The sequence below is a fragment of the Polistes fuscatus genome, unplaced genomic scaffold (assembly GCF_010416935.1).
Source record: "Polistes fuscatus isolate 324 unplaced genomic scaffold, CU_Pfus_HIC Scaffold3, whole genome shotgun sequence".
Taxonomy (NCBI): domain Eukaryota; kingdom Metazoa; phylum Arthropoda; class Insecta; order Hymenoptera; family Vespidae; genus Polistes; species Polistes fuscatus.
Genome location: NW_025113107.1, coordinates 8,251,540 through 8,373,435, shown reverse-complemented (window position 1 = coordinate 8,373,435; position 121,896 = coordinate 8,251,540). Strand labels below are relative to the sequence as shown.

Genomic DNA, 121,896 nt, shown 5'->3' with positions numbered 1-121,896 from the left:
CAGTTTAAGACGGAATATGGAAAGCGGAATGCAAACAATGAGAGAGAGAGAGAGAGGAAACGTTATAGCCACCTGTAACCGCATCTATAAATTCATGTCGCGTATAACTGCACACTTCCGTAAGACTGTCACCGAATGAGACGACAGTTTATTACAGATAAAGAGCTCTAGAGAAACAGAGAGAAACACAGAAAGTAAGAGAGAGAGAGAGAGAGAAAATGTTTCGCCGATATAAACGAAATTCGATGTTGTTATTTGATTTCCCCGTTAGTCCGACTATGAATAATATTAAAAAGTGAAGACTCTCTGTTATTGTTAAAACGTGAAATCCGTTGATTCATGAAATAACCTGCTAAAAAAAACATATTCGATGCATACACTCAACTCACAGTCAAAAGTGCAATGCGATGCAATGTATTTGGGTATTTTTATTTACAATCTTTCTATAGGAGAATGTCATTTCTATGACGAATTAACTCAACGTTAATATAACACCTGACGAGCTTAACTCGTCTAGTTTGTGACGTTCCCGACAGAGAGAAAGAGAAAGAGGGAGAAAGGAAAACAAATATATATATATATATTGTATCATCGATACTAGTATCGCGCTTTTGACACAACTACGCGAAAGTTCTCTCGCTTTACGCCGACATTTTTTTTTATTATTCGTTAGCGATAGCCCGAAACACCGAAATTGTTCCTGATAGCCAGAAACAAAAAATATTCTCTATTCTAACTGATGAGGATACAGAATACACACACACACACACACGTTTCTATCTCTTTATATATATTGTAGTAATCGTATAACAAAATTTCCTAACTTTATTCGTGATCTATCGCTTTTAGTTAACGTATATATCTATATTATATATATATATTTGTGTGCGTATGTGTATATATAAGTATTTAGGTAGTATCGTTCTTCGAACACACTACAATAAAAAAACCTACTATCTCCAAGCATTCACTCGAATTTAACGCTATTTCCAATGCACTAGATGAACCTTACACTGTGCAATAGGAGTACAAAGTGGAAAATGCACGCGGTTTCGAGAACGTCCATTGTTAAACCCCAGCAGATACATATATACTATATATTTACATATATATATATATATATGCGTATATACTTATACGCATGGGCTTGCTTATGTGAGCGTTCTAAGTCACCGACCGATAAAACATAGAACATGCTTGAAATAACGACAATACCATACTCTCTCTCTCTCTCTCTCTCTCACTCTTACAACACACATACGTCAGAGAGAGAAAAGGAACTAGATCCACATTTTACAGAGAATAGTTCGATGAGGTAACATCAATCATTCTGATTCGCAATTATCTGCCCATTGTTCGAATTCATCCCGATATCACACTATTGATATCACTTATGTTTTACAACCGATAAATGATGACTAATTATGATGAAATATCATCTGTTTTTGCATTACCAATTCGAGATAAAGATACGAGAAAAGATATAATCGAATAATTATCAAATATTTTCTTTTTCGAGGAACTAAAAACCTTTGATCTGGATATCGACAAAAATAATCTTCTAGAAAGATTATCTGAATTTTCTTGATTCTATAAAAACTATCAAACATATTTTATCTATGTATTTTATCTGCATATTAATTTATTCTATCTATATTATTTATTTTATCAATATTTTATCCAACGAATATATTTTTTTTATCTGAATTAAATAAATAACTTTAACTAATTTCAATAATCACATCAAAGAAAATAATCATCTCATTCGTTTTGACCGGTATTTAATATAAAACAATTAAAACAGATCAAAAGTATTATATTAATCGCATACTAACAAATAGGCAAACTCTTCAACGTTTCGTTGGGAACCCATTTATATTCGAAGATACGGAATCAATGCAAATGGCGACGAATCTCACCGACTACGAGGTACTTCACTCGAAGCTACGACTTCTCTCTTTGACTATGTACACAAAATCATACACACACATACATCCTCATATATACATGTGTGTATATGCAAAGAGAGAGAGAGAGAGAGAGAATGAGAAAGAACGTTTGAGTACACGCATCCCTTATGAATACCACACCTCACCCCTTAACATCCCCAACTCCTCTGTCTATTCAGGGTAGCGTCGGTATTTCAATCGACGACTGTCGAAAAGTGAGATATAGCTAATCGTCCGTGAATCTACGCCCACTCTTCTCCCTTTCTCTACGTCGAACCACCCACTCACCCCCTCACCAACACTACCACCACTATTACCCACCCAAAACCCCTGAATATCCACCCCCACACCCGCCACAAGCATCACCGCAACCCCTCAACCCTTGATCGAGACTAGAATGGCATCACCAACGGCAAAACGCGAGCGTTCACGAATATATTCCGTTAGGAAGCTTTATGTTCGAGGCACCATCTCTTCTCCATCATCCATCGATGCTATCTTCTATGCTGAACTCGCATAGCTTTTGCACGAATCCGTTGTTTAAAACTCAACCGCGTCGCGACAAGATCGCCATCGAATTTCTATTTTTCTTTGCTACGAAAAACGACGAGTGTTAAAAAAGTAACCTCGTTCACATTTATTTTTTCTTATTAACGAATTATTATCCCGATTAAGAATTAAATGTGGACTTTTGTTATGATGATTAATTACCAGGCCTATTGTAAGATTAGAAATTATTTACATAGATTTTTTTACATAGGAAATAAGATAAATTTCAAAGATATTCTTTCGAAATTAATAATAAAAAAAAAGAAGAAGAAGAAGAAGAAGAAGAAAAGAACCTAATACTTTGGAGATAAATCGGTCGATCCATTCCCTAAATTTAATTTCATTCTTTCGAGAGGAAGTATATAGCGGGTCATTTAAATCCCACATAATTTCCGCGTCGCGGTTAACTCGAAAGTAGCCACGGGATGGAAGGAAAGAGTGAAAAACCAAATCCGAAAAAAAAAAGATAAAGGAAAAAGGAAGGCGGGATTGTAAAAAAAAAAATGAGAAAGGAAGAGAAAAAAAAATATGAAGAGAAAAACAATAAAAGCAACCAACAAACAAACAAAAAGAAGAAAAATTGTTTTCGTTCGCAGAACTTCTTTTCGCGTAGTATCCAGGACGGCTTTCGCTATTTTAAATCACTCTTCTCTTTTTCTCTTTTTCTCTTTTTCTCTTTTTTTTTCTCTCTCTCTCTCTCTCTCTCATTTTCGTTCTCTTTCTCATTCCTTTTACATACAACGAGTTCTCGGTAGCAAAGCTATTTCACGAGATCGCAAAAAATACTAGCTTCGTGTAACGCACGGGTCGATCGTCGCAATAGCTTTTGTAAACGAGAGTTGAAAGCGAACTTCAAGGTGATTTTCAAAGGTGGAAATATTCACTGGATCAACAGAATAAAATTCACCCCACTCCCCCATCCCCCGACTTACCTGTCGCAACCTTTTGGAGACAATAAAAATATATAAAAAATATCATCGATATAAAAATAAAAAGGAAACCAAACGAATGATGAAATAGAACTCAAAATACTTAACATTTTAAACGTACAAAAATCCTCTGTTTGTCTCTTCCTCTCTTTCTCTCTCTCTCTCTCTCTCTCTCTCTCTCACAGAGACTACATATTAATGCGAAACAATAAATTGAAAGGAGAACGACTATGATAATCTCGAATCCTCCTTTCAGCTACCACGACAAACGTACATATATCTGAATTCATTTGTACGATTCTATACGAGAGAATATTCGGAACGAGAATTTCATCTATGATACTCAAAGTTTCAACCTTCCTCTTCCTCTACTCTTACCCCTACCCATCTCCTTTCGACTCCTGACTTTCTAATAAAAATCTTATCCAGTCAAAGTAAATCCTACGAGAACTTACAAGTTTATTTCTTTTCTTTAGCGTGAAAGTTATCAGGAAATAATAATAATTCAAACTAATTTATATTCTACAAAAAAATATATATATAAAATATGTAAAAAAATATACTAAAAGAAAAATATTATATATATAAGTATACATATATAAGTTTTGAACCTGGCATAGAAACAATTATTTCATTGTCGATCAAAATTCACTTTTATTTTTCAACGTAACATTAAAACTTTTAGAAAAGAAAATTTTTCAAACCCGTCCTCGTACAATCCCCCATTAATTTTACAAGTATTTACACAATGAAAAATATTTGTTTAGTACTATTTTCGATAACTATTTTCTAATGTTTTGTTTTAGAGAAATTTAATTGAAATAATGATTATCCTAGAAACTGTTATAGTTGTTTCCATTTTTGTAATAATTACTTTAACACATACACACATACACATAGATATATTAGAGTATTTACTTGTATATGTACGATCAATTTATACGTAGGGCAATCGAACCGATTCGATGGCAAGCGATCATGTAGTAGAGCTGTCAATGTGGGAATAATTTACTATTGGAATATTCTGATGATACGCATTTCGGATATACGCCATTCGACCGCAGCGTATCGAGCTACTACTAATCGGATATTACAACGATATCCTTCGTACATTATTTCGGTATTCCGATATTTACGCGATATTAATAACAAAATTACTTGCCTGCAGGTGTATCGTTTAAAGTAATGCACGACAAATTCACTATAGCTACCATAAGTGTATACATATACACCTATACATTTACTTAAACTCACGCGGGCGTGTGCGTGCGTGCGTGCGTGTGTGCATACATGTAAAATTTCGGAAAAGAGAATATATTACTAACTACCTGAGATAAATGAATTTTTCTTTTTTCCTTCACCTTTGTCAAATAAAAACAAAAAGCAAAGAACTCGATAAAATATTTATCCAAAAAATATACAACATTAAAATATATACGCGTATATAGGAAATGTTAAAATCACTTTTGGAATTACGCCTATATATTTGTAAATACTCTATATACAAGTTAATCATTTCTTTTGCTCACGTTTTAATATCGTCAATTGAATTCTATCCAACGAGATGATAGGATAATCACAAAATCTTAAAATACACAAAAGAATCTAATGAAATATCATTTGACATAGACATAATAAATATAGTTCAATTTAGTCGTATAAAAGTTAATTCATGTATAGCGAATAATCGTCAAATTCATAATATTAAGTACGGAATACTATCACGAATGTGCAAAGACGATTTTAGAGAGTCGACACTTATGACACGACTCTTCTTCTTCTTCTTCTTCTTCTTCACTGCCTCTATCTCTCTCTCTCTCTTTCTCTTTCTCTTTATATCTTTCTCTCTGTGTCTCTCTCCGTCTCGCTCTCTTCCTGTTACTCTTACTCGTTTGTAAAAGCAAACGTTTTCCGTCACCAGACGCTCAGACATAATTTTCTTCGTTAGATGCCTAAAGAGGTAATGTTGGATGGAAAGCGCTCGTTATACAAAGTTAAATATAAACTTAGAACTCAAGTCACGTATTACTAAATGGAAAGGTACTCATAACATGTAGAAAAAAAAAAAAAAATAAAAGTAAGAGACTACAAGCAAGAATCACAGATAGATAGAAACGGATTAAAAAGTTCATCTACTACGATTCTTTTTCTAATATACATGTTTTTTAAATATGTATGGTTATTATTACGCAACTATGTATATGCATAGTATAATCAAAGTATGCGATGAAATTTTAGATATAAAAAAAAAAATGTAAGTTATATCGACGTGGACCTGAAAAAGTGCTTTATTTATTTATTTATTTATTTATTTATTTATTTATTTTTATTACACCTGCATATAAAGCGTTGCAAACTGATTTTTCATAAACTTACAAAAGAACTGCATTCATTTTTACTATAATAAGATAATACGAAGGAGCTATGATAAAAAGAGAGGGGATGACGTTACTTGAAAGTTGCGTCAAAGAAAATTTTTCTTTTTATGCGAGTTTTTCCGAGAGTCAAGGTGAATGTAACCTTTTAATCTAAATATAAAAAATGTATACCACCTTTTTGATTTAAAAAAAAAAAAATTCTAAAGAGTCCCCTTATTACCCTCCGAAAAGTCACTTAAAAAAAAGAACATTTTCACACCGAAAGAGATAAACCCTTTATATTATTTAATTAGTGTAAAAATGAGTAATATTTTTCTTATTTGTTGAGAACAAAAACTATTGCAACACCTTATTTGAATCATTTTATTTCTATTTATTTTCTATTTATGATTTGTCAAATTTCTCATCCTTTTTTTTTTTTTTTTTTTTTTTTGGTAAATCAAATTTAACTAAAGAACAAAAAGTTGATAAAAATCCGAAGAAAAAGGATTCAATTTGTAAGGATTTTAAATTAAATGAAATAATTTCTTTTTATTGTTTTTTTTTTTTATTTTCTTTTTAGTATTCCTCATTTATCCTTTTTCTTTTTCCTTATCTTTTCGTAAAAGGATGCAGCAAAGCTTTAAGGTACAGACGAAACGAATTTACGTGAAAAAGAAAAATGTAGGGCAGTGAAGTGGGGCGAATCACGGAACGGTTTAAGAGAATGTCGGAATATTTGAAGGACTTACCCATTCGAGGAAACAGCAACGAGTGACGGACGATTTCTTCACCTCAGAAATATATTTCAAAGCGTTTTATCCCAACTTCCTTTCTTTCTTCCTTCCTTCCTTACTTTTCCTACCTCAAACGGTCTCTCTCCTTCCCTACAAAAATTCAACGAAAAATAAGAATAAGAATAAGAAACATTGCAGAACATTTGTTTAAACAAAAGGAGAATAAACAACGAACATTGATAATTAAATTTAACAACTCTAATTAGTTCGTTTGATTTTCTTTCAATTTATTACTTAACCGTATCTAACTTTTATCATTTTATTAATATTTTCTTTAATTTTCATTCGTAAACGTAATAAACTTTATAAATGTGCGGATAATTATGACAGTGGTGTGAGTCGAAAAATTAAACAAAAAAATAAAACGGATTTTATGATTTATTTATTTTATAATATACGAATATAGGTTGAAAATATTTGAGATTGTATCGATAAAAGAAATTTATTAATTAATTATTTCCTTAAATGTTTATTCTTCTATTTAATATTTTATTTATTGTACGAGATATATCCGAAAGGGGATTAATTTTACATGTAAAAATATACGTGTAAGTCGAAAGAAAGAAGTAACATTTGTTTAGTTTTAGTTCTCGTTATTCGAAAAAATCCTATGTTAAAAATTCTAAATTAAACTATTGTTATCCTATCACCAAATTTATGATAATCATAGAAAAAAATCATATTTAATTAATCCCTTCATTATCCTCTCTGTATTATAACTTTCTATCTGCATTTGATGCAACGATTTGTAAATTCCGCTAACATCCTTGTCGACAGTTCGACGCTTAGAAATAAACTGAAAATGAAGGATAAATAAGTATCGCTAAAGGCGAAATGTAAACATTACGATGGATAACAAATATGTAAACATAAATGAAAGAAAACGTCAGTATCTTATAAATCATTGGAGAAGTAGGTCAGTGAACGCGTATTCCGCTAAATTTTCTCAACACGATTTTACTCCTCGATCAAAAACAAATCTTATTTTTTTTATTCGATTTTTTTTTTACGTACATGGAATTAAATTTTTATACCCATCCGAATACATCTGATATATTACATAAATATATTATATTATATTACATTAATTTCAATTATATATTTATATATTATAATTATATTTATATTATTTTATATATAAATTATATACATATATCAAATATATGTTGTATTCGATCATCCCAGAAGTATCTCGCTTTTTTTTAAAAAGTTTTACGTCCACAATATTTCTCATTACTTTACTTTTCATTATTTATTTCTTATTAATAAAGCAAAGTGGACGGTATATAACTCAATCAAATAAATATTGTGCATGTAAAATTTAATTAATACGAAAAGTAAAAAGACTTTTGTGATGACCCAATACAACAAAAAATGTCCCTATCGAATTAAACAAATACAATATATTAATAATATTTCTAATTTTGCTCATAATATCAACTCTCTTTCTCTCTCCCTCTCTTTATTTTCTGTCGACAAAAAGATAACTTTAATAAGAAACCACGTAACCATCACGAGTTATTACACGTAACACGTTAAAGTGTTTTCGCGGACGTCCATCGGAACCATCTATCGAACTTTTACTTAAACTTTGTTCTTTTTTTATTTTTTCCTACCTTCTCTCTTCCTCTCTCTCTCTCTCACATACACACACATACATCCTTTCTAGGTCTCTCCTATTAATAAGAAAGTTACTACTCTACATTGTCGAAAGGCAAGCTTAACGCACTTTACACAACCAACTCGAATATAGAGGTGTGAAAGTCGTTGTCAGACTTATCCACCGCTGCAAAAGTGTTTCCCCCCCTCTCTCTCTTTCTATCACTCTCTCTATCTCTCTCTCTCTTTCTCTCTCTCTTTACTCTTTCTCATACAGAGATATCCACGGAGAATAAGAAACTGAACGTGTCCAGGTCAAAGAAGCAAAGTTTAAGAGGGATTAGCTATGTCAAAGTTAAGTCACAGAACGAGGATTACGTACACTTCACGAACGCGTGGATGTAGTTAACCCTTACACCGGCACTGATATACTAATTGAATTAGTTATTTCGAAGCGGAAAGTTAACACGGGCACGTCTACGTGAAGTTTTCAAGCTGAAATAGCTGGCAGAATCGACGTCAGCCCCTTTCACTCCTTTTTCCCTCAGCCACCTGCCTCTGCCCTTCTTCCTCGTTTTGCAGACTACTACAACCACCTTTGAAAACTTCTTATTAACTCGAAAGTTTGATTTGGTATCGTTCCTGAGTGTTATTTAATTACCGATTTCGACGAATACGTGACGTTGATTTAAACGAAAAATAAAAAGTACACACGCCTGTTAAAAATAAATAAGAAAAAACAAAAGGACCGAAAACAATCCCATTGCCAAAGTTCAACGCAAGGAGGGCGGCAGGTGGGAATGAGAGGGGTAATGGTTTCGAAACAAACCTTCGAACGAGAGAAAATCAGTTGGAACGAAAAAACGCTACTCGCGTTCGGCGAATTTTAATTTTAAGTAATATTGAATCGTGTGCTTTTGATTTTATTTTATTTTTCACCCCTTGTTGGTTTTTCTTTCATTTTTATTTGTTTTTAATTTTTTTTTAAATCAACTTCTAAAAGATTTATTGTGAACCTCTTTCTCTCTCTCCCCCTCTCGCGATAACACATGACGGAGAATAAATATATGAAAATATACCGTTAGTAACAAAAAACAATTTTCAACAATGTCAGTTTCGTTCCCTTTTGTAATAGATTCAGCAACATTTGTGTTTGTTTTTTCCTTTATATATATATATATATTTTCTTTCTTTTTATTATTTATTTTATTTCTCGTAATTTTTGAATGCTATTACAAACCTTCCTCTTCCTCTTGCTCTCTCCTCCATTGCCATCTTTCACGATACGACAACAGCAAATCGTAGCGCAAAACGTACATATACGATTACATTCAACGCGTGTATTACGTCGTCCACAGCTTTTGCATAATCCGCGTATATAATGAAATGGACGAAAATTAGCGATAAACTTATGTCGGAACACTTTCATTAAAAATTCGGCGGTACTCGAGAGAGATACCACAACGGTGATACGCTGAGTTTTCCGGAGGAAGGGGCACAGGGCAAAGGGTGAGAAGGGTGAAAGTGGGTGGTAGAGGGTAGTATCGCATCGCGTGATGAAAGTGGTGAGGAAGAGGGAGAGGGCGGATGGGAGTGTAGAAATTAATGGCTCGTCGGACCAACGCTAGGTCATTCCACTTGCCGACTTCGCATATAGGTTTACAGTGATAGTACCTAGTTTTGATGGTTTTCCAACTCTATCTGAGAGAGAAAGAGAGAAGCGTATTTCTCGAATTTATGAATACTATGAATAGCACGTTACCGTAGTGTGTGTTTAACATTACGATAACGTCAACTTTTGTTTTTGACATTTAAGAAGTACTGTGTTAGTTCTATCGATCCCACGATAAATATATAAATATGTACAGGGTGATTACAAATGATTCATCGGGTTGCGTCAGGTTTGTATCAAGGTTGCTTCTGAATTTTCTTCTTCTTTTCCTTTTCATGTACGTCATTATGTATTTGACTAGTAATACTTTGTAAAATATAATTTGTTTAAATTCTACGAATCATTTGTTTATATTCTGTATTTAGAAGTATTCATTAAATTAGGATTATTTTCCAATAATCGATAACGTTTATGTATATATAATTTGTAGAATTTATTTATACAAAGATAGAATGATAATTTTGCTGTAATTTAAGCTTTTATGAATGATAAATTTCTTTTTCTTCCTAGTTTATGTAGATCGCGATCGCGTTCGATAGGATTTTTTTAAATAAATAAATAGGTTCGAATAACAATTAGCAAATCGCGTGCCGATCGAACTGTATTTGTCAATGTGTAATCTCCAGATGGTGTATGTGTTTCATATAAATATATATATATACATATAACATATACTTTGAAATCTGTGTTACAAAGGACTATCCAACTGGAGAGTGAGGTCTACACTTTTCATGTAATTACCGATATACACACGACAAGCAGACACGAATTTATAAACGATGGAAAATTAATGGTAAAAGTGACGCGATGACTCTACCTATTTTACGTTGTAGATTTTGACATCCAATTCGGGGGAAACTTAGATCCCATCTCGTTGATAAGATTCACGAAAAAATGTAATTAAATTTTTTTTGAAGTTACTGTCGTGTCGCATTGTGTAAATAAAGGCTTCTTTACTACATTTGTACTCTACTGATCAATCAATCGTTTCGTGAATATCTGCAAAAAAAATATTACCAAATTCGAAAAAAAATATACAAAAAAGACCTTTATTTTCAATTCAAATTAATTGTCTTTTATACAGTTTATGGAATGAATAAAGTTTTTAACTGAAAAACTTATGAATGAATTTGTGGATATATATAATATGTGTGTATATATGATTCATACTTTTCAAACATTTATCTCCCGTGCTTGATGAAAAGCTGCCACTAGAGCATTTAATTGTATCGCCTCGCTACATCCAACTGCTACCCTTTTCTCGATTTCAGCCATTTTTATTATCAAATCTATGAGTATGTAATCTGGGAACTCAACTTTAAAAAATTATCTTTACATTAAAAACTGCAATCTTTCTAATAAATATTAACAATATTAACTTACTTTTATGTACAAATAAATGCAATTCGGTAAGTATGTCCTGCAATGCGAGTCCTTTCTTTATTTTTAGATCTTGTATTTCTAATCACATGCGTTAAAGAAATTATTAGAATGATAAAAAAACAACGATAAAAATTATTCAAATATATCGAAAGGATACTACAATAGGATAATTCATAAGATTCATTTAGCAACCAGTTAGCAATATTTTTTATATCAACTGGGAGTGGATGTCCAACGCAAGAATATACCGTTTCCTCTGTGACAGATCCAAAAGCTAACCAAGTACTCTGAAGTATATTTAGTACTTTCCTCATATCGCCACTGCACAACGTCATTAATGCTTGCTTTCCATCTTCCGTTACTTTCAAACTAATAATCACAAGTACACTCATAAATTTCTATCCCTAATATTAAATAAATGAAAATATTGAAATGATAAATTACTTTTCCAGTTCTATAACCTCATTTAATCTTGGTAAAATTTGTTCCGATTGCAGTGGTCCAAATCTAAATTTGGTACATCTTGATTGTAAAGCTGGTATAATTTTACCAAGATAATTACATATAACGCAAAAGCGTACATTCTCCGTATACTTTTCAATAACTGAAAAGAAAATATATTTCTTTTATTTTCTTATAACAACTAAATTAAATAAACTTACTTCTCCTAAGAGCATTTTGAGCATCATTGGTCATAGCGTCAGCTTCATCGAGAATAATTAATTTAAATCCAGATCTGTACATAGTACCTGTACTAGCAAAATTTAAAATTTGTCCTCTCACTATACCTATTCCTCTATCATCGGATGCATTCATTTCTAATACCTATGAGTATGTACTACAATATTACAGTACTCTTATATACTGAGGTAATATTGTTAATAGATATTAAATATAAAACAGGTAATACCATAGAATTAAATTGCTCAGGTTTGTAAAGTTTCCTAGCGCAAGCTAATATAGTACTTGTTTTTCCTGTTCCTGGCGGTCCATAAAGTAGAAGATGAGGGAGTTGATTTTCATTTATGAATTTGTTAACTAAACATATAAACATAAAAAGAATATGAATATGTAAAGGATCAGTATAAATTATACGTTTATCAATTAAATTAATTACTAGAAAAATATTTACTCGTTTTTAGTATTTCTTCATGAGAAATGAGATCTTCCAACTTTTTAGGACGATATTTTTCAACCCTGAAAATAAAATTATGAAAATATTGACAATCACAAATTTCATGAAAAATGAATGTAATGATAGACTTACCATGGTAAATTAGCTGATTTTTCATTATCAGTAGCCATAATATTACTCAAATGTTTAATTAATGTCAGTAATTAAATCTAAGGTTAGTTACAAGCCCGCGCTTTATACTTCACTTACTGTGGCGTATTTTGACATCTTGATTTTTTCAAATGGAATGTTTCTATTGGTCTAGAGATCGAATCAATCACAGCTAAGAAAACAAAAGTCATTATAAAGTTATAAAATGATATTTAAGCGTTTGTGATAAGTGCATGTTATTAGGAAATTGAAAACAAGATCGCATAAAAATCTGTCAAAAGAAAACTTACCTCTTAAAAATATTTGACAAATATTTATAATTCGTCTCGAACGATCGTTAAATTATTAATTTTATCACGATAATGGCTACGACGAGTGAGATATCAACGAACGATACAGAATTACTACGTGATCAAACACCAGAATACATGTTGCTTCCTAAAATGAGATTCAAATTAAGTTTAAGCGAATTTTGGGGAGAAGAAGAATTGAAAAATTCATTTCTAGATATTATAAAGCGCAATAATATGGCACCGTATTACCAAAAAGTTTGTCAAGATTTTTATTGGGACATGGATATGAATTTATATAACGAAATGCACCAGACTAACGTAGTTGCATGGGAAGAATTAGAAGCGGGAAATACGAATTTGAATCTCGACGAGGAAACTAAAGGAAATTGGAGAGAAATGCTTGAATATGCGTGTAAAATCGGTGATACCGATCGTGCTACGAATATTGCAACATCTATTTTCGAAGATACGAGTAATTCTTCCAGTATCCGAGCAGAAGCAGCTTTTTGTCTCTTTCGAATAGCTTATTTCAAAAGTAATGTTATTTCAATGGGGAAATTAATAAAAAATATAAGCGATTTAATGGAAGGTATACATAGAAAATATTTCTGCATAAAAAATATAATTCAAATTTCTTGTCCTTTCCGCTTATCATGATTCTATCAACTTAAATAATTGCATTCATTTTTTTTAGTATCTTGCAATATGGGTAGTAATTGGTGTTGTCGAAACAAATTAAAAGCATACGAAGCAATCTATTGTTTGGCAATTAGAAATTTCCCACGTGCAGTATCTCTTTTATTAGATTGCATTCCTACCTTTGAATCATACGAATTGTTGCCATTCAAGGATATAGTACAGTATACTATTTTGGCTGGTATGATCTCATTATCAAGATCAGAGCTTGATAAACGATTCAATAATAATGGAATATTGCAACAATCTTTAATTATCGAATGTTCAGCTTACATAGATTACTTAAACAGTTTGTATAATTGCCATTACGGTGATTTCTTTCAACATTTGGGATGGATTGAAATTGAGATGAAATTTGATCCTATTCTTCGTCCGCATTATCAATATTATGTTCGAGAGATGCGAATAAAGGCATATTCGCAACTTTTACAGGCATATCGAACGCTCAGTTTAAATCGCATGGCTATTGAATTTGGTGTTACCGAAGATTTTATAGAACAGGAAATGGCACGATTTATTGCCAGTGGTAGATTGCATTGTAAAATTGATAAAGTTTCTGCTACTGTGGTTATAGTTAGCTCATCCGGTTGTGACAGAGGACAATCACCCAATGCTTGTTCCGATCGAGGATTGGTTTATCAAAATACGATCAAACGTGGTGATGTATTGCTTAATCGGTTAAAAAAATTGGGACAAGTTATCGAATTTTAATAATACCGTCCCATCTCCTTTCTCACGAATTTGTATTCCGCGCCGTTCGGTATTACTTAGAATAATTTGAATTTGTTGTTAATTTTTATCTGTTTAAATTTACGCCGTTATTTGAATTAAATTATAAGCATTTTATTTTGATTATATAAATATATATACACATATATGTATATTATGTTAATAGAAAAAATTATATAGATTATGTCGTTTATCTCTTTAACGACCTAACCTATAAAATTTATTTATGCTCTTGAATGATAAATGAACGAGCTCGGTAAAAATTATTTGTAATAATCAGGCATGGCACATAGAATATTTTTAGAACGTACTGGTATAATTCCAAAAGTAGTAGCCAATGTTGCACATAAATTTAAATACTTGCTCGTAGTTGATTTCGAAGCTACTTGTGAACAAAAGGCCTTATTATTACCGCAAGAGATTATTGAATTTCCTTGCATAGTATTAGACACAGATGATTTGAAAGTGAAGAATGTATTTCATCGATATGTAAAACCCAGAATTAATCCTAACCTGACATCCTTCTGCACTGAATTAACTGGAATAATGCAAGAAATGGTCAATGATGAAGATCACTTTCCAGTTGTATTTTCTCAATTCTGTACCTGGTTAAAGGATAACAATTATTTTGATCCAATTGACAAGAGTGCTTTTGTAACGTGTGGCAATTGGGATTTGAAAGTGATGCTACCTAATCAATGCGCTACAGACAATTTACAAATACCACAAGAATTCAAACAATGGATCAACTTGAAAGAAACATTCTGCGTGTCATGCAAATATTTTCCTCGAAATTTAACAGATATGCTCTCTCACTTGAACCTTCCTTTTAAAGGTAGATTACATTCTGGTATTAGTGATACAACAAACATGGTTCAAATAATTCAAACATTGTGCAAGACGCACAAAGCACAATTTAAAATTACCAACAAGTTGGATGAAAACAAGATTTAAATCTTTTGAAACTTCAACATCTCTGTACAGTAAAAATGTATAAAAAGCCTTTATTAACATTAAAATATTGTTTTTATAAAATATAAAATACTTGTATATTTAATTCTGTACATTAAATTTTTAATTACACCTAAGATAAGACACAAATTAATGTACGACGGCTACTTTTATCTTTACATCTCGTCTGTGATTTTCGGTATATATTTTTAATGTAGCTTCCAAACTACGTTGGACTTTTTGCTTGCATTTTATTCTTAAAGGAAATCCTTTACCAGCTGGTATCATACCTTCTGCTGGAAGTATACTAAGTACATCTGTGTTAGATAAAACAGTTTCATATGGCTGCGCTACTCTGTTCGAACTTAAAATAGTCACGATTGCTTCATTTTTTATTGAAGGAATTAAGCTGACTACATCAGGAGATACCGTAAAATAATCATCGTACTTTTGTTGACATTCATTTATTTCATTGCCTCCTATTATTGTCCTGCAGTATATAGAAATAAGAATTGTGATTAATTTAATATTGATATATTAGTATACTCACTAATTAACATTTAAGTAATAAATTCTCTTGTAAAAAATTTGGTTTATAATTAATATTGACAAACATACTTACTCCAATGGTAAAAAACTTTTACCACTCGATTCATAAATATGACTGTTATCGCTACAAAGAGAATAAAATATTTGTGATTCATCTGCGCTATCATGCATCATAGATAATGACTCATCTGCATTGGTTTCCACGGTTAACATTATTTCATGTTGACGCACTCCATGACACAAATCGCTAAGATTGTGCTATACATAACTTGAAATGTTAATATCCAAAGTAGCAAAGACCATTAATCATAAAGAAAATATTGAACATATTATATGATAAAACTTACTATTGAATCGTTAATTAAATTTAAATCCGACATCATTTGTTCCCCAGGGAAAATCTTGCAGAGCGGATAAACTATATTTCTAAACGGTTCGCTTTCGCCTCCATTTAAATCACTCGCACTCTTAATTTTACTATATAACCGACGTATTCGCCAACGCGTCGGTTCATCGCCATAGATAATATTTATAGTTCCCACATGGCATACATTGGAACATTGTCGCAATAGTACTAAGTCTTCCTTTTTTGGTTGAAACTCTAATGTAATCCACTGAGTTTCTTTAGGTTCCAATAAGAGTTCTGTTGGATTTATTTGCCAACTGGAAAGCATTGAAGGATAAATAGCTGAAAAAAAAATTGTTTATTTCCGGCACTTATATAGAAAAATAAAATGTAGAATCAAATAAAAAAACGATAGAGGATATAAATAATATACCTTTAGGCGTTAATTTGACTTTAGCATACGAACAAAGATCACCGACATTCTCTAGTTTAATATTTGCATTTAAAATCCCGCCAGAACTCAATTTGCCAAGAGGCAACCACATTTTCTCACCAATATCTTTAACTACATTAGATATAATGACTCTACCGAAACCACCATAACCATATAAAGATATCTACAAATATTTTATATTAAGATAAATGTACAATAATATGTTAACTAATAACTATTTAAATTAAAGAATTTCTACACGAATAAAATATTTACTGCTTTCGTAGGACGTGATTTATTATTTTCTTCTTTTTTGATCTCGTAGTGACTAAAAACAATTTTTCCAGTAGCTGCACCAATATGACGTGGACAAAATATGACAGAAAGTGTTTTACTTTCCATACGATGCAATAATAGCACAATATTTGGACTTGTTGTTTGATGATCTTTAAGAAACTAAAATATTATTTATTTATTATTAATTATTTAAACAGTACACGTTATTATTTTATTTATACTTACTAGAAAACTATTATTATTATCGAATATGTGAACTTGAAGTTTTATTCTGTTCTCGCTCATATTACGAATGGTAAATTCTTTAATATTACTTTTATTTGGCTTTATAGAACCCCATACTAAAGCAGCGTGCGTTGATTTAATAGGAATTTGATCTCCAGCAACAGTTGAGCCAGATACTGAACTAATTGGAGAATTTCTTCCAGATCTAATACAACGATTATCATTTTATTAACTGTTATAACAAATAATATAATTATATAATTTACCTGCTGGAATGTATACTTTGTGGTGAATTCGGAGAGATAGCATTATACAACTGTTGCGGCGTTTCACAGCGTAAATGATTTTCATGTTCTATCTCTATAGGTATATTTTGTTTTCCAATTAAAGAGTAATAATAAGTATTATTACCAGCAGTTAGCTTAATTTTAACGTGTCTGTAATGATTGTATTATTATATATAAATAACATTAAAATATTGAGAATAATGTAAACTTATCAATTTATTAATTTCACAAAAATAGCTTACCTATCACGAATATCATTTTGACGTGGCTTAAACGTTATTAAAAATTTATCTGTTGCATTACGCTGTAACATTAGACTTTCAGGTTTAATAGAAAAATCTTCAACATGATGTGAGGAATATTCATCTTGTACTATGGATGCTGTTATTAGAATAGGCAACTTTCCTAAATTAATAATAGTAAAATGTTTCATCTTTTTCTTGGAAATTTCTATAGGTAATTCAGTATCAACAAGTTGTATTTTACATTGGGCTATTTTAACAAACAGTGGTATTTCTTTGATCATTACAGCATCATCTTTTTTGTTATTTACTTGTATTAATAGTTTTGCTTCTACATTGACCAATTGATTTTGCGATAATTCTGACAAATTAAAAAAAAATTTAATAAAATTTAAATAATAAATAATAATCGAACATATTTTGTATTGTTATTACCTGAAGTTAACAACGATGAGGTCCCTTCGCATTGTACAACTGCAGTAAATTGTTCGCGAGGTTTAAGTTCATGTGTCAAATCACCTTGTAAGTTATTAATGCTAAAAATTTTGGGACCATCCTATGATTGTTAAATATACTTTATATTAAGCTGTTAAATATACTTTGTAATGAATTCAGCTCGAATAATTAACAAGAAAAAAGAAAAATCTTACGTGTACAACCGACAGTGTTATAGGTAGAATCATATTATTTTTATTTTGTAATGTAATGGATAAAGTTTTTATAGTATTCTCAAGAATGCTACCAAAGTCAAGTTCTTCATGTGGTGTTAATACATTTACTTGAAGTTCCTCCGATTCAACATAGATCATGTGTTTAATTATTAATTCTTTTCCTGTTACCATATCAGTCGTTATTATATTTAATATTACTATCACAGGATTAGTCTTCTTCGTTACTTTTACACCAATCTAAATATTAGATTATAAATAATATAGTAGTATAATAAATATAATGTTTATTAATAAACATAGTAATCTATTCTATTCAAATAATTTTATATGTTTCTATTTATGTATACCTTGACGGACCGAGTTGAATTTGGTTTTATAAGAATTTTATCTTGGGGTAAATGAAGTATTAAATTTTGCTTATCTCCTTGTAATTGATATGTATTAAATAAGCAAATAATCCATTTATCTCCTGTATTCGTTAATTCGATATCCGCTTCTCTCGACATACCAACGATACAACAACAAATTTCTTGACCATTTTTGCTAAGAATGATATCTAAAAAATAATTTGCATGTGTCGACATTAATATTTGTTTTTTTTTTTTTAATAATTAAATATAATTGTATTTTACGAAGCATTTCTACCTTGTAATTGAGATGTTCCCAAACTTGACCGTTCAACAGTTGATAATTGTTGAACGCTACAGTCCGCCTTAGATGTATATGAAATATTTTCTTTTTTGAATGATTCTTTTCTTTCCATTACTGATTTATCAGAATTTATTTTGGATAGAGATAATTTATTATCTTTTAAAATAGATTGCATATCTACTAATTGAATTTCATCTAAAATACGATCGATATATAAATTTAACATATTATTTTAATATGATTAAATTTAATTGTTTAACTTAATTAATTAATAATTACAGACCGGTATCCAACTGCTGTTGAAGATTCATGGAACTTTCCTCTTCCTTCTTTAATGATATTATTTGAGGAATATCTTCCAAAATATTCTTAGTATGTAAATCTAAATTAGACGTAAATGTTAACATTCTTGGCAAAGTTTGTTTAGTCTCTAATGTTTCGTTAATGGTTTTACTATCTAATGAAAGTTTAGATGATATATTATCATCTTTAGTTTTAATAGCACTTGGAGTCACAGGCATAGATCGTCTGTCTGAAGAAGAAAGCATATACGTATTGCCTTGGTCATTATTTCTTTCTAACTCTTTCCTTTTTTTTTTGGCCATTATAAGTTGATCTACTAATCTTCGTGGAGTACAATTGTCGAGGTCTTGTAATGCTTGAGCAATACTACTTAAACTCATAATACTGTGCTCTTCGATATTTTGTGTCACATTTGTAAGAATCTGCTCCTTTTCTCTAAATGTCGAGGATCCTATAAAATACACAAATACAAATGTAATTTGAAAAAAGTAGAAATATTGATATAAAATATTAAAATTACCATCTACAATGGTTGAATCGACTAAAGGTATTAATTGTCTTTTCTTTTTAGGACTTTTAATAGGTATTCCTAAAGGTGGTCTTTCCGTAATACTATTTGACAAGTTTCCAGTACTTTCACTTTTTCTTTTGAAAAATTCACCGATAGATATTTTACGTCCAATGCTAGATCTGAACAAAATTAATAAATTAGATAAAAAAAAAATAATTAATTTTCTTCTTAAGCAAATTAATTGTAAATAACTTACTCCACTGATACATCCGCGTCTCCAATAATACCAGAAAAACACGACAAATTTAAATATTCTTTTTCCGAATTAGTTGCCAAAGGAGAATTGTAAGTATAGTTCTGTTTCCAGGAAGGTTCATCAGCTAATAGATGACTGTTTATTTGAGAGATAGAATAAAACTCTTCATCTTTAAATTGAACTGCCTGTTGTTCCGCTATAACTGTATCAAAACTAATTCCTCTTGCGCTCTTTGGCGAAAAAAAAGATTCAAGTTTCTCATTTTTACTCATTTCTGAAGAACGAGCTGTTATTTCATCCAGCTTAAATACAACCTGAAAAAATAAAATAAACATATTTATATTTAATATTCTTTCCCCATTTTTTCAGTGAAAAATATTTCCATTACTTACACTACTCGAATATTTCGGATGTAGAGTATCCTGTTGTTCCGACTTATTATCAATATTATACTTAAAAGAATTACCATCTACTTGATCTGAAGAATGAACGTAATCTCTTATAGTTTCCATATTAACATCATCCTCTTTATTAGAATCTAAAAAATAATATCATTTATGAAAAATCAATAAATAGACATACATAAATGAAATCTTCTATATCTTTTATATATATGTACGCGTATTAATAATATTAATTTTGTAATTACCGGAAGAAGATATTGAACCTTTAATATTGCTACATTTTCTAAGTAACTTCCTAGCGAGTTCTTGCTCAGCATCTAATTTATTGGATTCTTCTTTCATTTTATAGTTTATTCCACTTGTTTCTTCTAATACTACCAGATAAGAATAACAACATTACATTTAACTAAATTGCTAAGGTTCATATTGACAATACTTACAACTTGATATATTGTTAAGAATACCTAACGAAGAATCATCTGACTTTAGCAACATATTGGTCCCATATAAAGATGGTTTAACAAAATTCTCTTCCATGAATTTCATATCAAGATATTTCTTTTCAAGTCTACAAATAATTATTATTTTTAAATTTATGTCAAATGTAAAGAAAAAGAGGAAAAGAAGAAAAAAAAAAAGAAAAATTAAAAAAAAATCATACGTAGACTTTCTCTGTACTGTTGACGAAGCCTTTGGCATAGGAGTGCACAATAATGTTGTATCCAACTCAGTATTAGGAAATTTTGGCGGGGTTGACATTATGAGATTATAAATTATTGTTATTAATTATTATGAAAATCTTTAATATCCTTTTATCTTTTAATCTCTGGATAGGATCAAATTAAATGTTATTTTTGATGGATAATGTAATAAATAAATGAAAACAACGAACCACATCATTCGAAAGAAATCCTCTGACAGTCTATCCATTCGTTCAATGTTAACGTTCAAATTTGAAAATCTTAAAACATTGTCATGAACATAATGAAATAGATTGCGCTTATAAGATGGTGTAAGTCGTTGCTAAAAACTTTTCAGTATTAAGTTCGTGATCAAACTTACGATTAAATTTCACTTTTATATTGATAGGTGACTGTAGTATCGTGCCGATTTCAGTGACCTCTGGATTTTCTATTCTTATGACCTCTCGTATCTGACTATATGAAAACAAAAATTTTAATAAATAAATTGCTCATTTATAGAAAAGTTGTTAGTGTAAAAGTTTAACATTTATTATATGCATTATTACAAAATGTAATATTTTTATAGTACGTATCAGTAAAAATTTTGTTTGTATAATTTTATAAAATTAATTAGAATTATTGTAATTTATCGACTTGTAGCAATATCTTACACAAAAGTAACGTAAAATATCTTACAACGAAAGAAAAATTTTAAATTCAACAAATTGGCGGCACTTCGTTATAAGTAAGATGCGCAATAGATTTATGCGCATGATTCCACGTAGTGACAAACAGTGAAATAACATAACCTAAGGTTTGGTCTGTAAATATTTAGTTATTATAAATTTCCATTTGTTTATGGATTAAATCGTAAGGGTAATCAAATAATAATAGAAAATAATACAAAATGGTGTCTGTTTTAAATACTGTTGATACGAATCACGAAGATATGATCCATGATGCTGAAATGGACTATTATGGTTTGAGGTTAGCAACATGCTCAAGTGATAATTCTGTAAAGATTTTTGACTTAAAAAATGGATCCCAGAGTTTAGTTGCAGATCTTAAAGGGCACGTAGGTCCTGTTTGGCAAGTCGCTTGGGCACATCCCAAATTTGGAAATATTTTAGCTTCTTGTAGCTATGATAGGTTGGTTCTTTTTTATTTTTATTATTTTTTTAATTAAAAATTATTGTCACATATGCGAACAATTTAAATGCAAGCACATATATTTGACGTATAATTTAATAAATTTTTATTTCACATATAGAAAAGTTATTATTTGGAAAGAACTGGGTGAATGGACTAAAATTTATGAACACACAGGACATGATTCTTCAGTCAATTCAGTTGCTTGGGCACCACACGAATTTGGTTTGATTTTAGCCTGCGGTAGTTCAGATGGTTCTATTTCTATACTCACTAATAATGCTGATACATGGGATACACAAAAAATAACAAATGCACATACTATTGGATGCAATGCGGTTAGTTGGTGTCCTGCGATAGATACCAGTTTTGATTCTAATAACATTCAGCAAAAGACTGGTCCTATTAAGAGATTAGCTACTGGAGGTTGTGATAATTTAGTTAAAATATGGAAAGAAGAAGGTGACCGATGGGTGGAAGAAAATAAACTGGAAGCTCACAGTGATTGGGTAATTCAATTTTGTATCATTTATATTCTTCAATTGAATTTTTAAAGAAAATTTTGTTTTAATTTGATTTTGCCTGCTAGGTACGTGATGTTGAATGGGCACCAGCAGTTGGACCTTCCAGAGGTACCTTAGCTTCTTGTTCTCAAGATCGTAGAGTTGTTATATGGACATCGAATGATTACTTAAATTGGACATCTAAAGTTCTTAATATTTTTGATGATGTCATTTGGAATATTAGTTGGTCTTTAACAGGTGGTATTTTAGCAGTTAGTGGTGGAGATAATAAAGTTTCACTTTGGCGTGAAAATTCGGAAGGTCAATGGGCATGCATTTCCGAATTGAACAAAGGTCAAGGCAATCTCAATAATACAGATCAACGTGCTTTGTAATTTAACTAGTAAAGTATATGCTATTTTATATATACAAATATACATATTAATAGAAATATATTATTGAAAAAGCTGCTTGATAGCATACACATCCTTACCAAAATTTAAGAATATATATAACATTTTCAAATTTACATTTAAAAAAAGTAATTCAATTTATATATAATTCTGAAAGATTTTATTTCATTGTAAATTTGCAGCTTAAAAAGTATACAAATTTGTATACACTTTGTTCAAATGTACATATTACAAGGAAAAAAAAAAGAAATGATATTAATTGACAATATTTATTACGCAATACTTAATATATTACTTTAAACATTTGAATATTTCTTAAATTATCTATTTATAAAAATATCTCATAAAATTTTCATCTTCTTCAATCATTGCTTTTCTTAAATTTTACAATAATGAATTAATCTTTGTATTTTATAAATATCCTGATCCTTCTTCATTTCCAACAAGAGAAAGTATTAAATGTACAATAATAGTTTATTCCATAATTATTCTTGAATGTATAAGGATGCAGCAAAAACTATATCACGTTTTATTGCTGTTGATGCTTCTTCCATTTTACCTTTTAAAACTGGATCACCAATCGCCACAGCTGCATTTTTCATATCTTGCAATGTTTCATTAAGTTGTTGAATAACTCTGACTATAATACCCTCCTGAACATCAACTTTTTGCATTATTTCAGCAAATGATTTTGCTTGTGCCCATTCATAAACGGCTTCCATCAAAGAAAAATTCAATGGTTGCAGTGTATTTAAATGATACTCTTGTTCCAATTTATGTAAATCTTGATGCAAATTATACAAAACTACAGATTCCTAAAAAAAATAAATGGTTAATTGATAACAATTAATCGTTATGTTTTTATACTATATAGAATATACAGTAATTTTAATAATATAGAAATTATTAAGAATAAACAAGAGATTCTATTAAGTCTTACTCTTTTTAAATGATTAAAATTAGGTGGGAGCGAAAATTCTTCATCCTTTTGTTGATATATCACAGCAGATAATAACGCAGCAATTTTAGCTGGTTGCAAAGGGGTTAATACATTTTTTAAAATAAGCTCCGTTAATATTAACTCATTAACTCCCATTTGTAATGCCACTCTACCTTTTAAAGCAACTGCAAATATAAATATAAAGTGATATATAAAAATAATAGAAAAATTATTTTCATAACTTTAAAAAATAAATTACTCTAACATATATATAGAATATAAAAAGATTACTGACCTCTTTCATCGTTATCTATATATCCCAGACGTTTAAGTAGTGCAACCATATTTATATAATCTGGATATAAAGATAATCCTTCATCACTGAGTTTAAGCTGAAGTTTTTTTTGTTTTCTGTATAATTCCATACGATGAAATACGACTTCAAATTGTTCCTCGAAGTTTGGTATATCTGTACACTTTATTTTTTCTAGAGCTTGCATTTGTTTGCGTAAGTGTATAAATCTAGGATTTAAATTTTCAGGTACTTTCCATTTTACGTATGGTGACAATATATCATTATTTTTTTTAGAATGTACAGAAATTGCCATTAATTCTTGAACAACTGCTTGACACGTAGGTCCAGGTTTATCATTCCTATACACAATTTAAGGTTTGATATATACATTTAATAAACTTTTCAAATCGATTAATTAATATTTTGAATGTGTCATTGTACTCTCTCCTTTTCAAGTTTGAGTCACTTCTCTACAAACACCTTCTTATACCTATTCAATACTAACATCCAATCCATGTTGCTAACCATGCCCACGTTGCTTAATTTTAGTGATCTGACGAAAACTAGTAATCCAACGTGGCTAGGCCGTTGACTGATTTATTTATTATTATATTATTATTAGACTTACCTAAATCTAAATATTTGTCTCTTTTCCCAATCTTTCAATACCATATTGCAATCGATCTTAAGGAGATGATTTGTTATCTCGATTAAATTCCACGGAGAAATAATGATTACTTCATGCGACGGAGCTCCACATGGTATAAAATAAGTCTTTTTGGTTAAAGCGATAATATTATACCAATTTTCAGATTTTTCTTTATTAATTTCATTATCTGAATTGTCCGAATGTCTATCATTTTTAACTTCTTGTTGATTGCCATCTTTTAATACGAATACTTGATATTGATTTCCAAAGACTTTAGATGAAATGACTCCCAGCAATACACCTAATTTTCTAAAATGATTTTTATACGATACTATTACAACTCTACCCTTGGATAAACTTTTCTTCGCTTGTTTATTTTCAAGCATAAAAGGTTTCAAATAACGTAATTCTTGTAAATAATTCATTGCTATTTCATAGAAATTAGATAATTCTTTCTGTACATCCGTTAATGGTGGTAAACTTGCTAACTCTTCTTCTATTTTATTTAAATCAGTTTGATATTTATCTTCTTTTAAAACTAAACATGATTCCTTAAATGATCTTCGCATCATAGATTGTACAGTAACTAATTCATTAGTTCTTCTCAAATTTAAAACCATAGAATATGTTACTTTAAATTGTGATTCCAGCGTTTTTGATTCACCTTTCATCAAAGGTCTTAATTCAGTAAAATGTGGAATTTCTTTATGACACATTATAATAACTGTTCCAGTTGTGTCGTGGCCTCTTCGACCGGCACGTCCAGCCATTTGAATATATTCGGTAGGAAGCAACATTCGAAATACGTTGCCATCATATTTTTTTATTGAATCGAATACTACTGTCCGAGCTGGCATATTAACTCCCATAGCAAATGTTTCAGTTGCAAATAATAACTATTAGAACAAAAAGGTATCTTACATTTTCTTTTTACTAGAATATATAACCATTTTCATATATACAGGATGTCTTGTAACTATTAGTACAATCAAGTAAGGGCTGATTTTGCATGAGAAACTAATTGTAAGTCAAAAAGTAGAATAAAATTTGTTCATACAAAGCTTTGTTTCAGAAAACAATAAGTTTGAAAATTAATTGAAAATTAAACTTGCAGCTCTATAATCTGAAAGCATTGTTCAATAAGCATAAGAGTAGAACCAATATAAGAGATATTATCGTACTGACAATATTTGTAAAAATATTAAGAAGTACGAAAACGTTCTTCGAAATATCAGAGAGTAAGATAGTGAAATTCGCTCGCTTGTATCAGCAGTTACAGGACATTCTATATAGTGTAGTCAATTTGATAATAAAATATAAATACATTACCTTAACAACACCCATTTGGAAAAGAATTTCAACAGTTTCCTTTAAAATGGGTAATATCCCACTGTGATGTATACCAATGCCTCTTTCTAAAAGATTTTGCATCATACAAACTTGTGGTAAATGTTTGTCAGTACCTTTCAAATATTTCATAGTATGCTCGAAGAATGATCTAACTTGCATTTTTTCAGCATGATTAGTTAACGTAATATTTTTTAATTTATTCGCATTAGTATCGCAACGTTTCCTAGACAATGTGAATACAACGACAGGTAATTTGTCCTAAAAAAAATGCATGCTTTTATCTAAAAGCTCTTAAAATAACAAAATAAATATACTTATGTTTTTTGATATCGTACATTTCTGCTTAAAAAATGTACAAAATCATATAATATTTCGTCGTAATATTTCATATCATCGAAATAATTGTTTCCATCTTTTTTGTCATGCTTTTGAAATTTTTTAGTTGCTGCGTGCCATCTGTAAAGAAATATGTTTATACGTTAAAATTAATTCTAATACTACATTAAATTTATTTTTAATTAAAGATTTATATATATATATATACAAAACTGGTAACAATGGATGTGTGTAAATATATATAGATAATAATAAAAGAAATAAAAAATAATTTTTTTCGATTACCCATTTAATAAAAATTCTTCATTTTCGTCAAGAATTGTAAGTAATTCGCCTCGACTTTTAGTATTATTAGGAATAAACAAATAATGCTTCAATGGTACTGGTCTTTTCAATGTGCTGATTACATACATTTTCCGCTTTTTTATACGACCAACCCAATTTGCAAATATTATCGGTTTCGGCACAGTCGCTGACAACATTACTATATTTACTGTTTGTGGTAAAAGAATCACAATTTCTTCCCATACATGACCACGCTATATATTTATAAAATATCACAGTTATAAAACTTTAAATAATATTAAATAATAAATAATAGATAATAAAAAAAAATTAATAAATTATTTAATATGCTATATCTAAGAAATAAAAAATGATTACTTTATTATACATTATAGATAGTAAATAAGAATCTTTTGTAAATAAATATTATATGTATATGCAATGAAAAAAAATCAGTAATTCGTTGTGATCTTTGTAATAGTTCCAAAATAATACTTACATCTTCATTATTAATGTAATGTACTTCATCAAATATTACAAATTCCAAATCTCTAAGAACTTCTGATGCCCCGTATATCATTGATTTTAATATTTCTGTGGTCATAATAAGACAAGATGCGTTCTCATTGATTTGAACATCTCCTGTTATTAATCCAACGCTGTCAAATTTTTTTTTAAAATCACGGAATTTTTGATTTGAGAGTACTTTTATAGGAGAAGTATAAATTACCCTTGAATAATAAAATTACAATTTTTAAATAAATATGTTTATTTTTTTTTTTTTAAATTATTAGATTAATTGATAAGTAATACTTACTTAGTTAAGTGTTTTTGAGTTAATGCGATAGCATACTCAGCAACGGTAGTTTTTCCTGCAGATGTGTGCGCCGCAACGAAAACATTACAATTTTCTTCTAACTTAAGTATTGCCTGCTTTTGAAAAGTATCTAATTCATATTCAAATGTCATTGCTGGATCAGGAATTTTTGTCTTATAATCTGTTACTGGTACAGATACATCTATTTGTTCTGCCCATTCCATTTCCTCAATTTTATTTGATTGTAATTCATTAGAAATTTTTAAAACTGATATTTCTAGCTTTTCTGATGGTAATGGATTACTATCTGTTTTAGATATTTCTACAGTTTTCTCTACATCATTTTTCTTTTTCATTTCTTCTTTAGATTCTTCTATATTTGGCCAATCAAGCTTACATTCTTCTTCCTCTACGAGAGCCATTAAATTAATTTTATTTGTTGTATCATCTATAAATTGTCTTTCTGGTTTTGATACATCAACGAATTTCTCTTTCTTCTTTGGCGTAATATTATCAGCTTCAAATTCTATACCAGAACTGAATCCTTCCGGTAGTGTTCTTAAATTCCTTTCAAAATCAATATCTTCTGTCGTCTCATCCAATACAACAGGTTCATCGAAACCGCCAGGCCAAAATGGTATATTAGTAATTTTACCTAAAGTAGAATATTACCTTTTGTATCAAATTTCATCAAACATTAACCCTTTCATTCCGGCACAATCTACCGTGCGCCTATATTCTCTATCAAGTTTATGATCACAAGCTCAAGATTATGGTTTCACTGTGCAGTAGGTTCAGCAACAAGTATATATTTTGCTGAAGACATACGATATTCAGAAATGATAATTTTGCTATTCAAAGGGAGGTATACGCACATTAAAAAATAAATAAAAAATTGTATCTAAAAGGCTTTTCATGAATGCTACCTATATGTGGCGCTCGGAATGAAAGGGTGAAATTAACATACAATACATACAAATATTATAATTGTAAAAATATATTTGTTAAATATTTGAATAAGTTAATGAAGTACCTCTAATGTCATCCGTAACGGCTCCAGGTATACGTTTCATTGACATTGAATTTTTCGAATTTTTTCCTACTTCTTCTAAGATAATTTCTTGCATTTGTCCAAGACACCCTGTTATTGGATCACGATCAAATTTTAATGTTGTGCCATGCGGTGATAATTCATAATTTAATAAAGAAAAAACATCAGGTTTTCTTGGCCAATAACATTGAGCAAAATCAATTTGATGTATCGGAAGCTGTTCAGAGCATTCCACATACTCGTTTAATATGGTATTTATGTTAGGCCAAATTGGTGGGAAATCATATTTTTGCTATAACATTAATATTAAATTAAAGGAAAACGATATAGTATCTACCGTATAATATATATATATATATATATATATATATGAAAAATATATCAAATAGGTATCATAGAATATTTTTAAAAACTTACGTCCATTTTGAAATATTTTATATTTCCTATCACTTCAGTAGACGTTATTAATAATATTTACAAAACACAAGTTGTTACTGATAAGATTTGAACAAGTATTGAACATGACCTAAAACACCAAAAATAGAAATAAAATATAGTCAAATATAAATATTAAAATAAAATGTATTCATTTATATAATTTATTAACTGCAATTTTTTGTAACAAAATCAATTTAATATCTATATGTTCCAGTAATGTTTTAAGGTTATGTATGTTAACCTTTTATTTATCTTCGAAGAACTAAATATTTACAGAACACTTTAATACTCTACAAAAAAAAATAAATTCTTTATAAATTTTATACTCGTTCTATTTGTGCAAAAAACGATAAAATAAAAAAATTAAATTACTTCATAAAATAAATTGTAAATGAAACATGATTAGCAATCTTTAATATGACATACTTAAACCTCCTATAACGCGATATGAATAAATCGTGTTATAGGAAAGTTGACAGTTCATAAATATATAATAATTATATCATTTTTATTATTTATATATTATCACCTTGTATTATTTCAAAAAATTCCAAAGTTATTGCTAGTTATTTACAGTTTTCGATAATGTATATTTCTAGCACAATCAAATAAGAAAATTATAGATATTAAATGTATAAGATGTATACGCGGAAAAAACAAAAAAAAGAAAAGATTTTCTATCCTTAAGTTAAGAAATATCCAGATTTATAATAGAATAATCTAGAGGCAAATAAAAAATAGATACTAGCGAACGAATAAAAGTAGCGTCGTTTGATGAGTATTAGTAAACATATAATACCATTTCAAAATATATGTGGCGCCACAGGTTAATGTAAGCATCGATCCGTCGGGGGGGGCACAAGCGAAAGTAGTGTGGCGACTCGACGCGACAATCTGCGCTAGTTCCGCTTTCTAACACAAGGTGACTACGACTCCATCATCGTTACTCGCTAGCGGTAAAAGTTACCATGATTACTATTTAAAGAGAATAGATTTCAGACCAATCGGGTCTCGCGGATGTTTAAGGCAGGGAGCACGCTATCAGTCTCTTAGTCATAAGTCTCTTAGGCGTGCTCCCAGGACGAAACATCATTACACGACTCTCTTCTCTATGCGGTAACCGCCACAGTATATAGGATCTACAACCACGCCCTCTGTTCTGGAAGACGACAGTTCTCTCTCCCTGTTATTAGGAAGATTGAAAAAACAGGAGTTGTGAATATGCAATACGTGGTTACTTTTTTTTACATCGCAGTAGTGCACCATACACGTACCATGTATTTCTTGTACTAATCGATCAACAGTTAGGTAAACTATAAAAATTAAACTAAAGTTTGTAAAAAACTATATATAACTTTGATTAACGGGATAATAACGTATTTAGGAAACAGTCTAAAGTAGTACACCATTGAATACTTTTGATATAATAACAATTTTATTCCATTATATTTAAAACAGTCTAAATTCTCTGTGTAATATTACGCTTTCGCATTTACACATAGACACTCAATAAAAGGTTTAAAACAAAAATGAAAAAAATGTGTTCCATTCATTCTCTTCAAAACGAAAGTGCAAAAATCATTGTTCATTTATTAGTGAAACTTATGCGACACCTGTTGGATTTGCCGTAAAATAAAACGCTAACTTAAAAATGGCGCCACAAAATATACAACTCAAGTAATAATATTTCCTTATAAAAACATTTATTATTATTTATAACAGAAAATTAACAACGTTTACTGTAATACAACCATTTTACATTTGGCGGTATTAGTAGAATTATTATTACCTGAGATTTATGATACAAACAATAGGAGATAGTCGATTAATCGAGTATCAACATTTTCTCTTTCGACTTTATTAATCTACGATAAATATTTATCAATTAATTTGCTATTTATTCATTTTGTTTTTCTATTTTTTCTTTTTATAATTTTAAATCAAATAATTTAATAAATAAATAAAGATTAGAACATTATAAAATATATGTATATATATATCACAGATATTTCATCATCATCATCATCATCATCATCATCATCATCATCATCATCATCATCATCATCATCATCATCATTATTATTATGCAAGGAAAGGAATAATATAAAAGAGATATAACTTTTTAAGAGATATAACACTTCTATAACAAAATGCAATAATTCTTTAAAATTGAAATAAAATCATCAAAATCGTTCTGTTTCAAAAATCGACAGAACCATTTTGCTTTCTTATATTGTCTATCGATAATTACATTTACAAAACTCTAATTCACAAATACTTTAGCAAAAATAATCGAACATGCCTATTAATAGAACTTAAAATTTATTAAAAATTTAAGCATAAAATATCTTAATATTATATATGGAGATATATTAATATCATTTATACATTACACATTCAGATCATAACTAATAATATTATCATTTCTTTCTTGTAACTATACAAATGCAGAAATATTATTTTTTTAATTCTTGGCATATATTATCACAATCTTTGCATTATAAAATACTTTTTTCGTAACGCATTATTCTCACGATAATATGTATATATACAATATTTATTTTGTTTATATACATTTATGTGGAATAGTTGATGGCCTGTAAATATAATAATTTTTGTATAAATATATGAGCAATTTATGAAAAAAGTACATAAGATAAAATATAATCGAATTTTCGAATGCTTCATAATATGATGGTAAATGAAGAATTATTAAAATAATTGTAAAATAATGATAATTAAAAATATAAATTTTTGATAGAATAATAAAGTCTATAACATAACTATACAAATAACATAACCCGATGCAAACAGATAGCAAAACTGAACTGTTTTTATAATGATAATTACTTATGTATTTTACATATTATTATACACATATATATTGTATACATGAGGCAGTCTTAAAGAATAAAAGGAAAGTAATTTATAGATCCAAAATGTGAATTAGATAAAAGTCTAAAATTTATAATGATCAGCATTAGAAGAAAGATAACTTGTCAGTTAATATAGATGCACAGAATTATTATTATGTAGACTGTCTCAGCAACAAACAAAATTTATATCGGTAGGCCATCCATTTCATTAATAATTACATGTCTTTTACTAAGAACAAGTGGAGACAATGGAGTTTTACAACGAATAATATCAGAACAGTCACTCGTACTATCAAAAATACACCCAGAGCTACTATTTTTATCACTGATATTTCTACATCTGCACGATACACGTTCTGGAGAAGAATCTGGATTCTTGAAAGGACTACATATACTACGATTTCCAATACTTGTACTATCACTATCGCTTTCACTGTCTATGCTAGATGCAGAGCTATCATTCCTTCGTGCTCTTAATGCTTCGTTATCTTTTCTTAGTTCTTCATTTTGTTTTACTAAGTCATCTATTCGTTGCTGAAAAATGTTTAATTTTTTTTCTATATCCAATTCTATAATATTCACTCCATTATTCTTATTGTCTATATTATCTTTGTCTTCCGTCTGATTGATATTTTTCCCACGTAATCTTTTAGAGAGTAAGTCTACTTTGGCCTCTAATTGTAAATACTCTTCTAGTAATTCTGATTTACTCAAAGTGCTCAGTCTTTCTGCATGAAGGTCTTCGTATGCGCTAGAGAAATTTTTAGATAAAAATTCTTCTTCATCTTCTGGAGAAGAAAAAAAGTAATCTTCGTCAGAATCAACGCTAAAGCTGGAATCTCTAGTACGAGGTGGTGGAGGTTTCTGAAAAGTAGTAACTCCTGTAGTAACTCCAAAATCTGTAGATGTGGCTATGGATAATTTTCGATCAATATCAGGCAAATCATTATGATCGTTCATAAGAAATTGTGTTGTATTATAAGGTGCTCGGATCTGTCTACAAATTTTTAAAACTTTTCCCCAGGATCTACAACATGGTTTTCGTTGAAAATGTGATAGCTGTTTTAAATATGGTTTTAATTTTTTATGCTTAGATTTCCCTCTACGAGTCTTCTTTTTCTTCGTAACTACATCAAAGCCATCCTCTTGCATTACAACATCTTGCTCTCCGCTACCACTGCCACTTTCAAATTTACCAGATTTTCGAAGCAAAGATTTAGGCCACTGAAATTAAGCAGATTAATCTTCTATACATATTCTAAATATAACGTATTATGCAAATTTCTTTTCTATGTATCTATAAAATATTATTTCGGAGAAATTTACTTAGCGTGATATATCAAATTATAATACTATAAAAATAATTTTACAAATTCATCCTTACTTAATTATATATGAATTTCGTTAAATTTCTCACTAAAGATTTTCCCTAATTTCATATACATAATTACATCGTAATATTTAACCAACAAACAAATAAATAATAAATTATAGTTTTACATGGTAATTCAAAATTTGAATAATCGATTTAAAAAATTCGATAATTAATCGATCTATTTTTCAAAATATTCAATCTTATGGAAATAATGATAATTTAAATGAGATTTGTAGAAGAACAAGGATAATCATATAAAATATAATATATATCATTATTTTTATTACAAAAGAAGAAAAATAGATGAATTTCTATCATATATTAGTCAATACTCACAATTTTAACGTTGTAATGAGGCTTAGCATCAGCTTTTTCGCCGCTAGATCGCGACACTTGCTTTGAAGAGAGAAGTGATGACGTCGCAGGCGTCGAAACCTCTTTAACGCCCTTCGCGTCGTGTACTCCGATCTCTTCTATAGCGTCGGACGCTTTTTCCAAATTCTGGTCCTCCATATTCGTTATATTAACCAAAATCGGTCGATTTACGGTGGCACAAGTACTCATCACCGTTAAAAGCACTATCTTATGCACAGCAGTCTTCCTGTTATCACAACTACGTTTCTTACGATCTGACCGTAAACATCGACTGAATCGCCATGTTTGATTTATCCGTGATTCTGTGCGATAGCAAGGGCGACGTGCTAACGCTTCGATGCTTGTGAAAAGAGGGCGCTTTTCTCCCCACTATCAAACGTTTCTACTTGTACTCCATCGTGTTCTCCCTCCTCTTTCTTTTCCCTCTCTCCTTTATCCCTCTTCACCCTTCTCTCTATATACCTCTGTCTACGTCCTCACATTTCTCTTATTCCTTTCTTAACGCACGATGATGTGTTTTTTTTCTCTCTCTCTCTCTCTCTCTATCGTACGATCTTCCTTCTTCTATGTTCCTTGAGAAACAACATGTTTTGCTATGTTTGTACATTTCTCGTTTATACTATATATGTCTAATTTCATATCCCTTCGAATTTATATTTGATCTATGTAGGTTAACTTTCGATAGGAATTAGAATTTCATACATTTAGGTTGTTTTTATTCTAACAATTTTCTTTTAGATGAAGTGCGAAACTTCCTGATTAATAAATCGTTCAATGTATATTATATATATACATATATACATGTTATTTGAATAATTTGAAGTCAACCTTGCTTTGTCTCTTTGAAATGTTTGCCAAAATTAGCTAACATAAAATATTGTAGATATATATGCAAATGTCAACTATTTGTGTATTTTAAAGAGCATTTCGCATGTGAATTCAATCAACCCGGTCGATATTTGCACGACATTGTTCCAGCCGACTCTACAAGGACTACAAATGTAATTATTTCTTATTGTTTTTAAAGAAAAGCACACGAGAGATCCATAATATCGTACGAAAGCAAAAGCAACAGAAAAAAAGGTTTGTTGAATTTTATACTTAGTGACGAAAAAATAGAGAACATCTTTTTAAATTCGCGCATGCGCGAAAATTTTAAGACATTTTTCGAAAGAAAAAAATTATCATTAATTGAAATTATATTAATATATATATCAATTATATTTGTACATAATTTATTTGATTTTTAACGTAAATTTATTAGATCAATTTTAGAAGCATTATAATTGAAGTATAAATGAATTAAAACAAAGGAAAACTGTATAATTTGTATCTGTTTATTTTGTTATATGTATGCGTGTAAATATTAGTATATACAATTTTAATTAGTATTCATATATTTTAATAAAACCGCGTGTATACAGAATAATATCAATTAAACGAAATTTTATACGTGTTGAAAGCTTTAATCTTTGTAATGTTTACACTTAAGATGATTAAATCTTACTAATATAAAGATGATCCTTGTTTTTAATCTAATTAATAAAAGAAGCATTGAGAATAATTCCGCAATGCTCGTAGTTTTAAATAAGAGACTATGCGCCAAGCATAGAATATGTCAACCATTATAATAACTCATTGATATTTATATTCTACTAAGGAATATATATCATCACGGATAAAAACATTCAAAACACATTTATCCGTTTCTATCCTTCTTACTAAAATATCTCGCACGCACACACACACGCAAAGAAGAAAGTTTATTTTATAATTTTATTACGTTAAACACGTGCATAAAAATGATTGTCGAATAAATAGGGATCATTATCAAATCAATTGTCAATGAGTTTTTCTCTCGATCGTTGTAACATTTATTTTAATCATCATTATTATTATTATTCCAGTAAATTCGATTACCATTCGATGCAAGTACGCATGAATCATTTTACTAAAAAAAAAACACGAGAAATAACTGATTTATACGTAATTACTATTTCAAGCTAATAAAATTTTACATGCGATCGTGCAATACAACAATTTTTTTCATAAATATCATCAATAACTAGATCATCGCATGTGTTATATTGTCTAATATTATATTCGTGAATCATTTTTTGAAAAAAAATGAACAATAATCGATTTGTATGTAATTATTATTATTATTATTATTATTATTATTATTATTATTATTATTATTCCAAGGATACGAAATTTTATGGCTTATTCTTTTTATACATATAACGAGAGCTTTATCATGAATATTATATAATTAATTATATCAACGAGTCTATACATATTTATGGAATTTATTTACATCGTCCAAGAACTTGTAAAAAAAAAAAATAAACGATCGATAGTTTCGTTAGATATACGTTGATAAAGTATTCTACTTTTTATCGAGAAACCTTGCTGAACTAATTTCCTACGACTTGTAAGAAGGAAAATGTATCTATTTTTATGATTTTTTGCTTATTTCTTAACTTTCATTAGCACACGATCAAAAATAAATCAATTCATAGTAGAAAATCAAAAAAACCTTTTCGACACGGGCTACAGAGAATTTATTTCGATCCGGTGCAGTCATTTTTCGAGATATTTCGTCAATTAGATAAAACAAAATAATTGTTTTGAGATACATATTTCATAATGATAAGACATTTGTAACTTTGATAATTATCCAGTTTTCGATAAAATTCTTTCACTTAAATATTCTTAAAAAGATCGTAGATTAATCAAATGTAATTAAAAATAAACAATTTTTTTATAGTAGATACCAGGGAACAAACCCCCTTTCCTCTTCTCAAGTAAAATCGAATTATATGTACAATATTATATATAAATAATAATCGATTAATATTTCACATTGTCAGGTGAATATATACGTCTATGTTTTAACACGTTAAGAAATACCAAGCTTTTGTAGATTCTCTATTATCAATTATTTATGACAATTGTCTAATCGACAATGTATTATCATTTTTATAATTGCCTATATATATATGTTAATGTAACTATAGATCGTTTCATGTAAATGTATATATATATATATGTTATGCATATGTATAATCGTATGCGCACACACATATATATATTTATGTTTAATAAATATATACAAAGGTTAATCGTCAGCTCATTAGTTAGAATATGCACATGTTTGAATGAAAAACACGTGCGGAAAATTGTTAAGATAAAATATTGAAGGGATCTACTGGTATGTATCTTAGCCCATAAATAAAGAAGTATATTTTCACGAGTCATAACAGAATATCAAATAATGTCCGACCTAATGTATATTTTTCTTTTCAATAGACGATTATAGCAGAGAGTGGGAGTACGATTGCAAACTACACAAGAATTTTAATATATAAACGAACGAACAAACGAACGAACACACACGTACACATATACGTGAACACGAGAGATTGTATAGTTCAAAGCAAACCCAAACAGATTAAAATCGATTTATGGAAATGATGAAATAACGTAATACAATAAATTTAGATTTCAAGGATTAACGATTTACATAAAAAGTCAGTCGTTTTCTCGAGTGAGCTTCGTTAAAGTTGCAATCAATTACCTAATCAAATTCTTTTTCATTCAATTGATTCGTTTCATTAAATGATGCGACCTTAAACAAATAAATGTATGCATGTATGTTGTGTATATGTATACATATATATTATAAAAGGAAACTATTAAACACGATTAATTCGATTGGAAATAGTTATTGTCGGTATATTTTAAAAATAATTAACAAAATAGGCTTTGAAAATTTGGAATATAATTTTCTCGCAGTTAAAAAAAATTTTTTAAAATTACACATAGATATAACATATACCTAATATATATATATATATATGTCATGTACTATATGTATATGTTTAATAGATATGATGTAAAATAAACATATAATTGATAAAAGTTCTGTTTTATGGAGTTAATAAAAAAAAAAAAAGAGTAAGATAAACGTATGATAAAAAATATATAAACGTGAGCGTGTAACATTCATGAAAAATGTAAGTATATGAATATAACATGTTCTGTTCCTTGTGGGATTGGTGGTAAATGGTGAGAGAGGGAGAAGAAGAATGAGAGAGAGATAGAAGAGGAAGGAAAAAGAGGGAGAGGAATGGAAGGAAAGAGAGAAAGAGAGAGAAGGAGAGTTGTTGCAGTGTCGTCGAGAAACTCACTAAACGAGTCGGTTACGAAATTTAATCGCTCGGTGAGCGAGGTTATAAATGCACCATGTATATATTGCGATGGTTGCGTGGCTTAGACGTTAGACGGTGATCAAGTTAGAACAAACTTTTAAAACACGATAACACGAGTATGCCGAAGATGGTATAAGAGGGAAGGGTCACGCTAACTTGCTACCAACTGATTGTGCCACGTGAAAGTCTATGCACGTAGTAATAGTAGTAGTAAACATATCTCGTATCGATTTCGTTTCATTTCATTTCATTCGATTCGCGATTGATTTGTATTTTTTCTTTTCTTAAAATTTCTATGTTTTCATAATTTAGTTCCACACAACTGGAGAACACATATTCCTTACAAATGCAAATATGTATACACATACATACATGTACGGATACTTACTTATATATATCGTTCGAAGCTTTTCACGATATTTTTTTTTGCATGCATCATCCATTGTTCTCGAATAAGAAGTCGGCATTGAAAAAGTTAAAGGGAAACGCTTGAAAGAAGCACCGTGTTATCGATTGCACGTATATTTGATACTTTTCGACGAGAGTTTGTCATAGATACCAACGGGTTAATTTTGTGGATTACATTTATCTTACAATTAATTTCATTTTTTTCGAAGTACTTTGACTTTCGTATAGGTATACTATAAATCTATTCGATTAATTTCTTCTAAATTTAATTCTCTTCTCTAAATGTTTATATTTATGCATATTTTAATTTCAGATCTTTGAATAATTTCTTCTTACATATTCTTATTTCACTTTGAATTAATCATACTTTCATTTGAACGAGGAATCGATTTTCCACTTCCGAGTTGTGCTTGTATCGATTCCTCTATCGATAGATATTGATTTATGTTTGAATCACGTTTGAACGTTCAGTAAATACTCGTTACATCAAGTAAATGGGTCAAACGTAAATTCATTATTAATTGCATCGTGCTTCATTGACATGCAACGCCAATTTGACCAATTAAAATACGATATCAAAAAATAATAATAATGATAATAATGCTTGTTTTGTTCATCTTTACTTGAATAAGTCGAATTAAGCTAGATTAAACTAATTGGAATAGTCATTTTGAATAACGTTTTATGAAGATTAACGATATGAATTGATCAATTCAAATACAACATCAAATAAAATTTAAATATGAAACAACAGAAACAATAATAATAATAGTAATAATAATCATTTTTGATCCTCATTTTTTATTCAGCTTTACTTTTTAAGTCTGGTAAATTAGAGAATTAACTATTACAAAGCTCCGTATTTGTTGCGTTAATTGAGCAATTGATATTGTTGAATAGCATTTCCTATCCGTTTAATAAAATTATCATAGGATATTATTGAAATATTGAATTCATATTGTAACAAAACGATTTGTTTTACTAATAGTTATTATTTATACTATAAGATTTGTTACTTTGTTGCTTCTTTTGACAGCACTAGACATACAAGAGAATCAAGAACGTCTGTAGCTGTAATACTCATCCCTGTTCTTGGAAATGAAAAAAAGGATTGCTTTGAATTTGATTTTAAATTTAAAATATAAACATACATCGTTTTCATCGATTTTTTTTTTTATTTTCATATATTTAATTATTTACATTTACATGTAGATTAATTTATCTTTTAATAAAGATAAATTTCCTTCGTTTTTACGAAATGTGTACAATTTCTTATCTTCGAGATAGTTTTTATTTTCAATTTAATTAGGATTTGATTGAAAATGTGTTATTACTTTATATGTAATTGTTCGGTTAATTATTATTAATTATTAAACATTTTGAGATTTGATAAATAATTATTTATGATAATTTTAGAACGATATCTACGTACGTACATACATTTGAACACAACAATTAAATTATTAATAGAATGATCTCATTTAATAATAAATATATTTCCTTCATTTTTTTCATAAATTTTATATTGACGAGAAATTATTTTATTAAATTTTTCGCAACGTTATTTACTGAAAACACATGGACGAATTTATAGAGTAATATCGCTAAGTAAATATTCATGATAAGCGATAGCACGATAGTTAATAAAAATATTTGAAGAAATTATCTTGTCAAAGGATAATCGTCGTATTTCTCTCAAAAATCTACAATTTACTAGATAAAAAATAAGACAATTGCAAACTAATGATAATTATCATTATCACCATTGTTAAGTATTTTTAATAATTATTATTACGAGCATGAAGATAATAACACGATAGAATGAATGTGATAATATAAATAAATGATGTAAATGACGAATGATGAAATGAAATGACAAATTAATATTAATATCGAAAAGAGAAACGTGTCAGGAATATTAAAAATGATTTTAATATATTTTTTTATTTTAATTTAATTTACGAAATTTTAAGATCGATTAACATCTCTAAAGTCCTTCGTAATACTTGACAAATAATTCATTTATACGATTTTTGCAGAATGTGTGTGTGAAAGAGCGTTGGGAGATTTTAAAATATTAAAATATATTTTGTCTATAATTGCATTGCCTCATCGTCTATGTTGCATAAATAAATAAGCTAATGATTCAACTCTCCGAAAAAATAAAATTAACTTATGAATATTAATTTTATACATACATTCACACATTAATACACACATATTAATTTACATACATATCAAAATTTATTTACATAAATACATACATACAAAATGGTATTTATTTACATAAATACGAAACGTATACACATTACATACATACATCATATATATATATATATATATATATATACATACATACAGTACGTAGATAAATATATAGAGAAGTAGTTTATATACACACATATATATGTAAAAGAGCAAAGTTGCTAGTGACTATAAATATATTTGGTCGTCCACCCAGGAGACTTCTCTTTGCACCTTGGTGCTTTTTCTTCTTATTCTTTATTTTTTTATCCGAATATACCATGTTCTCCATCTGCGTTCTTTGCCACAGTGTGACTCTGCTTATGTATTATATATATATATATACGTAAAGACAAACTTTTAAAAGGGAAGACTTCAACTAGCAGCTGCTCTTGCGACAAAATGCGAGTTAAAATTTAGATCTCCAACTCTGTTATAGTTACGCAATTCTCTTTCTCTTTCTATCACTTTCCTCTTTCCGTTATTCCTCTCCTCCCTCTTTTTTTCTTTTACCATCATGGCTAAATATCTTCGTTTCATGGTGAAAATCACGAAGAATCATCATTCTCAAAAGTAGAAGCTGAGATTCGATAATTTTATAGATTTAAATGTCATATTTCCTTCCTTTCACTCATTAAAATCTTTCGAAGACAAATTATTATATTTCGTCGTTTAACCTTGATCGCCGGAGATTGAACAATTAATTATATTTTACGTCTTTCAATTTGACGTGAAAAAAATATTTTTTTCGTTTTGTTCATTTCTTGAAACCGCATCTATATTAATTCGATAAGATATTATTCTAATAGAATTTTAAATGAAACAGAAAGTACACGTTAATTTTAATTAAATAAACAAAATAATAAGATAATAAATCGCAGTAAATTTTTATTTTTTTTTTACATATATACAATTTTAATCGTTTTGTGAAATGAAAAAGTAAATTTTGATAACGTAAATCATAAAAGTTTCATAATATCAAAGTTAAATGGAATTGCATGTGTTTAGAAATAAAAATGCAGTTTTCTCTCGCTTTATATTTTTCTTGTGTGTCTATTCGAGACGATTTTAATATTTTTCTTGGCGATACTCACGATTATGTAATATTTTTCCATAGCTTTTTTATTATCTTTACGTAAGTCATGTAAATATTGATATTCTTTTTTATTATTATTATTATTATTATTATTATTATTATTATTATTATTATTATTATTATTATTATAGAAAATATAGGATTCCTTAGAATAATAGCTATGTGTCAAGAAAATGAAAGAAAAATTATTAAATAAGAATTTATTACTTTATTTACAATTATATTAAATCGTACAATTTAAATTAAAAAAGAAAGGTAAAAAAGAAAAAGTAAGTTCAACCATTATAATGTTTAACCTTCTCTTATTCGTTATACTGATATTAAATTTATTATCGTCGAAAAAAATAATAAACTGACTTATTATCGAAACTAAAATATAATATTCAATTATAATTTTGTTTAGAAGATTAATTAAGCTTTTTATTTATTCCTTTCATTTTTTTTATAAATATTACAATTGCAATTGTTGAATATACATATATTAACATTTATATATTAATTATTTTTAAGTTATGCCAAATATTTAAGTATTTGCTAACTATTCTAACTAAATATTTACTGATATAAAAAATTGTTATTATTTGTTTTTATTAACAATTCTCATTAATTTTTTTCATTCGACCAATTGTTTACGAATTAATATTTTCAAATAGAGATCGAACTATCAACTTTCTTATAAATAAACAGTAATCGATTATTTAACAGGTGCTTCCCTCTGTTATTGGTAATAATTACTATTAACTAACATAAATTAGTTTCAGTGAAATTCATTCAGATGGCTAGATTAGTTCGACCGCAAATTACGAATGAACGAAACCTGGTCTGTGACAAGGTTCACCTTGTTTCTAAATCTTTAGTAAAATGGTAAGAATAGTAAAAAAAAGGTTAGTTAAAAACATAATTAACATTTGCATTATTATTTATTTATTCGATTATCAATTTATAATATGCATTCCTAAAGTTATTAAATAAAATTTAACTTTGACGATCACATGATGTTAAGAAACAGAAAGGTATTAATGACGTATTTTATATTATATTATTTCGAAATTTAACGTTTCCTATTTAAAAATTGGAATTTTTAATTAATTTCAATAGTTATGTATATATAAAAATCGTTTATTATTATTTTCTATAAGAATTTCAGAAAATTGATTCTGATGTATAGGTTAGGTTTTTGCATTGTATTTATAGTCTTAAGTGAAATTTATCTGTTGCAATATTGTGTAATGATTTCATATAATGTAATAGTGAAGAAATAACTAATGAAATAAATACTCCTTAATAATAATAATAATAATAATTTTTTTAAATAATTAATTAGAAATTATTTTGTCAATAGATATCAGATAATTTATAACTGAAATTCATATTAAAGTTAATTGCTTAAATAATTTATTGATTAAATATAACTGTAACTCGTGATACAATCAAACAGGGAATGATTTCACATGAAAAACTAAGTAAAAAATATAGATTAAAATATCCTGTATATTTACAATTTACTTTGTCTTAAATTTTGTTTATATTGATATTTCATATATTATTTCAGGCTACTTCAATGATAGTAGCAGGTTTAAGCATAGCTGCTATAGGTTATGCTGGACGTTATGTGCTTAGAAAGATGCCAGCTTTATCACAAACTATGACGGAAACTTTGAAAAATATGCCCAAATTGAATTCTCAAGTACTTATTTATTTTTTTTACTCATGTCATATAGGAATGAATTTTTTCTTAGTTTGTTGCTACATTGTATTTTTTATTTTTGTGCCAGTCTTTAGCAAACAGCAGATATTATAAAGGCGGTTTTGAGTCTAAAATGACCAAACGGGAAGCTAGTTTGATATTAGGAGTTCCACCGAGTGCAAACAAAGCCAAAATTAAGGAACATTTTAAAAAAGTAATGTCTGTTAATCATCCTGATCGTGGTGGTTCTCCTTATATAGCGGCAAAGATCAACGAAGCTAAAGATTTACTAGAGAAATAATTTTAATATAATATTTTATATTAAATTAACAAATTTTCTTTTAAAAGAAAAGAAAAAATTTCAGCGTGTGTATATACTTGTAGAAATATAAACTATGTATTACAAATAATTTAATATCTATTAAATAAATTCTTCATATTGTACATTCATAGCGAGGTTACATTACACAATTAAATATATACATTTAAGATAAAGTATATAATAGAATTAATAAAATTCGTATAGAATATATTTATGTCTAATTACAGATGTAAAGTAAGCGATAATATAAAAAATCAAATTTGAAAGAACTATGTGTTATTTAACTAAATAACATTTAATTTATATTTAAAATGAAAGGAACTATAAAATCGTAGACCACTTGTTGTATGATTACTTGTATTGCATACATCATACGTTCTTGTTATTATCATAATTCTTTTACAATAAAGTCGTTTAGATCTTCGGTCAAAAATAAGTCAATTAATTCAACTATATATTACAATGCAATCTTATAATCATCTAATGTTAAATTTATATTTACAACATTACTAAGTGCTTATATAATAATAATAATAATATAAGTATACTTTTATCATATCAATTTTGAAACATGAATTAAAGGACTAGATTATTTCGGTGGATATTGGGTATCCTTTTCTAGATACTATCGTCTTAACTTATTATCTTTTTGTTCCATTCGTTGTTGTGTAACTTTTGTTCGTAATTTGATAATTGTGCTACCAGGCAATGACCCAGGTACTTTAAAAATACTCTAAGAAAAATTTAGAAATAAATATTCAAATTAATATATACATTCGTATAATTATTTTGACATAAGTATTTACAAAAATAAATATCTTACCTGCATGAAATCATGACATTGTAAAACAATACTATCTTTCGTAATTTCTTTAAAACATTCAGCCAGTAAAGTAAAATCTTGACAAGCTAATAAATTATCTTTGTTTCGTTTAATGAGGGTTAATGCGACACGAAATATTATTTTCGTACCTTCATAAAATAGACAATCCCATATACGCAATGTTGTCTGCACATTTCAAATGATTAAGTGAATATTATTAAAATGAAAGGTATATTTTTAAAAAATTTGTATTTTTTTACCTCAATTGGTAAAACTTCTGCGAATAAACACACGAACCACTTAGTTGTAATCACCGGCCAGGGTAATCCTAAATTTGTTACATGTTGATAGATGTCCGGCATTTTTATTCTAGAGTGAGATTATAAATGTAGAATATCCCAATGTGTTGGCCAATAGTCTAGTTTTATACAATTCATAGAAACAGATTCTTATTCGGATTTAGAAAGAATGACTATGAATTTAATGACTTTAAATAATTAATGTTTATCTTACCTAACTAATTCTGCCAGTACATCTATGTCAGTAAGCAGTCCATCCATCGTTGGAGTGTAGTAATCAGGTAAAATCTTATCTATCAATACTTTTAATAACCAAAATGCTGTTTCCTCACTTTTAGTAACTAGTAAAAGCAATCCTGCAATGTAATTGAGACCCTAATGAAAGAAAAGCATAATATTATTGATTAGAAAATATTTTTAAAAATATGTATAATTTCATTTTTGTTAAATTGAAGCGTACAAGTAAAAAACTTACTTGACAATATCCCACAGTTTTATTTTGGTGAGCAAATGCCAACAAAATATTGTACAATTGGTGTTGTTGATTTTCAGTATTATTAAAAAAAATATTATCAGGAAATGTTCGTGGGAGATCAGTTTTGATGACAGAAGCAATTTCTGCATTGTGTGGAGGTTGTAATAATTTTTCATAAAGATCTGGTGCTGCGTGTTTCATCTCATCTCCTCCGCTAATAGAAAGCCATACCTAGTAGAAATAAAATAGTAATTAATAATCAAAGATTTTGCAAATTAATAATATTTCCATGAAATAAATTCTATAAATTGATAATAAATTCCTTACTTGGCCTCTATATTCTCCTGGAATACCTTTGCGAACATATCTTTTTATCATAATACATCGTTGTAAGGATTTCCCTTCGCCAATGATTTCTGCCCATTTTTTGGCACGTTTTGCAAGAACTTTAAGATATTCGGACATAAATTCTTCGTATGTTTCATAATCAAAATTTTGAGGTCGTTCAAAGCCATACTCGTCCACGTTACTGTAAACACATAAAATATTTGCATTTTTTATGTGACAAACAAAATCATGAACATACACAAATAAACAAATATCAATAATATACATCCTACTAAATTAAACTAAAATATATATATATAATAAATTGTTTAATATATTTAAGTTTGATCAATGTATAATTAAACCTATTTTTTTTTTCTTAATAATACAATTAAAATATTTAATAACAAGTAATAAAAAATAATAGAAATACAATGTTAATTTACTTACTTTAATTTAACAACCACTAATATAACAAATATAACCTCAAGATGTGCAGGTAAATACAATGAGGAGAGTATAAAGTAAGAAAAGAGTTTAAAACTGACAATGTATCGATTAATTAAATATATGTATAGAAAAACAAATGTAGAACGATATTAAACAATTAAGAAACACAGAGCTTTAGACACACTCACCTAAAACATGAACTTGCCATACCCTAAGTACGACGATAGGTGTCAATTTACAGCTGTAATATATATGTATATACTAAATACATACCCATACAGATGCACAATGATTCACTATATATATATATATATAGATATAGATATAGATATAGATATATATGTGTATTACCAGAATCGTTTCTACATTTTGCAAAGCCCTGTATAAAATAAAAAAGTCTTGAAAGTTAGTAATGTTTACGGAAATTTTAAATGAAAAATTATCTTGTTAATTATTTCATTAAATCTAATATGAAAAATACATAAAAATAATTCGTTTTCTATACCAATAATAGTTGGTCGTAAATTATATACATATATATTTCCATATAATAATATTTTTTTTTATAATAATTACAGTATTAATTTATACAATAATTTACAAAAAATTAATTTATTTCTTTTTTCAATGTTCATGCATTCTGCCAATAGCACGAGTGCCCTGTGCCACCACACAGTTCGCATATCCATGAATACGGCCTTGATATTACATGTATCAAATATTCTACACACTTACATATAAGCATTAGATAAATTCTCAAATAAAAGTGTACTGATAAAAATACACACACACACATTTTTCAAAATATTATTTATTAAGGAAGGATAGAGCTGTAGTTTTTCGATTTATCGATAACTTATCAAAAATAAACGATTTTTTGTTCAATAATAATTATACCATTTCGTAATATATAATTTTATCGCTTGAAATTATAAAAAAAGAAGAAAAATAAATATAATATATAGATTATCGCATTGAAAAAAGAAATGTATTAATATTAAAATCAAAGATAATAAAGATTCTTCGAAGTGTTATATTTGATAAGCATAAATGACTTCTGAACCTAGCGTTATATATGAATAATATAATATATTACAATTAACATGAATCGCGGGCGTGTAACGTTTTAGAATTACAGAAAATAAGTATTTTAAAATTTTATTATAATTAATATTGAATTGATTTTAAAATTGTGTTTAATAATATACATATATATATATATATATATATATTTACTATAATAATTATTTTTAATTTTAGTTAGTATAAATATATTTAAAAAAAGAGATATAAATCGATTGTAAAGTTAAACACAAATCGTTTATAATGAGTTGAGTCGATGTTCGATATTATGATACCACATGGTAACGGAGGTAAAATGGCGTTAACTGTCCCCTGCGTTGCTGGTAAGCAATTTCTCAATGTTTTTATAATAATTCATATTTCCTTCGAATTTGAATGATTAACGTTTAATTAATTATTTATGAAAGATCATTTCTCCATAATATACTTGGGTTATTTATTCTATTTCATTCTCAATTACATGACATTTCGCAATTCATTCTTCCAAAATGCATCATGCGGTATTAATTTACTCAATTATTCTCCGATAATTATCTTTATTATTTATTATCTTTAATGATATATGTATCATCTAAGAAAGAATTTCTTTTCGGTTCTTATTTGAGAAAAATGTTAGAAATATGTTAATTTATCTACACATGCATTGCATTCGAGTTGCATATGTATAACCTTGCTTTTTTTACTATTTCCAAGTAGATTCTTTCTGTATTATTAGTTTAACCTAATTCGTTCATTTATTTTACTATCGATTGTATATATATATATACTTTAAAAATTTTATTCAATAATTTAGTTTAATAAGATTAGTATAAATAGTTTCTAATATTATATATATATTCTCTTTATTTTCCCAGCTTTACAGCCATGTGGAGTGACTTGGTTTACATTTTGTTTCTAACTCACTTTCATTTCTTAATATTGACATTAACATTCCTTAACATAACACACTCCTCCTTATCCCTATCTCAGTATTTCTTGCACATTCCCTTATCCTACTTCCTCTAATTCATACTATTTATATATATATCTATACATATATAAATATTAAATAAATATTTGGAAAAATAAGTGTTAATTTGTATTTGAAACTTTAGTACGAGGTTCAACTGGTATCAGTTTGGGGCAAGGGCCACCTTCCTACGAACCGGTGACAACATTTCCTAAAGATGATAGTAAATTATGCAGAGTTATGTTATTTAGTCCAGATGGACGTTACTTCGCATGGACTAATGGGACCAGTGTTAAAATTGTCCTTTGTAACACATGGAAAGTTATCAAAGAAATTAAAAAGCCCAAAGTTAGTGCTATACGATTCTCCAGTAAGGGGACATATTTTATGACATGGGAGCCATACACCGGTATTTTATATAATATTTAAAATATCTTTTATTTTTTACCTTAATAAATTACAATATTCTATTTTTCTGAATGAATTTCAGCAACATTAAATAATCCTCAAGGATCTCCTAATCTTCACATATGGAAGACAGAAGGCAATGAATTAGTGAAGAGTTTTGTACAAAAAAAACAGAGTGATTGGTAACGTATCATTTTTTTTTAAATTAAGCACTTTATATTCTTTAATGTCTTCCAACATTTGATATGCATATAACAATACAATTAGTTATTTTTTCATTACCGTATACCTTTATTTAAGAAAAGTCTTTAAAAAAGTTTGTATTAACACGTCCTTCGCCACGTCACCCATATATCGGTGATGGATATGAATACGATATGAATTCCGTCACCCAGACATTACATTCTGGCGCACAGATAGTCGGATTTGGGCTCCGCGAGAAACTCAACCAAATCACGGTGGGCGACGAACGTGTTAAAGAAACATTTTTGTTAAGCATGACATATACATTACATCTCTAATTTTGCTATATATCTTCATTAAACAATATTTTCTTCAATAGCGATCGTTACGATATTTTAGAACTATTTTTTATTAGCATAGTGCTATACGAGTAATAATATATTACAAACTTTTATGTATGATATGCAAAATATATTTTTTTTTTACCTATGATATAGTGCCTATACGTATGTCTCAGTAACGTTTTGCTAAAATTATTCTTTTCTATTGTTGTACGCTATCCTACGATAAAAAGAAAACTTTTGCTTTAGGATGATACATTATTTTACATTTCATATTTACGTGCAATTTCTTCATTTGTGTTGCATCCACTTAGGGAGCCTCAATGGTCAAGCGATGAGAAAATCTGTGGAATATTGATGGGTGCAGATGTCATGTTTTATGAAGATGCCAATTTTGAAAAAATTGTACACAGGATAAACATAGCCACAGTTGCTAAATTTAGTATAGCGCCCAATAATGCTCCGTACCACATCCTTTGCTATGTGCCTGGTAATTCATGTCATGCTGATGTAACATTAATACATAGGTTAATTAAATTCATTGATGAACGAATAATACGATTACAAGCAAGCAAGAGTATTTTCATGTTATGATTCATTTATTATTTTTGTATTTAGAATTTTTCATTTTTACAATCATCTAGATTTTAATTGTTTATATTTCAAATCATTCATTTAGGTTAATTGAATTTTTTTAGGAAAATCAGGTCAACCCTCGCTCGGTAGACTATTCCAGTATCCAAAGTTTCAATCAAAGCAAGCTCTGGCTAATAAAAGTTTCTTCCAGGTAATATTATGAGACTATATATTATATATTTATGCGATGTAAAAATGTTTTATATAAACATAATTTTGTATTACTAGGCTGATAGGGTAGATATTTATTGGAATCAAAAAGGAACGAGTGCTTTATTAATGACCAGCACGGAAATGGATAAAGCTTCCTATTATGGAAAACAAACTTTACACTACGTTAATACAAAAAGTGAAACTGCAATGGTCATGTTCAGTGAGTTAGATTAGAAATATTATTTTCCTTACGTTTTATATAGATTATTGTATTATAAATCATTATTACAAGTTTAATGCATGCAAGAATTTCTCATTAAATATAATATATTTTGAATACAGGTAAAGAAGGTCCTATTCATTCAGTGCAATGGTCTCCAAAAAATACTGAATTCTGTGTTGTTTATGGTTTTATGCCTGCTAAAGCTACACTCTTTAATCTTAAATGTGAACCAATATTTGAGTTTGGTGCACTGCATAGGAATAGTATATATTATAATCCCCATGGAAACAATATCCTTTTTTTACTTAAAAAAGCTGTTTATTAAAATGTTTTTACTTAAGAATTTCTATTTTATAGATCGAAATGAATTTATTTGTAAAGTAGGAACTTTACTTATATTATATTATCCTTAACTACAGTGTACTTATGATCTTAGCTGGTTTTGGTAACCTTTCTGGTTGTATTCAATTGTGGGATGTTGTTAATAGAAAACTTATTGCCGAAATCTCTGCATCTGATACTACTCTACTAGAATGGTCCCCGGATGGTGAACATTTTATGACAGCTACCACAACGCCTAGATTGCGAATGGGAAATGGGTGAGTAGTGGTATTTAAATATAATTGTTACATTCATTAAATAAATATATTTAAGCTAACAGTTATGTAGATTTAAATTGATATTTATTTTATTAATAATAATAGGTTTAAGATATGGCACTATAGTGGAACATTATTATATGAACGACCATGGAATAAACAAGAAGAATTATGGGAAGTTCTTTGGCAAACATTTCCTTCTGACACATTTAAAGAAAAACCGATTAGTTACAAAGCTGTAGAAGGCATTGCTCCAAGTCAACCACAAGGTAATTTTTTATTATTATTTTACTATTTTATTATTTTATTATTATATATTTTTTACTCTAATATATTATTTTAATTATTTATTTATTTTCAAATTTTATATTTATACAGCTTCGAAACAAGTATATAGACCACCTTCTGCTAGAGGACAAACTATAACTTTTAAGTTACACGACGATGAAGAGTTTGGTCCAAAACCCGTTTCAGATTGTAAGAAAAATTATATTATATTAAATATTGTCCTTTTTATTTTTTCTTCTTTTTTTCTTATTGTTTGTATAAATAATACTAATACAAATTTATAGCTAATCCATCAAAAGCTGCTTTAAAGGCAAAAAAGAAACGCGAAGCAAAAAAAGCTAAAAAAGAGTTGGAATTACAAACGAGCATAAACTCAGCTACTAGTGGGATGTTTTCTTCTCACACAAGTAATCCAACTACCAATGGACAGATCTCAAATAATTCATCAAAAAATCAAAGTAATGCTGTTGCATCTGAGTCAGATCTTACGGAAGATCCTGAGAAGCAAAAGAAAATAAAGAAACTTAAGAGCGTAAGTAATTTATATATCTGCAAGAAATATATAAAAGTAATCAAAATAAATAAATATCTCGATTGTAATGTATGTTCGTCTTTATTTTAGAAATTAGATCAAATATCAAAATTGAAAGAACAGTTATCAGCAGGGAAACAATTAGAAATCAATCAATTAGAAAAGATCAAAAAGGAAGCAGAGTTAGTAAAAGAACTAGAAGAACTTATTTTGTGATGAATTGCTGAAATATTTCCAGACACAGACAGATTTAAATAATATATTACCTGCAAATATTTCTCACAAAGAAGAGAAACAATCTTGATATTTGTTTCACACTACGCTATCTAAGAGACACGATTAAGTCAAGTAAATCGGTTTCTCTGCAAATGAAGTAATGGGAACAATTTGAAATTGAGTTGGTGAACTCTTAAGTCAGTTTACAAATTATTGTGGTTTCTCTAAATGTGAAACACAAATTGCATTTGTAAATGATATATATATATATATATATACGCACGTATATATATATATATATACGCACACATACACGAAAACGTATCAATTCATGACGATTCAGAGAAGTTTGCTTCTCTTTGATCAGATTTTTTTAATTATGATATTACCGATGCGAAAAAAGAAATTGAAATCTAGTGCCAGTTTATATTATTGATAGTAACCAAGCTTCCTTTAAATGTATTATGTAAGTTAATATAAAAATTAAAAAAAAAGAAAAAAATACAAACAAAAATAAAAAATAAAAAGTATGAATACTTCGAAGTACTTGGCACGTATAATAAATAATATAATATACGCGTACACATATACATACACGAACTTGACGAGATAAGATCGGAGTAAATGGAACATTTACTTAATACCAACATTAACTTTGGTGTTATATATGGTAAATAGAAGAACTTATATATAAACGTGAATATTTGCATGAAAACTTCTAAGATCGAGTACAATGTAGCACGACTATGAAATATACAAATATGTTCCTTATATGATAGGTGCTATTCTTTGAGAAAAGTCGTGTTTTCAAATGCCGATTGCTTACCAAGGATCAGAAGTATTATTTTTGTCTTCTTTATGAATTTTTGCATTTTCTATACGATATATAAATAAATAAATAAATAAATAAATAAATATAAAAAGAAATTGAAATTTTACGATACGATAAAACGACGACGATAATACATATTCGCTTTTAATTGAGCATTAAACAAAATAAATGTATTAACGATAAATATCAATTGTAAAAAATCTCAATGTTAGTAATTCGTGTTGCCACGCGATTGATTTATTTTCCATAGTCCTGCTATGATTCTTACAAAAATTTCTTATATATGTTTTATATGTCAAAATTTAATTAACCAAGAGAAGAAACTGCCAATAACATGCTCCTTATGCTTTATGACATTAAAATACATTTTCAAGTAAGAATAGATACTTCCATTATATTTAATATTCCGAATTATACATATGATATATATTCGTTCATATTGCTTACACACATACTGTACTTAAGAAGGATATATTTCTGTTTAATTATGTTTTTAAAAATCCGTTAATAAATATTGATTTTGTTCTTTTTTAACTATGAAGAACAGGATGATGTGTGCAAACCAATTGTTTTACATATTACTTTGTTTTTTTACTTTTCTTTTATTTTCTTTTTTAATTAATTTTATTTTTTTAATTTATGACCTATTCTTTTTTATTTTTTTTCTTAATATATGAAACATTTATACCGTTCACACACGCACTGAGTATATTTGTCCTAACAGTGTTGGAAGACTATGAGTGTAGTGTTGGAATTAAAAAGAAATTTTATTCTAATACGATTATCAAGATGGCACAATAGAATTCTAAGAATTTATGGTATTAATGAATATTGATTGTACAAATCAGATGATAATTAAATGTATGCAAGTTGAGAAATATTGTTATTTTTTTATTTTTATTATCGCTTTGGGAAAGAATCTATTAATTTAATTGAAGATATATATTATTTCATCTTAAAAAAAAATAAATTAGGAATTTATTTAACATTTATTTATTTATAATATATAAATATTAATAATAATAATAAATTATTGTTATTAACAAAAGATAAATTTTCTTTAAAAAATCAGTCTGACTTGATCAATATTATGTATAGTGCGAAAAAATGTATAAAATTATTATAAAAAATAAGTAATAGGTATAAATAATAATTTAAAATAAGCAATATATATTTTTTCTTTCTTTTTATAACTCGTGCTTAAAAATATGATTCAAAAAAATAAGAAAAATAAATAAAAAATATTTCAGGAATAATAATTCTTTATGCAAACAAATTTATCTTACATACAAACGCTATAAATACCTTAATTAGTGTATATGAAAGAAGAAAATAAATGTTAATGATTCGTAATGAAGTAAATTTCATTATCAATTACAATCAAAGACAATAATAAAAATTACGTTTTTCTTTAACAAAAAAATGCTTTCTAGTTAAATGTACTCGTGTCATCAATTAATACATGTAATGTAGTGTATAAATAAGATAAATCTGTCATAAAATAATAATTAATTACAAAAAGATAATAAAAACGATAATAGAACAATTATTCGAAATATAAACATAAGATAAAAATACTACAAAAAATATAAATCATGTAACCATGCTTTTTTTGTAATGTAACGCACTGGAATGACGTTCTGGTACCTTTTTCTTACAATATTTTTAATGTTTCGAAAGAGAATAAGAAATATTTAAGAACGAATAAGAATAAATAAGAAAGAGATAAAAAAATAAGCAAATGAGAAAATATGGTGTTTAAATTTGATCATGTCTAAAATAAAATAGAAATTAAAATTACGTTTAATTTTGGATGGATAGGAAAATCTTCTTTAAATTTCATTTAAATATTTGAATATAATATCGTTTAAAAAAAAAAGCTTGATAAGAGAAGCAAATTTCAGTAGATTTACTTTCTTTCCTTTTTTTTTTTACAAAATATTTACTGCATGTAACTAATAATAAATAAATAATAAAAAGATGAAGAAAAAAATGATTTTAAGAATAATTATAAAAAAAAATAGTAAATATATTATGATAATAGATAAATATCTATTGTAAAAATAATGGTGGAAAAATGTAAGGGTGAGTTTAAGATTAAAATTTAGCGGGGATCTAGATGCCGCATTATGAGGACGGCGCTTTAATAGAACGAATTTCAAGCGACGGACGCAAGGCAACGTAGCGCCACGAGACTGAGAGAGTCGTGTTTACAGATTCGTGCAGTAAGCTCCATAACGTCACGTCAAAAAGTGCAAGAGACTAAATTTCTATTTACCCTTTACTATGTAAAGGTGCGTTAGACGTTAAAGATCAAGAACGGACAAAAATCTAACTCTTAAACGGTTAAATACGATAATAGAGCGATTTAAATCTACGTGATATCGTTAGTTCGAGAAGAACGTCGTTAAATTGATATATACGGGAGTCTCATTCGTTTAATATACCGTAGTGGCAATCGTTAGGATGGTAGCCATTTTGTCCGGAGGTGGCCCGGTCGAGTGAACGGGCGAAAATAGGTGCTCCCTGGAGCGGGAGGTTTGTCTAAATACTTTTAACTGATCCTTAGATCTAACGATCTCACATTTAAGACAACCTTACTTCTTATTAAGAAGAATTGGGGTGTTAAGTAAACGTTAGGAGGGATCTTAACTCTTTAAAACGTCGTTCGGGTAGTTAGACTTCCATCGTCTCTTTCTTTCTCATATTTCCTCTCTCATTCTCACTCTTTCTCTCTCTTTCTCTCTATCTCTATCTCTCTCGTAAGTATCAACGTTTCTACGTAATTCTCGCAGCAAATACATAAAGTTGAATTTCCAATGGAAAACTCATGAGAAGGGAAGCTAATTCATTTTCCTTTTTCTTCCTGCCACTTCCCCTCGCCATCAAATTTTCTCCCCCTTGATCGGTCTCTCTCCCTCTTCCCCTCTTTCTCTCTCTTTCTCTCTCTTTCTCTCCTACCCTCCTAGAAGGTCGGCCAAAGAACCGGCTCGTCGTCGGCGAGTTCCATCTTCCTTCCTTAGTTCCGTTGACAGTTCGGTAATTCGGCGATACACCCCGCCTAAAAAGGGATAATAAATTATCGAAATACGACATTCTTTTTGTTTTAGTCATATTTAAGAAGTGAGTCTCTTTATTTTCCTTTTTTCACATTTTCTACCTCTCTCTCTCTCTCTTTCTCTCTCTCTCTCTCTTTTCTGCCTCTTACTCGTCTTTCCATTCGATTCGTTCGTCTCTTCGTAATATCACGAGTATCTTCCACACGCACATTGCATCCATTTGTCTACAAATACTTGACGACAATTATTTTAATTTTTTTTCTTCGTTTGATCCAAAATTAGTTTTTTTTTCTTTTTCAAAATTCTATTTAATGTCGTACGATTCGAAGATTAGCTTTTTTTACTTTTTGTCCTTCGTGCTGACTATCTCTCTCTCTCTCTCTCTCTCTTTCTTTCTCTCCCCCCCCTCTCTATCGTTCTCTCTTTCTTTTCCTCTTTTCATTGTATGTATTATGGGTGAAGATAAATTTACGGTATATACTTTCTATCGAATTTATGGAAAATGGTCGTGCATCTTTTTTGATTATTATCATTCTCTATTTTGTAATATTCTTTATTATTATTATTATTATTATTATTACAACGTTCATAGGAGTTTATTCAGTGGTGATTTTGCACTATATTGTACGATTATTTATTATCAAATTTTCTGGCAATATCTTTTCTTTTCTTTATTTCTTTTTTTCGAAAGAAAAATACTTACATAACGTTACTTTCCATTTTTTTATTATTAATATTCAAGGAAGTGATTTTTTCAAGTATTATTTTAAATTGCAAGTAAAGTGCAATTTATTATTTTTCATTGTACGACTCGGTTATATATCTTTTTAAATATGTTAGATCAAAGATTTAACATTTTTTATAAAGGAGAATTTGTATTATTGATTTAAGTGATTTAGATTCTTTTTCTAGTAGATGCGATTGTGAAAGTAAGAATTTGTCTTCTTGATATAATTTTTGTTACAGATAATGTAGGTATTCTTTATCGAATCAAGGCCTTTAGGATATAATTATATTTAATGTCAGTACATGAATCGAGTGCTTGTTATTGGTGGTGCAATCGTTGGACCAAGAATTATTAAAATAATTGGAGCCTAGTAAACAGCAAGAAAATGACAATTGCTACAAGGGGCCAGGGGGTAGGAATAGATCCTCCCGATAGCCAGCAGAGTTCACAGGTATTTTATATTTAACAATGATTTAATTACTTATTATTAAATTTATGCATAAGCCTATCAATAATATCGCAGATAAGTTAATTAAAACTTTTTGGAATATGCAATAAAACATGTATTATATTGTCATATTGTTTATTTACAAGTTTATATTTAAATTTTTTTATCCATTGCTCAAACAGTTTGGTAAACATTTTCTTCGACAGATGCATAGTCCACCTGGTTCACAACAATTAGCTGATTCAATGTCAGGTCTTCACCTCGCAGAAAATGTGGTACAAACTGAGTGTGTCAATGATGCTATAACTTCTGTAGACGACAGTAATCAGCACCTTAGAGAACCTGATTTTCCTATCTCTAAACTGAACATACTTCATGAAAAAATATCTAGTTCACGATGGGTTGTCCCAGTCCTACCTGAACAAGAGTTAGAGTGCCTCTTACAAGCTAGCATTGAGCTTTGTAAAAAGGGTTAGTAATTTGTAAATTTGAATATTTCCAGCTTTCAATTACATTTTCATCGGATTTTATTTTGAAAAACTCTAGGAATTGATGTACAAAGCGAAGCGTGCCAGCGTTTCTTTCGTGAAGGGCTTACAATTTCTTTTACCAAAATATTGACAGACGATGCGGTAAATAGTTGGAAATCGCACATTCACAATTATATCAATGCGAATTGTGAACACTTAGTGGAACTCTGTGTTTTGAAATTAGATGAAGATTGGTTTCCATTACTTGATTTATTAGCAATGGTTTTTGATCCAAGTAATAAGTAAGTTTTATCAATTTTATCGTTATGTTTTAAAGATTGTCTACATCTATTATTAAATGTGTATATAATATATCAAAATCTTTCACAGATTTCATACATTTAATGCAGCAAGAGCATCTGAAACTGTTCCTCCTGGAAGTAATATTTCAGACGAGGAACTTTATGCGCGTCCACCTATCGAATCGAGAACACCTCGTGGGTGGCTCGTAGATTTAATAAATAGGTATTTTTTAATCTATTATTTAGAGAATCTCGTATTTTACAAAATGATTATTATTCTTATCCTTATTTTCTTTGATGATGTGTTTTAGATTTGGAAAGTTGAAGGGATTTGAAATTCTTCTATCAAGATTTCAAAGTCGTCGTAACTTAACTGTGCCAGTTATCTATGCCCTGATTAGGCCTTTCGGTTTATGTTATGAATTACTGACTGTTCATACAATAATTAAATATCATATGCCCATTGTGGTAAGTATCATTGTTATTTTTAATTAATTTTTATTTTTGTTGATATGCAAATATTTAATTTCATTCGTTAACGTAGGAAATGATACCTGTTATTTTGGACAATTTAACTGATGATGAATTAAAGAAAGAGGCTAAAAATGAAGCAAAAAATGATGCCATATCAGCCATAATTAAAGCTGCTAAATGTTTGGTATCAAGAGTACCACATCAAGAAGAAATGATAAAAAACCTGGAGATACTGAGATTAAAAATGATATTGAGACTACTACAAATATCTTCCTTTAATGGAAAAATGAATGCTTTAAATGAAGTTAATAAAGTTATTACAAGTGTGAATTACTATCAGCATCGTAATACTGCTGTCGAGGAAGAAGAATGGTTGACTGCTGAACGTATGGCAGTATGTATCTCAATTCTTTCTTCATTTTTTGTTGTGTATAATATTTAATTTTTGTCTGACATACAAATTTATTTGTTTCAATATTATAGAAATGGATTAAAGATAACGGAGTATTGGAAATAGTTTTGAGAGATTCGCTACATCAACCACAATATGTAGAAAAATTGGAAAAAATTTTACGATTTATCATTAAAGTACGAGCCCTAACATTAGAAGACTTAGATAACATATGGGCAGCTCAAGCTGGCAAACATGAAGCTATTGTAAAAAATGTTCATGATTTGTTGGCTAAATTAGCCTGGGACTTTAGTCCCGAACAACTTGACCATCTATTCGAATGCTTTCAGGTATTATTATTTTTATTGCTATCTTTTGAAATATTATTTCCATTAAATATCATGGTCGCTTAACTATTGTTATTTATATTTCAGGCAAGTTGGAAAACTGCTAATAAAAAACAACGAGAAAAATTATTAGAATTGATTAGAAGACTTGCAGAAGATGATAAGGATGGAGTTATGGCTCATAAGGTTCGTTGAATTATTGATCATAATTAAATATACAATCTGTGTTAATAATGGTTAACATTTGAATTGGTATATTTATTAGGTGTTAACACTTTTTTGGAATCTGGCTCATTCGGATGAAGTTCCCACTGAAATAATGGATCAGGCATTGAATGCGCATGTTAAAATTTTAGATTATTCATGTTCGCAAGAAAGAGATGCACAAAAAACAATCTGGTTAGATAAATGCGTGGAAGAATTAAAAAGTGGAGATAAATGGGCTTTACCTGCTCTTAAACAAATCCGAGAGATTTGTTTGTTATACGAAGCAAATTCTAATCCAGCTCATCAACGTAGCCATAATTTACATTATAGGTATTTAAAGAGTAGATTTTTGTGTCGAGTATTTTGATTGAGTGATTTATTTATTTTTAATTATTTTTTCAGACAGGATGTTATAGAACGTTTACAGCAGGACCATTTAGTTGTAGTACTTGTAACTAACAGTTTAACAAGTTATATGGACAAAGTGCGTCAATTGGTAAAGGAGAATCCAGATCTTGATCCAAATACCTTTGTGCCTGATGGTCGATACAATCATATTATGCAAGTGCACGAAAGACTTAATTTTTTGCGTTTTCTATTAAGAGTATGTTGTGCTCATATGTCTTCTTATTTGCTTTAAATTGGGCTTATTTCAACATCAACAATATTAAATATTATTTAATTTTCTCTTCCTTAGGATGGTCAGCTATGGTTGTGTGCAGAACAAGCCAACCAAATTTGGCAGTGTTTAGCCGAACAAGGTGTATTTGTATCAGATCGGGAAGCTTGTTTCAAATGGTTTTCTAAACTAATGGGAGAGGAACAGGATCTAGATCCAGGAATAACTACAACCTTTTTTGAAAATAATATACTGCGATTAGATCCAACGTTACTTACTGAAAGTGGTATAAAATGTTACGAGAGATTTTTTAAAACTGTTAATTCTAAACAAGGAAAGTTGATACTAAAGAAAAGAACATTACTTATGGATGATGTTGATTTGATTGGAACTGATTATTTGTGGCGGGTATGTGAATTAGTTTAACATCCATTTATCTATTATTTTTTGTTGTTGTCTTTTTAAAAACACGCTTTCATATTTTCAATACTAACAGGTGGTAACAAATAGTCCTGAAGAAATCGCTAATCGTGCTATAGAACTTTTAAAAGAAGTAAATACTAATTTAGGACCACGTTTGCAATCATCCGCGTTAGAATTTCATGATGATTACATAGCAGAATGTATGGATAGATTAAAAACCCATTATGATACTGTGTCTGCCTTAAGTAAGGTTTATCTTGGGAAGAAAGAAGAAAGAGATGAGCAAATGTCAAATAAAATCAAAGTGGAGGCTATTAAAATGTGTCGCGTAATGAAAGTGTTGCAGGAGTATATTAACGAATGTGACTCCGCATTTCCAGAGGAAAGAAAAATATTGCCATTGCATAGGTAAACATTGTGTATATTTTATTTTTGTGTGAATCATTTTTAGTCGTTTATATTTACATATATCGTTTTATTTTATTACAGAGCAGCTCGTGGGAAACATTTATCTCTTATAATTAGATTTCCAAATCATATTCGTAATACGGATGATATTGAGATATATACACACAGCAATGACACATTGGCTTCATTAAAACGTCAAATATTACGTCGATTGAAAGGGAGAGAGATGAGAGAGATTGGGACTAACGTGAAACTCGATTTATTCATTAATGGTGAAGGCTTAGAACAAGCGGATGATAGAAAATTGTTATCTCAAATTCCACTTAGAGATAAAATGGTTTGTATTTATGTTATTATTTTATATTATGATATTTATGTTTTCGGTATTATTATTATTATTATTATAAAGTACTAGTAAATAAGATTATATAAATGATATTATTTTCAGCTATTATCTGCAAGATTAAGTCAGATAAATAGTAACCTGCCTAGTTCTCCAGATAGTAGTTCAGATAGTTCTACTAGTTCTCCTCATCATCCTTACGATGGGCCCAATGTTGAGAACAGTTTACCTGGAGTGGTAAGTTACTTTATTTATTTTTTTTGTATACTTATTTTTATATAAAGAATTGGCTTTCGCATGAGTAGTTTCTTTACTTACATTTAAAAATATTTTTCAGGTTATGTCGCAGAGGCCACAATGTGTGAATTTTTTCTTCCAATTAGCGGATCTTGGTTGTACATTACAACACGCTCAGTTACGTGATGGTGCTCGAAATCTTTTGCAATTGGTACCACCTGATAATTTGACAGTGTCAAGATTACAATGGTTTTTTGGTCATTATGAAGATGATGAAACTTCACAAAATCCTCATTGTAATGAACACAATACTACAGTAGATTCTTTATTTTTTACTGCAAGTCCTAGCGAAGTTTTATATAATTTAGAGGTTGGTAATTTTATAATAAAAATCAGATAATATTAATTGTTTAATATATTTTATGTAGACATTAAATAATATAAATAATATTTTCATTTTTAGGTGTTATATGCATTGTTGATGCCAACCCTTGATGCTTTATCTGATAGAGCACTTAAATTTCAATTTAATTTTATTAAAAGCGGCGAAGTAGGGGTCATACTTGATATGTTAACGAAAAATAAATTTTTGCCAAATGCAGATGAGACTACCAAACGATCTGCATATTTGATAGTGTTTAAACTCTGCAAATTTTTATTAACCGTAGTTGGAAATGTAATGGCGTGCGTATTGGATACAGTTCAAGCTGGACACTCGGAAAATCGTAATAATCATATACAAGATAATCAAGATCCAGTGACAGTTTTAAAACAAGCTTTACAAAGCATACCTAATCAAACCACGGAATTTATGCTAAGAAGTATTGCTACGCGTTTAGTTAAGCCATTGTCGCTACGAATGTTCTCTGGTGGAACTGATGCTGATAGATGTCATCAGCTTTTTATGCTAGCGCTATCGCGAGATTTACCTGATGTGGCCACCATTCGTGCCATAATTAGATTAGCCTGGGCTGCATCAACTGGAAATTTAAACAATATTAATGCATCCATCGAGAGTCTTCATGCGATGCATGAACTCAATCAGAAGGAACAAAGATGTCCTGATAATAATGATGTACTAGGTAAGTGTATTATAAAATGCAAATAAAGTTTAGAATTGTAAAGGGAAAAGAACAAATCAAAAGATGTTTGTTAATTCGTGAATATGAATATTTTTTTTACAGTTTGTAAAGAAGCATTGGAAGTCTTAACAATAGCTTTAGCGCTTAATTCAGCAGCATTCGATGTTCTGTTGAGAGAAAAAATGTGGCAAATGTTTTTAATAGATCTTGTACTACTTAGTACATCGAGAGCGATCAGAATTGTGGCAGCAGAGCAATTTTTCCTAGTGTCGACATGGTGCCGCAGTGGAAATCCACCAGTGTTATTTACTATTACATTACTCTTTAATGTTTTAAATACTACAGTTATGGAAAATTCTAAACAGTGTCATGAGTATTTTCAGGTAATTATAATTCAATTATGACATTTTATTGATATCGTTTGATAGAAATAATATTCATTTAAATTTGTATACATTTCAGCTCTTATGTAGACTATTAAATTTTGCACATACGTCAGGATGTTCTTTCTTAGCTGTAGAAAACTTATTAAATATTGAAATAGCTTGGTTAAAACAAGTGAGAGATAGAGTTAAAGAATCGGGGGAAAGTCACGTTGACGAAGCTGTTCTTGAAGGTCATCTTAGTTTAACTAAAGAATTAGTAGCCTTTTTGCCTGCTAGTAAAAAGTACGAAATAGGATCTGATGAGAAACATGGAATTAATTTAATAAAGGTAGAAATATAAAAGTTATCATAAAATTTTGAATAGTAATAACGGTATTAGATATAAACAACAAATGTATTATTTCTAATGAATTGTAGGAGTCATCTAAGGAATTTGTAGCTTTCTTGTCTGCTAATAAAAAGTACGAAATTGGATCTGATGAGAAACATGGAATCAATTTAATAAAGGTAGAAATATAAAAGCTATCATAAAATATTGAATAATAATAATAGTGTTAGATCTAAACAACAAATGTATGATTTTTAATGATATATTTATTTATCTATGATAATTGTAGGAATTGGTAGAAGATTTTGTCTTCCCTGCATCACGTTTAATGCTGCAACTACGTAGTACCGGAGAATTAAGTTCATCTCAAGCTTGTCCAGTGTGTACTACTCCTCAGTCAACAAGCGCAGCCTTCGAATTACTTGTAGCTCTTTGTACAGGTTGCGTACCCAACATGAAACTTCTAGTCACGATGCTCACTGACATGTTTTACTCTGAAAGAGATGAGCCATTAATTGAATGGGACTATTTACCACCGGTTGGGCTTAGGCCACTTAAAGGTTTCGTAGGTTTGAAGAATGCTGGAGCTACATGTTATATGAATTCAGTATTACAACAATTATACATGGTTGAAAGTATTAGAGTTGGACTATTAGCTGCTGAAGGTGCGGCAACCGATTTAAACGAAGATTTTTCTGGAGAAGAAAGAATTGAAGGAGAACAAACAATAGAAACTAACGATAATGATACCAATGAAGAAAAATGTGGAGTTGACGAGTCAAGGAAAGAATATAATATTGGCATTTTAAAACAGGTTCAAGCTATATTTGGACATTTGGCTTACAGTAAACTACAATATTACATACCAAGAGGTCTTTGGAAACATTTTAAGTAAGCAAAACTGTTTGGTCGAAAATAATTGATCTCTCATATATTTTATTAAAATGTCTTTTTGCAAATGGTAACGTTGTTGAATTTATGATTTATAGATTGCAGGGCGAACCTGTTAATCTTAGGGAACAACAAGATGCAGTGGAGTTTTTTATGAGCTTGGTCGAAAGTTTAGACGAAGCACTCAAAGCTTTGGGGCATGAGCAAATAATGAGTAAAATACTTGGTGGCTCATATAGTGATCAAAAAATCTGCAAAGGTTGCCCTCATAGGTACCTTTTTAATTCTTATATTCTTCTATTTTCGGTAGACTATAATACCATGTTCTATTACCTCCAGATATTCCAAAGAAGAACCGTTCAGTGTGATTAGTGTGGATATAAGAAATCATAGTAATCTATTGGATTCTCTTGAACAATATGTGAAAGGTGAACTACTGGAAGGAGCCGATGCTTATCATTGTGATAAGTGCAACAAAAAAGTATATAATTTTTTCAATTCATAATGATATTTATGAATATATAATATGTAATATAATATAATTATATAAATCTTTGAATAAACTTATTTATATGTACTCTTTTATTATGCTTTCTTTTAGGTAGTAACTGTGAAGAGGTTATGCGTGAAAAAACTGCCACCTATTTTAGCGATACAGCTAAAAAGGTTTGAATATGACTATGAACGAGTTTGTGCTATTAAATTTAATGATTATTTCGAGTTCCCAAGAGATCTGGATATGGAACCTTATACAGTCTCTGGGTTAGCCGAATTGGAAGGTGAAGTCATAGATTGCGATTACGAGGAATCTATAAAAGGAACTTGTACGAAGTATCAATTAACTGGCATCGTAGTACATAGTGGCCAGGCTAGTGGTGGCCATTATTATTCATATATTTTGCATAGGTTCGTATTATAAATACATACTTCATTTATAAACCAGTAATCATTAATATTTCTATTAAAATATCTGTATTATTATTACAGACAAACTGATGGTACTGCTAGATGGTATAAATTTGATGACGGAGATGTAACGGAATGTAAAATGGAAGAAGAAGAAGAAATGAAATCACAATGCTTCGGTGGTGATTATTTGGGCGAAGTATTTGATCATATATCGAAGCGAGTGAGTTATCGTAAACAAAAACGATGGTGGAATGCATATATGCTTTTTTATACCAGACTAGACATAGAAGAAAATTCTTTAATGAAAAGTTTCAATGAATTGTCATTATGTAAGTATTAATTTTTATATTTAGATAGATTTATATTCATTAATATAAATATTTAATCCTCTTGTGATATATTATTATTGAGACACACGAGATTGTTTTATATATGTATATACAACATGCTTGACTACTAATAGTATTGTGCTAATTATACTTGGTCTTTTTTAAGCATCCTGCAATATTCTAATTTACAAATATTCATTTGTTTGTTTCATTGATGTATATATATAAATTTAATATATTATAAATTTAATATATTATAATTAATTATCTTTACAGATACTAAGCTAGGTGTAATGAAAATGCCGCAAGCTATCGAATACAGCGTGAGAAAGCAGAATATTAAATTTATGCATAATCGAAATCAATTTAGTGCTGAATATTTTCAATTTATTAAAAAATTAGTCTCTCCTGATAATCATAATATTAACAGACAATATCTTAACGAAAAACCCGTAAGTTTTTTTTATCCAAGAATTAATTTATTATAATATAATAAATCTCTGGTGGGTGGAATAAGAATATAAATTAAAATTTGATTAAAAAAGGATGAAGAATTTTTATTTATATATTTTTACCCGTTCAACAGAAAAATTTTTATAAAATATAAATAAATAAAATTCCAATATTAATGTTAATTAAACAAGAAAAAATTGATTGCAGAGCCCAGAAGCAGAAGAGTTGTCAATGTTGGCAGTACAATTAGCCTCAAGATTTTTATTCTTTACTGGTTTTCATACTAAAAAAACATTACGTGGTGCAGCTACAGAGTGGAATGATATTTTATGTCATCATCTTTGTAGTAGTAAAGCAGTACGTTCTTGGTTTGCTCACAATGTTCTTCTTAATCATCCACATAGGTACATAAGTTAATTAAACAAAAAAAAAATATATATATATATATCTTTTGAATGATTTTTAATACTAATGGAAATTTATTATCCTTAGATTTTGTGAATATCTATTAAGTTGTCCTAGTACCGAAGTACGAACAGCTTTCGTTAAAATTGTGGTGTGTCTTGCACATTTTTCATTACATGATGGTCCATCTATGCCCTCTAGTATAAATTCACCAAGTAAGTATTTATACATATTGAAAGTATCGATAAATATTCGAATTAATATGTTAATTCTTTAAATTTTATTTTTTAACAATATTTTTGCATTCTTATTTGTAATAAATTGTTTGACTGTTATTGAAAGAATTTGTAATATATATATATAATAGATATTTATTTAAGTACACGTATACTTTTCACAGATATACTTGTGGAATCTACTACAAGACTGAGCGATCATCTAATGCATGCAGTACTTTCGTTACTCCAAAGAGAAATTTCCGATCATGGTCGGCATCTTCCACATTATTTTTCATTATTTCATATGTATGCTAATTTAGGAGTGCAAGAGAAGATGCAATTGTTAACGGTAAATCAATTTAACTATGTATTTTATAATAAATGATATGATACAGTCCTTGACAAATGGTTAATTGAATTTCTTTATTTCAGCTTAATGTTCCAGTTACATTTATGTCAGTTGCAATTGATGAAGGACCTGGGCCAGCAATAAAATATCAATATCCCGAATTGACTAAACTTCATCAAGTTGTTAGCATGTTGATACGTTGTTGCGACGTATCTTCAAGAACAACAACGAAAGATACACCTTTACCAAATCCATATGGTGATCCGTCGTGCCAGTCGGGCTATTTAATGCCTATTCAACCGCAGGCAGCTGAACTTCTTTTTGTTGAGAACAGGTAATAAGACTATTAATTGTTCATTTATAATGATTAATATAAAACATTAACAAACTGTTATTTTATTTCTTTTTATTGTATTAACAGCTATATGAAAAAGTTAATAGAAGATGCTAATGTTACCGAAGATACTACCAAGTTATTACAATTTTGTTGTTGGGAAAACATAACTTTATCGCGGACAGTAATTAGTGAATTACTTCTACAAATAAGTTTTGTTTACGCGCACGAATTAAGGCATCACACGGATCTTCTTCTTGCTATACTTCTTATGGAAGATAATTTGCAGCATAATCGTATTTGTACAGCGCTTCAAGGTAAATATATATTTTTGTTAAAAAGAAATACTTTTACGTATCTCTATGATATATTTATCAATTGTTATTTAATAGGTTTATTCGAAGAAAGAGAGGGATTATTTGACATAATCCAGAAATATAAAAATCAACAACAGAAACGAGCATACCAATGTATAAAGTGTATGGTACAATTGTTTAGCAAATGTAGAGCTGCGCATCGATATTTGTGTCATTCGTCCGAATTAAAACGAAAGTGGATGCACGCGGTCGAGTGGCTTCACGATGAGTTAGATAAAGTAAGTTAAATTACTTTCATTATAATATCGGATTAATAAACATATAAATATTTATATTTATTTATTATTGATTATTATAATTATTTTTAGAGACCATATCCACCGACAGCACCCTATACATTACCATACAATAATTGGTCTCCTCCAGCACAATCCAATGATTCAACGAATGGATTTGGTTTAGAACGTAGCAATAGTGCTAAAAAGACTTTGGAAAAAGCAGTAGTTTATTGTTCTGAAATGGAACCAGAAATCGAAGATACCAGGGAAGATTGCGTAGAAGAAGCAGTTAACTATCAGTCCCAAGCGAGAGACTTGTTACGATCTGGTCGTAGTGTAGTTTGGGGATCTGCGTCTATAGGGTAAGATATTTAAAAAAATTTTAATTTATTTTCTTTATTGTAAAAAATACCTTTCATATTTTCATAAACGTATGTTTTAACATGTTGACTGCCACGTCTGTCATTTATGACTGTTTTTTGCATGGGATCACGAGGTTCATCCTTCAGGGTAAAACATGTAAAACTTGGTTGGCATTCAACGTGTTCAAATAAATAATATTCATTAAAGTGATAGTATTTAATTATATATTTGTATTATTTTAATGTGTTATTTATATTTTAGTTATCCCGAAGTTTCCGTAATACAACAAATGCAAGAAGATCAGCCACAGCCTGGACCATCTCCAGTTCACACACCTCTTTTAGCACATCAAATTCGCACTTCACATAATTGTGAGTCATCCCAAAGTACAAGCCAGGATCCATAATGAATACTAAATATCGACCTTCTATTGAGTTGCTGTCTCAGAGAAATCATGTCACAATCTTTTAATTATTACTGTGCCAGCAGCTTGGTGTTGAATGGAAAACGTATGTACAGATATAATATACTTGAAAAATTGTTTCTTGTGATTGGACTACGCGAACTACTATTAATCTGTCAGTTTCACTGTGGGCAGTTACTTTACATTCGTATATGATATGGCATCATATTTTGCACTGCAAGAAATTAGGAAGATGATTTCGTTTGAAGACAGAATATATGCATGTTAATTGAGGTAAACTCTACAATCGATATCTTTATTTTCAGTTCATATGATTATTACACATTTTTTATGTGTCTCCTCTCTCTAAACATACCACACACACACATACACATGAACACACATACTTACACGTACACGTACATGTACACATACACGCACACCAATGCCGTGGATAATAAATTTCATACAAACGACGTTTTTTCTTTTTAATCGATTCTCGAAGCCGTATGTATATTATTTAAACTTATGTATATTGTTTTATATAAAAAGGAAAAAAATGGAAAAAAAACCAAACCAAAAAAAAAGAAAAAGCAAAAAATTTTATTCACATTTAAAACTAATCGATCGCAAGTATAGCGCCCAAAATTCATTTTGTTAGAAATAATAATAATAATAATAATAATAATAATAATAATAATAATAATAATAATAATAATAATAATATAAATAATAATAATAATAATAATACTAATACCATTACTATTACTACTATTACTACTACTACTGCTACTACTACTACTACTACTACTACTACTACTACTACTACTACTACTACTACTACTACTACTACTACTAATAATAATAATGATAATAATAATAATAATTATAATAATAATATAATTATAATAATAATATTAACAATAATAACGACAACAATAACAACACAACGGTGTTGTAGAAAGAAAAATTCAAAGTTTATGAATTCAATTTGCCTCAATGAATGAAAACATGCGAATTCAAATTTAGGAATACAATAAGATTGTATAAATGTATAGCGAATAGTGTTATGGGATTTTGTCTCTACCGAATATACAAGAAAAAAGAACGATATAGTAGATATCACGATTATTTTCGTGCGCGCTGCGTGGATTGTTAATAATTAATAGGAAATAATTTGGTTATACAACGCGCTTTGTCACTTATTAAAAAGAAATGAAAAGTAAAAAAATTACAAAAAAAAAATATTAAAAAAGAAACCACAAAAATACAAAACCATGCGGATTTTCAACATTGACGTAAAAGATTTTAACGCTCTAAAACTTGAAATACATGCATACATATATAATATTTTCGTTGTCGCATAGTTTTTCGGTATCAAAATGAAGAAAAAATTTTTTTGTACTTAATCTCAAAGAATAAAACAGAAAAATATGGATATAAAGACACACATTTTGCAATGACAAAAAGTTGAAGGATTAACAAAAAGATTTATATATATATATATATATATATATATATATATAATATTTAAATATATATATATAAATTATCAGAGTTCAAATAAAACATGCATACTATATCATGCCGATAATCGTCGTCCCTTTATTGCGCTTTATTATTTCAGTTCAACCGATTCGAAAGAGTTGTGCCTTGAATATACACCGTACGACTCCATTGTATTTTTTAGGGTAGACTTATAAGAATCGAATCGTTTAATTGGTTATTATTATTATTATTACATTTTCTATAAATCTTAACCGAATCAAAACAAAAGAAAAGAACGTAAAAGAGTGAAAAAAAGAAAATAAAATAACAAAACAAAAAAAAGAGAGATGCAACAAGGAAAAAGAAATAAAAATATAAAAGATGATTTGAGGGAAAAAATATCGTGTTTATCAATTTGTAATAAAATGTGAACTTGCAGCTGATCTAGAACAGGAGAAACAAAACACAAAAATGACTAAATAAACTTTCGAAGCGACGTTAAAATGTTTAAACGATGTAGAACTAAAATTGACCATAGTGGTAATTGAACATTTCTTCTTTATTCTGTTATTGTTGTTGTTGGTTTTTTCTTTTTTTATATATACGTATTTCATTTTCTTTTTTGTTTTTTATTTAAAAGGTACGAAAATATATAATAATATTCGACGGTAGAGACATTACAATGGTATGCGAGAATCGAACATTTATTAAATTATATTGTTCTGATATACATAAACAATGTTTTCTAAGCAGTTTTAATTAATTATCTCTGTCTATATGTTTTTAATTATCTATTGAAAATCTTGATTAAGAAAAACCAAACGAACGAACGAACGAAATAAATAAATCATTAAATAAATAAATCAATTAATTAACAATCAAACAAAATAAATATCCAAGAACTTAGGTGGTTTGATTATAAATCGTATTAGAACTAAAGATAGAATTCCAAACAAATAAATAAAAAGTAAATAAATTAAAGAAACGCGAAGTAATAGGAGTGAAGAATAATTAAGTGCAAAGAGATAAAATAAAACAATTTTGATTTTACACACCAACTGGCCATAGTTCTGACTTATTAAGCAACACACACTTGTTATATAGATATTATATAAATAATATTAAAAAATAAAAATTAACAAAAAAAAAAGAAAGAAATAAATAAATAAAGAGAACTAAAATGTCATGTAACAAGAATGAGAAATAGAAAAAAAAGAAGGAAAGGCGTATGTATACATAGGAATTTGTGGGTAAGAAATGAAGGAGTATGTTGAGATACCAGGAAATAATAATAATAGTAATAAAACAACAACAAGAATACAAGAACAACAACACGACATATATTTAAATAATCCTCTCGTATTTATCAATTGTCCAAGAACTAAATAAAACAACACACAGCGTACTAAATTACGTACTAGCTTCAATCGGTTAATAAATAAATAAATAAATAATGGTACCTAATCTTATTCAGATATGTACATATACAAACTGCTTTTTATATGTGATAAATGATGTGAAAAGAAAAAAAAAATTTATTATATTCCTATTATACATTGAAGATTAGAAAACGCTATTGTAAATCTTGGTTTTTGTACACAGACTGTATTGCTAAGTTCTTTTTTGTTAATGAAAAAATGTAGTCTATAATTATTTAATATTTAATTGTATTACTAAATATATATATAAGCGTAACACACATAGCTACACACATGCATTATATATACACACACAACACACAAATACATACAAAAACATGCATCTCTTGTATCATATATATAGTTACTTTTCCGAATTGTCAAATGAATAGATGGTTGAATTGAAAAAACAAACATTTTTGTGTCGTCGATACACACGAGATTGTACCACATTTCTTATATTGTACGCGTTATACTGTGTAAGAGTATGAGAGAAGGACACGAAAAAATTGTATAAGAAAAGGGAACATACTTAAAAAAAAAACACACACTCATACATACAATCATGCGTATATATTTATACACACAGATACATGCATATGTGCGCATACACGGGATAATTAAAAAAGAAACTCCTACAACACGATTTTAAGGTCGGTAATAATGAATTATTGTGAACAGAACAAAACAAACGGAAAACAATATTAATTAATTAATTAATTAACAAACAAACATAATATACCTTTCCATCGAATGAAAAAAAAAACAGAATAACAAAAAAACATTAACACGTAACATTAATACTACAATACACACATAAGTATACATACATATATATATATATAAAACGGAGACATGTGCCGAAGAACGCGTGTTTAGTTTATCGTGAATGAAAAATAACAAAAAGAAAAACAAGTCGACTCGATCGTCTAACGATCAAGACAGAATTATTATATAAAAGTGTCCCTTTTTTATTAAACAAAAAAAAATACAAAACAAAAAAATAATAATAATTTAAATAAAAGGAAGAAGTAAAAGAAGAAAGTGAAGAAGAAGAGCAGACAAACGAACGAAAAAATAAGGAGAAGAAACATTCTCGTATATACGAAAAATTAGAATAATTTAAACAAAAAAAAACAAAACGCGGATTTTACGGAACTTTATATAATATTATTATAATTAAATATCCGTAACGCGCGAAATCGAAATAATTAACAAAGTCAGATATGAAAATTTTTCTCGTCGTAAAACAAAACAAAACAAAACAAAATAAATAAAAAAGATTCGATAGGCGTCATACAAATTGTTCGAAAAATCAAAGGCAAATGCGTATGGATGGAGGAATGTTTTTCTTAAAATGAACAAAAAAAATAAATCGGAGAATAATGGATTAAACTTGAGTGTAACGAAAAAGATAAGCAAAAGAAAATCAAATGGAAAGATAAAAAATTGTAGCGATAAAATAATTCTCTTTCTCGGACATTATACTCAAGTTTTTCATTTTTTTTTATTTACGTTAGATATTTGTTTAATGTAAATCTTTTACTCCTCTGTCACCATCATTATCGCTATCATTCTTTCTCTCATTTTCTTTCTTCTTCTCTTTCTCTTTCTCTTTCTTTTTATCACTGTTTTCATCGGCGTTCTTTTAGTTTTAATTTAATTTAAAGCATCTATTATTATTATTATTATAATTATTATTAATATTATCATTAATATTATCATTATAATATTATTATTGTTAATATTATTATTGATATTATTATATTATTATTATTATATTATTATTATTATTATTATTATTATTATTATTATTATATTATTATATTATTATTATTATTATTATTATTATTATTATTATTATTATTATTATTATTACTATTATTATTATTACTATTATTATTATTATTATTATGAACTCGTTAACTCGGTCGACTTTCTCTAGTCAGTAAATTTAAATAAAAATGAATGAGCGGTTAAACCACCGAATCGATTTCATTTACTAGCGTTAGATTCGTTTATACGCGTGCGAACGTTTAATTTTTTAATTATTGTTTATTTTGTTTCTGTCTTTAAGATCAACGATCGTTAACGATTTTATTGCCCTTTCGTTGCCTCATCGTCGTCATCATTTTTTTCTGTCAAGAGTTGAAACAGTTATGAGCATCGACAAAAATGTTCTAATTGTTTTATACATTTAATCATTTTTACTCATATTATTTTTTCAGTTTTAAAGAATTAAACCCATGTGGGATAAGAATCGTTACATTCGTTACGATTTATAATATTTTGTTGGTTTAATTTATTTTAATTTTCTTTTTCAATACAATTCGCAAATTTTCTATACGACTTATTTTCGATTATCGCATTTCTTATTTGCTTTTGAAGTGTCGTTTAAAACTCTCGAGTAAGACTATTTGCGAAAGGAGATAGGAGAGGGTATCTTCAAAACTACCTCGTATTCAGTATGTGTATATCTTTACGTGTCTGCGTATACATTGCTCCTCTCTTCTTTTCCTATCCTCCATTTTTCTACAACTCTCTTAACCCCAATTAATTAAACCTACGATTCTTTATTTAACATATTTTTTACATTTGTTACGACCAGTTAGCCTGCTGCGCATTTTGCTTTTATTCAAAACTGAAGAAAAAGGATTTTTTAAGTGAAAACGTTCTAACAATATCGAATTCTATTTTTAATGAATACTTAGGACAAATATTTGTTGCTTTTATTATTTCAGATTAATCATCGGAAACAACAAAAATTTAACGAACGTTGGATATTTATAATTTTGTTAAGTTCTTTTCTTTTTGTCAACGTCAATTCATAGCAAATGAAATACGAAGGGGGTGGGTTGACAAGTTTTGAGTCTCGAAAGAGAAAAATATACTTTTTTTATTCTCGAATTATCAGAAGTAAAGCAAGTACAGAATAACGTTACATCACTGCATATTTATTTTTAATCGTTTGTGAGTACCATGCAGCGCGATCGTGCTTTTTCTGTTTGGTGTCTAAAACTACGAATGCATTAGACTGGAAACACGAAAATAACTACACATTCGATGTATTTTCTTATAGTATAACAGAGCACAATCGCATTTTTAGACATTTTTCGACTAAATTTTTGCAAAAGTCTCTGGTATTAGAACACATGCCATTTTTTGCATGAAATACGGAACAAAATCAATGCTCGTGATGTGACGAATAACGAAAAGAGAATAAAGTGTAATGAAACGGCATAACAACATTCAAATACTAATTTTTGTCAGATAACTAAAGTCAGCAGTGTAGGGACAGTTAGTGAAATGGATGGGTGAATCTGTTCGAAACGAATAAAAAAGTACAGGGTACTGTTGACTCTCAAGATAGGCGAAATGTGGATAATTAAAGTATTTCAGTTTGTTTTTTCGTTTTATTAAAGAGCGTATACTTAAGTCATTAAAAGAAAATTTTTTTCAGGAAAATGGTTTTAACTATTAAATTAATTTTACATTTTATTATATATCCATGAAAACGATAGCAATTTATTTATTTATATATGAACTCGGGTGCTTTCGTAATCATTCGATTGATTCCGTAATGCTTTCATCAGGCACATTTATTTGTATACTGTGTCGTTCTTTCCAACCGAAAAATATTTGATTTTCGAATAACTGGTTGTTTACAGGTTGCGAATCTATAAACAGGGATATTAACTAACACGTAGAATCCTTAGCTTAAGTTTTTATGCGAATGTACTTCAACTTCTATATGTATAAATTATTTCCCTATCTCTATTGTTCTTCGTGTTTACAGAGAAGTAGGTACGTATTTGCAAAATCGTTATTTTGACCTAACATTTTAAATCGAAAAGAACAAAAAGACGTTATTTGTCTTTTAATTTAATTATTGTAAAATCTATTTAGTTTAACTTCATATGTTACTTATATCTATCTAAGAGTAAGATATCTTATTTATTGTTATGAAAGTAAGTATTAAATTCATCATTATATAAATTATTACCAACTTTTCTATTAGCTTCTAATCTTAATGACACTTTTATCTTCTTCACTCTTTCTATTTAAATCTTAAATATCTCTCAATCTTTTAATGAGTATTCTGTCTTTTAGTTTTTTTATTCAAAAGCTTATAAAATTTGAAATATAATTTTTATTTACAAATTACATATATCGAAGAAAAGAAATCATCAAATAAGAAATAGCATCATTGAGGCAAGTAATGGAGTCTACATCATAATATCGACAGTTTGACAAAATCATTCAACCAACACTTTTTTTCTCTGATCGTAGGTAAGTACATAAAAATGGGCAAAAAAAAAATAAAAAAATAAAATGAATTATCCAATAAATAAGACGCATAGGCAAAGTTACATCACATACTCTCTTTATTCAATCTAAATATAGAATATGTAAATGCAAAAGTTTGTATAAAAGTCGTTGTATTCAAACTTTTTCGGACCGTAGAATTTGAAAGAGTGTAAAAATATTTTATGGAACAATTGTTGGTAAAAAGATTAGTTTTTATTTTAGTTAACAACAGTTTTGTTTTCAGTTTTTAGTTAACAACATTGTGTTATTGTTATTTTGAAAAGAAATATTATATTTTTATATTTGTGGAAATTTCTATAACTTTTATTACTTTATTGACATTTTCTTATTTTAATTAATAATTAAAAATAAAATCTTATATGCAATACTTGAGAAGCTCCGCACCTGTCGGGTGTCCCACGAAATCTTATATCATTTTTCATGAATAATTGATATTTTGCAATAAAATAAAACCTTATTGTTAGGTACTAAAATATTATTTATTGTTTAATCGGTCATGCCATCTGGTCTCCTTAAAGTGACTGTAACGCATTTAATAATCGGAATTTTAATTTAAAATTTTACCTACAAATTTTGTCTTATGTATAACGTAAAGAAATGCAAAAGAAAGTTTTATTGTAATTATCACAGTAGTGTTCCCCCTTAAAGTATCTTACATTAGTTGTTCTTTTCTTTTGTAGTGGACTGATAACAAATAATGACTACCATATTCTTAATAATATTTTTTCTTATCTTTACAACAATCAACGCTAATACTGATCCATGCGATAAGAATCTAGCTTGTCAATGCTTGGTAAATGATTTAAACGACATAAAAATTATTTATAATATAGAAAACAGTGCGAAGTTTGGCATAAGCGTTAAAGCATGGTCAGATTTGCAGGTATATACTTAATAGCTTATTAATTTATTGCAACTCGGTTTAATTCAATTTAATTCTAACACAAATTATATTGCAATATTTATTACTATGTCGTATAAGTAGTCTGAAATAAAAAAGTTTAATTCTGGACCTAATATTTTTATGTTGTTCAATAAATAAACTTCCTATTTTCTTTAAATAAAGTTAATTGAAAATTTGTACCAGATCGATTGTAAAGAAATGGGAGGATGGAAAAACTTTTATTTCACGAGCGAACAATCCGGAAAGATACTTAATACGCTGGAGTTGAAACATTGCGAATTACCAAACACAACTACAATAAAAAATTTGGTCAAACAATTAGGAGTGGAAGGCACAAAAGCACTCATCTTTCAATCTTTTAAAGACCTTGGAGACACACTAAAACTAGAGCATCTAGAAGAATTTTCAAATGTGACAAAATTAGTTTTATCCCATAACGGTTTTACTAATATTTCAAATGATTTGTTTTGGTATTTTGATCGATTGGAGTACCTTGATATGTCTGAAAATAATCTTATACTACAAAAAGATATTTTCGCAGGAATACGGAATCTCAAGGAACTTAAGTTAAATGAAAATAATATGAAAGAGCTCGACCCTGAATTATTTTTTGATTTACATCTTCTAGAGTCTCTTAACCTTAAGGGAAATGCATTAACAAAACTCGATGTCAAAATATTTGACGATCTATCATCATTAAAAAATTTGGACCTAAAAATGAATTTCTTATCGAATTTACCGCAATTAATTTTTCATAATTTAAAAAGATTGGAAATAATTGATTTGTCGTATAATTTCTTTTTTAATATTCCATTAAAATTGTTTGATCAAAATAAAGAGTTGCGAAAAGTATTTTTGCATGATAATAAAATAGCTTTATTAACACTACCAGATAATTTTTTGGCGAATTTAGAAAATCTAGAAGAAGTCGTTTTGAGTAGTAATGCATTAGAAAATCTAACAGAAAATCTTTTCTGGGGCTCATCATCATTAAAATATATCTCTTTGAATTATAATATTCTTAAAACTTTACCCCAAAATATCTTTAGAGGTTTACAAAATGTTGAAAAACTCATAATAAATAACAACAAGATTGAAACTCTTCCTGAAAAAATTTTTAAAGATTTGAAAAAATTAAAACTAATCAACTTGTCCATGAATCGTTTTGATTCTATATCAAGGTACATTATTATGCAATTTATAGAAGATTTATTTGTCATCAATTTTTTTTTTTTAAAATATGAATATTTTTTAGAAATCTGTTTGAAGGTTTGACATCTTTGACTGAGCTAAACATGGAAAATAATCAACTGAAACATATCGAACCTGCGGCTTTATCTACCATTACAAATCTAACTATTGCTAGGTTCTCTTATAATCAGCTACAGTTAAACTATACAAGTACAGATCAGTCTCCTTTTTTTTATAACTATTTTCTCAAAGAATTGCATTTATCGAACAATAACATACAACATTTCAATTCCCATTGGTCGATAAATAAATTTTACTTAAGATTATTAGATTTGAGTCACAACAAAATAAGTACCATATCGGTAAATATTAAATTTTATTATTCAAACATATTCTCAAGTATTATTATTTTAATGGATTAAAATGATATGATCAAAAAATAAAACAATTATTTTTACTTCAATTTTCGTTTATATTCGATTTTATTTCTTTTTTTTCGTCTATAGGCAAGTGACCTCATTTTATCGTCAGAAAATATTCGAGTAGATCTAAGAAATAATAAAATAAGAAATATTGTGCTAAAAGATATCGAGAACTTGGCAGTGGGTCAAACTGAAAAACGTGACGTTGACATCCTCGTGCAATATAATCCGTTATTATGTGATTGTAACTTGTATGATCTGTTGCGTTACTTAAACGATGATATGCCCATTAATGTTTATAATTATATTGATATTATGGTGGATAATTTAACTTGTAAACACTCTAATGAAATAGACGGGCCAATAATTAAACAACTGAATTATACTACCTATAAATGTCTTGAACACGAATACTTTAAAATTAATGAAAACTGTCAATTTGGTTGTACTTGCAGTATAAGGCCTTATGACAGAACTCGAGTTTTAGATTGTTCAAACAGAAATATGTCTGTTTTCTTGATCGACAAGATGAATGTAAATTTCGTGGGAAAATACCCTTTAATATTAAATCTTACCGGGAATTTTTTAACGGAGATACCATCAATTGAAGCTGTGAAACCAATAAACGTAACAGGTTTATTGTTATCTAATAACAATATTTCTCAAATAACGGTCGACAAATTATTAAAAAGTCTCACAGTAAGTTATTCTTTATTCTATTATTTTTTCTTTCTTTCATAAGTAGTAATTACAAATTTTTCTGTTTTTTTCTTTTCTTTTTATAGGTATTAGAAATGCATAATAATAATATATCAAAATTAGATGAAAACGTGATGAGCTACTTTACTACTAGACCTTTTAAAGAATTTACTTTAAGTGGGAATCCACTTATATGTGATTGCGATACTGTAATTTTACTTAAATTCGTTCAATTAAAACGATCTCATTATAAGGATTTAGATAAATTAAAATGTAAGAGCATGGATCTTCCTATGTTCAATATGACCATTGAACAATTTTGTCCATCCATTCCACCACCTTCAGAACTCGACTATAGAGAGGAATTAAATGAAACGAGTACAGAGGTTTTGGCAGATTTCTAAGGAATGTAATAATATAAGTATAGTGATTTTTATCAGAAGATATTTTTTTCTCATTGCAATCATGATTATATTGTTTTAGCAACCATACTAAAACAATATAAAGCAGGGAGTGTAAATATTGTCATTTTTCTTATAGATGAAATTAGGTAAATAAAACGTTTATGAAAAATGACAACTCTGTAACTTCTCTTAAATTTTACTATACTGTATTAACATTAAGTGTAAGTTAATTCTATATATCTTATTATTATTTTTTCACGTAAAATTATAATCTTATATTTATTGTCATTTAATCATTATATATAATAATTTTTTATATCTTAATCGACGATGCTTGGAACAACGATAGTAGAATTCTTTTTTATATATTTTGAAAATTTGGCAATTATTATCTCTGTAATGTTGGTAATACTTTTTAAAATAAGAAAAACTACAATTCTTTCCGTATCCGAACAAAAATAGTAGCTTTCTACATAAATTACAAGTAAAAATAAAAAAATTCAGGAAGCGACGGGAAATATTTCTGAAAATAATATATCAAATATTATTTCAAATAGTTATATCTTTGCATTTGAGATAAAATAGAATTTTATATTATATTTTTATATTTATTGTAAATAAAATATTATATTTTATTCTAAAAAATAAAATACAATATTTTATTACAATAATCTAATGCATAAAATAAAAAATAATATAACACTGAATTTTTAATAAATATTATATGTTTGACAATCTTTAGTTTAAACTAAATTGTGAGAACGAATAACATAATGTAAAACGAAGTTATAGTTAAATTCGCAATATTTTCAAATAAACTTTTCTAAATGTTCTAAATTTTAGTACAAGTGTCTTTCAAATAAAACGTTTTCACACATCATTTTAAACAAATTTTACAATTAATAACATATTTATATTTTTTTTTTCGAAAGTTTTTCTTTTTAAAGAAGAAAAATGTTTATTTTTAAGAACCTAAACATTTTTTAACAAATAAAATATTTTTTCTTTAAAAATATATAATTTTCCGAAGAAATAAAATATATTATTTTTTGTAATATCATTCGTTGAATAAGTGATATATATTATTTTCAGAAGTATCATTTGTTGAACAAATATAATATGTTATTTATAAAAATATATGTATGACATAAAACATATTATTTATTTACCTTTAACGAAGTAAAACATTATTATAACTAGATCTAAACTTTGTTATTTTCTTGCGGTTTATAGCATATTTAACCATAATTTTTACTATATATAAAGTTCTAATTGCTTTCATAAGGATATGCTATTTTTTAAAAATCGTATGGATTCTAAAGAATATATTAATTTTGTTATTGTCGTTGGATTATCGATCACTAGTATAAACTATTCATTTTATATAATCGTAGGAGTATATTAAACAATTGTATTTTATGAAAATAAATCAATTTTTAATATTTCAAACGATGTTAATAATTTTTTCAATGATTACCTAAGTTTATACCAAGATAATACACATTTTTTCCTGTTAGAAAGATAAAAGATTACAAAAAATATTACGCATGTATATACAAATAATATTTAAATATATCTGTATATATTATCAGAGTTCAAAACGAAAATGTATACTATAATGCGCCGTTCCATTATTGTGCTTTATTATTTCAGTTCAACTGATTTGAAAGAGTTGTGCCTAGAATATACATCGTACGACTCAGTTGTATTTTTTAGGGTAGAGATGATATGGACCATTTGGAAAATCAGGATTTTTGAACACTGTGTAGGCATTATTAAAATGGCAGGCGTTTTTGAACAATGTAGGTAACAGAAGATTCGTTACGGACTTTTCCCAGGCATTGAAGATAATACTTAGGTATTCTACAGAATACCAAATGCTATTTATACAATGTTGAGCAGAATACATTATCGAACAACGGTACAAGAACAAAAGTTTCTTTTTTGTTTTATTCACGATCCTATACTTTAGTCATCAAAATAAAATATTTTTCAGGAAATTGGTTTTAACTATTAAATTAATTTTACATTTTAATGTATATCCATGAAAACGATAGTTTTTTATTTATTTGTACATGAATTCGGGTCCTTTCGCGATTATTCGATTGATTTCGTAATGCTTTCATCAAGCAAATCTATTTGTATAGTGTGTCGATATTTCCAACCGAAAAATATTTGATTTTCGAATAACTGGATGCTTACAGGTTGCGAATCTATAAACAGGGATATAACCTAACACGTGGTATCATAAGCTTAGGTTTTTATGCAAATGTACTTCAACTTATATATATAAATTATTTCCTTATCTCTATTGTTCTTCGTGTTTACAGAGAAGTAGGTACGTATTTGCAAAATCGTTACTTTGACCTAACATTTTAAATCGAAAAGAACAAAAAGACGTTATTTGTCTTTAATTAAATTATTGTAAAATTTATTTAGTTTAACTTCATATGTTACTTATATCTATCTAAGAGTAACATACTTTTATTTATTGTTATGAAAATAAGTATTAAATTCATAATTATAAATTATTACCAACTTTTCTATTAGCTTTTAATCTTAATGACACTTTTGTCTTCTTCTCTATTTCTATTTAAATCTTAAATATCTCTCAATCTTTTAATGAGTATTCTGTCTTTTAGTTTTTTATTCAAAAGCTTATAAAATTTGAAATATAATTTTTATTTACAAATTACATATATCGAAGAAAAGAAATCATCAAATAAGAAATAACATCATTGAGGCAAGTAATGGAGTCTACATCATAATATCGACAGTTTGACAAAATCGTTCAACCAACACTTTTTTTTCTTTGATCGTAGGTAAGTACATAAAAAAAATGGGCATAGAAAAAAAGAAAAAAATTAGATGAATTATTAAAAAAATAAGACGCATAGTCAAAGATACGCATCATACTCTCTTTATTCAATCTAAATATAGAATATGTAAATGCAAAAGATTGTATAAAAGTCGTTGTATTCAAACTTTTTCGGACCGTAGAAGAAGAAGAAGAAGTAAAAATATATTGTGGAACAATTGTTGGTAAAAAGATCAGTTTATATTTCAGTTTAAAAAGGTTAGTTTTTAGTTTATAGTTAACAACATTGTGTTATTGTTATTTTGAAAAGAAATATTATATTTTTATATTTGTGGAAATTTCTATAACTTTTATTACTTTATTGACATTTTATTATTTTAATTATTAATTAAAAATAAAATTTTATATGCAATATTTGAGAAGCACCGCCCCTGTTGGGTATCTCACGAAATCTTTTATCATTTTTCATGGAAAATTGATTTTTTGCAATAAAATAAAACCTTATTGTTAGGTACTAAAATATTATTTATTGTTTAATCGGTCATGCCATCTGGTCTCCTTAAAATGACTGTAACACATTTAATTATCGGAATTTAAATTTATAATTTTACCTACAAATTTTTTATTATCTATAATTTCAAGAAATACTAAAGAAAGTTTTATTGCAATTACTACAGTTTCTCCTTATAGTATCTTACATTAGTTCTTTTCTTTTTTAGAGGACTGGTAACAAACAATGACTACCATATTCTTAATTAGATTTTTCCTTATCTTTACAACAATTAACGCTAATACTGATCCATGCGAGAAGAATACAGCTTGTCAATGCTTGGTAAATGATTTAAACAAGATAAACATTCTTCACAATTCATTATACGGTCCGAAGTTTGGCATAAGCGTTAAAGCATGGTCAGATTTGCAGGTATATACTTAATAGCTTATTAATTTATTGCAACTCGGTTTAATTCAATTTAACTCTAACACAAATTATATTGCAATATTTATTACTATGTCGTATAAGTAGTCTGAAATGAAAAAGTTTAATTCTGGACCTATATTTTATATGTGTTCCTGAATAAACTCCTATTTTCTTTAAATAAAGTTAATTGAAAATTTGTACCAGATCGATGTAAAGAAATGGGAGGATGGAAAAACTTTAATTTAACGAGCGAACAATCAGGAAAGATACTCAATTCGCTGGAGTTTAAACATTGCGAATTACCAAAACACAAACTACAATAAAAAATTTGGTCAAAAAATTAGGAGTAGAAGATACAAATACATTGACCTTTCAATCTTTTAAAAAAACTTAACGATACACTCAAAGAGAGCATCTTCAAGAATTTTCAAATGTGACAAAATTAAATTTATCCCATAACGGTTTAACTAATATTTCATATGATTTGTTTTGGGATTTATACAAATTGGAATATCTTGATATGTCTGTAAATAATCTTATACTACCAATGAATATTTTCCAAGCAACACCGTATCTTAAGGGACTTGAGTTAAATGGAAATAATATGAAAGAGCTCGTCCCCTGGATTATTTGATTATTCAGTCTCTAGAGTTACTAGACCTTGTGGGAAATGAATAGTAGAACTCGATAACAAAATATTTGACGATCTATCATCATTAAAAATATGAAACCTAGGAACTAAATTCGTTATCGAAGTTACCGGAATTAATTTTTTCATAAATTAAAGAGATTAGAAATAATTGATTTATCTATAATAAATTTCTCTCTATTCCACCAAAATTGTTGATAAAAATAAAAAAGTACGACAAGTATTACTTTATCGTAACAAAATATTTATACCAACACTGCCAGATTATTTTTTGTCGAATTTAGAAGAACTAGAAGAAGTCGTTTTGAGCAGTAATGCATTTGTAAATCTAACAGAAAATCTTTTCTGGAACTCATCATCATTAAAATATATCTCTTTGAATAACAATTTTCTTGAAACTTTACCCCAAAATATCTTTAGAGGTTACTAAATGTTGAAAAACTCATAATTAATAACAACATGATTGATACTCTTCCTGAAGGAATTTTTAAAGATTTGAAAAAATTAAAACTGCTCGACTGTCATGAATCGTTTTGTTTCTATATCAGGTACATTATTATGCAATTTATAAAAGATTTATTTGTCATTAATTTTTTTTTATTTAAAATATGAATATGTTTTAGATATCTGTTTGAAGTTTGACATCTTTGACTGAACTAAACATGGAAAGAAATCAACTGAAACACATCGAACATGCGGCTTTACTACCATAGAAAATCTAACCATTGCTAGGTTCTCTTATATCAGCTACAGTTAAACTAACAAATATAATACGACTCCTTTTTTTATAATAATCTCAAAGAATTGCATTTATCGAATAATGAAATAGAACATTTCTTTTCCTATTTGCCGACTAATAAATTTACTTAAGATTATTAGATTTGAGTCAAACCAAATAAATACCATATCGGTTAATTGTCAAATTTTATTATTCATACAATATTAAAGTTTATTATTTTAATGAATCAAATGATATGATCGACAAAAAAAAACAATTATTTTTGACTTCAATAATCGTTTGTATTCAATCTATCTTCTTTTTTTTTTTATAGGCGAGTAACTTGATTTTACCGTCAGAAAAGATTCGAGTTGATCTAAACATATATTAAAGTATTATTATTTTAATGAATCAAAATGATATGATCGAAAAAGAAAACAATTATTTTGACTTCAATAATCGTTTGTATTCAATTCTATTCTTTTTTTTTTTATAGGCGAGTAACTTGATTTTACCGTCAGAAAAGATTCGAGTTGATCTAACTAAAGAACGTGACGGTTGTTATCTACGTGCAACATAATCCGGTTATTATGTGATTGTAACTTGTATGATCTTTTGCGTTATTTTCAACAATGATATGCCCATTAATGTTACATTCTACATTGATATTAGGGTGGATAATTTAACTTGTAAACACTCTAATGGATTGGAGGGGCCAAAAAAAATCAACTGGATTGGTTGTATTTGTAGTATAAGACCTTACGACAGAACTCGAGTTTAGATTGTTCAAACAGAAATATGTCTGTTTTCCTGATCGACAAGATGAATGTAAATTTCGTGGGAAATTATCCTTTAATATTAAATCTCACCGGGAATTTTTTAACGGAGATACCATCAATTAAAGCTTTGGAACCAATAAACGTAACAGGTTTATTGTTATCTAATACAATATTTCTCAAATAACGGTCGACAAATTATCAAAAAGTCTCACAGTAAGTTATTCTTTATTCTATTATTTTTTCTTTCTTTCATGAGAAGTAATTAACAAATTTTTCTGTTTCTTTCTTTTCCTTTTATAGGTATTAGAATTGCATAATAATAATATATCAAAATTAGACGAAAACGTGATAAGCTACTTTACTACTAGTCCTTTTAAAGAATTTACTTTAAGTGGGAATCCACTTATATGTGATTGCGATACTGTAATTTTACTTAAATTCGTTCAATTAAAGCTATCTCATTATAAGGATTTAAATAAATTAAAATGTAAGAGCATGGATCTTCCTATGTTCAATATGACCATTGAACAATTTTGTCCATCCATTCCTCCACCTTCAGAACTCGACTATAGAGAGGAATTAAATGAAACGAGCACAGAGGTTTTCGCAGATTTCTAAGGAATGTAATAATATAAGTATAGTGATTTTTATCAGAAGATATTTTTTTCACATTGCAATCATGATTATACTGTTTTAGGAGCTATACTAAAACAATATAAAGCGGTGAGTGTTAAATAATGTCATTTTTCTTATGGATGAAATTAGGTAAAAAAAATGTTTAGGGAGAAAGACACTCTGTAACATCTCTTCAATTTTACTACGCTGTATTAACATTAAGTGTGAGTTAATTCTATATATCTTATTATTATTTATTAACGTAAAATTATAATCTAATATTTATTGTCATTTAATCATTATATATAATAACATTTTATATCTTAATCGACGATGCTTGGAACTACGATAGTAGAATTTTTTGTTATATATTTTTAAAATTTGGCAATTATTATCTTTGTAATGTTGGTAATATTTTTTAAAAGAAGAAAAACTACAATTCTTTCCGAATCCGAACAAAAATAGTGGCTTTCTTCATAAATTACAAGTAAAGATAAAATAATTCAGGAAGCGATTGGAAATATTTCTGGAAATAATATATCAAATATTATTTGAAATAGTAGTTTCCTTGCATTTGAGATAAAATAGTATTTTAAATAATAAATCAAATTTCTTTTTATATTTGTTGTAAATTAAATATTATATTTTATACTAAAAAATTAAATACAATTTCTTATTAGAATAATCTATTGCATAAAAGAGGATACTATAACACTGAATTTTTTGTAAATATTATATGTTTAAAAATCTTTAGTTAAAAATAAATTGTGAAAACGATTAATATAATATAAAACGAAATTATATTAAGATTCGCAATATTTGCAAATATACTTTGCTAAATGTTCTAAATTTTAGTACAAGTATCTTTCAAATAAAACGGTTTTCACACACAATTTTAAACAATTTTTAAAATTAATAACTTATATATATTACTTTTTTTTAAGTTTTTCTTTTTAAACAAGAAAAATATTTATCTCTAGAACCTCAACAATTTTTAAACGAATAAAATATTTTATTTTCGAAAGTATGTAATTTTTCGAAGAAATAAAATATATTATTTTTTGTAATATCATTCGTTGAATAATTAATATATATTATTTTCAGAAGTATAATTTTTTGAACAAATATAATATGTTATTTTAAAAATATATGTATGACATAAAACAAATTATTTATTTACCATTTACGATGTAAAACTTTATTGTAACCAGCTCTGAACTTTGCTATTTTCTTATGATTTATAGCATATTTAACCATAATTTTTACTATATATAAAGTTCTAATATTGCTTTCTTAAAGATATGCTATTATTTATAAATCGTATGGATTTTAAAGAAGATATTAATTTTGTTATTGTTGTTGGATTATCGATCACTAGTATAAACTATTCATTTTATAATCGTAGGAGTATATTAAACAATTGTATTTTATGAAAATAAATCAATTTTTAATATTTCAAACGATGTTAATAATTTTTTCAATGATTACCTAAGTTTATACCAAGATAATACACATTTTTTCCTGTTAGAAAGATAAAAGATTACAAAAAATATTTACGCATGTATATACAAATAATATTTAAATATATCTGTATATATTATCAGAGTTCAAAACGAAAATGTATACTATAATGCGCCGTTCCATTATTGTGCTTTATTATTTCAGTTCAACTGATTTGAAAGAGTTGTGCCTAGAATATACATCGTACGACTCAGTTGTATTTTTTAGGGTAGAGATGATATGGACCATTTGGAAAATCAGGATTTTTGAACACTGTGTAGGCATTATTAAAAATGGCAGGCGTTTTTGAACAATGTAGGTAACAGAAGATTCGTTACGGACTTTTCCCAGGCATTGAAGATAATACTTAGGTATTCTACAGAATACCAAATGCTATTTATACAATGTTGAGCAGAATACATTATCGAACAACGGTACAAGAACAAAAGTTTCTTTTTTTGTTTTATTCACGATCCTATACTTTAGTCATCAAAATAAAATATTTTTCAGGAAATTGGTTTTAACTATTAAATTAATTTTACATTTTAATGTATATCCATGAAAACGATAGTTTTTTATTTATTTGTACATGAATTCGGGTCCTTTCGCGATTATTCGATTGATTTCGTAAGGCTTTCATCAAGCAAATCTATTTGTATAGTGTGTCGATATTTCCAACCGAAAAATATTTGATTTTCGAATAACTGGATGCTTACAGGTTGCGAATCTATAAACAGGGATATAACCTAACACGTGGTATCATAAGCTTAGGTTTTTATGCAAATGTACTTCAACTTATATATATAAATTATTTCCTTATCTCTATTGTTCTTCGTGTTTACAGAGAAGTAGGTACGTATTTGCAAAATCGTTACTTTGACCTAACATTTTAAATCGAAAAGAACAAAAAGACGTTATTTGTCTTTTAATTAAATTATTGTAAAATTTATTTAGTTTAACTTCATATGTTACTTATATCTATCTAAGAGTAACATACTTTTATTTATTGTTATGAAAATAAGTATTAAATTCATAATTATATAATTATTACCAACTTTTCTATTTGCTTTTAATCTTAATGACACTTTTGTCTTCTTCTCTAATTCTATTTAAATCCTAAATATCTCTCAATCTTTTAATGAGTATTCTGTCTTTTAGTTTTTTTATTCAAAAGCTTATAAAATTTGAAATATAATTTTTATTTACAAATTACATATATCGAAGAAAAGAAATCATCAAATAAGAAATAACATCATTGAGGCAAGTAATGGAGTCTACATCATAATATCGACAGTTTGACAAAATCGTTCAACCAACACTTTTTTTTCTTTGATCGTAGGTAAGTACATAAAAAAAAAAAAAAATGGGCATAGAAAAAAAGAAAAAAATTAGATGAATTATTAAAAAAATAAGACGCATAGTCAAAGATACGCATCATACTCTCTTTATTCAATCTAAATATAGAATATGTAAATGCAAAAGATTGTATAAAAGTCGTTGTATTCAAACTTTTTCGGACCGTAGAAGAAGAAGAAGAAGTAAAAATATTTTGTGGAACCATTGTTGGTAAAAAGATCAGTTTATATTTTAGTTTTAAAAGTTTAGTTTTTAGTTTTTAGTTAACAACATTGTGTTATTGTTATTTTGAAAAGAAATATTATATTTTTATATTTGTGGAAATTTCTATAACTTTTATTACTTTATTGACATTTTATTATTTTAATTATTAATTAAAAATAAAATTTTATATGCAATATTTGAGAAGCACCGCCCCTGTTGGGTATCTCACGAAATCTTTTATCATTTTTCATGGAAAATTGATTTTTTGCAATAAAATAAAACCTTATTGTTAGGTACTAAAATATTATTTATTGTTTAATCGGTCATGCCATCTGGTCTCCTTAAAATGACTGTAACACATTTAATAATCGGAATTTAAATTTATAATTTTACCTACAAATTTTTTATTATCTATAATTTCAAGAAATACTAAAGAAAGTTTTATTGCAATTACTACAGTTTCTCCTTATAGTATCTTACATTAGTTCTTTTCTTTTTTAGAGGACTGGTAACAAACAATGACTACCATATTCTTAATTAGATTTTTCCTTATCTTTACAACAATTAACGCTAATACTGATCCATGCGAGAAGAATACAGCTTGTCAATGCTTGGTAAATGATTTAAACAAGATAAACATTCTTCACAATTCATTATACGGTCCGAAGTTTGGCATAAGCGTTAAAGCATGGTCAGATTTGCAGGTATATACTTAATAGCTTATTAATTTATTGCAACACGGTTTAATTCAATTTAACTCTAACACAAATTATATTGCAATATTTATAACTATGTCGAATAAGTAGTCTGAAATGAAAAAGTTTTGATTCTGGACCTAATATTTTATATGTTGTTCAATAAATAAACTTCCTATTTTCTTTAAATAAAGTTAATTGAAAATTTGTACCAGATCGATTGTAAAGAAATGGGAGGATGGAAAAACTTTAATTTAACGAGCGAACAATCAGGAAAGATACTCAATTCGCTGGAGTTTAAACATTGCGAATTACCAAACACAACTAAAAAATTTGGTCAAAAAATTAGGAGTAGAAGATACAAATACATTGACCTTTCAATCTTTTAAAAAACTTAACGATACACTCAAAAGAGAGCATCTTCAAGAATTTTCAAATGTGACAAAATTAAATTTATCCCATAACGGTTTAACTAATATTTCATATGATTTGTTTTGGGATTTATACAAATTGGAATATCTTGATATGTCTGTAAATAATCTTATACTACCAATGAATATTTTCGAAGCAACACCGTATCTTAAAGGGCTTGAGTTACATGGAAATAATATGAAAGAGCTCGTCCCTGGATTATTTGATTATTTACAGTCTCTAGAGTTACTAGACCTTATGGGAAATGAATTAGTAGAACTCGATAACAAAATATTTGACGATCTACCATCATTAAAAAATTTGAACCTAGGAATAAATTCGTTATCGAAGTTACCGGAATTAATTTTTCATAAATTAAAGAGATTAGAAATAATTGATTTATCTTATAATAAATTTCTCTCTATTCCACCAAAATTGTTTGATAAAAATAAAAAAGTACGAGAAGTATTACTTTATCGTAACAAAATATTTATACCAACACTGCCAGATTATTTTTTGTCGAATTTAGAAGAACTAGAAGAAGTCGTTTTGAGCAGTAATGCATTTGTAAATCTAACAGAAAATCTTTTCTGGAACTCATCATCATTAAAATATATCTCTTTGAATCACAATTTTCTTGAAACTTTACCCCAAAATATCTTTAGAGGTCTACTAAATGTTGAAAAACTCATAATTAATAACAACATGATTGATACTCTTCCTGAAGGAATTTTTAAAGATTTGAAAAAATTAAAACTGCTCGACTTGTCCATAAATCGTTTTGTTTCTATATCAAGGTACATTATCATGCAATTTATAAAAGATTTATTTGTCATTAATTTTTTTTTATTTAAAATATGAATATGTTTTAGATATCTGTTTGAAGGTTTGACATCTTTGACTGAACTAAACATGGAAAGAAATCAACTGAAACACATCGAACATGCGGCTTTATCTACCATTAGAAATCTAACCATTGCTAGGTTCTCTTATAATCAGCTACAGTTAAACTATACAAATATAAAACAGACTCCTTTTTTTTATAATAATCTTCTCAAAGAATTGCATTTATCGAATAATGAAATAGAACATTTCTTTTCCTATTTGCCGACTAATAAATTTTACTTAAGATTATTAGATTTGAGTCATAACCAAATAAATACCATATCGGTAATTGTCAAATTTTATTATTCATACATATATTAAAGTATTATTATTTTAATGAATCAAAATGATATGATCGAAAAAGAAAACAATTATTTTGACTTCAATAATCGTTTGTATTCGATTCTATTTCTTTTTTTTTTATAGGCGAGTAACTTGATTTTTCCGTCAGAAAAGATTCGAGTTGATCTAAGATATAATAATATAAGAAATATTGTGCTATACAATATCGAGAACTTGGCAATTGGTCAAACTAAAGAACGTGACGTTGTTATCTACGTGCAACATAATCCGTTATTATGTGATTGTAACTTGTATGATCTTTTGCGTTATTTAAACAATGATATGCCCATTAATGTTTATAATTACATTGATATTAGGGTGGATAATTTAACTTGTAAACACTCTAATGGATTGGAGGGGCCAAAAATAAATCAACTGGATCATACCACCTATAAATGTCTTGAACACGAATACTTTAAAACTCTAGAAAACTGTCAATTTGGTTGTATTTGTAGTATAAGACCTTACGACAGAACTCGAGTTTTAGATTGTTCAGACATAAATATGTCTGTTTTCTTGATAGACCAGTTAAAAGTTAATTTCGTGGGAAATTATCCTTTAATATTAAATCTTACCGGGAATTTTTTAACGGAGATACCATCAATTGAAGCTTTGGAACCAATAAACGTAACAGGTTTATTGTTATCTAATAACAATATTTCTCAAATAACGGTCGACAAATTATCAAAAAGTCTCACAGTAAGTTATTCTTTATTCTATTATTTTTTCTTTCTTTCATGAGAAGTAATTAACAAATTTTTCTGTTTCTTTCTTTTCCTTTTATAGGTATTAGAATTGCATAATAATAATATATCAAAATTAGACGAAAACGTGATGAGCTACTTTACTACTAGTCCTTTTAAAGAATTTACTTTAAGTGGGAATCCACTTATATGTAATTGCGATACAAAATATGTATTTGAATACGTCAAAATAATGCGTTTTAATTATAAGGATCTAAATAATGTAAAATGTAAGAACATGGATCTTCCTTTGTACAATATGACCATTGAACAATTTTGTCCATCCATTCCTCCACCTTCAGAACTAGACTATAGAGAGGAATTAAATTAAACGAGCACAGAGGTTTTGGCAGATTTCTAAGGAATGTAATATTATAAGTATAGTGATTTTTATCAGAAGATATTTTTTTCTCATTGCAATCATGATTATACTGTTTTAGGAGCTATACTAAAACAATATAAAGCGGTGAGTGTTAAATAATGTCATTTTTCTTATGGATGAAATTAGGTAAAAAAAATGTTTAGGGAGAAAGACACTCTGTAACATCTCTTCAATTTTACTACGCTGTATTAACATTAAGTGTGAGTTAATTCTATATATCTTATTATTATTTATTAACGTAAAATTATAATATAATATTTATTGTCATTTAATCATTATATATAATAACATTTTATATCTTAATCGACGATGCTTGGAACTACGATAGTAGAATTTTTTGTTATATATTTTTAAAATTTGGCAATTATTATCTTTGTAATATTGGTAATATTTTTTAAAAGAAGATAAACTACAATTCTTTCCGAATCCGAAAAAAAATAGTGGCTTTCTTCATAAATTACAAGTAAAGATAAAATAATTCAGGAAGCGATTGGAAATATTTCTGGAAATAATATATCAAATATTATTTGAAATAGTAGTTTCCTTGCATTTGAGATAAAATAGTATTTTAAATAATAAATCAAATTTCTTTTTATATTTGTTGTAAATTAAATATTATATTTTATACTAAAAAATTAAATACAATTTCTTATTAGAATAATCTATTGCATAAAAGAGAATACTATAACACTGAATTTTTTGTAAATATTATATGTTTAAAAATCTTTAGTTAAAAATAAATTGTGAAAACGATTAATATAATATAAAACGAAATTATATTAGGATTCGCAATATTTGCAAATATACTTTGCTAAATGTTCTAAATATTAGTACAAGTATCTTTCAAATAAAACGATTTTCACACACCATTTTAAACTATTTTTAAAATTAATAACTTATATATATTAGTTTTTTTTAAGTTTTTCTTTTTAAACAAGAAAAATATTTATCTCTAGAACCTCAACAATTTTTAAACGAATAAAATATTTTATTTTCGACAGAATGTAATTTTTCGAAGAAAAAAAATATATTTTTTTTGTAATATCATTCGTTGAATAATTAATATATATTATTTTCAGAAGTTTAATTTTTTGAACAAATATAATATGTTATTTTAAAAATATATGTATGACATAAAACAAATTATTTATTTACCATTTACGATGTAAAACTTTATTTTAATCAGCTCTGAACTTTGCTATTTTCTTTTGATTTATAGCATATTTAACCATAATTTTTACTATATATAAAGTTTTAATTGCTTTCTTAAAGATATGCTATTATTTATAAAACGTATGAATGTTAAAGAAGATATTAATTTTGTTATTGTTGTTGGATTATCGATCACTAGTATAAACTATTCATTTTATAATCGTAGGAGTATATTAAGCAATTGTATTTTATGAAAATAAATCAATTTTTATTATTTCAAACGATGTTAATAATTTTTTCAACGATTACCTAAGTTTAAACCAAGATAATACACATTTTTTCCTGTTAGAAAGATAAAAGATTACAAAAAATATTTACACATGTATATACAAATAATATTTAAATATATCTGTATATATTATCAGAGTTCAAAACGAAAATGTATACTATAAAGCGCCGTTCCATTATTGTGCTTTATTATTTCAGTTCAACTGATTTGAAAGAGTTGTGCCTAGAATATACATCGTACGACTCAGTTGTATTTTTTAGGGTAGAGTTGATATGGACCATTTGGAAAATCAGGATTTTTGAACACTGTGTAGGCATTATTAACAATGGCAGGCGTTTTTGAACAATGTAGGAAACAAAAGATTCGTTACGGACTTTTCCCAGGCATTGAAGATAATACTTAGGTATTCTACAGAATACCAAATGCTATTTATACAATGTTGAGAAGAATACATTATCGAACAACGGTATAAAAACAAAAGTTTCTTTTTTTGTTTTATTCACGATCCTATACTTTAGTCATCAAAATAAAATATTTCTCAGGAAAATGGTTTTAACTATTAAATTAATTTTACATTTTAATGTATATCCATGAAAACGATAGTTTTTTATTTATTTGTACATGAATTCGGGTCCTTTCGCGATTATTCGATTGATTTCGTAAGGCTTTAATCAAGCAAATCTATTTGTATACTGTGTCGTTATTTCCAACCGAAAAATATTTGATTTTTGAATAACTGGATGCTTACAGGTTGCGAATCTATAAACAGGGATATAACCGAACACGTGGTATCATAAGCTTAGGTTTTTATGCGAATGTACTTCAACTTCTATATGTATAAATTATTTCCTTATCTCTATTGTTCTTTGTGTTTACAGAGAAGTAGGTACGTATTTGCAAAATCGTTACTTTGACCTAACACTTTAAATCGAAAAGAACAAAAAGACGTTATTTGTCTTTTAATTTAATTATTGCAAAATCTATTTAGTTTAACTTCATATGTTACTTATATCTATATAAGAGTAAGATACTTTTATTTATTTTTATGAAAATAAGTATTAAATTCATAATTATATAATTATTACCAACTTTTCTATTAGCTTTTAATCTTAATGACACTTTTGTCTTCTTCTCTATTTCTATTTAAATCTTAAATATCTCTCAATCTTAATGAATACTCTGTCTATTAGTTTTTTTATTCAAAAGCTTATAAAACTTGAAATATAATTTTTATTTTCAAATTACATATATCGAAGAAAAGAAATCATCAAATAAGAAATAACATCATTAAGGCAATTAATGGAGTCTACATCATAATATCGACAGTTTGACAAAATCTTTCAACCAACACTTTTTTTTCTCTGATCGTAGGTAAGTACATAAAAGAAAAAAAAATGGGCATAGAAAAAAAGAAAAAAATTAGATGAATTATCAAATAATGAGACGCATTGTCAAAGTTACGTCACATACTCTCTTTATTCAATTTAAATATAGAATATGTAAATGCAAAAGATTGTATAAAAGTCGTTGTATTCAAACTTTTTCGGACCGTAGAATTTTAAAGAGTGTAAAAATATATTGTGGAACCATTGTTGGTAAAAAGATCAGTTTATATTTTAGTTTAAAAACGGTTAGTTTTTAGTTTTTAGTTAACAACATTGTGTTATTGTTATTTTGAAAAGAAATATTATATTTTTATATTTGTAGAAATTTCTATAACTTTTATTACTTTATTGACATTTTATTATTTTAATTATTAATTAAAAATAAAATTTTATATGCAATATTTGAGAAGCACTGCCCCTGTTGGGTATCCCACGAAATCTTTTATCATTTTTCATGGATAATTGATTTTTTGCAATAAAATAGAACCTAATTATTAGGTACTAAAATATAATTTATTTTTTAATCGGTCATGCCATCTGGTCTCCTTAAAGTGACTGTAACACATTTAATTATTGGAATTTTAATTTAAAATTTTACCTACAAATTTTTTATTATGTATAACGTCAAGAAATACAAAAGAAAGTTTTATTGTAATTATCACAGTAGTGTTCCCCTTTAAAGTATCTTATATTAGTTCTTTTCTTTTGCAGTGGACTGGTAACAAACAATGACTACCATATTCTTAATAACATTTTACCTTATCTTTACAACAATCAACGCTAATACTGATCCATGTGAGAAGAATGCAGCTTGTCAATGCTTGGTAAATGATTTAAACAAGATAAACATTCTTCACAATTCATTATACGGTCCGAAGTTTGGCATAAGCGTTAAAGCATGGTCAGATTTGCAGGTATATACTTAATAGCTTATTAATTTATTGCAACTCGGTTTAATTCAATTTAACTCTAACACAAATTATATTGCAATATTTATTACTATGTCGTATAAGTAGTCTGAAATAAAAAAGTTTAATTCTGGACCTAATATTTTATATGTTCTTCAATAAATAAACTTTCTATATTTTCTTTAAATAAAGTTAATTGAAAATTTGTACCAGATCGATTGTAAAGAAATGGGAGGATGGAAAAACTTTAATTTAACGAGCGAACAATCAGGAAAGATACTCAATTCGCTGGAGTTTAAACATTGCGAATTACCAAACACAACTACAATAAAAAATTTGGTCAAAAGATTAGGAGTAGAAGATACAAATACATTCACCTTTCAATCTTTTAAAAAACTTAACGATACACTCAAAAGAGATCATCTTCAAGAATTTTCAAATGTGACAAAATTAAATTTATCCCATAACGGTTTAACTAATATTTCATATGATTTGTTTTGGGATTTATACAAATTGGAATATCTTGATATGTCTGTAAATAATCTTATACTACCAATGAATATTTTCCATGCAACACCGTATCTTAAGGGACTTGAGTTACGTCTAAATAATATGAAAGAGCTCGTCCCTGGATTATTTGATGATTTACAGTCTCTAGAGTTACTAAACCTTATGGGAAATGAATTAGTAGAACTCGATAACAAAATATTTGACGATCTATCATCATTAAAAGATTTGAACCTTGGAATAAATTCGTTATCGAAGTTACCGGAATTAATTTTTCATAAATTAGAGAGATTAGAAATAATTGATTTATCTTTTAATAAATTTCTCTATATTCCAGCAAAATTGTTTGATAAAAATAAAAAAGTACGACAAGTATTACTTTATCGTAACAACATATCTATACCAACACTGCCAGATTATTTTTTGTCGAATTTAGAAGAACTAGAAGAAGTCGTTTTGAGCAGTAATGCATTAGTAAATCTAACAGAAAATCTTTTCTGGAACTCATCATCATTAAAATATATCTCTTTGAATCACAATTATCTAAAAACTTTACCCCAAAATATCTTTAGAGGTCTACAAAATGTTGAAAAACTTATAATAAATAACAACATTATTGAAACTCTTCCTGAAAGAATTTTTAAAGATTTGAAAAAATTAAAACTGCTCGACTTGTCCATGAATCGTTTTGTTTCTATATCAAGGTACATTATTATGCAATTTTTAAAAGATTTATTTGTCATTAATTTTTTTTTATTTAAAATATGAATATGTTTTAGATACCTGTTTGAAGGTTTGACATCTTTGACTGAACTAAACATGGAAAGAAATCAACTGAAACACATCGAACATGCGGCTTTATCTACCATTAGAAATCTAACCATTGCTAGGTTCTCTTATAATCAGCTACAGTTAAACTATACAAATATAATACGGACTCCTTTTTTTTATAATAATCTTCTCAAAGAATTGCATTTATCGAATAATGAAATAGAACATTTCTTTTCCTATTTGCCGACTAATAAACTTTACTTAAGATTATTAGATTTGAGTCACAACAAAATAAGTACCATATCGGTAATTATCAAATTTTATTATTCAAACATATATTAAAGTATTATTATTTTAATAATTCAAAATGATATGATCAAAAAAGAAAACATTTATTTTGACTTCAATAATCGTTTGTATTCGATTCTATTTCTTTTTTTTTTTATAGGCGAGTAACTTGATTTTACCGTCAGAAAAGATTCGAGTTGATCTAAGATATAATAATATAAGAAATATTGTGCTATACAATATCGAGAACTTGGCAATTGGTCAAACTAAAGTACGTGACGTTGTAATCTACGTGCAACATAATCCGTTATTATGTGATTGTAACTTGTACGATCTTTTGCGTTTTTTAAATGATGATATGCCCATTACTGTTTATTATTACATTGAAATTAGGGTGGATAATTTAACTTGTAAACACTCTAATGGAATGGAGGGGCCAAAAATTATTCAACTGGATCATACCACCTATAAATGTCTTGAACACGAATACTTTAAAACTCTAGAAAACTGTCACTTTGGTTGTATTTGTAGTATAAGACCTTACGACAGAACTCAAGTTATAGATTGTTCAAAAAGAAATATGTCTGTTTTCTTGATAGACCAGTTAAAAGTAAATTTCGTGGGAATGTTTCCTATAATATTAAATCTTACCGGGAATTTTTTAACGGAGATACCATCATTTGATGCTACGGAAACACTAAACGTAACAGGTTTATTGTTATCTAATAACAATATTTCTCAAATAACGGTCGACAAATTATCAAAAAGTCTCACAGTAAGTTATTCTTTATTCTATTATTTTTTCTTTCTTTCATGAGAAGTAATTAACAAATTTTTCTGTTTCTTTCTTTTCCTTTTATAGGTATTAGAATTGCATAATAATAATATATCAAAATTAGACGAAAACGTGATAAGCTACTTTACTACTAGTCCTTTTAAAGAATTTACTTTAAGTGGGAATCCACTTATATGTAATTGCGATACTAAATATGTATTTGAATACGTCAAAATAATGCGTTTTAATTATAAGGATCTAAATAATGTAAAATGTAAGAACATGGATCTTCCTTTGTACAATATGACCATTGAACAATTTTGTCCATCCATTCCTCCACCTTCAGAACTAGACTATAGAGAGGAATTAAATTAAACGAGCACAGAGGTTTTGGCAGATTTCTAAGGAATGTAATATTATAAGTATAGTGATTTTTATCAGAAGATATTTTTTTCTCATTGCAATCATGATTATACTGTTTTAGGAGCTATACTAAAACAATATAAAGCGGTGAGTGTTAAATAATGTCATTTTTCTTATGGATGAAATTAGGTAAAAAAAATGTTTAGGGAAAAAGACACTCTGTAACATCTCTTCAATTTTACTATGCTGTATTAACATTAAGTGTGAGTTAATTCTATATATCTTATTATTATTTATTCACGTAAAATTATAATCTTCTATTTATTGTCATTTATTCATTATATATAATAACTTTTTATATCTTAATCGACGATGCTTGGGACAACGATAGTAGAACTCTTTGTTATATATATTGAACATTTGGCAATTATTATCTTTGTAATGTTTGTAATATTTTTTAAAAGAAGAAAAACTACAATTCTTTCCGAATCCGAATAAAAATAGCGGCTTTCTACATAAATTACAAGTAAAGATAAAAAAATTCAGGAAACGATTAGAAATATTTCTGAAAATAATATATCAAATATTATTTTAAATAGTTATTTCTTTGCATTTGAGATAAAATAGTATATTAAATATTAAATCAAATTTTTTTTTATTTTTATTGTAAATAAAATATTATAGTTTATTCTAAAAAATTAAATACAATATTTTATTACAATAAGCTAATGCATAAAATAGAGAATATTATAACAATGAATTTTTAGTAAATATTATACGTTTGACAATCTTTAGTTTAAACTAAATTGTGAAAACGAATAACATAATGTAAAACGATGTTATAGTTAAATTCGCAATATTTGAAAATATACTTTGCTAAATGTTCTAAAATTTAGTACAAGTATCTTTCAAATAAAACGTTTTTCACTCAACATTTTAAACAAATTTTATAATTACTAACATATATATATTATTTTTTTTAAAGTTTTTCTTTTTGAGCAAGAAAAATAATTATCTTTAAAACCTCAACATTTTTTAAACAAATAAAATATTTTATTTTCGAAAGTATATAATTTTTCGAAGAAATAAAATATATTATTTTTTGTAATATCATTCGTTGAATAATTAATATATATTATTTTCAGAAGTATCATTTGTTGAACAAATATAATATGTTATTTAAAAAATATATGTATGACATAAAACAAATTATTTATTTACCATTTACGATGTAAAACTTTATTATAACCAGCTCTGAACTTTGCTATTTTCGTATGATTTATAGCATATTTAACCATGATTTTTAATATATACAAAGTTCTATTTGCTTTCATAAGGATATGCTATTTTTTAAAAATCGTATGGATTTTAAAGAATATATTAATTTTGTTATTGTTGTTGGATTATCGATCACTAGTATAAACTAATTATTTTATAATCATAGGAGTATAATAAACAATTGTATTTTATGAAAATAAATCAATTTTTAATCTTTCAAACGATGTTAATAGTTTTTTTAACGATTATCTAAATTTATACCAAGATAATACACATTTTTTCCTGTTAGAAAGATAAAAGATTACAAAAAATATTAACACATGTATATACAAATATTATTTAATTTTATCTGTATATATTATCAGAGTTCAAATGGGAAATGTAAACTATAATGCGCCTTTTCATTATTGTGCTATATTATTTCAGTTCAACTGATTTGAAAGAGTTGTGCCTAGAATATACATTGTACGATTCCGTTGTATTTTTTAGGGTAGAGTTGATATGGATCATTTGGAAAATCAGGAATTATGAACACTGTGTAGGCATTATTAACAATGGCAGGCGTTTTTGAACAATGTGGGAAACAGAAGATTCGTTATGGACTTATCCCAGGCATTGTACATAATAAGTAGGTATTCTGCAGAATACCAAATGCTATTTTAGCAATGATGAGAAGAATACATTATCGAAAAACGGTATAAAAACAAAAGTTTCTTTTTTTGTTTTATTCACGATCCTATACTTTAGTCATCAAAATAAAATATTTTTTATAGGAAAATGGTTTTAACTATTAAATTAATTTTACATTTTATTGTATATCCATGAAAACGATAGTAATTTATTTATTTGTACATGAATTCGGGTCCTTTCGAGATTATTCGATTGATTTCGTAAGGCTTTCATCGAGCACATCTATTTGTATACTGTGTCGTTATTTCCAACCGAAAAATATTTGATTTTCGAATAACTGGATGCTTACAGGTTGCGAATCTATAAACAGGGATAGAACCTAAAACGTGGTATCATAAGCTTAGGTCTTTATGCGAGTGTACTTCAACTTATACATGTATAAATTATTTCCCAATCTCTATTGTTCTTCGTGTTTACAGAGAGAAGTAGGTACGTGTTTGCTAAATCGTTACTTTGACCTAACATTTTAAATCGAAAAGAAGAAAAAGACGTTATTTGCCTTTTAATTTTATTATTGTAAAATCTATTTAGTTTAACTTCCTATGTTACTTATATCAATCTAAGAGTAAGATACTTTTATTTATTCTTATGAAAATAAGTATTAAATTCATAATTATATAATTATTACCAACTTTTCTATTAGCTTTTAATCTTAATGACACTTTTGTCTTCTTCTCTATTTCTATTTAAATCTTAAATATCTCTCAATCTTAATGAATATTCTGTCATCTAGTTTTTTTATTCAAAAGCTTATAAAACTTGAAATATAATTTTTATTTACAAATTACATATATCGAAGAAAAGAAATCATCAAATAAGAAATAACATCATTGAGGCAAGTAATGGAGTCTACATCATAATTTTGACAGTTTGACAAAATCGTTCAACCAACACTTTTTTTTCTTTGATCGTAGGTAAGTACATAAAAAAAAAAATGGGCATAGAAAAAAAGAATAAAATTAGATGAATTATCAAATAATGAGACGCATTGTCAAAGTTACGTCACATATTCTCTTTATTAAATTCAAATATAGAATATGTAAATGTAAAAGTTTGTATAAAAGTCGTTGTATTCAAACTTTTTTGGACCGTAGAATTTTAAAGAGTGTAAAAATATATTGTGGGACCATTGTTGGTAAAAAGATCAGTTTATATTTTAGTTTTAAAAAGGTTATTTTTTAGTTTACAGTTAACAACATTGTGTTATTGTTATTTTGAAAAGAAATATTATCTTTTTATATTTGTGGAAATTTCTATAACTTTTATTACTTTATTAATATTTTATTATTCTAGTACTAATTTAAAATAAAATTTTATATGCAATATTTGAGAAGCACAGCCCCTGTTGGGTATCCCACGAAATCTTTTATCATTTTTCATGGATAATTGATTTTTTGCAATAAAATAGAACCTAATTATTAGGTGCTTAAAATATAATATATTTTGTAATTGTTTCATGCTATCTGGTCTTCTTAAAGTGACTGTAACACATTTAATTAGTGAATTTTAATTTAAAATTTTACCTACAAATTTTTATTATGTATAACGTCAAGAAATACAAAGAAAACGTTTTATTGTATATCTAGTAGTGTTCCCCCTTAAAGTATCTTATATATTTCTTTTCTTTCTAGTGGACTGGTAACAAACAATGACCATATCTCTTAAAACATTTTACATTATCTTTACAACAATCATCGCTAATATTGATCCATGCGAGAAGAATGCACCTTGTCAATGCTTGGTAAATGATTTACGCGACATAAGAGTTTTTTACAAATCATTATATGGTGTGAAGTTAGGCATAGGCGTTAAATCATGGTCTGATTTGCAGGTATATACTCAATAACTTTCTAATTCATTATAATTCGGTTTCAAATCAATTTAATTGTAACATCTGATTTGCAGGTATATACTCAATAACTTTCTAATTCATTATAATTCGGTTCAAATCAATTTAATTGTAACAAAATTATATTGCAATATTTATTACTATGTCGTAAAAATAGTCCGAAATGAAAAAGTATAATTCTTGACCTAATATTTTATATGTTGTTTAATAAATAAACTTTCTATTTTCTTTAAATGAAGTTAAATGAAAATTTTACCAGATCGATTGTAAATATATGGACGGATGGGAAAACTTTGATTTCAAAAGCGAACAATCCGGAAAGATACTCAATTCGCTGGAGTTTAAACATTGCGAATTGCCAAACATTACTACACTAAAAAATTGGTCAAAAAATTAGGAGTAGAAGATACAAATACATTCACCTTTCAATCTTTTAAAAACTTAACGATACACTAAAAAGAGAGCATCTTCAAGACTTTTCAAATGTGACAAAATTAAATTTATCCCATAACGGTTTAACTAATATTTCATATGATTTGTTTAGTGATTTATACAAATTGGAATATCTTGATTTGTCTGTAAATAATCTTATACTACCAAGAAATATTTTCGAAGCCAACACCGTATCTTAAGGGACTTGAGTTACGTCTAAATAATATGAAAGAGCTCGTCCCTGGATTATTGATGATTTACAGTCTCTAGAGTTACTAAACCTTAGGAAATGAATTAGTAGAACTCGATAACAAATATTGACGATCTATCATCATTAAAAGATTTGAACCTTGGAATAAATTCGTTATCGAAGTTACCGGAATTAATTTTTCATAACTTGAGGAGATTAGAAATAATTGATTTATCTTTTAATAAATTTCTCTATATTCCAGCAAAAATTGTTTTATAAAAATAAAAAAGTACGACAAGTAATCTTTATCGTAACAACATATCTTACCAACACTGCCAGATTATTTTTGTCGAATTATAAATAACAACATTATTGAAACTCTTCCTGAAAGAATTTTTAAAGATTTGAAAAAATTAAAAACTGCTCGACTTGTCCAGGAATCGTTTTGTTTCTATATCAAGGTACATTATTATGCAATTTATAAAGATTTATTTGTCATTAATTTTTTTTTATTTAAAATATGAATTGTTTTAGATATCTGTTTGAAGGTTTGACATCTTTGACTGAACTAAACATGGAAAGAAATCAACTGAAACACATCGAACATGCAGCTTTATATACCATTAGAAATCTAACCATTGCTAGGTTCTCTTATAATCAACATGCAGCTTTATATACCATTAGAAATCAACCATTGCTAGGTTCTCTTATAATCAGCTACAATTAAACTATACAATATAAACAGACTCCTTTTTTTTATAACTATTTTCTCAAAGAATTGCATTTCTCGAACAATAACATACAACATTTCAATTTCCATTGGTCGATAAATAAATTTTACTTAAGATTATTAGATTTGAGTCACAACAAAATAAGTACCATATCGGTAATTATTAAATTTTTTATTCAAACATATTTTCAAGTATTATTATTTTAATGGATTAAAATGATATGATCAAAATATAAAACAATTATATTTACTTCAATTATCGTTTATATTCGATTTTATTTCTTTTTTTTTGTCTATAGGCAAGTGACCTCATTTTATCGTCAGAAAATATTCGAATAGATCTAAGAAATAATAAAATAAGAAATATTGTGCTAAAAGATATCGAGAACTTGGCAGTGGATCAAACTGAGAAACGTGACGTTGAAATCCTCGTGCATATATCTCGTTATTATGTGATTGTAACTTGTATGATCTGTTGCGTTATTTAAACGATGATATGTCCAGTACTGTTTATAATTATATTGATATTATGGTGGATGATTTAACTTGTAAACACTCTAATGGAATAGACGGGCCACAATTAAACAACTGAATTATACTACCTATAAATGTCTTGAACACGAATACTTTAAAATTGATGAAAACTGTCAATTTGGTTGTACTTGCAGTTAAGACCTTATGACAGAACTCGAGTTTTAGATTGTTCAAACAGAAATATGTCTGTTTTCTTGATCGACAAGATGAATGTAAATTTCGTGGGAAAATACCCTTTAATATTAAATCTTACCGGGAATTTTTTAACGGGGATACCATCAATTGAAGCTTTGGAACCACTAAACGTAACAGGTTTATTGTTATCTAATAACAATATTTCTCAAATAACGGTCGAAATTATCAAAAGTCTCACAGTAAGTTACTCTTTATTTTGTTATTTTTTCTTTCTTTCATGAGAAGTAATTAACAAATTTTTCTGTCTCTTTCTTTTCCTTTTATAGGTATTAGAATTGCATAATAATAATATATCAAAATTAGACGAAAACGTGATGAGCTACTTTACTACTAGTCCTTTTAAAGAATTTACTTTAAGTGGGAATCCACTTATATGTGATTGCGATACTGTAATTTTACTTAAATTCGTTCAATTAAAGCTATCTCATTATAAGGATTTAGATAAATTAAAATGTAAGAGCATGGATCTTCCTATGTTCAATATGACCATTGAACAATTTTGTCCATCCATTCCTCCACCTTCAGAACTCGACTTTAGAGAGGAATTAAATGAAACGAGCACAGAGGTTTTGGCAGATTTCTAAAGAATGTAATAATATAAGTATAGTGATTTTTATCAGAAGATATTTTTTTCACATTGCAATCATGATTATACTGTTTTAAGAACCATACTAAAACAATATAAAGCGGTGAGTGTTAAATAATGTCATTTTTCTTATAGATGAAATTAGGTAAAAAAAATGTTTAGGGAGAATGACACTCTTTAACTTCTCTTAAATTTTACTATGCTGTATTAACATTAAGTGTGAGTTAATTCTATATATCTTATTATTATTTATTCACGTAAAATTATATTCTTCTATTTATTGTCATTTAATCATTATATATAATAACTTTTTATATCTTAATCGACGATGCTTGGAACAACGATAGTAGAATTCTTTTTTATATATATTGAAAATTTGGCAATTATTATCTTTGTAATGTCTGTAATATTTCTTAAAATAAGAAAAACTACAATTCTTTCCGAATACGAATAAAAATAGTGGCTTTCTACATAAATTACAAGTAAAGATAAAAAAATTCAGGAAACGATTAGAAATATTTCTGAAAATAATATATCAAATATTATTTCAAATATTTATTTCTTTGCATTTGAGATAAAAAAGTATTTTAAATATTAAAAAAAATTTTTGTTTATATTTATTGTAAATTAAATGTTATATTTTATACTTAAAAATTAAATACAATATTTTATTAGAATTATCTATTGCATAAAAGAGAATACTATAACATTGAATTTTTTGTAAATATGTTATGTTTAACAATCTTCAGTTTAAAATAAATTGTGAAAACGATTAATATAATATAAAACGAAATTATATTAAGATTCGCAATATTTGCAAATATACTTTGCTAAATGTTCTAAATTTTAGTACAAGTATCTTTCAAATAAAACGGTTTTCACACAAAATTTTAAACTATTTTTAAAATTAATAACTTATATATATTACTTTTTTTTAAGTTTTTCTTTTTAAAGAAGAAAAATGTTTATTTTTAGGAACCTAAACATTTTTTAACAAATAAAATATTTTTTCTTTAAAAATATATAATTTTTCGAAGAAATAAAATATATTATTTTTTGTAATATCATTCGTTGAATAATTAATATATATTATTTTCAGAAGTATCATTTTTTGAACAAATATAATATGTTATTTAAAAAATATATGTATGACATAAAACAAATTATTTTTTTACCATTTACTATGTAAAACTTTATTATAACCAGCTCTGAACTTTGCTATTTTCTTATGATTTATTGCATATTTAACCATAATTTTTACTATATATAAAGTTTTAATTGCTTTCTTAAAGATATGCTATTATTTGACAATCGTATGGATTTTAAAGAAGATATTAATTTTGTTATTGTTGTTGGATTATCGATCACTAGTATAAACTATTCATTTTATAATCATATAATAATAGTAGGAGTATAATAAACAATTGTATTTTAAGAAAATAAATAAATTTTTAACCTTTTAAACTATGTTAATAATTTTTTTAATAATTACCTAGGTTTATACCAAGATAATACACATTTTTCCATGTTAGAAAGATAAAAGATTACAAAAAATATTTACACATTTATATATAAATAATATTTAAATATATCTGTAGATATTATCAGAGTTCAAATGGAAAATTTAAACTATAATGTGCCGTTTTATTATTGTGCTATATTATTTCAGTTCAACTGATTTGAAAGAGTTGTGCCTAGAATATACATCGTACGACTCAGTTGTATTTTTTAGGGTAGAGATGATATGGACCATTTGGAAAATCAGGATTTTTGAACACTGTAGGCATTATTAACAATGGCAGGCGTTTTTGAACAATGTAGGAAACAAAAGATTCGTTACGGACTTTTCCCAGGCATTGAAGATAATACTTAGGTATTCTACAGAATACCAAATGCTATTTATACAATGTTGAGAAGAATACATTATCGAACAACGGTATAAAAACAAAAGTTTCTTTTTTTGTTTTATTCACGATCCTATACTTTCTTCTTCTTTCTTTAGTTTAGGCAAATTGCCTGTTTCGTAAAGACGTTTTTCTGCCTATTGCACTGTTAAATTGTCGCACCATCGTTTTCGTGGGCGTCCCGTGCTTCTGCGGCCTACAGGTGACTTATCCCGTGCAATTCTGACAATTCTTCCGTTGTCCATTCTGTTAATATGTTCGTTCCATTCTTTTTTTCTTTTTAGTATCCATTCGTTGATGTTTTCCACTTTGCATGTTCTTCTTATATCTTCACTTCTCTCTCGATCCAGTAGTGTTTTCCCAGCTATTCTGCGAAGAATTCTCATTTCGGTTGTCTCTAGTAACTGTTTCGTTTTCGCCGTGTCTGGTCGAGTTTCTGCGGTATGTGACATAATAGGTCTTACCATTGCCTTGTAGATTCTTGCTTTGGTCTCTATGTCAATGTTTTTGTTTCGCCATATTGTGTCATTCAAACAACCCGCTATTCTGGATGCCTTCATTGTCTGTTCTCTTACCTCTGCTTCAACATCACCATATCCTGAGATTTCTATTCCTAGGTATTTAAATCTCATTTCCTGCTGAATAACCTTCCCTTCAATTTCCAGTTTGCATCTTAACGGCGTCTTTGATGTTGTCATGCATTTAGTTTTCTGGGCCGATATTTCATGTTGAATGATTTGGCTATGCAGTTAAATCGGTGTAGTAGACGTTGTAGATCATCCTCATTTTCGGCCACTAATACAGCGTCATCAGCATAGCATAGGATGGTTATTTCTTCGCTGCCCATTTTATATCCTTTTAGCATCTTACGTTTCTTATTATTTCGTCCATAATGATGTTAAAAAGCAGGGGACTTAGGGAATCCCCTTGTCGGATACCGCGACCTGCATCAATCGGTTCAGTCAAGGCGCCATTTATCTTTGCTTGGATCTTATTGTTTCTATAGATGTCCTCTATGGTCTTGATAAGATTGTTCGGAATTTGCCGGTTATAGAGGAGGTGTATAACATCCTTTAAGCTGCACTCGGTCGAATGCCTTTTCCAAATCAATGAAACACATATATGCTGGTCTGTTGTATTCAATTGATTTTTCTGTTATCTGTCTTATGATGAAAACCGCGTCTGTGCATGATCTACCTGATCTGAATCCCTGCTGTTCGTCTTCTAGATTCGTTAAGCTGTTAATTTTATTCGTTATGACTTTTGTTGTTAGTTTCAATGAAGTTTTAAAAGATTTATTCCCCTGTAATTTGTAGGTAGTTTTTTGTCTCCTTTTTTAAACATAACTATAGTTGTGCTGATTCGCCATTCATCAGGTATTTTGTGTTGGCATAGTATTTTTTGGATTAGGAATGTTAACTGTTGTGTGAGACGTTGGCCACCATATTTAGTAATTCGTTTGGGATGCCATCTTGCCCTGAGCTCTTCCTATTCTTTAGTTTTCGAATAGCTGTTTCTACATCACTGGACTCAATTTGTATGTCGTTTTTAGTTACTATTTCTGGCGTATTTAGTTCCACTTGAGGTTCTTCTGATTTATAGAGTTCTGTTAAGTAACTAATCCAGGTTTCTCTTGTGATCTGATTTGTTTCGATCATTTCGTTGACCTCCTTTCTTTGATTTCTAATAAATCGCCAGATTTGTTTTTGTAGTCCATAGAAGTCACTCTCCATTCTCTTCGAAAAAATCTCCCAATGATGTTGTTTTGTTTGCCTTACTAATGTCGCTGCTTGATTCCGGATTCGTCTATACATTTCGTATGATTCAGGTGTTCGTAATGTCCTATAGTTAAGGTATGCCATTTTCTTTTTTTTGCATATTTCCTTAATCTCTGGGCGGAACCAAGGAGTCTTGATCATTCTAGCCCGGTTTTTTACAGTTCGTGTTCCCAGGGCTTCGTATGCAGCTTCTAAAATGTTGGTTCTTAGTTTCTTCCAGGCTATGTTTATGTTATCTTCTTCTTTTATTGGGTCTTTTTCGATTTTTTCTTTCAACCTGTTCTCGTATAGTTGTTTGGTTGGTAAGTTCCATAGTGACTCGATGTTTATTTTCGATTCTTGAGTTGCTCGTGCAAGATTCCTTTGGGGTTTAAACTTCATTCTTATTTTTGCTAATAGCAGGCTATGATCGCTTCCTACATTCGCGGAGTTTAATGTCCTAACATCTAGTATTTGGTTTGGTTGGACGTATCTGTTAGTAACAATGTAATCAATTGTAGACCTGAAGCCTCTGGTGTTGCTGTATGTGAATTTGTAGTGCTCTTTGTGGTTATAAAATGTATTGTTAATCCTTAGCTCGTTAAATGTGCACAATTGTGTCATAAGTTCTCCATTATCATTTAACACATTTTCGTTGAACCTTTGTTTAATTCCAGGTATTATTTCGTTTCCGATGCGGGCGTTAAAATCTCCAAGGATTATTATTTGTTGGTTACTTGGTAATGATCCGACTAAATTTTGTAGTTGGTCGTAGAAGGCTTCTCTTTCTTCCTTCGATTTGTTATCTTCGGGTGCATAAATTGACACTATATTTAACTTTTTGTCATCCGCTTCCATTTTTACAACCAAGATTCGTGAAGATACGTATCTACATTCTTGTATGTTATTTTGATACTTCTTAGACACTGCGATGGCTACCCCTTCTTTTGCCCTGATTTGTTGTTCTACCCCACTATATATCACTAAGTAGTCTTCGTACTGTATTTGCCCTTTGCCTTTCTTTTTGGTCTCTTGTAAGGCGCAAATATCGATGTTATTATCCTTCAGTTCTTTCAGGGTCTCTTGATCTTTATTATTGAATGACTTGATGTTCCATGTAGCCAGTCGCATTATGTGTTCTTTCTTCCATTTCTTTGTCCATTTTCTTGCGTGTGTCGTCATCTGTATTTCCGTCCTGTTCCGAGGCCAAAACTCTTTTCTATGAGCAATTTTCTTTTTTTTTTACGTTGGGTAGGGAGCTAACCTGATCCAACAACCTTCCTCCTTTTCCCGGGCTTAGGACCGGCAACATGATCGCTGATCTGCGATCATGCAGGCGGAGTTGATCCTATACTTTAGTCATCAAAATAAAATATTTTTCAGGAAATTGGTTTTAACTATTAAATTATTTTACATTTTATTGTATATCCAAGAAAAAGATAGTAATTTATTTATTTGTACATGAATTCGGATCCTTTCGCGATTATTCGATTGATTTCGTAAGGCTTTAATCAAGCACATCTATTTGTATACTGTGTCGTTATTTCCAACCGAAAAATATTTGATTTTCGATTAACTGGATGCTTACAGGTTGCGAATCTATAAACAGGGATATAACCTAACACGTGGTATCATAAGCTTAGGTTTTTATGCAAATGTACTTCAACTTATATATATATATATATAAATTATTTCCGTATCTCCATTGTTCTTCGTGTTTACAGAGAAGTAGGTACGTATTTGCAAAATCGTTACTTTGACCTAACATTTTAAATCGAAAAGAACAAAAAGACGTTATTTGTCTTTTAATTTAATTATTGCAAAATCTATTTAGTTTAACTTCATATGTTACTTATATCTATCTAAGAGTAAGATACTTTTATTTATTCTTATGAAAATAAGTATTAAATTCATCATTATATAAATTATTACCAACTTTTCTATTAGCTTCTAATCTTAATGACACTTTTATCTTCTTCTCTCTTTCTATTTAAATCTTAAATATCTCTCCATCTTGGTGAATATTCTGTCTTTTTGTTTTTTTATTCAAAAGCTTATAAAACTTGAAATATAATTTTTATTTATTAATTACATATATCGAAGAAAAGAAATCATCAAATAAGAAATAGCATCATTGAGGCAAGTAATGGAAGCTACATCATAATAACGATAACTTGACAAAATCGTTCAACCAACACTTTTTTTTCTCTGATCGTAGGTAAGTACATAAAAAAAAAAAAAATGGGCATAGAAAAAAAGAAAAAAATTAGATGAATTATCAAATAATGAGACGCATTGTCAAAGTTACGTCACATACTCTCTTTATTCAATCTAAATATAGAATATGTAAATGCAAAAGATTGTATAAAAGTCGTTGTATTCAAACTTTTTCGGACCGTAGAATTTTAAAGAGTGTAAAAATATATTGTGGAACCATTGTTGGTAAAAAGATCAGTTTATATTTTAGTTTTAAAAGTTTAGTTTTTAGTTTTTAGTTAACAACATTGTGTTATTGTTATTTTGAAAAGAAATATTATATTTTTATATTTGTGGAAATTTCTATAACTTTTATTACTTCATTGATATTTTATTATTTTAATTACTAATTTAAAATAAAATTTTATATGCAATATTTGAGAAGTACCGCCCCAGTTTTGTATCCCACGAAATCTTTTATCATTTTTTATGAATAATTGATTTTTTGCAATAAAATAGAACCTAATTATTAGGTACTAAAATATAATTTATTTTTTAATCGGTCATGCTATCTGGTCTCCTTAAAGTGACTGTAACACATTTAATTATTGGAATTTTAATTTAAAATTTTTCCTACTAATTTTTTATTATGTATAACGTCAAGAAATACAAAAGAAAGTTTTATTGTAATTATCATAGTAGTGTTCCCCTTTAAAGTATCTTATATTAGTTCTTTTCTTTTGCAGTGGACTGGTAACAAACAATGATTACCATATTCTTAATAACATTTTACCTTATCTTTACAACAATCAACGCTAATACTGATCCATGCGAGAAGAATGCACCTTGTCAATGCTTGGTAAATGATTTAAGCGACATAAGAGTTTTTTACAAATCATTATATGGTGCGAAGTTAGGCATAGGCGTTAAATCATGGTCTGATTTGCAGGTATATACTCAATAACTTTCTAATTCATTATAATTCGGTTCAAATCAATTTAATTGTAACAAAATTTATATTGCAATATTTATTACTATGTCGTAAAAATAGTCCGAAATGAAAAAGTATATTTCTGAACGTAATATTTTATATGTTGTTTAATAAATAAACTTTCTATTTTCTTTAAATGAAGTTAAATGAAAATTTTTACCAGATCGATTGTAAATATATGGACGGATGGGAAAACTTTGATTTCAAAAGCGAACAGTCCGGAAAGATACTCAATTCGCTGGAGTTTAAACATTGCGAATTGCCAAACCTAACTACACTAAAAAATTTGGTCAAAAAATTAGGAGTCGAAGATACAAATACATTCACCTTTCAATCTTTTAAAAAACTTAACGATACACTAAAAAGGGAGCATCTTCAAGAATTTTCAAATGTGACAAAATTAAATTTATCCCATAACGGTTTAACTAATATTTCATATGATTTGTTTAGTGATTTATACAAATTGGAATATCTTGATATGTCTGTAAATAATCTTATACTACCAATGAATATTTTCGAAGCAACACCGTATCTTAAAGGGCTTGAGTTACATGGAAATAATATGAAAGAACTCGTCCCTGGATTATTTTATGATTTACCGTATCTAGAGATACTAAACCTTATGGGAAATGAATTAGTAGAACTCGATAACAAAATATTTGACGATCTATCATCATTAAAAGATTTGAACCTAGGATTAAATTCGTTATGGAAGATACCGGAATTAATTTTTCATAAATTAGAGAGATTAGAAATAATTGATTTATCTTTTAATAAATTTCTCTCTATTCCACCAAAATTGTTTGATAAAAATAAAATAGTACGACAAGTATTACTTTATCGTAACAACATATCTATACCAACACTGCCAGATTATTTTTTGTCGAATTTAGAAGAATTAGAAGAAGTCGTTTTGAGCAGTAATGCATTAGTAAATCTAACAGAAAATCTTTTCTGGAACTCATCATCATTAAAATATATCTCTTTGAATCACAATTATCTTAAAACTTTACCCCAAAATATCTTTAGAGGTCTACAAAATGTTGAAAAACTTATAATAAATAACAACATTATTGAAACTCTTCCTGAAAGAATTTTTAAAGATTTGAAAAAATTAAAACTGCTCGACTTGTCCATGAATCGTTTTGTTTCTATATCAAGGTACATTATTCTGCAATTTTTAAAAGATTTATTTGTCATCAATTTTTTTTTTTTAAAATATGAATATTTTTTAGATATCTGTTTGAAGGTTTGACATCTTTGACTGAACTAAACATGGAAAGAAATCAACTGAAACACATCGAACATGCAGCTTTATATACCATTAGAAATCTAACTATTGCTAGGTTCTCTTATAATCAGCTACAGTTTAACTATACAAATATAAAACAGACTTCTTTTTTTTATAATAATCTTCTCAAAGAATTGCATTTATCGAACAATAACATACAACATTTCAATTTCCATTGGTCGATAAATAAATTTTACTTAAGATTATTAGATTTGAGTCACAACAAAATAAGTACCATATCGGTAATTATTAAATTTTTTTATTCAAACATATTTTCAAGTATTATTATTTTAATGGATTAAAATGATATGATCAAAATATAAAACAATTATATTTACTTCAATTATCGTTTATATTCGATTTTATTTCTTTTTTTTCGTCTATAGGCAAGTGACCTCATTTTATCGTCAGAAAATATTCGAATAGATCTAAGAAATAATAAAATAAGAAATATTGTGCTAAAAGATATCGAGAACTTGGCAGTGGGTCAAATTGAGAAACGTGACGTTGACATCCTCGTGCAATATAATCCGTTATTATGTGATTGTAACTTGTATGATCTGTTGCGTTATTTAAACGATGATATGTCCAGTACTGTTTATAATTATATTGATATTATGGTGGATAATTTAACTTGTAAACACTCTAATGGAATAGACGGGCCAATAATTAAACAACTGAATTATACTACCTATAAATGTCTTGAACACGAATACTTTAAAATTGATGAAAACTGTCAATTTGGTTGTACTTGCAGTATAAGGCCTTATGACAGAACTCGAGTTTTAGATTGTTCAAACAGAAATATGTCTGTTTTCTTGATCGACAAGATGAATGTAAATTTCGTGGGAAATTATCCTTTAATATTAAATCTCACCGGGAATTTTTTAACGGAGATACCATCAATTGAAGCTTTGGAACCAATAAACGTAACAGGTTTATTGTTATCTAATAACAATATTTCTCAAATAACGGTCGACAAATTATCAAAAAGTCTCACAGTAAGTTATTCTTTATTTTGTTATTTTTTCTTTCTTTCATGAGAAGTAATTAACAAATTTTTCTGTTTCTTTCTTTTCCTTTTATAGGTATTAGAATTGCATAATAATAATATATCAAAATTAGACGAAAACGTGATGAGCTACTTTACTACTAGTCCTTTTAAAGAATTTACTTTAAGTGGAAATCCACTAATATGTAATTGCGATACTAAATATGTATTTGAATACGTCAAAATAATGCGTTTTAATTATAAGGATCTAAATAATGTAAAATGTAAGAACGTGGATCTTCCTTTGTACAATATGACCATTGAACAATTTTGTCCATCCATTCCTCCACCAACAGAACTCGACTATAGAGAGGAATTAAATGAAACGAGCACAGAGGTTTTGGCTGATTTCTAAGGAATGTAATAATATAAGTATAGTGATTTTTATCAGAAGATATTTTTTTCACATTGCAATCATGATTATACTGTTTTCTGAACCGTACTAAAACAATATAAAGCGGTGAGTGTTAAATAATGTCATTTTTCTTATAGATGAAATTAGGTAAAAAAAATGTTTAGGGAGAAAGACACTCTGTAACATCTCTTCAATTTTACTACGCTGTATTAACATTAAGTGTGAGTTAATTCTATATATCTTATTATTATTTATTAACGTAAAATTATAATCTTATATTTATTGTCATTTTTTCATTATATATAATAACTTTTTATATCTTAATCGACGATGCTTGGAACTATGATAGTAGAACTCTTTGTTATATATATTGAACATTTGGCAATTATTATCTTTGTAATGTTTGTAATATTTTTTAAAAGAAGAAAAACTACAATTCTTTCCGAATCCGAACAAAAATAGTGGCTTTCTACATAAATTACAAGTAAAGATAAAATAATTCAGGAAGCGATTGGAAATATTTCTGGAAATAATATATCAAATATTATTTGAAATAGCAGTTTCCTTGCATTTGAGATAAAATAGTATTTTAAATATTAAATCAAATTTCTTTTTATATTTATTGTAAATTAAATATTATATTTTATACTAAAAAATTAGATACAATTTCTTATTAGAATAATCTATTGCATAAAAGAGAATACTATAACACTGAATTTTTTGTAAATATTATATGTTTAAAAATCTTTACTTAAAAATAAATTGTGAAAACGATTAATATAATATAAAAAGAAATTATATTAAGATTCGCAATATTTGAAAATATACTTTGCTAAATGTTCTAAATTTTAGTACAAGTATCTTTCAAATAAAACGTTTTTCACACTCAATTTTAAACAATTTTTACAATTAATAACTTATATATATTACTTTTTTTTTAAGTTTTTCTTTTTATACAAGAAAAATATTTATCTCTAGAACCTCAACAATTTTTAAACGAATAAAATATTTTATTTTCGAAAGTATGTAATTTTTCGAAGAAATAAAATATATTATTTTTTGTAATATCATTCGTTGAATAATTAATATATATTATTTTCAGAAGTATAATTTTTTGAACAAATATAATATGTTATTTTAAAAATATATGTATGACATAAAACAAATTATTTTTTTACTATTTACGATTTAAAACTTTATTGTAACCAGCTCTGAACTTTGCTATTGTCTTATGATTTATAGCATATTTAACCATAATTTTTACTATTTATAAAGTTCTAATATTGCTTTCTTAAAGATATGCTATTATTTATAAATCGTATGGATTTTAAAGAAGATATTAATTTTGTTATTGTTGTTGGATTATCGATCACTAGTATAAACTATTCATTTTATAATCGTAGGAGTATATTAAACAATTGTATTTTATGAAAATAAATAAATTTTTAATATTTCAAACGATGTTAATAATTTTTTCAACGATTACCTATGTTTATACCAAGATAATACACATTTTTTCCTGTTAGAAAGATAAAAGATTACAAAAAATATTTACACATGTATATACAAATAATATTTAAAATATCTGTATATATTATCAGAGTTTAAAAAGAAAATGTAAACTATAATGCGCCTTTTCATTATTGTGCTATATTATTTCAGTTCAACTGATTTGAAAGAGTTGTGCCTAGAATATACATTGTACGACTCCGTTGTATTTTTTAGGGTAGAGTTGATATGGACCATTTGGAAAATCAGGAATTACGAACACTGTGTAGGCATTATTAACAATGGCAGGCGTTTTTGAACAATGTAGGAAACAGAAGATTCGTTACGGACTTTTCCCAGGCATTGAAGATAATACTTAGGTATTGTACAGAACACCAAATGGTATTTAAGCAATGTTGAGAAGAATACATTGTCGAACAACGGTATAAAAACAAAAGTTTCTTTTTTTGTTTTATTCACGATCCTATACTTTAGTCATCAAAATAAAATATTTTTCAGGGAAATGGTTTTAACTATTAAATTAATTTTACATTTTATTGTATATCCATGAAAACGATAGTAATTTATTTATTTGTACATGAATTCGGGTCCTTTCGCGATTATTCGATTGATTTCGTAATGCTTTCATCAAGCAAATCTATTTGTATAGTGTGTCGTTATTTTCAACCGAAAAATATTTGATTTTCGAATAACTGGATGCTTACAGGTTGCGAATCTATAAACAGGGATATAACCTAACACGTGGTATCATAAGCTTAGGTTTTTATGCAAATGTACTTCAACTTCTATATGTATAAATTATTTCCCTATCTCTATTGTTCTTCGTATTTACAGAGAAGTAGGTACGTATTTGCAAAATCGTTACTTTGACCTAACATTTTAAATCGAAAAGAACAAAAAGACGTTATTTGTCTTTTAATTTAATTATTGTAAAATCTATTTAGTTTAACTTCATATGTTACTTATATCTATCTAAGAGTAACATACTTTTATTTATTGTTATGAAAATAAGTATTAAATTCATAATTATACAATTATTACCAACTTTTCTATTAGCTTTTAATCTTAATGACACTTTTGTCTTCTTCTCTATTTCTATTTAAATCTTAAATATCTCTCAATCTTAATGAATATTCTGTCTTTTAGTTTTTTTATTCAAAAGCTTATAAAACTTCAAATATAATTTTTATTTACAAATTACATATATCGAAGAAAAGAAATCATCAAATAAGAAATAACATCATTGAGGCAATTAATGGAGTCTACATCATAATATCGACAGTTTGACAAAATCTTTCAACCAACACTTTTTTTTCTTTGATCGTAGGTAAGTACATAAAAAAATGGGCATAGAAAAAAAGAATAAAATTAGATGAATTATCAAAAAAAAAGACGCATAGTAAAAATTACGTCACATATTCTCTTTATTAAATTTAAATATAGAATATGTATTATAAATGTAAAAGTTTGTATAAAAGTCATTGTATTTAAACTTTTTCGGACCGTAGAATTTTAAAGAGTGTAAAAATATATTGTAAACTCCCAAACACATAAGAACATAAGACTAACTAACTAACTGTTACTAGCTGACTACTCAGTACATAAGAACATAAGATTAACTCACTTCTACTTCCTACTACCACCCGTATTGTCCGACTGCCCTTTTGTACTTTTCCGTCGAACAACGGAGCATCGGCCCCCCTCCATGGGTGACGCATACAGCCTCGGTTCCCTACACTTAATCTTAAGAGTACCGATATCCTAAGTAAACATCCGCACGCACTCACACTAGTGCAGGCGCCAACGTGCACGAACCTGCATGAGACGTTTACAATCGGCCAGTCCTGACGGTGACCGCCCTCGGTCACTAGACCATCACACATACATAAAGGCGCAATGTAAAATGAACATGAACATAAGGTTAATACATACATAAGAAGTACATAATTACAAACATAAGAATACAATCAAAAATTAACACATAAATAAAAGTAATAATCTGAAAGAGTAAAAATATAAGATAATCCATACATAAGAAATACAATTACAAAATAAACGCAAACGCAAGGCTAGTATAAAACGTCCTAAAAATGCTGATATAAAAGGGTCTAAAGTTTAAATAAACGCATACATAAGAAATAAAATCACTCGGATACAATATTTCTTTTCGATCTAATCAATAACTAAAATAATATTTATTCTTTGGCCTGTTCCGTTCCTCGCCAGGGACGCATGTTACAATATTCCCATGTTCCCTGATACGGTCTTTGAGATATTTGGAAGCCTCTTATATCGGCAACTACATATCTATCGTTTCGTAATTTCTTTATAACTTCGTACGGACCCCTAAATTTTGGTATCAGTTTCTTTCCAATCCCTACAGTGCTATCAAAATTCCTTACTACCACATAATCACCGACATTAAATTCTGACCGTATCTTATGATGGCGTTTATCATAATACCTCTTGTTATAATTTTGCTTCTCAGCCATTCTATCTTCTGCCTTATTCCTAATTGCTTTTAAATCGCGTTCGCTTATTGTGACTTTATTTAACGCGCGGTAATCGACGCACATTCTATTCTTACCGTTTTTCTTTTTGACTAACAAAATAGGGGACGCGTAATCCGATTCGCTCAGTCGAATTATTCCTCTTTCTAGCAAATCTCCTATTATTTCCCTAACTTGGTTTTTCTCGACAAACGATAAGCGACGGGGAGATAAATGAAATGGCTTATGCTCTTGTAATGTTAATTTCGGCTCCATGCTTATTCTAGGCTTTTCCGGACGAGGTGCATCTAAGTAATTTACCTTTAAGATTTCCTTTAATTCATTTTGTTTTTCCACCGCGATTTCGGGATTAATGTCTAATTCGGTAATTTGATTATCGGTGGAATCATCTATTTCTATATTCATAATCTGATCTATCACTACCTCTTCTTCAGGGCGCCTATCTTTTCTGCTAAAAACTAATCCACATCTTTTTAATGCGTCGCGACCTAAAATAACGGAGTTCACCATTGTAGTATCCGGTACTACCAACAGACGAGTGTCAACCCTTTCGCCGTCATCTAATTTTAAACTAACTTGTATCGAGCCGTGTACTTGCAGACGACTATGATTAATACCATAATATTCACTTCCGAGTTCCGGCGCAGAGTTGATCGGTCCCATCACTAACCCTTTCTTTATGAAACTCACGGGACTGCCGGAATCCAATAAGGTGTCTAAAACTAAGATGTAGTGTGTATTGCCTGAATCGACATCATAAGTTATCTTCCTGATGTAGTCGTCATCGGTGGTCACGTTCCTGGTGACGCTGTGGACTTCGCCACCCTTCAACGGGCATTCTGGTCTAAGATGTCCATGTTTACCGCACTTGTAGCAGCTGCCTCTTTCCCTCTTCGGACGGGGGCAGTTCCTCGCAAAATGTCCTGTCTCTCCACAGTTGAAGCATCTGGCATAATTTTCCTCCGACGGCCCCCTATGGTCGATCGGTTTTCTTTTTCCTTCTCCCGTCGGCCGCCGATGAAGCGTCTCCCTCGGTGCCGACACACTTGCGAATGCTGTTATCATAGATTCCAACGATGCATAACATTGCACCTTGGCCTGAGTGCGTAACTCCTGGCTTGGGATACCGTCGATCACGTAGCTAATTATTTCTTTTTCATCAATCGGGATGCGATTAGCTAATGTCACCTTGTCATGCACATAATCCGTAAAACTCTCGGTAGGCTTCCACACTCTCGCCTCGAGTTTGCGTCGTAAAATTAGGGGATCAACTTGCTGCCCAAACATCTTCCTAAGCTCGCGCAAAAGGTCGTTGCTACTCAAATCAACGCAATCCACTCGCGAGTGATACCATTTTAAGGCCTTTCCCCTTAGTCGGCTACAAACTAGGGCCTTAGAACTAGGTGCATCCAGATCGTAACTGGCAAGCAGTCCTTTGACCTGCTTCTCCCATCGGTCGAATTCGATATCACTGCCGTCGAATTCACCGATTAACTCCTTAATATCTTGCCACTTCTTCACCCTGGATCTTTCCGTTTCACTTATCACTGACTGAGGCGTCCTTCTTAAAAATTCCAACTCCCTACGTAAGAGATCAGCTTCTCGCTCAGCTAAATCCCGTGCCCGCCGTAACAATTCCATTTCCGTAGATGCGGGGTTAGGGGGTGGTACGTAATTCAAACCTTGTACCGACATGACTTCGGTCTGCTCGTCCGATTCTTCACAAGTGCCTCCCGACGTTAAACATAAATCTGCAGCAGGCGTTCCTGCCTCTAATAACCGCTTAACCAACTCGGTCTTATTTCCGGTCGTACTTAAATTCTTTGCACTGAGCATGTCCTTAAGCTGGTTCACTTTCAGTGTACTCATCTTAATGTTTTCGTCCAGTATCCTTTGATCCCGAATTCACTAACAGACCTCTAATTCACACACGACGCGTAACACAATAAATCGTAAAATTACCGAACGTCCATAAAACTTAGAGGATCTTAAACTTGACCTTAAGTCTTAACTCGAAACTGAACGTGAATCTTATCCCACTTTTCATAACACACGCGTGAATCGCGAATTTCTAATTTAGCGAGTTTGAATCCCACTTCTGAAATTTGTAAACATCCCACTTCTGAAATTTGTAAACATCCCACTCCTGAAATTTGTAAACATCCCACTTCTGAAATTTGTAAACTCCCAAACACATAAGAACATAAGACTAACTAACTAACTGTTACTAACTGACTACTCAGTACATAAGAACATAAGATTAACTCACTTCTACTTCCTACTACCACCCGTATTGTCCGACTTCCCTTTTGTACTTTTCCGTCGAACAATGGAGCATCGACCCCCCTCCATGGGTGACGCATACAGCCACGGTTCCCTACACTTAATCTTAAGAGTACCGATATCCTAAGTAAACATCCGCACGCACTCACACTAGTGCAGGCGCCAACGTGCACGAACCTGCATGAGACGTTTACAATATTGTGGAACCATTGTTGGTAAAAAGATCAGTTTATATTTTAGTTTAAAAAGTTTAGTTTTTAGTTTTTAGTTAACAACATTGTGTTATTGTTATTTTGAAAAGAAATATTATTTTTATATTTGTGGAAATTTCTATAACTTTTATTACTTCATTGATATTTTATTATTTTAATTATTAATTAAAAATAAAATTTTATATGCAATATTTGAGAAGCACTGCCCCTGTTGGGTATCCCACGAAATCTTTTATCATTTTTCATGGATAATTGATTTTTGCAATAAAATAGAACCTAATTATTAGGTGCTAAAATATAATTTATTTTTTAATTGGTCATACTATCTGGTCTCCTTAAAGTGACTGTAACACATTTAATTATTGGAATTTTAATTTAAAATTTTACCTACAAATTTTTTATTATGTATAACGTCAAGAAATACAAAAGAAAGTTTTATTGTAATTATCACAGTAGTGTTCCCCTTTAAAGTATCTTATATTAGTTCTTTTCTTTTCTAGTGGACTGGTAACAAACAATGACCAACATATTCTTAATAACATTTTACATTATCTTTACAACAATCAACGCTAATATTGATCCATGCGAGAAGAATGCACCTTGTCAATGCTTGGTAAATGATTTAAACGACATAAGAGTTTTTTACAAATCATTATATGGTGCGAAGTTAGGCATAGGCGTAAAATCATGGTCTGATTTGCAGGTATATACTCAATAACTTTCTAATTCATTATAATTCGGTTCAAATCAATTTAATTGTAACAAAATTTATATTGCAATATTTATTACTATGTCGTATAAGTAGTCTGAAATGAAAAAGTTTAATTCTGGACCTAATATTTTATATGTTGTTTAGT

General features: G+C 28.1%; 15 protein-coding genes across 21 annotated transcripts in view; 10 read left to right on the top strand and 5 right to left on the bottom strand.

The window, feature by feature from the left end:
* Nucleotides 1-6,636: 6,636 nt before the first annotated feature.
* Nucleotides 6,637-12,941, bottom strand: LOC122519427 (replication factor C subunit 5). Of its 2 annotated transcripts, none has more exons than XM_043638840.1 (9): nt 12,811-12,941; nt 12,503-12,692; nt 12,368-12,432; nt 12,146-12,273; nt 11,898-12,060; nt 11,680-11,839; nt 11,393-11,604; nt 11,236-11,313; nt 6,637-6,671 (listed from the first exon to the last, which is right to left on the bottom strand). In XM_043638840.1, exons 2-9 carry the CDS (start codon nt 12,538-12,540, stop codon nt 6,646-6,648), a joined length of 870 nt encoding a protein of 289 aa, XP_043494775.1. In that variant the 5' UTR covers nt 12,541-12,692; nt 12,811-12,941; the 3' UTR covers nt 6,637-6,645. The 2 variants fall into 2 exon arrangements, with proteins under 2 accessions (XP_043494775.1, XP_043494774.1); XM_043638839.1 differs by lacking the exon at nt 6,637-6,671 and adding an exon at nt 10,886-11,168 and having other exon boundaries at nt 12,811-12,940.
* Nucleotides 12,883-15,275, top strand: LOC122519324 (26S proteasome non-ATPase regulatory subunit 6-like). The gene is given in 3 exon segments (XM_043638696.1): nt 12,883-13,412; nt 13,518-14,172; nt 14,491-15,275. Coding segments are annotated over 3 exon segments (1,887 nt in total). The 3' UTR covers nt 15,193-15,275.
* A 15-nt stretch (nt 15,276-15,290) lies between these two features.
* LOC122519426 lies at nt 15,291-21,439 on the bottom strand. 3 transcript variants are annotated; one of them, XM_043638837.1, is made up of 20 exons: nt 21,257-21,439; nt 21,026-21,190; nt 20,805-20,932; nt 20,610-20,738; nt 20,353-20,498; nt 19,961-20,274; nt 19,714-19,883; nt 19,174-19,644; nt 18,885-19,085; nt 18,587-18,795; nt 18,219-18,476; nt 18,004-18,124; nt 17,569-17,929; nt 17,306-17,476; nt 17,040-17,244; nt 16,794-16,973; nt 16,518-16,701; nt 16,086-16,426; nt 15,812-15,996; nt 15,291-15,679 (listed from the first exon to the last, which is right to left on the bottom strand). In XM_043638837.1, the coding sequence occupies exons 2-20, from the start codon at nt 21,121-21,123 to the stop codon at nt 15,340-15,342; spliced, it is 4,212 nt and encodes a 1,403-aa protein (XP_043494772.1). In that variant the 5' UTR covers nt 21,124-21,190; nt 21,257-21,439; the 3' UTR covers nt 15,291-15,339. The 3 variants fall into 3 exon arrangements, with proteins under 3 accessions (XP_043494772.1, XP_043494770.1, XP_043494773.1); XM_043638835.1 differs by having other exon boundaries at nt 21,026-21,439; XM_043638838.1 differs by having other exon boundaries at nt 20,829-20,932; nt 21,026-21,439.
* Nucleotides 21,440-21,809: 370 nt separating this feature from the next.
* Nucleotides 21,810-23,365, top strand: LOC122519257 (protein SEC13 homolog). The gene is made up of 3 exons (XM_043638599.1): nt 21,810-22,196; nt 22,318-22,705; nt 22,786-23,365. Exons 1-3 carry the CDS (start codon nt 21,955-21,957, stop codon nt 23,092-23,094), a joined length of 939 nt encoding a protein of 312 aa, XP_043494534.1. The 5' UTR covers nt 21,810-21,954; the 3' UTR covers nt 23,095-23,365.
* Nucleotides 23,366-23,494: 129 nt separating this feature from the next.
* LOC122519323 (helicase SKI2W) lies at nt 23,495-29,948 on the bottom strand. Its single transcript, XM_043638695.1, has 13 exons — nt 29,803-29,948; nt 29,253-29,361; nt 28,818-29,127; nt 27,785-28,439; nt 27,467-27,698; nt 26,968-27,221; nt 26,766-26,802; nt 26,682-26,714; nt 26,326-26,604; nt 24,976-25,892; nt 24,348-24,706; nt 24,053-24,237; nt 23,495-23,927 (listed from the first exon to the last, which is right to left on the bottom strand). Exons 2-13 carry the CDS (start codon nt 29,256-29,258, stop codon nt 23,598-23,600), a joined length of 3,597 nt encoding a protein of 1,198 aa, XP_043494630.1. The 5' UTR covers nt 29,259-29,361; nt 29,803-29,948; the 3' UTR covers nt 23,495-23,597.
* Nucleotides 29,949-31,719: 1,771 nt separating this feature from the next.
* Nucleotides 31,720-34,435, bottom strand: LOC122519724 (protein HEXIM1-like). Its single transcript, XM_043639386.1, has 2 exons — nt 33,861-34,435; nt 31,720-33,373 (listed from the first exon to the last, which is right to left on the bottom strand). The coding sequence occupies exons 1-2, from the start codon at nt 34,086-34,088 to the stop codon at nt 32,333-32,335; spliced, it is 1,269 nt and encodes a 422-aa protein (XP_043495321.1). The 5' UTR covers nt 34,089-34,435; the 3' UTR covers nt 31,720-32,332.
* Nucleotides 34,436-42,618: 8,183 nt separating this feature from the next.
* LOC122519773 (mitochondrial import inner membrane translocase subunit TIM14) lies at nt 42,619-44,303 on the top strand. 2 transcript variants are annotated; one of them, XM_043639456.1, is made up of 3 exons: nt 42,619-42,725; nt 43,414-43,548; nt 43,637-44,303. In XM_043639456.1, exons 1-3 carry the CDS (start codon nt 42,723-42,725, stop codon nt 43,847-43,849), a joined length of 351 nt encoding a protein of 116 aa, XP_043495391.1. In that variant the 5' UTR covers nt 42,619-42,722; the 3' UTR covers nt 43,850-44,303. The 2 variants fall into 2 exon arrangements, with proteins under 2 accessions (XP_043495391.1, XP_043495392.1); XM_043639457.1 differs by having other exon boundaries at nt 42,624-42,745.
* A 129-nt stretch (nt 44,304-44,432) lies between these two features.
* LOC122519772 (growth hormone-regulated TBC protein 1-A) lies at nt 44,433-46,525 on the bottom strand. The gene is made up of 7 exons (XM_043639455.1): nt 46,433-46,525; nt 45,795-45,996; nt 45,468-45,698; nt 45,207-45,367; nt 44,954-45,062; nt 44,694-44,879; nt 44,433-44,603 (listed from the first exon to the last, which is right to left on the bottom strand). The coding sequence occupies exons 1-7, from the start codon at nt 46,450-46,452 to the stop codon at nt 44,496-44,498; spliced, it is 1,017 nt and encodes a 338-aa protein (XP_043495390.1). The 5' UTR covers nt 46,453-46,525; the 3' UTR covers nt 44,433-44,495.
* A 1,019-nt stretch (nt 46,526-47,544) lies between these two features.
* Nucleotides 47,545-53,565, top strand: LOC122519695 (eukaryotic translation initiation factor 2A). Its single transcript, XM_043639334.1, has 12 exons — nt 47,545-47,650; nt 48,422-48,685; nt 48,767-48,866; nt 49,523-49,698; nt 49,907-49,995; nt 50,073-50,217; nt 50,340-50,510; nt 50,645-50,819; nt 50,925-51,088; nt 51,198-51,296; nt 51,392-51,639; nt 51,730-53,565. The coding sequence occupies exons 1-12, from the start codon at nt 47,584-47,586 to the stop codon at nt 51,853-51,855; spliced, it is 1,824 nt and encodes a 607-aa protein (XP_043495269.1). The 5' UTR covers nt 47,545-47,583; the 3' UTR covers nt 51,856-53,565.
* A 1,318-nt stretch (nt 53,566-54,883) lies between these two features.
* On the top strand, nt 54,884-68,335 carry LOC122519474 (probable ubiquitin carboxyl-terminal hydrolase FAF-X). Of its 3 annotated transcripts, none has more exons than XM_043638932.1 (34): nt 54,884-55,225; nt 56,713-56,924; nt 57,128-57,392; nt 57,468-57,693; nt 57,782-57,916; nt 58,005-58,161; nt 58,238-58,561; nt 58,651-58,908; nt 58,993-59,091; nt 59,171-59,442; nt 59,515-59,716; nt 59,810-60,139; nt 60,228-60,562; nt 60,644-60,899; nt 61,011-61,142; nt 61,243-61,512; nt 61,606-62,224; nt 62,327-62,607; nt 62,687-62,938; nt 63,028-63,117; nt 63,228-63,829; nt 63,928-64,101; nt 64,169-64,310; nt 64,431-64,735; nt 64,817-65,067; nt 65,344-65,519; nt 65,728-65,924; nt 66,013-66,140; nt 66,326-66,492; nt 66,576-66,826; nt 66,914-67,143; nt 67,219-67,421; nt 67,512-67,783; nt 68,046-68,335. In XM_043638932.1, the coding sequence occupies exons 2-34, from the start codon at nt 56,859-56,861 to the stop codon at nt 68,188-68,190; spliced, it is 7,812 nt and encodes a 2,603-aa protein (XP_043494867.1). In that variant the 5' UTR covers nt 54,884-55,225; nt 56,713-56,858; the 3' UTR covers nt 68,191-68,335. The 3 variants fall into 3 exon arrangements, with proteins under 3 accessions (XP_043494867.1, XP_043494869.1, XP_043494868.1); XM_043638933.1 differs by having other exon boundaries at nt 54,890-54,981; XM_043638934.1 differs by lacking the exon at nt 63,028-63,117.
* Nucleotides 68,336-76,119: 7,784 nt separating this feature from the next.
* Nucleotides 76,120-79,111, top strand: LOC122519314 (protein toll-like). Its single transcript, XM_043638685.1, has 6 exons — nt 76,120-76,305; nt 76,510-76,995; nt 77,113-77,507; nt 77,582-77,879; nt 78,024-78,638; nt 78,725-79,111. The coding sequence occupies exons 1-6, from the start codon at nt 76,120-76,122 to the stop codon at nt 79,040-79,042; spliced, it is 2,298 nt and encodes a 765-aa protein (XP_043494620.1). The 3' UTR covers nt 79,043-79,111.
* A 10,007-nt stretch (nt 79,112-89,118) lies between these two features.
* On the top strand, nt 89,119-92,007 carry LOC122519313 (phospholipase A2 inhibitor beta-like). The gene is made up of 6 exons (XM_043638684.1): nt 89,119-89,304; nt 89,511-89,646; nt 90,236-90,503; nt 90,579-90,710; nt 91,251-91,632; nt 91,720-92,007. Exons 1-6 carry the CDS (start codon nt 89,119-89,121, stop codon nt 92,005-92,007), a joined length of 1,392 nt encoding a protein of 463 aa, XP_043494619.1.
* Nucleotides 92,008-95,612: 3,605 nt separating this feature from the next.
* Nucleotides 95,613-98,508, top strand: LOC122519312 (protein toll-like). Its single transcript, XM_043638683.1, has 6 exons — nt 95,613-95,798; nt 96,006-96,495; nt 96,637-97,003; nt 97,079-97,376; nt 97,519-98,133; nt 98,221-98,508. The coding sequence occupies exons 1-6, from the start codon at nt 95,613-95,615 to the stop codon at nt 98,506-98,508; spliced, it is 2,244 nt and encodes a 747-aa protein (XP_043494618.1).
* A 13,092-nt stretch (nt 98,509-111,600) lies between these two features.
* Nucleotides 111,601-114,525, top strand: LOC122519311 (protein toll-like). Its single transcript, XM_043638682.1, has 7 exons — nt 111,601-111,786; nt 111,992-112,533; nt 112,650-112,657; nt 112,722-112,989; nt 113,064-113,361; nt 113,506-114,120; nt 114,208-114,525. The coding sequence occupies exons 1-7, from the start codon at nt 111,601-111,603 to the stop codon at nt 114,523-114,525; spliced, it is 2,235 nt and encodes a 744-aa protein (XP_043494617.1).
* A 7,031-nt stretch (nt 114,526-121,556) lies between these two features.
* Nucleotides 121,557-121,896, top strand: part of LOC122519310 (protein toll-like) — a 2,926-nt gene continuing 2,586 nt past the window's right edge. Inside the window, exon 1 of the mRNA XM_043638681.1 lies at nt 121,557-121,742. Within this exon, the coding sequence (XP_043494616.1) occupies nt 121,557-121,742 (186 nt within the window). The remainder of the gene's footprint in view (nt 121,743-121,896) is intronic.

What these genes read in the sequence shown, in the direction of transcription:
- LOC122519474 (XM_043638932.1), top strand. Translation starts at nt 56,859, where the DNA reads ATGACAATTGCTACAAGGGGCCAGGGGGTAGGAATAGATCCTCCCGAT. An exon ending in AGAACAGTTTACCTGGAGTG is followed by an intron (nt 61,143 to 61,242) that starts GTAAGTTACTTT and finishes AATATTTTTCAG; the next exon opens with GTTATGTCGCAGAGGCCACA. An exon ending in TTTCAATGAATTGTCATTAT is followed by an intron (nt 65,068 to 65,343) that starts GTAAGTATTAAT and finishes TTATCTTTACAG; the next exon opens with ATACTAAGCTAGGTGTAATG.
- LOC122519312 (XM_043638683.1), top strand. Translation starts at nt 95,613, where the DNA reads ATGACTACCATATTCTTAATAACATTTTACCTTATCTTTACAACAATC. An exon ending in AAGCATGGTCAGATTTGCAG is followed by an intron (nt 95,799 to 96,005) that starts GTATATACTTAA and finishes AATTTGTACCAG; the next exon opens with ATCGATTGTAAAGAAATGGG. An exon ending in ATTAGTAGAACTCGATAACA is followed by an intron (nt 96,496 to 96,636) that starts AAATATTTGACG and finishes TCTATATTCCAG; the next exon opens with CAAAATTGTTTGATAAAAAT.
- LOC122519724 (XM_043639386.1), bottom strand. Translation starts at nt 34,088, where the DNA reads ATGAGTACTTGTGCCACCGTAAATCGACCGATTTTGGTTAATATAACG. An exon ending in CTCATTACAACGTTAAAATT is followed by an intron (nt 33,374 to 33,860) that starts GTGAGTATTGAC and finishes GCTTAATTTCAG; the next exon opens with TGGCCTAAATCTTTGCTTCG.
- LOC122519313 (XM_043638684.1), top strand. Translation starts at nt 89,119, where the DNA reads ATGACTACCATATTCTTAATTAGATTTTTCCTTATCTTTACAACAATT. An exon ending in AAGCATGGTCAGATTTGCAG is followed by an intron (nt 89,305 to 89,510) that starts GTATATACTTAA and finishes AATTTGTACCAG; the next exon opens with ATCGATTGTAAAGAAATGGG. An exon ending in ATTTGGTCAAAAAATTAGGA is followed by an intron (nt 89,647 to 90,235) that starts GTAGAAGATACA and finishes TGTCGAATTTAG; the next exon opens with AAGAACTAGAAGAAGTCGTT.
- LOC122519323 (XM_043638695.1), bottom strand. An exon ending in AAAAATTTCAAAAGCATGAC is followed by an intron (nt 26,715 to 26,765) that starts AAAAAAGATGGA and finishes TACGACGAAATA; the next exon opens with TTATATGATTTTGTACATTT. An exon ending in TCCAAATGGGTGTTGTTAAG is followed by an intron (nt 25,893 to 26,325) that starts GTAATGTATTTA and finishes TTGTTCTAATAG; the next exon opens with TTATTATTTGCAACTGAAAC.
- LOC122519773 (XM_043639456.1), top strand. An exon ending in TGCCCAAATTGAATTCTCAA is followed by an intron (nt 43,549 to 43,636) that starts GTACTTATTTAT and finishes TTTTTGTGCCAG; the next exon opens with TCTTTAGCAAACAGCAGATA.
- LOC122519772 (XM_043639455.1), bottom strand. Translation starts at nt 46,452, where the DNA reads ATGGCAAGTTCATGTTTTAG. An exon ending in ATGGCAAGTTCATGTTTTAG is followed by an intron (nt 45,997 to 46,432) that starts GTGAGTGTGTCT and finishes ATGTGTTTACAG; the next exon opens with TAACGTGGACGAGTATGGCT. An exon ending in AAACTGTGGGATATTGTCAA is followed by an intron (nt 45,368 to 45,467) that starts GTAAGTTTTTTA and finishes TTCTTTCATTAG; the next exon opens with GGTCTCAATTACATTGCAGG.
- LOC122519427 (XM_043638839.1), bottom strand. Translation starts at nt 12,540, where the DNA reads ATGGCTACTGATAATGAAAAATCAGCTAATTTACCATG. An exon ending in CTGAGCAATTTAATTCTATG is followed by an intron (nt 12,061 to 12,145) that starts GTATTACCTGTT and finishes ACATACTCATAG; the next exon opens with GTATTAGAAATGAATGCATC. An exon ending in GCATTTATTTGTACATAAAA is followed by an intron (nt 11,169 to 11,235) that starts GTAAGTTAATAT and finishes AATTTTTTAAAG; the next exon opens with TTGAGTTCCCAGATTACATA.
- LOC122519426 (XM_043638835.1), bottom strand. Translation starts at nt 21,123, where the DNA reads ATGTCAACCCCGCCAAAATTTCCTAATACTGAGTTGGATACAACATTA. An exon ending in GGGAACATCTCAATTACAAG is followed by an intron (nt 18,796 to 18,884) that starts GTAGAAATGCTT and finishes ATTATTTTTTAG; the next exon opens with ATATCATTCTTAGCAAAAAT. An exon ending in CAAAATGATATTCGTGATAG is followed by an intron (nt 17,477 to 17,568) that starts GTAAGCTATTTT and finishes CAATCATTACAG; the next exon opens with ACACGTTAAAATTAAGCTAA.
- LOC122519257 (XM_043638599.1), top strand. Translation starts at nt 21,955, where the DNA reads ATGGTGTCTGTTTTAAATACTGTTGATACGAATCACGAAGATATGATC. An exon ending in GCTTCTTGTAGCTATGATAG is followed by an intron (nt 22,197 to 22,317) that starts GTTGGTTCTTTT and finishes TTTCACATATAG; the next exon opens with AAAAGTTATTATTTGGAAAG. An exon ending in TGGAAGCTCACAGTGATTGG is followed by an intron (nt 22,706 to 22,785) that starts GTAATTCAATTT and finishes TTTGCCTGCTAG; the next exon opens with GTACGTGATGTTGAATGGGC.
- LOC122519311 (XM_043638682.1), top strand. Translation starts at nt 111,601, where the DNA reads ATGATTACCATATTCTTAATAACATTTTACCTTATCTTTACAACAATC. An exon ending in CGTTTTGTTTCTATATCAAG is followed by an intron (nt 112,990 to 113,063) that starts GTACATTATTCT and finishes AATATTTTTTAG; the next exon opens with ATATCTGTTTGAAGGTTTGA. An exon ending in AATTATCAAAAAGTCTCACA is followed by an intron (nt 114,121 to 114,207) that starts GTAAGTTATTCT and finishes TTCCTTTTATAG; the next exon opens with GTATTAGAATTGCATAATAA.
- LOC122519695 (XM_043639334.1), top strand. Translation starts at nt 47,584, where the DNA reads ATGTTCGATATTATGATACCACATGGTAACGGAGGTAAAATGGCGTTA. An exon ending in GACATGGGAGCCATACACCG is followed by an intron (nt 48,686 to 48,766) that starts GTATTTTATATA and finishes AATGAATTTCAG; the next exon opens with CAACATTAAATAATCCTCAA. An exon ending in CAAAAAAAACAGAGTGATTG is followed by an intron (nt 48,867 to 49,522) that starts GTAACGTATCAT and finishes GCATCCACTTAG; the next exon opens with GGAGCCTCAATGGTCAAGCG.
- LOC122519314 (XM_043638685.1), top strand. Translation starts at nt 76,120, where the DNA reads ATGACTACCATATTCTTAATAATATTTTTTCTTATCTTTACAACAATC. An exon ending in AAGCATGGTCAGATTTGCAG is followed by an intron (nt 76,306 to 76,509) that starts GTATATACTTAA and finishes AATTTGTACCAG; the next exon opens with ATCGATTGTAAAGAAATGGG. An exon ending in CGTTTTGATTCTATATCAAG is followed by an intron (nt 77,508 to 77,581) that starts GTACATTATTAT and finishes AATATTTTTTAG; the next exon opens with AAATCTGTTTGAAGGTTTGA.